The following is a 144,179-nucleotide window of genomic DNA, read 5'->3' as shown; positions in this document are numbered from 1 at the left end:
AGGGTGGTGGGTGTTGGAACAAGCTGCCAGACTAAGTGGTTGAGGCAAGTATGATGGTATCATTTAAGAGGCACGTGGAGGGGTATGGGCTGAACACAAGAAACTGGAACTACAGTGTGGTCAGCATGGACTGGTTGGGCTGAAGGGCCTGTACCCATGCTGTATTACTCTATGACTCTAAAGAGCACAATTAGAACAACAATACTAAGTCAATTGCAGTGCAAAGTGGTCACAGTGTAGCTATAACAAGGCAGTGATTAGAGATGTGGAGATTGCTTCAAGAACCAGATGGTAGAAGGAAAGTAGATGCAGATGCCAGAAATCTGAAACAAAATCAGAAAGTACTGAAGATAGTCAGCAGGCCAGGCAGCATCCGAGGAGGGAAAATGGTTAACAGGATCGATGATCTGTCATAAAATCATAAAACCATAAGACATGGAGCAGAATTAGGCCAATCGAGTCTGCTCCAGCATCTGATCACAGCTGATTTACTTTTCCTTTCAATACCATTGTCCCCATAACTTCGATGCCCTTACTAATCAGGACCCTACCAACCTCCACTTTAAATGTACCCATGACCCAGCCTGCACAGCCATCTATGGCAAAGAGTTCCATAGGTTTCAATGAGATCCCCCACCCCCAATCTTCTAAACGCCAGTGAATACAGCCTCCTAGAGGCATTAATGCTTCCCATGTATTAACTCTTTCATTCCAGGGATTATCCTCATAAACCTTCTCTTGAACCTCTCCAATGCCAGCAGAAGCTTTTATAGATATGCAACCCGAAACTGCTCACACTACTCCGAATACAGTCTGAACAATGCCCGATAAAACCTCAGCATTGCACCCTCTCCTTTATATTCTCATCCTCTCGAAATGATTGTTAGCATTGCATTTCCCTTCCTCATTACCAACTCAACCGGCAAGTTAACCTTTAGGGAATTCTGCACTAGGACTCCCAAGACCCTTTGCACTTCCAATTTCTGAATTTGCTTCCCATTTAGAAAATAGTCTACGCTTTAATTCCTTCCAGCAAAATGCATGACCATACAATTACGGATACTGTATTCCATCTGCCGCCATTTTGCTCATTCTCCGAATCTGCCCACATCCTCCTGTGGACTCCCTGCTCAACACTAACTGCCCCACCGCCTACCTTTGTATCATCTATATAGTTAGCTACAAAGCCATCAATTCTGTCATCCAAATCATTAACATATAATGTGAAAAATAGTGGGCCCAATGCTTTAAATCTGGTTGACTGCTTAGATAAGATGATTGATGAGCAGAACGATGCCTGATTTGAAACACAGGAGATTCTGCAGATGCTGGAAATCCAGAGTGACACACACAAGATGCTGGAGGAACTCAGAAAGTCAGGCAGCATCTATGGAATGGAATAAACGGTTAGTGTTTCAGGCCAAGGATGCTTCACGAGGGGTGGAGAGAAAGGGGTGGAAAGCTAGAATAAGATGGTGGGCTAAAGGGAAGGAGTTCAAGCTAGAGGGTCACAGATGAGGAGAAGGCGGGTGGATGAAGGGGAAAGGGGATGAAGTGAGAAGTTGGGAGCCAATAGATGGAAGAAAGGGCTGAAAAAGAAAGAATCTGATAGGAGAGGAGAGTGGACCACAGGAGGAGGAGGGGCACCAGGGGAAGGTGATGGGTAGGTGAGGAGAAGAGAAGAGGTAAGAGGGGAGCCAGAGTGGGGAGAGGAAGAGGGAAGTGGGAGTGGGATAATTCTCCCTCTCCTTCCCCCCTTCCCTCTTACTCCAGCTTGGTAACAGGGAGTAGGTATGTGAGCATCCCGCAGCTTAAATTCATCACCAGCACATGCAGAGTGCAGGGGCAAACGTGAGGTTGTGCTGGTGACGCACACTCTGACATCTGACCACCAGAAGGGGCTGTTTCCCTATGATTTCATCGTACCCTGGTGGAGTCGGCACGCTGATCTGAATAAACTCAGTGAGGAACGCCCTCTGGTCTGCCAGCACCTCGATATGCTGCTGACACGCACATTCCAGGCCAGGCACAGACTGAAGCCTGATGCAGCCACCGGTGGGGGAGGACCACAGTACAGGGTTCTTCTGCTACTGGAGAGGGAAGGGCCAGTTTAGGTGAGAAGCCCCTCAATTATTGCAATAGTCTACCTCCCCAGGGGCCACATGAGTGGCAACAGTGCTAATGGTTTAAATAATGCTTTTGAGCACTAAACACAGCGTTTAGAAATGTAAGAATGAAAAGGTATTGTACAAATAAAGTCGAGGGAACGCACACCAGTCTTCATCGAGGGTCAGCAGTAGCAATGGGTGAGCGTTTTCAAGTTTCTGGGCGTCATCTCTGAAGCTCTATCGGGGGCCCAACATATTGATGCAATTACAAAGAAGACACATAGGAGTTGGAGGGGATTTGATATGTCACCAAAAACTCTACCAAGTTTCTACAGATGTACCATGGAGATTATTCTGACTGGTTTCATCACCAGCTGGAATGGAGGGGGCCACTGCGATGGATCAGAAAAGGCCACAGAGGGTTGTGAACTCAGGAAGTCCATCATGGGCACAACCCTTTCCACATCGAGGACATCTTCAAAAGCTGATTCCTCAGAAGGACCCCCGCTGTCAACATCATGCCCTCTTCTCATTGTTACCATCAAGGTGGAGGTGCAGGAGTGTGAAAACACGCACTCAATGATTCAGGAACAGCTTCTTCCTCTCTGCCATGTGGTTTCTGAATGGACAAGGAACCCATGAACACTACCTCACTACTTTTGCACAACTTATTTATTTTTTATATATATTTCTTACTGTAATTTATAGTATATTTTATGTATAGCACTGGACTGTTGCTGCAACACAGCAAATTTCATGGCATAGGTCACTGATAATAAATCTGATTCTGATTCTATTTTGGTTTTAAAAACAATCTGATTGGAGCAACGCACAAAAAATCCTGCCTGCAGCAATTTTGGCATGTGGTTCAATTTCAGCATCTGCAATCTTTCTTGTGTCTGATCTACGGTTTCACACTGTTCCTCTTCACTCCGACACATGCCTGGCTTTGCTCAGTTACTTTGTACTTGCACGAGGCAGTGCCCGAGGCACGGAGTGAAGGATCAGGGCAGACGTACAGCACAAGACAGGGACAGGCTCTTCGTCCCACTTTGTCTGCGCTGACCATGCCAAATGAAACTCATCCCATCTGCCCGCACATGGTCCAGATAATGGAATTGGCTTATTATTGTCACATGTACCGAGATACAGTGAAAAGCTTGTCTTGCATGCGGTTCATACAGATCAGATCATAACACAGTGCGTTGAGGTAGAACGAGGTAAAACAACAACGGAATGCAGGATAAAGTGGAACAGCTGCAGAGAAAGTGCAGTACTGGCAAACAAGGGGCAAAGTTACAACTAGGTAGATTGGGAAGTCAAGAGTCCTTGATATCATACTAGGAAACTATTTAATAGTTGTACAAGTACATTTAACATGAACATTCACAAAACGTTCCATGTTTTTAGGGGAAGCACGATAGCGTAGTGGTTAGTATAAATGCTTTCCAGCACAGGCTGTAAGATTGGGGTTTAATTCCTGCCGCTCTCTGCAGGGTTTGTTCATTGCCCCATGACCATGGGGGTTTCCACTGGGTGCCCTGGTTTCCTCCCACAGTCCAAAGACGTAGGGGTCAGCATTGCTAAGTTGTGGACGTGCTATGTTGGTGCCAGAAGCACGGTGACACTTGCAGGCTGCCCCCCAGCACATCCTCAGACTGCGTTGGTCATTGATACAAAGTATTTCATGTTTCAATGTATGTACAGTATGATAAATGAAGCTAATTGTTAAATCTTTATAACAGTGGCATAGCAGCTGTGCTTAAGCCTGGTAGTACATGCTTTCAGGCTTTTGTGTCTAGTGCCCGATGGGAAGAGGGGAGGAGAGAACAACAATGTGGTAATCCCCACATTACCCTCACGTTCTTGTGCCTGTCTGAATCGTTTTGAAGCTCATTATCATGTCTGCTTACAGCCTCCCAGGACTGACTGCTGGTGGAGCAGAGTGACATGCTGGAGGGGTTCACGAGTGGTGTCAGTGAAGTGGCTGAGGATCTGGCCTTACCTGGAAATGATGGTGATTTGTAGAGAGGCGAAGGATTGTGGACACTTGATTAGATGCCAAAGTTCTCATGCCACGCTCTCTTCTCACTACAGTTAATCACAGTCTGCTGACTGACCTTGTGACATCACATTGCGCCTGTATACAATATCAGTTAGCCCTCACTTTAGACTATTGCTGTCAGTTCTGGTTGCCCCATTACAGGGAGGATTTGAGGCTTTGCAGAAGGTGTAGAAGAGATGCTGCCTGGATTATAGGTGAGGTTGGACAAACCAGAATTGTTTTTTCTCTCCGTAGTGAAGGGTGACCTGACAGAACTTTATAGAGTAATGGGTATTATTTACAGGGTATTCAGCCAGAATCTCTTTCCTAGGATAGAGATGTCTAGCACTAGAGGACACGCAGTTAAGGTGAGAGGGGAAAGTTGAAGAGAGATGTGGAGGGTAGGTTTTTTTTGTTCAGAGTGCTGGGTGCCTGGAATGGGTTGCCAGATGTAATGGTGCAAGCAATGCACTAGTGGCATTTGAAAGGCTTTTCAATAAACACATGAATATGAAGGGAATGGATCGTGTGCAGGCAGAAGAGATTTAATTTAGTTCAACTTCGGGATCAGTGAAAAGACTGGGATGAAGAGCTTGTTCCTGTGTTCTGCATTCTGAGATGGCCCATGTGACTTCCTTCTGGCTGTAGTGTCCCAGAATCACAGATCATACTGTGTAGCATATAACCAGGCCCTTCAGCCCAACGCCCATGCTGACCATGATTATTTGGTCCCTATCCCTCTAAATCTTTCCTACCCATTTCTCTGTCCAAGTGTCTTTTAAATATTGTTAGCATACCTGCCTCAAACTTTGACATTTTCTAATTTCAAAAATAGACTTTATTCACAATAAAATATATATGTAATATAATAAATAGTGCAAACCTTTACTCAACTACTTTCTCAGCCGCTTGTTTCATATACTGACCATCCTCTGGGTGAAGAGGTTACCCCTCAGGTTCCCAGTAAAACCCACCACTCACCTTGAGCCTTTGCCCTCTGTGATCACCACTCATTCTCCTGTGATCCAATGGAAACCATCCCAAGCTGCTGAAGCCATTGGTGAGGCTGCACCTGGAGTATTGTGAGCGGTTTTGGACCCCTTTTCTAAGAAAGGATATGCTGTGCTTGGAAAGGGTCCAGAGGGCACAGCCTCAGAATAGAAGGACGTCCCATTAGAACAGAGATGAGGAGGAAATTCTTTAGCCTGGGGGTGACAAATCTGTGGAATTCATTGCCACAGACATCTGTGGGAGCCAAGTCATTGGCTATATTTAAAATGGAGGTTGGTAGGTTTCTGATTAGTAAGGGCGTCAAAAGTTACGAGGCGATGGCAGGAGAATGGGTTGAGAGGGATGATAAATCAGCCATGATGGAATGGCAGACCAGACCAAATAGCCTAATTCTGTTCTGATATCTTATGGTCTTAACATCTCTCTGTAAGTCTGGCTTATCATCTGGTTTAACATCAATGTAAGTCTGGTTTATCATCTGGTTTAACATCTCTCTGCACCAGCTAGGAAAAATGGGCTGAGAAATGGCAGTTGGAATTTAATGCAGAGAAGTGCAAGGTTTTATACTTTGGTAGGACCAACCAGGGTAGGTCTTACACAGTGAACAGTAGAACACTGAGGAGTGTGGTAGAACAAAGGGATCTGGGAGTACAGGTCCATTATTCAGGTAAAGAGTGCTTTTGGCACATTGGTCTTCATAAATCAATGTACAGAGTACAGGAGATGGGATGTTATGTTGAAGTTGTAAAAGACATTGGTGAGGCCTAATTTGGAGCATTGTGTACAGTTTCGGTCACCTACCTACAGGAAAGATGTAAACAAGGTTGAAAGAGTACAGAGAAAATTTACAAGGATGTTGCCGGGTCTGAAGGACCTGAGTGAAAAGGAAAGATTGAATAGGTTAGGATTGTATTCTTTAGAACGTAGAAGATTTGATAGAGATATACAAAATTATGAAGAGGTATAGATAGGGTAAAGCAAGAGGCTCTTTCCACTGACATTGGGTGAGACTACAACTAGAAGTCAGGGGTTAAGGGAGAAAGGTGAAAAGTTTATGGGAAACATGAGGGGAAACTTCTTCACTCAAAGGGTCGTGAGAGCGTGGAATGAACTGCCAGCACAAGTGGTGTATGCAAGCTCGATTTCAACGTTTAAATGAAGTTTGGATAATATGGATGGTAGGGGTATGGAGGCTAAAGTCCCAGTGCAGGTCACTGGGAGAAGACAGTTTAAATGCTTTTCAGCATGGACTAGATGGGCTGAAGGGCCTGTTTCTGTGCTGTACTTCTCTGTGACTCTATGACCCTAGGTGAATCCCTCAAGTCCCAGTAAACCATTAGCATGTTTCTCTCTTTCTGTGACTCAGTTCTACGGTGAGCTGACATTTGTTTTCTCTTTGGCAGGGTTGGAAGGGGCTACCTCGGCCTACCTCTCCCCTATGGCCCCCCAGGTGTTGCCCTACGTGAGCCTGGGCGCCCTGTCCCGCACTGACCTCCAGCTACTGAACCAGCTTCACTGCCGCAGGAAACGCCGCCACAGGACCATCTTCACGGACGAGCAGCTGGAAGCCTTGGAGAACCTCTTCCAGGAAACCAAGTACCCAGATGTGGGCACCAGAGAACAGCTAGCTCGGAGGGTCCATCTCCGTGAGGAGAAAGTGGAGGTAAACCAAACAGAAAGACATTGCGTGCACCACCAGCATCGAGTCACAGAGAGACGCAGCCCAGAGAACGGTTCTTCACTGACTATCAATAAACAAAACAATAAAGGCACAGCCTCCAGATAAAGGGACGTCCCTTTACAACAGAGATAAGGAGGAATTCCTTTAGCCACAGGGTTGTTAACCTATAGAATTCATTACCACAGACGGCTGTGGAGGACAAATCATTGGGTATATTTAAAGCAGAGGTTGATAGGTTCTTGATTAGTCAGGACATTAAAGGTTGTAGGGAGAAAGCAGAAGAATGGGATTGAAAGGGATAATAACCCAGCCATGATGGAATGGTGGAGCAAGCCTGATGGTACAAAACGACCTGATGCTGCTCCCATGTCTTATGGACTAATGGTAAAGAGTGGTAATGTGGGTCAGTGTATGAGGAGCAGTTGACAGCTCTGGGCTTATACTCACTGGAGTTCAGAAGAATGAGGGGGAGATCTCAGTGAAATTTACCAAATATTGAAAGGCTTAGAGAGAGTGGACATGGAGAGAATGTTTCCGATAGTGGGTGAGTCAAAGACCAGGAGGTACAGCCTTTAGAACAGTATGGAAGGAAGTTACTTTCGGACAGAGATGAGGAGGAATTTCTTCAGCAAGAGGGTGGTGAATCTGTGGAATTCATTGCCACAGACGGCTGTGGAGGCCACGTCACTGGGTGGAGGTTGATAGGTTCTTGATGAGTAAGGGTGTCAAAAGTTATGTGGAGGAGGCAAGAGAATGGTGTTGATGGAATGATGGAGAAGATTCGATGGGCCAAATGGCCTAATTCTGCTCCCACATCCAATGGTTTCATTAGATGCATAGGACATCCTAAAGTGCTTTATGATCAATGACCTACTTTCAAGGTATGCTCGCTGCCATAAAACAGGGAGTGCCTGCTATCAGCAAGAGTCCACAGATCAGACAAGAAGGTCATCACACACAAACTGCTGAAGGAGCTCAGCGTGTCAGGCAGTGTCCATGGAGGGAGATAAACAGTCAATGTTCTGGGCTGAGACCCTTCCTCATGGCTGAAAAGGGAGGGGGCAGAAGCCAAATGAGAAGGTGGAGCGAGAGGATGGAGCAGAAGCTGGCAAGTGATAGGTGAGGCCAGGTGAGGGAGAAGGTGGGTGGGTGGAGGAGGGATGATGAAGTAAGAAGCTGGGAGGGGATAGGTGGAAAAGGTAAAGGGCCGAAGAAGAAGGAATCTGATAGGAAAGGACATTGGACGATGGAAAAAAAGGAAGGAGGAAGATATCAGGGAGGTGAGGGGGAGGAAAGGGTTGAAAGGGCACTAACTTCTGGTATCCAAACCCTTTAGTGCTCCTTACTTCCTCCCATTCATTTTTCTTCAGTCCCAAGGCCCTCGTCTTCCCCTCCCAGAAGTATGCAGCCCCCAAGTGCCACCACGTTTCTGGCACAAACATAGCATACTATTCCTAACTAGAACATCTTTGGAATGTGGGAGGAAACCAGAGCACCAGGAGGAAACCCACGCTTTCATGGGGAGAATGTACAAAATCCTTCAAGACAGCGGCAGGAATTGACCCCCAATCGTACAGCTGGTGCCAACCACTACACTACCTTGCCACTGTACAGGACATAGAATATAGAACACCAGAGCCCAGGAACAGGTCCTTTGGACTGCAATGTCTGTGCCAAACACTATGCTAATCCATATCCTTCCATTCTCTGCATACATATTTCTCTAACAGCCTCTTTAATGCCACTATCATATCTACTTTAAAGTTCTTCCCTCTCACCTTCTAGCATGTACTCTAGCCTATGCCTCTCATAGGACCTAGGACGGGTGGGTAGTGTAGCTGTTAGCATACCACTATTACAGTGCTAGTGACCCGCGTTCATTTCCCTCTGGAAAGAACTTGTACATTCTCCCTGTGACCATGTTTCCTCCCACATTCCAAAGACGTACAGGATAGTAGCTTAACTGGTCACAAAAGCGGAAGGGCCTGTTACAGTGCTAAGTCACTAAATAAAATGAAATAGTTTTATAAAACTTCAATCAGTTCTCCCGGCAGCCTCCAATACTCCAGAGAAAACAACCTTCTGTCCAGTCTCTCTTGACAGCTCACACCCTCTAATCCAGGCAGCACCCCAGTGAAGCTCTTCTGCACCCTCTCCCAGGCCTCTCCGGCCTCTCTGGAATGGGGCGGCCAGAACTACAAACAATAAATCAGACCAAACTCGTGGGCGTGCTCTGTTCCAGCCTAAAGCTCAGTTCTCTTTTCCCAGTGTGCAAGAGAATCATTCAGACGCCACGGGCTGTGCTGTGGTTCGAAAGTCCGGGCTGTAAGAGTGCATTGGAGAACATTCGCCTCTTCAGCCTCAGAAAGGTGCAACTGAAAGTTGATATCAAACTAAAAATGTCAAAAATTCGAGACTTAGCTCAATAATCTCTACTTCATATAAAGGGGCACCATCTCATGGAACGGACTACTGGATAGAATCAGGAAGGTTAAAAGCCATACTTTGTTAAGACTTCAGAGAAAAAAGTCAGCATAGAGTTGTTGGGGTGGAGGGACTGTATCGGTCTTGAATCTCTCTGTGACAATTTAACCCTAAAATGGTCTGTACTGGTGATGATCCTGTGATCTAGTACGATGATGTGGACTCCTGACCTCACTATTTACCTCGTTAAGATCTTGCACTTTATTGTTTACCTGCACTGCACTTTATTCTGCATTCTGTTATTGTTTTACCTTGTTCTGCCTCAGTGCATCTGTAGGAACAGTTTGCAAGACAAGCCTTTCACTGTACATGTGACAATAATAATGCCCATACCAATTCTAATATCCACCCGCAAAGTCCTGGAGGAACTCAGCACCTATGGAGGGAATTGAACAGTCAATGCTTTGGGCTGAGAGCCTTCATCGGGACTGGAAAGGGAGGGGGCAAAAGCCAGAGTAAGAAGGTGTGGGAGGAAGGGGAAGGAGTACAAGCTGGTGAGACCAGGTTGGGGGATTGGGGAGGGGTTTGAAGTAAGAAGCTGGAAGGTGATAAGTGGAAGAGGTAAAGAGCTGAAGAAGAAGGAATCCAAGAGGAGAGGGCAATGCGGTGTATTCTTAAATCATCTCCCCCCTTCCCCCTCACCCAGCTGGGGGCAGTCCACAAGTGTTGCCATGCTTCCGGAGCCAACACAGCTTACTAACACCAACCGGTACGTCTTTGGAATGTGGGAGGAAACTGGAGCACCCGGAGGAAATCCACACAGAACATACATACTCCTTAGAGTCAAGGGCAGGAACTGAACCCCAATCGCTGGCACTGTAACCACTGTGCTACCTTGCCATCCTTTATTAATCTACATGACAGGCTGTGCATAAACCATCCAGACAAGCTTGCTTATGGAACAAATACAGTCGTACTTCAGAGATGAAATGGAACCAAGACTCAACTTCAAATCAGTTCCATTCCTCCTTTCTTTGATTCAGGTCTTCCAGATGTTTTATTGAGCTACATCTTGAGTGTTGTGTGAGACAAGAGACAAGCAGTAACTCAAGGGGTTAGCCTGGACATTATTTTTATGTGCTGTCAAATACTATGCACAGATTGTTCTGAGGAAGCTCCTGTACGGTGGAGTAATTAATAATCCCAGCAATACATTTGATGTGATCAGAATTTGGGACCAGTTCAAAAATAACCAAGAGTATTTGGTTCATGAAAGTAAACTATATTGCATGTGGGCCAGCGTCTCCCTCATTCAATATTTGAAGATCTCCTAAGTTGTAGTCACAGGAACTAGGCAGTCCATTTGTACTGTACGGTAACAGTGAACAGATCATTTGCCGACCGAACTAGAATTGGTCCCTGGAGAGAAAATCTGTCTTCTTTGCAATAGTCCCTTGGCCACGGAGGGACTTGGAAAACCTGGACACCAGAGGTTCTGCAGATGCAGGAAATCTTGAGCAACACACTCAAGATGGTGGAGGAACTCAGAGAAAGGGGGCAGAAACCAGAATAAGAAGGTAGGGGGAGGAGATCAGGATTTTGTTGGAATGGCAATCCCTGGATCAAGGAGCAGTGACTGAGTGACTGAGGATTGTTGGGACGAGTAGGCACCACAGTCCATTTACATCCACACAATGCCAGTACAGTACACGGTTCCTATTACACACATAAATGACTCACAGACAAACAGGATCTCTGCTGGGTTGAGCTTACTTGGACTCTGAAGGAAGTAGAGGCTCTGATGTGCTTTCTTGTCTGACCACATTGACGTCGCCACAGCCAAGAAAGCTCCCCAGTGCTTCTACATCCTCAGAAGGCTCGACATATTCTCTGTTGACCCTCGCCGGTTTTCACAGATGCACCACAGAAAGTATCCTATCCAGGTGCATCACAACTTGTTAACATAGCAGCTCCACCCAGGACCACCGGAAACGGCACCACACACCACAGAAAGCAGCCTCCCCTCACTGGACTCTGCCTACACTCTCGCAACCTCGGTACAACAGCCAGCAGAATCAAAGACCCGGGACATTCGCTCTTCTTGCCTCTCCTATAGGGCAGAAAATACAAAAACCTATGACATATACTACCAGAGCAAACACGAGGAAATCTGCAGATGCTGGAAATTCAAACAACACACACAAAATGCTGGTAGAACACAGCAGGCCAGGCAGCATCTATAGGGAGAAGCGCTGTCGACGTTTCGGGCTGAGACCCTTCGTCAGGACTCATACTACCAGGACAGCTTCAATCTCATTGTTATAAGGCTCCTGAATGGAACTCTTGTACAATTAAGATGATTGATTAATCTAACCTCACTGTGACCCTTGCACCATACTGTCTGCCTGCACTGCTCTCTTTCTGTAACTGTAACACTTTATTAAAGTCATAGAGTACTACAGCACAGAAACAGGCCCTTTGGCCCAACTAGTTTGTGCTGGCTTGGTCCTCTGTCTAGTCCCATCTATCTGCATCCCAGACCATGTCCGTCCTTACCCCTCCCATCTATGTACCTCCCCAAATTTCTCTGAAATGTTAATATTTTGAACCCTCTTTCAGCACCTCCACTGGCAGCTCGTTCCACCCTCGCACCACCCTCTGAGTGAAGTTCCCCTCAGGGTCCCCTTTAACATCTCACCTTTCACCCAAACCTATGACTTCTAGTGTGGTCTCACTGGGTCTGAGGGGAAAAAGCCTGTTTGCATTTACCATATCTTTTCATTCATTCATTCATTCATCGTCGTGGTGACTATCACTCGAGGTCGAGGATGATGGTCTTCGTTCTGTTGATCTATTTATGGGCTCTCAGGTGGCTTATGAGTCCAATCTTGGCTTTGAAAGTTCGTCCACAGATCGAAGACGCCTGTGCGTGTATTTGTTTAACGTGAACTTGATGTTGCACTCCAAGAAGCACACAATACTTCACAAATCAACCAACTGATTCCAATGGCATGGAAACCATGACGATTGGAGCTGATGGATTTGTTGCAGCCTTCATCCGCCTTCACAGCCGTCAAGTTTGGAGTAACTTCGTCTGCCTGTTCCACCGTTGAGGTCTTGGTTGGATTGTTCTTTGTCAGGGACCTCACCCTCGACGTTCTCCGTGGATTGTCACCTTGTCATGGTGGAGAAGCTTGTGTGGTCCTGAGATCCTGAGAGCGATGCCGTCTGGAGTTATGCTCCTGGTAGGGTCACCCATGGCGGTAAGGTCGAGGGTTCATTCATTACGTGCCATGTCGGATGACGTGAGTGGTCAAGGTCTTGACCTTGTCCTTGGCAAATTTTTCTACAGAAGTGGTTTGCCATTGCCTTCTTCTGGGCAGTGTCTTTACAAGATGGGTGACCCCAGCCATTATCATTACTCTTCAGTGATAGTCTGTCAGTGGTCACATAATCAGGACCTGTGATATGCACCGGCTGCTTTTACAACAATCACCCACCTGCTCCAATGGCTTCACATGACCCTGATCAGGGGACTAGGCAGGTGATCTTTGTGATCTTCTCTCTCTCCACGGCAGAGCCATCGACGTGCAATGGAGAGCAGTTGACCTGTGTCTTCCTGAAGTCCACAATAATCTCTTTTGTCTTGTCCACGTTGATACCCAGGTTGTTGCTCTCACACCATGTGACAAGCCTCGCTACCTCCTCCCTGCGCGCTGATCGTTGCTGATGAGGCCAAGCACTGTTGTGTCATCAGTGGATTCGACGCAGTGCAGTTGTGAGTCAACAGCGGGAACAGCACACATCCCTGGGGGGGGCAGCAGTGCTCAACGTGATCGGGGGTGCACAGTAGCATAGCGTTGGGCAAAACGTTACCGCACCAGTAACCCATGTTCAATTCCCACTGCTGTCTGTAAGGAGATCATACATTCTATCTGTGACCATGTAGGTTTCCTCTGGGTGCTCTGGTTTCCTCCCACATTCCAAAAATGTGCGAGTTGGTAGGTTAATTGGTCACATGGGAGTAATTGGACAGCTGTTAATGTGCTGTATCTCTAAATAAAAATAATATAAATAAATCAAATTAAATTTTATGACAGGCCACCTAGTTCCCTTTCCATCAGTCTGAAGGTTATGTGTAAAGTTTAAATCCTCTTAGTATGATAATAATTTGAATTTTGTTTTCTCCTCCCTCACAGAGCCTCCTTAACTTTGCAATTCTGTGTGCTCAGACTGATTTGTTAATGAAAAATAAATTTATTTTTCTTTCAAATGAACTGTGCAAGGAAATAATCTCATCTCATCTGGGAAATAGGTTTAACCTTGCCCCTTCCGACATTCCGACACAGCGACAACTGGTTAAGACATTCACCATCTGTGGTGAGCCTGTACATGTACTGTTCCACGCCAATGTTAGCTTGGCTCAAGTACGTCTACATTTAGTCTAGTTTCGTCACTCCTTTCTCTGAAGAAGGCACTAGCCTCCCCACTATTGAGGACATCTTCAAAAGGTGTAGCCTCAGGAAGGCAGCATCCATTGTGAAGTGTCCTCACCGTCCAGGACATGCCCTTTTCTCATTACTACCATTAGGGAGGAGTTACAAGAGCCTTTACACTCAAAGTTCTTCTCCTCTACATTCAGATTTCTGAACGGTCGTGAACTTATGAACGTTACCTTACCATCTTGTGTCTCTTTTTGCCCCATTCATTTGTTTATTATATTTCTTATTGTAACTCATATAGTAATTTTTATGTATTGCTCTGTACTGCTGCTGCAGAACAACAAATTTCATGAGATATGTCAGTGATAATAAACCTGATTCGGATTCTAATGACTATCATTGCTTCCTGTGCTTGGAGTGTTCACTGAAGTTGCCTCCTTCCCTACTTTGGCCAAAAAGAACCACAGTCTACAAATTAGTGAATTTTAATTAATCGAGAACAGTGGAAGTAGACATACCAACAGTCTTTGTTCTTGCCATGAGGCTGAAGGAATGGAGGCTGCCATTTTGTAAAGCTGCTCTGCATCCTCCATTTTGTGAACTGGCTTTGCTTGGCTGAATCAGTGTTTAAAGTAGAGACAATGATGCTCTGGGTAATCTGCTGGACTAGAGATAATTTCCAAATAAGAAGTTATTTGTGAGGTGTTCTTTGGTATGATATAACATGCAGGTTTGTGAATGGTGGGGCCTATGTCTGTCCTGAGTGATCTGAGCTGGTTACTGGTTCGCTAACTGATTTAGAACAAAGAGCCAAGAGTTATCAGTTGTCACTTGTGGAAGAGGGCAATAAATGGATGCTGCCAATAAGAAGGTGGTATAGGTCAGTCAGTTGACCCACAGCCAACGAGACTGAAATGTGACCTTTGAACTGGTAAGGAAAATAAAAGCAGAGGCTTTGAATGCAAAGAAGTGACAACTCTCCAGAGACTAACCATTGCAGTTTGAAGTATCCCATGGACATACGGAGATTGGATCAGGACCACGAGGAACACATGCCCAGCATTGACCCCTTTTCTGGGTATTACCTGTTCTATTCTTTGACTGTTCATGGAGGGCCAGAGAAACTTAGCAGATGTGTGCTCAGGTTGTGTAAATTCATGTGCTTGTGAACTGAGTTAATGAAGGTACTTGTCTATAAATACAGATTCTCCTTTTACCTAACCTATCATTATTACTAAGTAAGCCTTTTGACACCTTTTTAAAAAGTGAAGAAACACTTGCAATTTTCCAGTCCTCCTGAGCAATTCCAGAATCTAGTCATTCTTGAAAGATCATTACTGATGCCTCCACAATCTCTTCAGCTACCTCTTTTAGAACCCTAGGGTATAGTCCACCTGGTCCATGTGACTTATCTAGCTTCAAACCTTTCAACCTCCTAAGCACCTTCTTCTTAGTAATAGCACCGACACTCACTTCTGCCCCCTGACACTCTTAAATCTTCATAAGACACGCTCTCTAATCCAGGCAGCATCCTGGTAAATCTCTGCACCCACATCCTTCCCATAACGAGGTGACCAGAACTGAAAACAATACTCCAAGAATGGTCTGACCAGAGTTTTTTGGAGCTGCAACGTTACCTCACAGCTCTTGAACTCAATCTTCCAACTATTGAATGCCTAAACACCGCACACCTTTTTAACCACCCTATCAACTTGCCAGCAACTTCGAAAGGTCTATGGACATGGACCTCAAAGGTCCCTTTGGTTCTCCACTGGAATTGGCCATTCTCTACTGAGAAGTAGAGGTGTGTTGAGCCGCTTCGAGCCACTGCGTGCCTGCTTTATGTTGTTATTGGTTTACTTTATACTGTTTCTATGGTTATATTTTATGTATTTAGAGAGACAGCTTTGTAACAGGCTGCCCAATGAGCTTGTGTCACCCAATTGTACCCGTGTAACTGAGCAGTGCGTCTTTGGAATGTGGGAGGAGATCGGAGCAGCTGGTGGAAACTCACTCCTTACAGAGAGTGTCGGGATTGAAATCGCCTGGCACTGTAACAGCGTTATGCTAGCCGTCCAACCCTATGCACCATTCTGTTCAGCTGGTGTACGAGGCAAGGTTTTCACTGTACCCCGATATACGTGACAACAGAAAAATACAGCACAGTACAGGCCCTTCGGCCCACATTGTTGTGCTGACTTTTGACCTAATCTAAAATCAATATCATCTATGACTCTGCGATCTATGGTCTTTATGATCTAAGTCTGCTGTTTTCCTGCCACAACCACTTCTTCTGGCAGCTCGATCCATGTACTCACCACCGTCTACGTCAAGAATTGGCCCCTTGGGTTCCATTTAAATCTCTCCCCTCTCACCTTAAGCCTATGCCCCTCTAATTTTTGGTTCTCTTTTCCTGAGGCAGAAAAGTACATGGGATAGGAAAGGTTTAGAGCAGGGGTTCTCAGCCTTTTTATGCCATGGACCCCCACCATTAACCGAGGGGTCGTGGATGCCAAGATGGGTACCCAGGTTTAGAGGGACATGGGTCACATGGAAGCAGATGTGACTGGTTCAGGTAGGCAGCTTGGTCACCATGGAGGAGTTGGGCCAAAAGGCCCGTTTCCATGCTGTATAACTCAATGACACTGTGAGTTAGTTCAGTAGCTGAATATTTAGCCATATGGGTTCTTACAACAATCTGATCACTTTTGGGGTCAAATTACTGCATTTAATTCTCACTTTCCTCCACCCAAATTCCAGTTTATTAACAGAATTAAAATTTCACAGTTCCTGAGTGGAATTAAACTGAGGTCTTATGATCAGGAGTCCAAGTGCCACCTTTCTGCTTGGAAGCCATCTCCCACTGATCCCCATTGGACACAGCAATAGGGCTACATTGGTTGTAAGTCTCAGCCATGATGAGGGTTGGTCAAGGTCTTCCCTGAATATAAAATAATTAAAGATTACCTTTATTTGTCACACGTACATCAAAATATACAGTGAAATGGATTGTTTGTGTTAACCACCAACAGAGTCTGATGGCAACCCACAAGTGTCACCACCCTTCCGGCACCCCCCGGGTTAGAGAGTCCACAACTCACCAACCCTGACCCGTACATCTTTGGAATGTGGGAGGAAACCAGAGCACCTGGAGGAAACTCCACGGTCACAGTGAGAACAGAGAAACTCCTTACAGACAGCATTGGGAATTGAACCCTGAACGGTGATTATTGGAGCTGAGAACTGTTGTGTTAAACTGCAACACCACCATGGCCGCTCTCACATAGAACATAGGACAGTACGCCACAAGACCAGGCCCTTAGAACCACAATGTCAGTGCTGAACACAATGCCAAATTAAACTAAATCTCTTCTGCCTGCACATGATCCATATCCTCCATTCCCTGCATGTTCGTGCATCTGTCTAACACTCTTTATCTGCTTTTACTACCTCCTCTGGCAGCTCATTCCAGGAACCAACCTCTCGCTGTATAGAAAACTTGTCCTGCACATCTTCTTTAAATATATTCCTTCTCACCAAAAATGCACGCCCTCTCATACGACAGTTCTACCCCAGGAGAAAGAATCTGACTGTCCATCTACGCGTCTTAGAAACTCTGTCCGGTCTCTCCAATGTTCCAGCGAAAACAAACCAAGTTTATCCACCCTTTCAAATCCAAGCAGCATCCTGGTGAACACACACTGACGAGAGAGAGGGAGGAGTGGAGAGTCTGTCATCGTGCCCCTAGGCCCAAGTCAATGTAGTAGTGGTGGTATCCTGGTGAACCCCTCTGTACCATCTCCAAATCCTCCATGTCCTTCCCATAATTGTAAGCATTACTCAAAGTTCAGGTTAGGTGGAAATAAGTCAGAAATCTTTGTCATAAATTTAGAATATTGACTATTAAATTCAGTGGGGTATTCACGAAAAAATACTTTACCAGAAGGGTGATTGAAAATGGGGCTTTGAATTGTTTAAGCAGTTCGTATAGATTTGATTAGGGAGAGGTATGGTGAGCTACGAAAGAGAAAGACAGGGAGGGGAGTTAGAATCTTTATCCAAGGGTGGTAATGTCAAATAATACCGGGTGTAGGTTTAAGGTGAGAAAGGGAAAGTTTAAAGGAGATTTAGAAGACAATGATTTTTACACAGAGAGTGGTAGTTCCAGCCAGGGATTGTCATGGAGGTTTAGAGGTATACAGCATGGAATTAGGCCTTCTGTCCCAGTGGCCCATGCCAACAAGATTCCCATCTCAGCCAATCCCATTTGTCCATATTTAGCCCATATCCTTCTGAACCAAAGGTTCCCAACCTGGGGTTCATGGACCCTTCGGTTAATGGTAGGGGTCCATGGTATAAAAAAGATAGGGAACCCCTGCTCTAAACCTTTCCCATCCATGTATCTGTCCAAGTAACTTTGTAATGTTGTTAATGAGCCTGCCTCAACCACTTCCTCTGGCAGCTCGGTCCATATATTAAACACCCCTCTGGGTGAAAAAGTTACCCCTCAGTTTCCTATTAAAGCTCGCCCCTCTCACCTTAGACCACTGACGTTTAAAGAGCAGTGGTTCTGATCAGTTTATTATTGTCACATGTACCGAGATACTGAGAAGTTTTTGTCTTGCCTGCCAATCCATAGAGATTATTCCATACGTAATCATAGAACACTATAGCACAACAGGCCCTTTGCCCCATCTAGTCCATGCTGAACGATTATTCTGCCTAGTCCCATCGACCTGTGCTGGGACCATAGCCCTCCACACCCCTCCCATCCATGTGCATATTCAAATTTCTCTTAAACGTTGAAATCACAGTTACAGTGCTGTGCTGAAGAGAATGCGTAATGCTGACTATAGTGTTGTAGTTACAGTGAAGTTCAATACAACTGGACAACTAGAGTGCAAGGGTCATGATGAGGTGGGCTGGGAGGTCAGAAGTTCATCTTTAGCGTATGAGAGGTCCGTTCAAAAGTCTGACAACAGCAGGATATGAGCTGTCTTTGAGCCCGGTGGGACATGCTTTCAGGTTTTTGTAGCTTCTGCACGACGGGAGAAGGGAGAATGACCGGGCTGCTTGGGGTCTCTGATTAGGCTGGCTGTTTCTCTGAGGCAGTGAGAAGTACACACAGAGTCCGCGGAGGGGAGGCTGGTTTCCGTGACGTGCTGACCTGTGCCCACAACTCTCTGCAGTTTCTTGCAGAGCGGCTGCACGCCAAGCTGTGAAGCATCGGAACAGAATATTCCCTGTGATGTATCCATAAAAATTATCCTTGGACATGCTAAATTTCCTTGAGGAAGTAGGGGTATCAATGTGCTTTTAGAGCTGTAGGTCTGTCCGCTGTCCAGTAAGTGTGATCATGAAGCTGTTGTAACCAACACACACAAAATACTGGAGGAACTCAGCAGGTCAGGATGCATATATGGAGAGGATGAACAGTCAATGTTTTGGGCTGAGACCCTTCAGCAGGACTGAAACTTGTTGGCCCAAATCATTAACTGTTTATTCCCCTCCATAGATGCTACCTGACCTACTGAGTTTCTCCAGCATTTTGTGTGGGTTGATCAAGTTTTCCAGCATCTGCAGAATGTCTAGTGTTTATAAGGTGCTGTAACCCTTTGAACACATGTCCCTGTTAATTTCATTTATCCAGTGGGTCCAGTTTATCCACTGCACAAAGCAAGGATCCCATTAACCGTGATTTCTGTTACAGTTACAGTGCATTGTAGAAGTATTCAGCCCCAACCCTTTGTTCACATAAGTGCGTACTACAACCAGGAGTTTTGATCACTTTAACTGAGAATTTTTAGTTGTGAATCACGTGTTCCTTCTTTACACTGTAGAGCCCAAAAAACAGGGGAAATTGTAAAGCATGAAAAACTAAAAATTCAAAAGCTGAAATGTCTGCACTTCAAAAGTATTCACCCCCCTTTGCTCAGTACTTAGTTGAACCACCTCTCACAGATATTACAGCCAGTAGACTTAATGAATAAGTCTCTATTAGCTTTGCACAATGTGACGGAGCAAGATTTGCCCATTCCTCCTTGCAAAATGGCTCAAGCTGTACCAGGTTAGTTGGGGAGTGATGGTGCACAGCAATTTTGAAGTCTTGCCAGAGATGTTCAATTGGTTTAAGGTCAGGACCTTGGCTGGGCCACTCAAGGACATCAATCTTCATCATTTGAAGCCACTCCACGGTTGCTCTTGCAGTGTGCTTTGGGTTGCTGTCCTGCTGAAAGATGAACTTCCTCCCAGTTTAGGCTTTCTGGCAGAGGCTAGTAGGTTTTTATCCAGGATCTCTCTGTATTTAGCTTGTTACGTACCCCGTAACTGGGTCACTTACCAGCAAAGATAGAGAGGTCCGTTGAAGTCTGATGGTACTATTTTTAACAGTATTTATTGATAAAAATACACAAAAATAATATCAATGCAACCATACAGATAATATACATCGTCAATACTAAAATCTAAAAGCGCGGGTATAATAATAATCAATAAGAAATAACTCTATCGTTGTCTAGGGGATAATGTATTGTCCGATGGAAATATAAAAGTCACTCAGTTCATTCAAGCTGCAGCTTTTGGTTGGAGAGAGAGACGGAGGTTTAACTTGCCCATTCCTTTTATGATGTCAATCCTTCGAGAGTCGTTGGGGCTGATTTCTCCTTTTGTGTTAGCTAAAGCCGTTCTTCCGTGGCAAGGCCCACCAATTCCGAGGCAAATGGAAAAGGACACACGTGGCTTTCCACCGGCTTTCGCTATTTCGCTGTTACAGGATTTCTAGCGATTCTTCTGGTGCGTCTGAGGGGCTGTTCCCACAGACCCTCTTTTATCCCCACTCACAGGGTCTCAGATGTCAATCAGGGTGGAGGGATGCCTCCCCTCAACCAGCCCACTTTTGGTCATTCCCTGAGGGCTTCAAATAAATAGCTCCGTACTCAATACACAATTCCGTCTCCAAGAGACAATGGCTGTTTCCCGTAGCTTTGTATCGCCGAGGGGCCAAGACATTCCAAACGTCTCTCTCTCTCATTTCCTGGATCTCCTGACCTGAATTAATAGCGATCTTGCGATTCTCAAAAAGGAGGGGGCACAGGCGTAACAAGCTGCACTCAGCTTCCCAGTATTCCTGACCAGATTTCTATTTCATGCTGCTGAAAAGCGTCCCCATAGCTTGGTGCTACCTCTGCCATACTTTACAGTAGGGATGCTGTTAACTGGCAGATGTGCAGGATTGGATTTACGCCACATGTACCGCTAGTGTTGAGACCAAAAGGTTCCACTTTAGTCTCAGCCAACCATATAATATAACCATATAACAATCACAGCACGGAAACAGGCCATTCCGGCCCTCCTAGTCCGTGCCGAACTCTTAATCTCACCTAGTCCCACCTACCCACACTCAGCCCATAACCCTCCACTCCTTTCCTGTCCATATACCTATCCAATTTTACCTTAAATGACACAACTGAACTGGCCTCTACTACTTCTACAGGAAGCTCATTCCACACAGCTATCACTCTCTGAGTAAAGAAATACCCCCTCGTGTTTCCCTTAAACTTTTGCCCCCTAACTCTCAAATCATGTCCTCTCGTTTGAATCTCCCCTACTCTCAATGGAAACAGCCTATTCACGTCAACTCTATCTATCCCTCTCAACATTTTAAATACCTCGATCAAATCCCCCCTCAACCTTCAACCCTCAATCCACAAGACCTTCTTCCACATCTTTACAGTATCTTCTAAGTGACACTTTGCAAAGCCTTTATGGGCAAGGATATGCTTTTTCTTTAGCCGGGGTTCTTCCTTGCCACTCTTCCATAAGAGGAGGAAACCAGAAGTCCAGGAGCCAGTCCTCAATCAGAGGGTCAGCAGCCTTAAATTCCTGTGTGTTGTCATTTTGGAGGATCTGCCCAGCAATTATGAAGAAAGCACGGTAGTGCCTCTACTTCCTTGGGAGTCAGCATGGCATCTAAAATTTTGACATATTTCTATAGAGGTGTGATGGAGAAATTTATTGACTGCCTGCATCACAGCCTGGTATGGAAACACCAATACTCCTGAATGGAAACTGCTACAAAAAGTAGAGGATACAGCCCAGGTAAAGCCCTCTCAACCATCGAGCACATCTACATGAAGTGTTGTCGCAGGAAAGCAGCTTCCATCATCTGGGACCCCCACCTGCCAGGTCATGCTCCCTTCTCAATACTGCCATCAGGAAGTAGGTACAGGATCCTCAGGCCTCACAGCACCAGGTTCTGGAACAGTTAATACCCCTTGACCATCAGGCGATCACTTCAACTTCACTGAACTGTTCCCACAACCTATGGACTCACTTTCAAGAACTCTTCATTGCATGCTGTCAATATTTATTGCTTGCTTGCTTGCTTATCTATCTATCTATTTATTTATTTATTATTTTGTATTTGCACAGTTTGTGTCTTTTACACACTAGTTGAACACCCAGGCTGGTGTGGTCTTCCATTGATTCTATTATGGTTATTATTCTATTATGGATTTATTGTGTATGCCTGCAAAAATAATCTCAGGGTTGTATTTGGTGACATATATGTACTTCGATAATAAGTTTACTTTGAACTTTTAACTTTGAAGTACGACTTTTGTGAAAGGCCTTAGAGATTGTGGAGCCATGAACTCACCTCCAGTTGCAGCCACTGGCTTCTGCAGCAGATTGTGGAGCCATGAACTCATCTCCAGTTGCAGCCACTGGCTTCTGCAGCTCACTCAGAGTGACTGTTGGCGCCACAGCAGCCTCCCTCACGAGTGCCACTCTTCTCCAGTGACTAAGTTTCGATAGGCAGCCTGATCCAAACAGTGCGGCTGTGGCTTCATTTTCATGGTGGGCCGCACTGAGCTCCAACGTGCGTTCAGTGCCTTTACTATCATTTCCCAGACTTGTCCTGAATGCACTTTTGCCTTCATTTTGGTTTAGTCTGTTGAACATCTACCATACTGTTGGACCTGACAGAGAGAGAGGGATACTTATTCTTATGATTTCATTTAAAAAGGTGATCCTCCAATTTTCTACATCAACAAATTGAGTGAGTTGGTAAGTTAACAGTATATTGTACCTTGGGAAAGTTAGTGTCGTAATTACAAAGTGGATGAATACTTTTTCAGCCTCATAATTCTGGTTTTAAATTTTTTAGTAAATTGTTGACAGGTTTTAGAATTTTTTGGACATGATGCATCATGTTTTGTAGATTTGCTTAAAAAGCCTACTTAATATGTTTTAAATTTATAAAATAAAGCAGTAAAATGTGAAATTAGTTTTGGGGCTGAATATTTTTTCAGGGTACTGTAGCTCCTTCACTCAATATTACTAATGAACAGGTTATATTTGTTAGAGGGACATTGTATAAATTCCCTCATCACACTGGTGTCTACGGAGCAACTGGCTGTAAAATACTCGGTGATGTAAGAACACTAAGTGAATGCAAGTTCTTACTCCATAACACAAAGACACACGTGTAGAATTAGACCATTCAGACCCTCTGAACCCCATTCTCTTGCCTTCTCTCCATAACCTTTGAGCTTCTTCCTAACCAAGAAGCTATCAAACCTCCGCTTTAAATATACCTAACGACTTGGCCTCTACAGTTGCCTGAATTCTGCAGATTCTCCACCCTCCAGCTAAAGAAATTTCTCCTCATCCCTTTTCCAAAGGGACACCGTTCTATTCTGAGCCTAGGTCCTTTGCTCTCAGACTCCCCCTCAATTGGAAATATCCTCTCAATAGGGCCTTCAATATTCAATGAGTTTCAGAAAGAACCCCATTCTTTCTCTGAATTCCAGCAAGTGCAGCCCAGAGCGATCAAACGGTCCTCAGGGGTTAACCCTTTCATTCCCAGATCATTGTTGTGAAACACTTCGGGATTCTCTCCAATGTCAGCAAACCCTTTCTTAGAAAAGGGGCCCAAAATGGCTTACAATGCTCCAAATGTGGTCTGACCAATGCCTTGTAAGGCAATGCTTTATATCTCATAGTCATACAATTAATTCTTCGACCCACACTAGACATCCATTTATAAATCTCTTTGTATTTCCCCACTTCCTCTGCAAAATCAGAATCAGGTTTATTATCACTGTCTTATATGAAGCAAAACGACTGATGCTACTTACTCAGTTACACACCAGGGGCAATTTTACAACGGCCATTTAACCCGTCAGCCTACACAGGGACGTGTAGCGGAACTGCACCCTCCGAGGGCCATAACTTTAAGATGATTGGAGGAAAGAGGTGTTTCCTTGCTCTCTTTTTGTTTAATTTTTAAAAATATATTTCTTATTAAAACGTATAATGTATACAGTATTATGCACTGTACAGCTGCCGGAAACACATGTTGGTAATAATAAGCCCGATTCTGATTCCTGTTCTGGAGGTGTATACGATGATCAGAGGCATGGATGGAGTGGACACACAGATTTTTTTTCCAGGGCAGATATGAAGGAGTATAATTTTAAGGTGATTGGAAGAAAGTATAGGGGGGATGTCAGGTAGGTTTATTTTACATCAGAGAGTGTGGGCCCTGCTACCAGGGGTGGTGGTAGATTAGGGACATTCAAGAGGTATTTAGATAGGCATATGGGTGATGTAAATGGGGAGAGCTGTGTGGTGGGTAGGGTTAGATTGGTCATGGAGTAGGTTTTTTATTGGGCGGCACATCATGGAGGGCTGAAAGGCCTGTACCGTGCTGTAATGTTCCTCCCTTAATCCCTGTAATGCATCTGCGGCATTTTAAGTGGCTTTAGGTATAGTATATCAAACAGGATAACGTTGTTCAAAACTCAGTGATTCTTTGTAATCACTTAAAAACGCAATACAAAAAAGTTTTCAAAAAAAAAAGAGATTCAGAGGAATAAAGCCGAGAATAAAAATTTTTAAAAAACCAAAAAAAAAACTCAGTGATTCTGGGAAGGAATGTGACACAAGAGAGACTGGAGAACACAGAACAGTGCAGGCCCTTCAATTCCCTTCCACCTTCCAAAGACAAACGAGTCAGGGTTAGTAATCAGAATCAGAATTAACTTTATAATCACTGATATAGGTTGTGAAATTTGTTGTTTTGCGGCATCAGTTCAGTACAAAACATAAGAATATACTATTAATTACAATAAGAAATATATATACAGGTATATACAAATGAAATTAAATAAGTAGTGCAAAGACAGGGCAAAGTTACTGAGGCGTTACTGAGGTTGTGGGCATTGGAATGCTGTGTTGGCGCTGGAAGCCTGTGACAAGTAGACGTGGAGAGGTTTTCCTGGTAGTGAGAGAGTCCAGCACCAGAGAGCACAGCCTCAGAATAAAAGGACGTCCCTATGGAATGGAGATGAGGAGATTCTTTAGAAGTTGGTGAATCTGTGGAATTCATTGCCGTAGACGGCTGTGGAGGCCGAATCCTTGGGTATATTGGAAGCGGGGGTTGATCGATCATGATTAGTAAGAGTGTTAAAGGTTACCGGGAGGAGGCAGGAGAATGGGGTTGAGAGGGGTAAGAAATCAGCCATGATGGAATGGTGAACCAGATTTGATAGGCCTAATGGCCTTATTTTGCTCCTCTGTCTTATCATCTTATGATCCCAGATGAGAACTTAGGAGCTGTAAAAGTGCTCAGGTACACAACAAACTGTATTGTATAAAATGAATGGGTTTGAGAGGGATAATGAATCAGCCATAATCGAATGACGGAGTGGACTTGATGGGCTAAATGGCCTAATTCTTTTTATCTCTCTCTCTCTCTGTTTTCCTCCCCCCCACCCAGGTCTGGTTTAAAAACCGTCGAGCTAAATGGAGGAGGCAGAAGAGGTCATCCTCAGAGGAATCGGACTCCCAGAAATGGATCAAAAACTTGAAACCCAGCCCGGCTGGAAAGACCTTAAGGGAAGAGAGAGCTGCAGCCCCAGAGAGCGAGCTGGACTCAGACAGTTGACAACCAAGGTGACCAGAAACACTCAACAGCTTGCGGCTGCTGCCTTGTACATTGTCCATTCAGTGGACCCATGTTGCTGTAAATTCTGTACATATACATATTCTATTTAGGTGTGTGTGCGTGCACGTATGTGTGACTATTTTTTAAGTAATAAAGCTGTGCTGAGATGTTACTTGGGTGTGACCTACCTCTGATTTGTCCTAATTAGCCTCATGGTCAATGACATGCCAATTTAGCAGAAATGGCATATATTTCGGCACAGGAGGACAGCAAGACAACCGACACCAGAGACTCCAGTGACTGCAGAGGCTGGAATCTTGAGCAACACACAAACTGTTGGAGGATCTCTGTGGGTGGAGCAGTGTCTTTTGGGGGGGAAAGGAACTGGTGATGTTCCATGTCAATGTCCTGTCTCTGGACTCTTCCTTCCATATACTGGAGGTGGTCAGTATAAAGAGAAACGGTGAGAAAGGAATCTGAATCAAAGTTCAAAGTACATATTAGTCACCACAAACTTCCCTGAGATTCATTTTCTTGTCGGCAGTAGAACAATGTTCACAGTAGAACAAAAAAATACAATAAAATCAATGAAACACTGCACACAAAGACTGACAAACAATCAATGTGCAAAACAACTGTGCAACTGCAAAAAAGCAAATAATTGTAATAATAATAAATTATAACTCAGACTGAGAACATGAGTTGTAGAGTCCATAGGTTGGAGAAGCAGTTCAGTGTTGAGCTAAGTGAAGCTATCCAGGCTGGTTCAGGACTGTACCTCCTTCCTGACGGCAGCAGTGAGAAGAGAGCGTGGCCTGGAGGGTGGGGTCCTTGATGATAGACGCCGCTTTCTTGTGGCGGCGCTGCTTGTAGACGTGCTCAATGGTGGGGAGGTCTTTTCCCGGGCTGTACCCACTCATTCTTGTAGGCTTTTCCTTTCTTGGGTGTTGGTGTTTACATTCAAGGCCAGGATGCAGCTGGTCAGGGTTCCCTCCGCGGTGAATCTGCAGAAGTTCGTCAAAGTTTTATACGATATACCGAATCTGTGCAAACTTAGAGGTGCTGCCGTATTTTCTCCATAATGGCACTTACTTGCTGATCCTCTGATATGGTAATGCCAAGTAATTTGAAGTTCCTGACCCTGTCGATCTCTGATCACTGGCTCGTGGACCCCTGGTTTCTTCATCCTGAAGTTGATCATCACCTTGTTGGTTTTGCTGATGTTGAGTGAGAGGTTGTTGTGGCACTATTCACTTCTGTATCACCTCTCCGATGGTGGCTGAGAGGAGATGGCATGGACTGGAAGGTGGGGATCTTTGATGGTAGGTATACCTGTATAAATAAATAAATAGATAGATAGTGAAAGATAGGTAGATAAATCGACAGGTAAACAGAGTGGCAGAGATAAATAGATAAATAGAGAGAGAGAGAGCGATACACATATAAATAGAAATGAGGCTGTAACAGGCTCGTTGAGTGAGATAGGGGAGGGGAGTGAAGAGTGTCAGGAGAGAGCGGCAGTTGGATGATTGATGGAGTAGACGAAGAGAAATGAGAGGCAGGTGGAGTGAGGAGGGAGGAGGGGTGTGTGAGGGTTGGAGGCAGTCACAGGAGGGAGATCAACAAGAATTCCAAAGGCCACCAGTGCTGGACTCTGTGAAGTATAGGAGGTGAAAATGGGATCCATTTGAGGAGAGGTGTATGGCAGATAGAACTAGAACCAGACAGGGGAAGGGGAGTTGTGAGAATTGTGGGTGAACTGTGTCTGTAAGTGGGTGGATCAAACTAGAAGGGGAGGGTGATGAAGATGGGTGACAGAGAGCTGGGAGGCAGGGGTGGTTAAGGCAAAGGGGTGGAAAGTGGGAGCATCAGAGGAGAATCATGAAGAGGGAGAAGGCGGAAGCAACTTGTTAGAGGGAAGGGTTACCGATTACTGGAAAATTCAACGTTCACGTGAATAGTAACTTTTTATATGTGGCTTTGGACTGCTGCTGCAAGACGCAACATATATCAGTGATAGTAAACCTGATTCTGTTCTGCCCAAGCCCCAAAGACGTGCAGGTTGGTGGGTGAAATGGACAACCATGGGTGGGTAGGATCAACAGATATTAATGGGCTTGTAAGAGAGAATTGGTTACAGAGAAATGAGTGGGGATGGTGGGATTACTCTGAGAGCCAGCATAGACTTGATGGGCCGAATTACCTGTATTTTTTTGTTCGTAGACGCAAGAGAGGCTGGAAGCTGGAGTAGCACACAATCTGCTGGAGGGACTAGTGGGTTGTACACCATCTGTGAGTGTATGGGAATTGTTGAAACCCTGCATCAGATCTGAGAGTGGAGGGGGAGATAGCCAGCACATAATTGCCCTTCAATCACGGTCTCACCCTCCCCCCTCGTCCTTCCATACCGACTATCCTCACAATCATTTACTAATGTCACATATTCCACAATATAGTGAAAAGCTTTTGTTTGTGTGCCATTCAAACAGTTCATTGCACACGGAAGAACATCGAGCTACAGCAAACATAAACAAAGCAGTAACGGAGTGCAGAATTAAGTGTTATGGTTACAGAGAGAGTGCAGTGCAGGCAGACCGTAAGGTGCAAGGTCATAGCCAGGTAGAAGAGTCCATTTTATCATACAGTTCAAGAGTCTGACAACAGCAGGTCGAAGCTGACCTTGAGCCTGGTGATACGTGCTCTCAGACTTCTGTACCTTCTGCCTGATGCGGTGAGGGGGGAAATGAGGGAATGTCCGGGGTGGGTGGGGTCTTTGATCATGCTGGCCGCTTTACTGAAGCAGCAAGAGGGTTAGACAGAGTCCATGGAGGGGAGGCTCGTTTTCCTAAAGTGCTGAACTGTGTCCGCAACTCTACAGTTTTTCTTGCGGTCACCTGTAGAGCAGTTGTATCACCAAGCTGTGATGCCTCCAGATCAGTGGCTTTCAGTGGGGCATCTGCAGAAACAGCTGAGGGTTACTGGGTCTTCCCTCTCCACTCCCAGTCCTGATGCAACGTTTCAATGGGAAACATCAACATTTCCTTTTTCACCCACAGATGCTGCTCGACCCACTGGCTTCCTCCAGAATATTGCTAAACGTTTTCTTTCTTTGTACTGTATGCAGCCTACATCGGCTTTTCTGGTCAACTCGAAACATTCGAGGGGCTTTCTCATAATCAGAATCAGAAACAGGTCTATTATCACTGACATATGCTCAGTGGCCACTTTATTAGGTACACCTGTACTCCTGCTCATCAATACAAGTATCTAGTCAGCCAATCTTGTAGCAGTAACTCAATGCATAAAAGCATGCAGACATGGTCAAGAGGTTCAGCTGTTGTTCGGACCAAACATCAGCATAGGGAAGAAATGTGATCTAAGTGACTTTGAACGTGGAATGATTGTTGGTGTCAGACAAGATGACTTGTGTATTTCAGAAACTGGGATTTTCACAAGTCTCCAGCATTTATGCAGAGAATGGTGTGAAAAGCAAAAAAACATCCAATCTGTGGGTGAAAACACCTTGTTAATGGGAGAAGTCAGAAGAGAATGGCCAGATACTTTCACACTAACTGGTAGACACATAACTCAAATAGCCACACGTTACAACAGTGGTGTGCAGAAGAGCATCTCTGAACACACAACACATCGAAGCTTGAAGTGGACGGGCTACAGCAGCAGAAGACCATGAACATACACTCAGTGGCCACTTTATCAGGTACAGGAGGTACGCCATGAAATCTATTGTTTTGTGGCAGCTGTACAGTGCTATACAAAGAAACTATAAATTACAATAGATTACATTAAAAACTAAATTGTGCAAAAAGAGAGTAAAATTACTGAGGTAGAGCTCGTGGACCTCTGAGAAACCTGATGACGGAGAGGAAGGAGCTGTTCCTAAAACGTTGAGTGTGTGTCTGTCTGTCACTCTGTCCTCACACAGACTCCAGTAACTTTTGAAAACGTTGCCCTCTCCCTCTCCGTCAGGGCCATATTTACTTGTTGAAACTAAAGTCGACATTAGACCCTCTGGGAGGGAGCAGATTCTTACAAAATCATTGCTACAGTGGATTTACTTGGCATAGCCTTGAGCACATAACAATTCAGAAAAAATATATAGAAAACCAAAAGTGTAAACATTAGCTGAATGTTTTGCAAAATGCTCTATTACCCGAGAGACCAAAGTAAATGTTCTCCTTGGCATTTGCCGAATATTTCACTGATTACAGAATATTACTGGTTCACTGCAACTTGTCTGAAAATATATTTGCTAACAAAAACAACAGAATTGGGAAAAATGGAACATTCATCAAACACGTTAGCGATAATGAGGCTTGTTCCGTTAACAACCAAGGAATGATGGAGTCAAGGATGGGGGGTGGGAGACTTTTGGCAGAGTTTACACTGTGCTACCTACAGGTAAAAACTTACTAGGACAACACACGGTGTTGGGCCGGGTATGGGATTTGGGAAAGGAGTAAGAGTTAGAGCCTTCTGAGAAAGTTTTTTTTCCCCATAAGACCACAAGTCCATAAGACATAGGAGTAGAATTAGGCCATTCAGCCCATCGAGTTGCTCCACTATTCCATCATGGCTGATAATAATCCCTCCCTATCCAACTCTCCTGCCTTCTCCCCTTAACCTTTGATGGCCTCACCAATCAAGAACCTGTCAACTTCTGCTTTAAGTACACCCAATGACTTGGCCATCACAATCATCTTTAGCTCCCAAAGTATTTCCTGAAATCCTCTACCCAAGAAGGTGGTAGAGGCAGAGGTAGTCATGACAAGTTTGGGTTATTTTCTCTGGAGTGTCGGAGGGTCGGAGGCTGAGAGGGGAACGTTACAAAATGATGAGAAGCATAAATAGGGCAGATGTTTGGTCTTCCCCCCACCCGGGTAGAAATATTGAAGACAAGAGGGAGAAAGTTTAGGGGAGATATGCGGGGCAGAGAGTGGTGGGTGTGTGGAACAGGCTGCCGGGGTGGTGGTGGTGGAGGCAGGTACGATAATGGGCTTCCCCAGTGGCCTGTCCTGGTCCAAACAAGTAGATGTCATGGCAAGAAAACTCACCAAATCTTTTACTTTCTCAGGAGGGTAAAGAAATTCAGCACGACCCTGTTGACTCTTACCAATTTTTGTCAACATGCTGGTGTTTATAGAGTTACGCACATTTTAAACCATAACCACACTTTAACCTCTAACTTTATTTTTATGTAAGTGTTGAATCTTGTTGTATGCTGCACCCTGAACAACACACCACAGCAAACTCCTAACACATGTAATGTATATGGTAAATGAAGCTGATCCTTGACATGAATCACGTGCAGGCAAAATTTAGCATTGTGTTCAGCACAGACTTTGTGGGCTGAAAGGCCTGTGCCTGAGCCGTTCTGTTTACAAAGGAACGAGATTGAAGAAATACTCGGGACTCTAAAGGAGAGAGGCTGCGGCTCTACCCACTGTGCCACTGTGCCACTGTGCCAGCTGGCCAAACTTCTCACCTGGAAGTGTAAATGGAAACCCAGCTGAGCATCGCATACAACAGCGAGCCGAACACGATAGCAGGAGGGGGCCACACTGCCCCACCCTTCTGATATACGCTGGCCTTAACTTCTCGTCTTTGCCAGTTCCCCACTGCCCTCAATTCTCCGATCTTTTGAGCATGTATCCCCCCTCCACCTTCAGATCTCCACATCCCTCTAGTGCAGAGACACAGACAGATACATACATACAGTCTCATGCACTATTGTATGGTCAAGAAAGTTCACCAACATCTTCCCAGAAGGCCAAAGAAATCTGGCATGTCTCATTTGGCCCTCACCAACTTTTATTGATGCACCATAGAAAGAATCACAGCTTGGTATGACAACTGCTCTGCACATGACTACACAGAAGCCAGCCTCCCCTTCATGGATCCTGCCTAATGTATAAGCTGATATCAGGAATAGATTGTGTGGACAGCCAGCGCCTTTTTCCCAGGCCAGACATAACTAATACATGAGGGCATAATTTTAAAGTGATTGGAGGAAAGTATAGAGGGGATGTCATAGGTAGGTTTTTTTTACACAGAGGGTGGTGAGTGTTTGGAACACCCTACCAGGGGTGGTGATAGAGGCAGATACATTAGGGGCATTTAAGAGACTCTTGGATAGGCAGATGGGTTTACTGTAAGGACAATGAGGGGTTATAGGCTGTGTAGGGCAGAAGGGTTAGATGGATCTTGGAGTATGTTAAAAGGTTGGCACAATATCATGAGGTGAAGGGCCTATACTGTGCTTTCTATATATGTTCCATTTGACAAAAATAAACCAATCCAATCCTGTTTAATGTGCTAAAACAAACATTCATTCACTTCCGACTGCATCCGTTATTTGGTACCTTCTTACACCAGGGACGAATCAATGACCCAGGATCCAGGAGCAACTCTATTCACCATACTGTGTACATTTAATTGTGTTCTTTTCAAATTTTTAAATTATTATTATTATTCAAAAATAGTACAAGTACATTGAAGTAACAACACTTACAATGCCTCAAAAAAGAAGAAATTATCTTAAGGATTGAAAATTTTTGTGAATAAAAAAAATCCCTACTAAGCAAGAAAAGTGAGGGGTAAAAAAGAACCCATTGGAGGTACCGCCCCGGAGCCGTGCGTCATACAGAAAGCTTCTAAAAGCATTTAATTGTGTTAGGAATTTGCTGCGGTGTGTTGGTCAGGGTGCGACATGCAACAAAACACAACATTCGACAATTATACAGAATAAAGAATTACAGAGAAATAAAGTTAGCACAGAAATAGAATAAAATGTGCAAAAATAGATAAATACCAGCATGTATTTCCAATGTAAACAGCATTATAAAAAGCGGTTTAAGTTGTTTACACTGGGGTGGCTGGAGTGATAGAGGGGGGTGGGGGAAGGCTAACTGGAACGGTCGATCAGATTAACTGCCTGGGGGACGAAACTTCTATGATGCTGTGAGGTTTTTGTTTTAATTGCCCTATTGCGCTTTCCAGAAGGAACTTTTGGAAAAGGCAATTTGCAGGGTGGGTAGTGCCTGCAATGATTTTCCCCGCCCACTTCTTTGTCCTGGACACAAACAAGTCCTGCGGCGCTGGTATGAACTCAGCCAATGACTTTTCTCATGTGTTTTCTTTTTGAGCGAGAGGCTTGGAGTTTCCAAATACTATAATAAAAGCAACACATCCTGAAATTGGGGGCAGACAATTCCAGAGCAAAGGAGAGCTTGGGTACCATTGAAATGGACTATGGAATGAAAATCCATCCCAGATAAAACATTCATAACTTTTTATCCTTTGACGACTTGGCAAAGAAGGTTCTCCGGCTGAAAGAGAGTAAAATGAGCTTGGGAATGGGAGTGGGAGGTGGTAGTGGCGGTGGTGCAAGGAGGTGGGAGCGTCTACTCAGTTCCATCGACGTTGGAACATTCCCAAAGCCTGCTGGCTAAATTATCTTTGGACGTGCTTTATGTTTATGCAAGTGGCAAGTGGTATGTTAAACAGGTCAGTGAAGTAACGCTCATTATTAGATGAATGGAAATGCAGCAGGTTATCGAGAATTGCGCCTTCACTCTCTCGCTACCTCCAGCCCTTTGATGGGAAGCTGATTGATGAGGTGGTTTGGCTCCTGACCAGCCTCGTACAGATTTACAGCACTAAATACTTTAAGAGGTGAAACGAGAGTGAAATGAGCCCTGCTCAGATACAGGGCGTTTACTCCTCGTAAACTTTTAATGCGGTTTCCACCACCAAGGGAAAATGTTTTTTTTTTAAACAAGAAAAAATCTGTTTTCATCTTTTAACAGCAGGGCCTTTAAGAACAAGTTGGGTCAGAGAGTGGGGAAGTCACAAAGAGGCTGGAGAAGGGGGCTCAAAGGCCGGGGAATGCTGAGGTCACGGGCATTGTAGTTGAATTATTATCAAAGTGTGTGTATCTTACCATATACTACCTTGAGATTCATTTTTTGCAGGCATTTACATGAAAATAATGAAATGTGATAGAATTTATGAAAAACTATACATAAAAGTTCCAGTATGATGGTGGTGTGCTGGGGTACAATGACTCCTACGAGGCCAATCAAAGGTGTTATTGTCTTTTTAAAGTGTACTTTTTGCAATCACATAACCCTGCTGGACATTAAGTACTGGATCTGCCCCATCACTGAGTTGTTCACTGGTGGAGAATCTGAAGGAGCTGGACTCGGTGAGGGCTGTGCTGTTGCCTACGACAGAGAGGAATCGGTGCGTGAAGGTAGTGTGCAGTCTAAGAGTGAGTGATCGTCTTGGTCACTTTCCTTGTGATTGCAGGACCCTGTGGGACATTGGTCGTGTGGAATGCTGCAAGTCCCATTCACTGTTTTGCTGGCAAACGGCGGGTGAAGACCAGGGACAAGCTGTGTGACCCCAGTCGTAGCGAGGATTAGGCCCCAGACCGTGGCGTCGCCTGCTTGCAGCCACCCAGGAGAGAGGCGCCAGAGTCCATGATGGAGTCAGTGCTGCTCTCCAGTGTTCGCTCAGCAGAAGACAAGATGTATTGTGTTTGACTGCAGACAGCTGCAACATTCGTGGACTCAAGGATTTGGACTGTATTTTACTCAGTCTTATATGTGCCATACGTGCACTGTGCTGTGTATGACTGTCGGTACAGTGTTTTGCACCTTGGCCCCCGGAATGATGCTGTTTCGTTTGGCTGTATTCACGTACAGTTCAATGACAATTAAACTTGAACTTGATAAACAAAGGCTGACACACAATCAGTGGTAGAGTGGTCAATGTTAACTGGTAAATTGGCTTATTATTGTCACATGTACTGAGGTCCAGGGAAAAACCTGTCTTGCACATACAGATCATTTTATTCCAAAAGTGCATTGAGGCAATGCAATGAAGTAGATTGTGAGGTAAAGAGTCCACTTTATCATACTGGGAACCATTCAATCGTCTTATACAGAGGGATAGAGATTAGATTAAGTTTTATTTGTCATTGGTACATCCAAACATACAGTGAAATGTGTTGTTTGCATCAATGACCAACACAGGAAGTGTCACCATGCTTCCGGCATCAACATAGCATGCCCACTCTTAACTAACCCTAACCTGTATACACACAAAACACACATGGGATCCAAGGGGACATTGCTCTGTGGATCCAGAACTGGCTTGCCCACAGAAGGCAAAGAGTGGTTGTAGACGGGTCATATTCTGCATGGAGGTCAGTGACCAGTGGTGTGCCTCAGGGATCTGTTCTGGGACCCCTACTCTTTATGATTTTTATAAATTACCTGGATGAGGAAGTGGAGGGATGGATTAGAAAATTTGCTGATGACACAAAGGTTGGGGGTGCTGTGGATAGTGTGGAGGGCTGTCAGAGGTTACAGCGGGACATTGATAGGATGCAAAACTGGGCTGAGAAGTGGCAGATGAAGTTCAACTCAGATAAGTGTGAGGTGATTCATTTTGGTAGGTCAAATATGATGGCAGAATATACTATTAGTGGTAAGAATCTTGGCAGTGTGGAGGATCTGAAAGATCTTGGGATCCGAGTCCACAGGACACTCAAAGCTGCTGTGCAGGTTGACTCTGTGGTTAAGAAAGCATACAGTGCATTGGCCTTCATCAACCGTGGGATTGAATTTAGGAGCCAAGAGGTAATGTTGCAGCTATATAGAACCCTGGTCAGACCCTACTTGGAGTACTGTGCTCAGTTCTGGTCACCTCACTACAGGAAGGATGTGGAAACTATAGAAAGGTTGCAGAGGAGATTTACAAGTATGTTGCCTGGATTGGAGAGCATGCCCTATGAGAATAGGTTGAGTGAACTTGGCCTTTTCTTCTTGGAGCGACGGAGGATGAGAGGTGACCTGATAGAGGTATATAAGATGACGAGAGGCATTGATCGTGTGGATAGTCAGAGGCTTTTTCCCAGGGCAGAAACGGCTAGCATGAGAGGACACAGGTTTAAGGTGCTCGGAAGTAGGTATAGAGGAGATGTCAGGGGTAAGTTTTTTTTTACTCAGAGAATGGTGAGTGCATGGAATGGGCTGCCGGCAACGGTGGTGGGGGCGGATACGATAGGGTCTTTCAAGAGACTCCTGGATAGGTACATGGAGCTTAGAAAAATAGAGGGATAAGGGTAACCCTAGGTAATTTCTAAAGTAAGTACATGCTCGGCACAGCATCATGGTCTGAAGGACCTGTATTGTGCTGTAGGTTTTCTATGTTTCTAAGATGCTGGAGGAACTCAGCAGCCTAGCAGGCATCTATGGAAAAGTGTAAACAGACAATGTTTCAGGCCAAGACCTTTCTTCAGGACTAGAAAATCAGCTATTAAAAGTCAGAGTAAGAAGGTGTGAGGAGAAGATGAAGAGGTACTTGGTAGGAGGTGATAGGCTCCCCCTCTGTGACCTCCGACACACCAATGTGCAACATAAGACAAGCTGTGGAACTAATCATAAAAAGTAAATAAATAATACTGAGAATGAGTAGCAGAGTCCTTGAAAGTGAATCTATATGTTCTGGAATCAGTTCAGTGTTAAGGCAAGTGAAGTTGTCCATGTCAGTTCAGAGGTAATAACTGTTCCTGTACCTTGTGGCGTGGGACACAAGGTTCCTGTATCTCCTTCATGATGACAGCAGTGAGGAGAACATGGCTTGGATGGTGGGGGTCCCTGATGATGGGAGCTGCTTTCTCATAGTTCTCCTTCTAGATGTGCTCAGTGGTGGGGAGCGATTTTCCGGTAAAGGACTGGGTTGTATCCACCACTTTGTGTGGACTTTTCGACACACCTCATAGTCGAGCCCCAGGTGACCTGGCCAGCATGAATGTGTGCAGTTGGATGCCCAAGAAGAAAAGCCCTGTCCCGGGGGTATGTCCATGCCCGGGTAACTGTGGAGAGGGAGCACACAGTGTCCGCAGGTACCATGGATGTGTTTCGTGACTGTTGGACACCACAGGAGATAAATGTTATCCCTTAACAGGGATGGTAACATTTTATGCTATTTGTGTTAGTCTCTGTTATTGTCGCTGTGCTTATTGTAGTGTGTCATTTGTAATAAACAAATCTTTGTAATAAAACTAGTTGTACTGCGTTTTTCACCTGTTCCACCATCAATTTAACCCTCCTCTCCCACAGAGCTCTCAATTTTACTTTCATCCATGTGCCTATCTAAGAGTCTCTTAAATGTTCCTAATGTATCTGCCTCCACCTCCACCCCCGGCAGGATATTCCATGCACCCATCACTCTCTGGGTAAAAATAACTAACTCTGGCATCCCCCCTATACTTTCCTCCAGTCCCCTTAAAATTATGCCCTCTTGTATTAGTCTGGGAAAACTTCTCTCTCTGTCTATCTACTCCTCTTGTCATCTTGTACATCTCTATCAAGTTAACTCTCATCCTCCTCCTTTCCAAAGGCTCACTCAAACTATCTTCATAAGACACGATTCTGATCCAGAAATGCAAGGGGGAGAAGGCAGAATGAGAAGGTGGGGGAGAGGAGGAGGAGGAGGAGCTAGGTAAGTGAAGCCAGGTGAGTGGGGGCAGGTCTGGTGAAGTAAGAAGCTGGGAGATGATAAATGGAAAAGGTAAAGAGTGGGAGTAGAAGGAATACGATAGGAGGGGAGAATGGGAGGAAGGTGATGGTCATGTGAGGAGAAAAGGCCAGCGAGGGAAAATGAAGACGAGGGAGGGGAGAAGGAGAACTATTAACAGGAGCTGGAGAAATAGACGTTCAAGCTACCCAGATGGAATATGAGATGTTGCTCCTCCAGCCTGAGAGTGGCCTCATCGTGGCAGAAGAGGACGCCAGGGACTGACGCGTCATAACGGGAATGAGGATAGGAATTGAAATGGTTGAGCATCGTGAAATTCTGCTTTTTGGCAGATGGAGCTGAGGCGCTCAGCAGAGCGGGCCCCCAGTTTACATCAGGTGTCATCAATGTAGAGGCGGCTACACCAGATACAGTAGGCAAACCTCAGTAGTCTGAACTGACTTGGAAGTTGGAAGCCCAATGACGCAAGTCTGTGAGTGATGAACCCCAACACTGCCTCGAGTTAGGATTAGCAAGTTGTGGGAACGCCATGCATGACAACACCTGCAGATTGCCCCAGCACATCCTGGGAGTGTGTTGGTCGTTGTCACAATCACTGTATGCTTCGATGTACATGTGACCAATAAAGCTAACCTAATCTCTTTAAAGGAGAGACATGGTTCAGCAGAAAACATTCCTGAGGGTACTGCTAACTAGATGGCATGAGTTTTAGGAGAGGTTGGTCTTTACTCCTTGGAGCGAAGGAGAACGAGAGGCAACCTGACTGATGTGTTTCAAGTTGTAAGAGGCATAGGATTGTTACGGGGGGTGGGGGGGGATCCAGACTAGGGGGTATGGGTTAGAGTGAGGGGGGAAAGATTTGAAAGGGACATGAAGGGCAATGTTTTCCACACAGAGGGTGGTGTCTATACGGAATGATCTGCCAGAGAAAGAGGTTGAGGCAGGTGCAATAGTATCATTCACTTGGATAGGTACGTACATGGAGGGGTGGGACTGGGAGGGATATGGGCCAAATGCAGGAAATTGGAACTAGCTGGATGGGCACTGTGATTGGTATACACTGGTTGGGCTGCATAGAACAGAGAACCGAACAGTACAGGCCCTTTGGCCCACGATGTTGTATTGATCATTCAGTCTTCTCCAAGATCAATCTAACCTTTCCCTCTTACGTAACCCTCCATTTTTCTTTTATCCATGTGCCTATCTAAGAGGTTCGTAACTGTCCCTAATGTATCTGCCTCTGCCACCAGCCCTGGCAACACGTTCTATGCACTCACCACGTTCCAGATAAAAATGTTACCTCTGACATCCCCCCTATACTTTTTTCCAGCCACCTTAAAATTATGAAAAAAGATCTCTGGCTATCCACTTTATCTATACCTCTTATAATCTTGTACATCTCTAACAAGTCATCTCTCATCCTCCTTCACTCCAAAGAGAAAAGCCCTAGCCCACTCAGCCTATTCTCATAAGACATGCTCTCTAATCCAGGTAGCGTCCTGGTAAATCTCCTCTGCGCCCTCTCTAAAGCTTCCATATCCTTCCTATTATGAGGCGACCAGAACTGAACACTATACTCCAAGTGTGATATAACCAGGCTTTTATAGAGCTGCAACGCTACCTCGCAACTTTTGAACTACGAGCTGCGCTGTGTTTCTCTACAACGCTGTGTGGCTGTTGCCGCATCAGCTCAGCATTAGGGCAGAAATTGTTTGGTTATTTTATGAACACTGCACTTTCGCAAGTATAAACGGAGGGCTTAGAATAGTCTGAGTTTAAATGTACAGGTCAAATGGCATCTGGAAACTTCACCAAGTATCCTTCTCTCCAGATGCGGCTCTAGGGAGCTCTAGGCTTCTCTGTTTGTGAGGTGTGAGTGGATTTGTGCATTCCCCAGGGTCTCTCCCGCTGACTTGTGTTGGAGGGGTGTAAATATAGACTGGCCTCGATTCAGCGCCCTTCCTGTTAAACTAAATATCAAAAGCCAAAAGAATGAGGAGAATGTCCCCTTTATTCTCAAGGAGTGGATGTAAGGAGAATTTGTTTATTCTTTATTTACATAATTTATTCAGTGCTAGGAAACCCCAGGACTCATTTCCTGGCTAATCCCTGAGCGATGGTGGTTGGGTCCATCTGATTCCTTTCACTCATCGCTGGCAGGCCGGATCATAGATTACAAGTCATTTACAAGCACAAATTTAAAATGAAAATAATTTAAGATTTGAAAGAAACCAGGGCATTTGCTTTTTCTGGATTTATCCTCGGGAACTGTTCCATAATTCCCAATCAGAATCAGGTTTATTATCACTGACGTATGTCATGCAATTTGTTGTTTTGTGGCAGTACAGTACATAAAACATACCATTAATTATGATAAGAAATAATGTATATATTTAAAAACTGAGCAAAAATAATGAGGTAGTGTTCATGGGTTCATGGTCCGTCCAGAAATCTGATGGTGGAGGGGAAGAAGCTGTTACTAAAATGGTGGGTGTTTGTCTTCAGGCTCCTGCACCTCCTCTCCAATGAGAAGAGGGTATCATCAACCTGTTGGTTTCCTGATGATTCCCAGTTACGGCCAAGAGATCAGGAAACTGACAGGTTTCCAATGACCGGATACTCCACAAGATAAGATCTCTTCCCACCCCTCCATACCACAGCCTCCTGCTCACACAGTTGTTAAATATGTTCCTTAAAGAACTATGAATTTGCATGTTCCTTCTTCAAGGGAAATGTTATCCAAGCCATTGTAGGTAAGACATAGAGCAAAGTACAATATGAATGGCAGGATTCTTAGCAGGTTGGAGGAACAGAGTCAGTTTGGGGCCACGTCCATAGATTCCTCAAAGCTGCAGAGTGAGTTGATACGATGGTTAAGAAGATATATGGTGCTTTGGTGGGGGGGTTGAGTTCAAGACCCTCAAGGTAGTGTTCCAGGTCTATAAAATCCTGATTAAACTACACTTCATTCATTTCTGAATTACATTCAGAACTACATTCATTTCTGGTCGATTCTTTACAGGAATGATGTGGAAGCAGCAGAGGAGATTTACTTGGATTTGAAAGCTTGCCTTATGAGGAAAGATTGAGCAGGCTAAGGTTTTTCTTTGGAGTGAAAGAGGATGAAAGGTGGCTTATTAAAGGTGTGCAAAATGATAAGAGGCATAAACAGAGTGGATAGCCAGAGATTTTTTTCCAAGGTAGAAATGGCAACACAAATGGGCATACTTTTTTTTTAAGGGTGATTGGAAGCAAGTTTAAGGGATGTCAGAGGTAAATATTTTAACAGAGAATCTTGGGTGCCATTGGTGGTGGTAGAGACAGATACATTAGGGACATTTAAGAAACTCTTAATGAATGATTTTTTTAAAAATGGAGGGCTATGTAGGAGGAAAGGGATGGAAAAGGATAGATTGATCAATAGGTTAAAAATATGTCACAACATCATGGGCCTGTACTGTGCTGCACTGTTCTGTGGTCTGTGTTCTAATCTGTGCAGCATCTACCCTGGTAACAAAGAGTTCAAGATACAAGAGGAAAGGAATTTAATTCTGGAATACCAAGCAGTGTAAGAATTCATGGTCTTGATCAGCTAGGGAAAATGGAAGCTGGTGAACTATAATAGGGGGCTCACAGTCAACTGGTCTCTAACTTTTTTGCCCAGCTTCCTCAGATATAGGGTGGTAAAGAGATCTTCCGGCACATTAACCTTCATAAATCAAAGGATTGAGTGCAGGAGGTGGCATGTTATGTTGAAATTGTATAGACATTGGTAGGGCCTAATTTGGAGTATGGTGTGCAGTTCTGGTCATCTACCTACAGGAAAGATCTCAATAAGATTGAAAGAGTACAGAGAAAATTTACAAAGATGTTGCCGAAACTTGAGGACTTGAATTTTTGCAAAAGGTTCAATAGGTTAGGATTTTATTCCCTGGAGCATGAGAGAATGATGGGAGATTTGATAGAGGTCTACAAAATTATAGATAGGTAAATGCAAGCAGGCTATTTTTCCCTGAGTTTGGGTGAGACTAGAACTAGAGGTCATAGGTTTAAGGTGAAAGGTAACCTGAGGGGGAACTTCGTCACTCAGAAGATGGTGTGAGTGTGGAATGAGCTGCCGGTAGAAGTGGTGGATGTGGGTTCAACTAAGAGATGTTTTGATAAGTATATGGATGGGAGGGAATGGAGGGCTAAGGTTCAGGTGTGTCCACTGGAAACCAGATTCTCCCACTGCCCTAGGGGGAATGTAGTAAATAAATACACTGTGGTGCAAAATCAGAGAGAGTTTTGACCACCAATCGGACATTGTGGGATTAGCTGAAAGGAGGTCCTTGGCTGAAGAGGGAGGAGGGAAACTTGTAGATCCTTTGGTTTATTCAGCTTAAGAGATGCTGCTGTTGAAAACAGATGAAACAGAACCAGTCATGTTGGCAGGAGAGCTTGTGGTGGATGGGTGGAATAGGACTGGAATCAAAGAAGCTCAAGACTACAGTTAGACTATAAAAACATAAGGCATAAGAGCAACATCAGGCCATTCAGCCCATCAAGCCCCATGGCTGATTTATTATCCTTTCTTCTGCCCTCTCCCTGTAACCTTTGATGCTCTTACTAATCAAGAACATGTTGACATCTGCTTTAAATATATCCAATGACTTGGCCTCCACAGTCATCTGTGGCAATGGAATCCACAGATTCATCACACTCTGGCTAAAGAAATTTTCCTCCTCATCTCTATTCTAAAAGGATGACTTTCTTTTCTGAAGCTGTACCCTTCAGTCTGGCTGCTCATCTCCACATCTACTCAGTCTAGGCCTTTCAATATTCAGTACTTCTCAATGTTGTTTCTCCTTTGCTTTCCCTGCAAGTCACATGGAGAGTAAATCCGGACAGCAATACATACGCCAGGCTGATTTGTTTGTTGATTACAGCTCAGCGTTCAACACCATTGTCCCCCACACCTTACTAATTGAGAAGCTTCACAACCAGGGCCTCTGTACCTCCTTCTGCAACTGGATCTGTGACTTTCTAATCTGGAGACGACAGTCAGTGCAGATCAGTAAAAATATCTGCTCTCTGCAACACGCAAAATGCTGGAGGATCTCAGCAGGTTGGGCAACACAACACCAGCACAAGGTCAATATCATTGTGCTGACAATCAACCCGGGCTCACCCCAAAGATGCATGTTTAGCCTACTGCTCGCCTCTCTCTCTACACTCATGGCTGTGTGGCTAGGCACACCACAACCCTCAGGTCCGGCTGGCAGCGTTAGTCTAGGGAAGGCAGTCTCTGGCCCTGCCAAAGGCATGAAATCTGAGGTGTAAAACCTCCTGTTTGTGTGGATGCTGTGTGACGTATACCCTGTTACAATTAAACGATTTAGCTTTGTAATTATCAATTTGACTAGAGGGTTGGTAAAGGGCCCATTTTACTGAAACAGTTTAATGTGCACGTTGGAGCTCAGTTTCTCTTTCGTTGGTCCTTCATCGATTCCCCCGGGCTTTGTTGACTTCTGGCCCCACTCCAAGCCCACTCCTTTCTGGTGTCCGTGACCTCTCCGTTCTAGCATCTTCTCTCTTCATCTTCACCTGAACAAAAGACCCAGATTCCCTCAGTGTCAGGCAAACGCAGCACGAAAACACACTCCCCCATTGGGCGGCTCTCATTCCAAAGCAGCTGTTATCTCCAACCATAACCCAAACACTGCTTCTACAGAAAGACCATTCCATTAGCAGTGAAGTACACCAATCTACAGACTCACACTACCCTGAATCTCAAATGTCGATGAGGAGCTGTACACGAGTGAGATAGATCAGCTGATTGAGCAACAACCTTCCACTCAATGCCAGCAAGAGTGAGGAAATGACTGTGGACTTCAGGAAGGTCGAGTCAGGAGAATGCAAACCAGTCCTCACTGAGGGGTCAGAGGTGGAAAGGGCAGGCAGTTTCAAGTTTATGTACATCAGCATCTCAGAGGACCAATGCTGGGCCCAACACATTGATACAACCGTGAAAAAGGCACTCCAGTGGCTCTATTTCATTAGGAGTTTAGGGAGGATTTTGTATGTCACCAGAGACTAGCAGATTTCTACAGAAGCACCCTGGGGAGCCTTCGGACAGATTGCATCACCCCCTGGTGTGCATCCCCACCATCAAGAACATCTCCAAAAGGTGATGCCCCAAGAAGGCAGCATTCGTCACCAGCTGGGTCATGCCCTCTTCTCGTTACTACCATCAGGGAAGAGGTACAGCAGTCTGAACCCACACACTCACATTTTAAGAACAGCTTTCCCCTCTGCCTTCAGAACAGTCCATGAACTCACAAACACTCTCACTATTCCTCTTTATATAACTGTTTATAAAAAATCTTTGCAACTTATTACTTACAATAATGTTGTCAGGACTTGAAGACCTGAGTTGTAGGGAAAGGTTGAATAGGCTAGGATTTTATTCTCTGGAGCGTAGGAGAATGTGGGGAGACTTGATAAATGTATACAAAATTATGAGGCGTGTATACCGAGTAAGTGCAAGCAGTCTTTCCCCACTGTGATTGTGTGAGACTAGAACCTGAGGTCACGCTTTAAAGGTGAAATATTTAAGAGGAACAGGAGGGGAAACTTATTCACTCAGAGGACAGAGCGAGTGTGGAACCAGATGCAGATTCGACTGCAACATTTTAGAGAAGTTTGGATAAATACATGGATGGGAGGGATATGTTGGGTCTGGGTAGAGATCCATGTGACTAGGTAGAATAATACTGTAGTTCTTGGTGGACTAGATGGACCTAAGGGTCTGTTTCTGTGCTATAGTGCTCTTTGACTCTCTGACTGTGTGATAGTGATTTTTATGTGTGGCACTGTACTGATTTCATGACATACGTTGGCTATAATAAGCCTAATTCTGATTTCTTCCCCTTGCCTGGTCTCCCTGTGGCCCTCCTCCGGACACCCACCAGCACACGCAGTCAACCCCTCCCTCGGCTGCTTACAACTTTAATCTGCCATGGAGAAGTGAGTAATTGAAGGCGAACCTTTATGTATTTGTACAGCGCTCTGACAGAAGTTTTCCGGCATCAACCTAATCAACCCGGCCGTGTCTTTCACCCCGCCCCCACGAACACTTTGCAAGTCAGGAAGATGACGAAACCCTGAAGTCTCGTCGACTCTCAGAGGGGCCTGAAGTGAGGAAATTGGGGCAGGGAGTCAACGTCAAGGCCAGTGCCGCCCAGCGGGCTGTCAGTTTGTTATGAAGGCCAGACAGTCCGACACGAAGATTTACAGTACCGTCACCGGCTGGGATCAACGCAAAACAAACATCGCAATCACCTTCACCCCTGCTAAATTACACATAATTGCTGGGCATTTTTTCCTTGCGGCGAGTCCTGCTGCTGGTTAGCGGGTTACTTGCTGTCAACAGTATGACCAGGTCACAGCGGGCCATTCAGCCCATTGCGGCTGTTCTGTGATCAACTGGCTTAGCGGGAGAAGCCAGAGAGCAGTAGTAGATGGTAGAGAGGAATTAGTAGAGGTGGGAACGATTAGTTGTGCGATCACTCGAGTCGAGTACGATGTTCTCCTTAGAGGCCGATTAGGGACCCGTTTATACTCAGTCCAGGATGTTGATGGAAAACGTTTGTGCGTGACTTTAACATGGGGAGGCTGGTGCACACGCAGTCATAACACGGTCCCTGACAGTTTGTGATCAGGGTCCAGTGGCTGGAATGCAAGACGACTGCTGCAGGGCCGTCCTCTGCCGAAGTGCTGCGTCCCGGCTGTAGCCGCTCCACCGCCGGAGCTGGTTGGTCGCTGTTTGTCTGGAACCTCCCCTTGAACCCTCTCAGGTGTTAAACTCCCGACGGCGTTGCTCTCGGGATCTCAGGAACTCAACCCCTTCCACCATGGCAAGGTGACGAGAAGAGAAGCGACGACAATTGAAATGTTAAGACACGTGATAGGCAAAGTTTATAATGGCGTGGGTCAAACGCAGGCAAAAGGGACAAGTCCAGGAAGGCACCTTGGCTGGCGTGGTCACTCTGCTCCGTATTTACGTGCCCCACTGGGCTCCTCCACCTACTTGGGTTCAGTCTGACTAGTCCACGCTGACCAGGCTGTGTATCTGAGTTTGCCGGCGTGTGGCCCAAATCTCTCTGGGACGGCCAGCTGGAAGATCGGGAGTTTGAATCCTGCCGCTGCCCGTAAGGAGTCTATGTTCTCCCTAAAGCTGTGCGGGTTTCCTCCCATGTTCTGAAGGTGCACGGGTTAGGGTTGCTCAGCTGTGGGCACGTTATGTTGGCTCTGGAAGCGAGGTGATTTGATTTGACCAATTCCACTGGATGCTTCGAGGTACACGTGACAAATAAAGCAAATCTTTAAATCTTTCCCGTCCACGTTACCTATCCGAGTACCTGTGCATTTTAAATGTTAACGTACGCGCCCTAACCACTTCCTCGGCAGCTCATTCCATGTACACATCACTCTCCAGGTGGAAAAACCTGCTTGCCCTCAGTCCCCCTTTTAAATATTCTCCCTTTCACCTTCCAGTTTCAGACTGTGACCATTCACCGTATCTCTGCCCTGATGATTTTAATAACCTCTCTAAGGTCACCTCTCGGCGTCCTTCCCTCCGGGGAAAACAGCCCTAGGCTGTCCAGTCTCTCCTTGTACCAGAGAATATAACAGCATTGTCCAGGCCCTTCAGCGGTCTTACCTGCTCTAAAATCAATCTAACCGTTCCCTCCTGCATTTGTTTAAGAATTCATATGCCAATTTAAGCGTCTCTTAAATGTATCTGCCTCGACCATTATCGGCACATTGCATGAACCCTGTGTAACACCCCCCCCCCCCACCCCCACCCCATATAAGTTCACCACCTGCTCTAGAGTCCAGGCACCTTGCTTGAGAATCTTTTTTGCACCCACTCTCGTTTAATCACATCCTTCCTAATTGCGTGGTGCCCAGAACAGTCCGCTGTACTCCCTTCATTTAATCCTTCCAGGTTCCCTCGCGCTTTTGCTTTCGTTCTCAAGGTCGGAGTTTGACAATACCAAACTCCCACACCCCCATAGACTTTCAGCAAATGGTCCCAGTCAGATGAAGGGTGTCCACCAAAAGCTTCTGTTCAGTCCCTCCGTGTGTTGCTCCAGATTCCATTGTCCACCATCTCCCACGTCTCCAGAGGCCATCTTCAGCCACTGCGGAGGAGAGTTGAGGGTCAGCCACGCTGGAGTGAGCGTAACGAGAAGTTCATTTCCTCTCCTGACATACCTGTGAATGAGTTTCAACAACACAATAGTAGCCTGCTGGCAGCCACTTCGTTCGTATCTCTTAAACGGTTTAAAAGTCTCCAGCCGTGCTGGATCCTTGGATAAGACCTCTGGACTTCGTTTTACCTGGTTTCGACGTAACAAATTATTTGCCTCAAATGGAAGGCCACAGAGAGTTGGTACAGCAGCCATGACCTAGATTGAAGAGCCAGACAGGCTAGAGGGGCTGAGTGGCCTACTACTAGGGTGCGTCACAGTAGCGTAATAGTTGGTGTAACGCTTTACGGTGCCAGCAATCGGGGTTCAGTTCCTGCCGCTATCTGTAACCAGGTTGAATGTTCTCCCTGTGACTGCGATTTTCTCCCACATTCAAAAGGGAGTTGTAGGTATGCTAATACTGGCAGAGGCAGCATAGTGACTTCTGCAGGTTGTCCCCAGCACAAATTCTGCCTGTTTTTGGTCGTCGGCGTTTCACTGTATGCTTCGATGTACATGTGACAAATACGGAGGAACTTTTACTCTTGCCCTTATGTCCGTACCTTCTACCACAGATGGCAGTGGTTTGCCCACTCTGGCTAAAACTCCTCCTGAAATGTTTACTGTATCAGCAAGTGCGCCCTTGTTTTATTCAGTCCAGAAGGAGCTCTGTAATTAACTCTTTCCCACAAAGGCTGGCGGATACAAAAAGAAGTGATAAATCTGTTAAAACAGGTAAGAGAAGTTTCCTCTGGTGAAGGAACTCTGAATAACAGGTAATAAAATTGAAGCTCGATTAGCCAATGATCGCTTTTCCCACAAAGCAGAAACCAGAGATTTTACTCTATAAATATAAATTCAGAGATTAGCTTTATTAGTCACATGTACATTGAAACACACGGTGAAACGTGTCGATTGCGTCAACAACAGTCTGCGTGTGTGACCGCGCTTCTGCCGCCAACACACTCACCAACCCTAACTTGCACATCTTTGGATTGTAGGAGGAAACCGGGGTCAGCAGGGGAAACCCGTACGGTGACGGGTTTCTTACAGACAGCGGCAGGGATGGATTCCGGGTCACTGGAACCTGACACCACTGTACTGCCCTGACTGACTGTGGATATGGAGAAGACTGGAGTCCGTCGGCATTATTTTAAATTATCTTTAGGGAATCCAGAGGTAGGAGTTAAATCAAAATAATCACCGATATGCAGGCCCGTGGGTCAAGATTATAAGGCACACAACAAAGTCGCGCTAAATTTGATTCCAGCACATCCTCCGATGGTGTTTGTCTTTGACGCAAATAACACTTTAATGTGTGTTTCAGTGTACACGTGACAACTAAAGATGATTTTAAAACACAAAGTACACTGCAGACGCTGTGGTCAAATCAACACGTACAAACAAGCTGGATGAACTCGCCAGGTCGGGCAGCATCCGTTGAAACGAGCAACGAAGGGTCTCGGCCCGAAACGTTAACTGCTCATTTCAACGGATGCTGCCCGACCTGCCGAGTTCATTCAGCTTGTTTGTACGTAAAGATGATCTTTAATCTCTAAATCTCTTTGGGAAAAGTCACGATGCAATACTACGTGGAGCCACAGGGTGCCAGTAGGCTCCACAATTACTGTTAAATGCCCAACCACAACTTAATCTGAAAGATTAATTGTGGTTTTAGTACAGATAAATTACATTCACTTTCGGTACAGATATTTATCCCCTCTGATACTCCTTTAAACTGCAGGAAGGTATGGAAGATTAAATAAATCAAACTTAATCCAGAGAAGTGATGCACATGGGACTGACTGCATAATAAAGGAGGTTCACAGAAACAAACAAAACTTGGGAGTCTATACCACAACCGCCCCCCCCCCCATCCCTAAAGATAACAAGAGTATGTCAATGAGTCATACAGCACGACGCAAATTGTCTAATTTAGTCCCATTTACCCTTGACTGACTTACATCCTTCTAAACCTTTCCAAACCATGCCAACATGGACGACTTCACTCGCAGCTCTAAACTGATTCTACAACCCAGGCACTCACTTTGGAGCACTCTTTACAACTCATGTCCCTGGTAGTTTTTATTTGCACAATTCGCCTTCTTTTACACACTAGTTGCTTGTCAGTGGTTTTTATCTGTAATCTTCATAAATATTGTATTTCCTGTAAATACCTGCAAGAAAATGAACCTCAAGGTAGTACATGCTAACATATTCTTACTTTGATATTGTTTACTTTAAACTTGAGTGGCAGAGTGGAGATGCGTCTCTACCAAAGGAGGTGTAAGGTGCTCCTTCCCTCCACTAGCCTACAGGTCACCTTGGGCAAGGTGTAGCACCTGCTTAGTCCCCCGATCAGGGTCGCAAAAAGCCATGGGAACAGGTGGTGGATGGTCATGTGAGCAGCTGGTGCATATCGCAAGTCCTGGTTATGTGACCACTGACACCAGGCAGACAATCTCTTCAGAATTCTGATAATGGCTGGGGTCACCCACTTTGTAAAGACAGCGCCCAGCAGTAAAGGCAAAGGCCATGATCGCCCATGTCATACTACACGGCACATGATGATGAATTGTACCCACCTCTACAGCTTCCTCTGGCAGCTCTTTCCCACTGTGTGTGAGTGTGTGTAGAAGTTGCCTCTCAAGTAAATATTTCCTCACTTCCTTCAAGTTTATGCCATGTAGTTTTTGATCCCCTATCCTAGGAAGGTGGTTATGAATACTCAGCATATCTATGCCCCACATAATTCTACACACAGGTCAACCTCAGCCTCGTATGCTCCAGGGAAACGTTTACAACTCAAGTCCTCCAGGCCCAGTAACATAACTGTACCACGCCAGCTTAATAGCATCCTTCCTGTAGCTGGATGACAGGAACTGCACGCAAGTGTGGCCACATCCACTTGCACATTTGTAATAATGACATCCAACTCTTGTACACAATCCACTGAGCAATGAAGGCAGAACTACGAGAGACAAAAGCTTCAGGGAGGATGGGGGAAGAAGGGGTCAATAGAGGTGCTACAGTAGCATCGATTCTTTTGTATTCAGCCTTACTAATAGTCCAGCTCTCACAGCCATACAGTACAACTGGAAATACCATAGACCTGACTACGTGGATTTTCATAGGCGATGTCTCTGCTCTTCAGTATTTCATCTATATTTGTCTTTGCTGCCCTTCCCAGAAGTAAACGCTGTTTAATTTTATGGCTGCCGTTACCATGACAAAATCCATTACTGATTCCACTTCCATTTATTACCAAGGAGTTAATTGGGTTGGTCAACATAATCTTGTTTATTTTTTAAATATTGAGCAACAAGCCAGCTTTTGCACTTCCTTCTTTCACTTTGATTAGAAGCTTCCTCAGATCCTCCTCACTTTTAGCCATTAGAGTGGTATTATCTGCATATCTGAGGTTGTCTGGCAATTTTGATTCCAATATTTGAGTCCTCTAGACCAGCATCCTCATGATGTGTTCAGTATTAGATTAAATAAGTAGGGTGACAGTATGCAGCCTTGTCGTACTCCTTTCCCAATCTTGAACCAGTTTGTTATTAGAATACGAAAGAATCGACACCTTTGAACTTCGATGCTGGAGGAAAGTGTTAAGAGTTCAATGGACAATAGGAAGATCCAACAAGTCAATACTTGAAGCTCACTAGGAGGCTTGATTAGATAGATAGATAGATAGATAGATACTTTATTCATCCCCATGGGGAAATTCAACATTTTTTCAATGTCCCATACACTTGTTGTAGCAAAAACTCATTACATACAATACAATACTTAACTCAGTAATAATATGATATGCATCTAAATCACTAGCTCAAAAAGCATTAATAATAGCTTTAAAAAGTTCTTAAGTCCTGGCAGTTGAATTGTAAAGCCTAATGGCATTGGGGAGTATTGACCTCTTCATCCTGTCTGAGGAGCATTGCATCGACAGTAACCTGTCGCTGAAACTGCTTCTCTGTCTCTGGATGGTGCTATGTAGAGGATGTTCAGGGTTTTCCATAATTGACCGTAGCCTACTCAGCGCCCTTCGCTCAGCTATCTGATTATGTGACGAAAGCTCAAATATTTTGGCCACATCATGAGAAGTCAGGATTCCTTGTAGAAGACTGTCATGTTAGGTAAAACAGAAGGTAAAAGGAGAGGACGACAGAGGCTATGATAGATAATATTACTCGGACAATACATATGACCTTGGGGGATCTTAGAGAGGCAGTTTCCAACAAGATGGCTTGGTGTGCAGGAGTCCATGAGGTCACTTAGAGTTGGTCTCAACAACAAACAGTAGCATAGTAACTGGTGCAACACCTTATGTTGATGCTATAATGAACATCACACACATGCTCCCAGCGCTGTCCTCGAGGTTCTCAATGCCATCCCGCATGCTCTTCCACAGTGAATGGTGGTGGACCAGAGGCTCCTAGTTGTTGCATGGAACAAGGCAGGCTTGGAGAACATTCTCAAACCTGGATGTCGGGTTCACATCTGTAGATCCCTCAAAATTGACAGGGTTGTTATGGTGTGTTGGCCTTCATTAGTTGAGGGACTGAGTTAAAGAGCCATGAGGTAATGTTGCAGCTCTATAAAACTGGTTAGATCACTCTGATTATTATGTTCAGTTCTGGTCACCTGAATATAGGAAGGAAGTGGAAGCTTTAGAGAGGGTAGAGGAGATTAACCAGGATGTCGCCTGGATTAGAGAGCATGTTTTTTGAGAATAGGTTGAGTGAGCTGAATTTTCTCTCTCTGTAGTGAAAGAGAATGAGATACGACTTGATAGAGATGTGCAAAATGAAAAAAGCATAGATAGTATGGCCAGCCAGAGACTTTTTCGCAGGGTGGAAATAACTAATACAAGGGTATATAACTATAAGATGATTGGAGGGTGGCTATCAGAGATAGGTTTTTAAAGCTTTTTTATTTATATATATACACACACACACACATACATACAGAGTGATAAGGGAGTGCTACCAGGGTGGTGGTAAAGGCAGATAATTAGAGACATTTAAGAGTACCTTCTGCACATGGATAAATGGAGGGCCATATGAAAGGGAAGGGTTAGACCGATCTTGGAGTGCGTTAAGTCAACACAACATCATGGGCAGAAGTATAACATGTTGTATTGTTCTGTGTTTATCTAGTTTACAACATTGCCTCTCAAAACATCCATCCACATCCAGATTTAGTTCCAAGTTTGCTTAGAATTCAGAAAATATATGTATTAAACTGTGTTTAAAGAAACACACACACACCCCAAATGCTGGAGGAAGCCAACAGGTGAGACATATCTACAGAGGGGAATAAACAGTCGATGTTTCGGGCCAAGACCCTTCATCAATACTGATAAAGGGTCTTAAAACGTTGACTATTCATTTCCCTCTGTAAATGCTGCCCGACTTGCTAAGTTCCTCCAGCATTTTGTGTGTACTGTTCTGGATTTCCAGCATCTGCAGATCTTGTGTCTGTTTCAGAGACAGTTCCACAAAGCTTGCAACAATTGCAGCCATAGGTTATTAAACACATTATCAATGCATTGCAAACATTCACCCACAGCAAAAATGACAACACCTCAAATAAACGAGCTTTTATTTCCTTAAGTCACAAAAATATCAGCAAAACACAGCCTTTGAATTGCACCATTTGAATATATGCTTTATCTATGCATTTTTAAACACTAACTGTTTAAAACCTTAGGCACAAATCCATAAGCCCCAGAATTCCAGCTGACCGAGGGGTTTGGTCCTTTAGCCGAGACTGGATCCACGTTCCATAACTTTAAACTTCAATTAATCCAAAACAATCTCTAAATGCAGAAACCAGTCGTATAAACATTTACAAAAGCAGCTAAGAATTAAATGTATGGCAATTGTCTGCTTGTTTGGGAGGTAGTGTTTAAATTACATTACGAATGTCCAATATTTTTATCTCTTGACTCAAAGGCTATTATTATGGCTTCACCTGGGAAAGATCCCGAGACGTGATGCAGTATGCACTGAACAGGTCACTCACTTGGGGAATAGAGTTCCCATCACACTAACAATGCCCCTCTGTCTCGTGAGCATTCCCATGAGAGCTAGAAGTCATGTAACAATATAGCTCATTGCTTTGAGACACGAGTTTCATTTCCAAAATGTGCAAAGAAGCGACACAAAGCCTCAAAACACAATTTAAGAGGTTCCTACACTCCCTTGTGCCCTTCCTCACTTCATCTGACTTTATCACAATGTCTGCAGAGACATTAACCTGCCCAAGTGTCATGGTTAACCAGGATGGGTCCTTTTCCCATAGCACCTATACCCATCCCAACATGGGATCTGCACACCAGAAGAAACCTGGCTCATATTTTTCCTCACCTCTACATTAAAAGGTTCACAACAAGGACACATTGAGTTGAGAGAGAGATCAGCCCTAAGTTCAAGTAGAAGAGGCCTGAGGGGCTGTACTTAGCTCCTTTATTTCCTCGCCATGTCCAAATGTAGTGTTACAGGTACTGAACATGGATTCCCTCCCACAGTAAGGTGCACATTATTCTCAGCCCCAGCAGCACACAACACACTGATAAGTTGTGTGGCACTTGCTAAGTGCTCAGCAGAGCCTTGCACTCCCTGGCACAAGGTAAGACAGCTCCATCTTCCTCTCACCCCAACCCTCCCCTCTCCACTGACACTACCAACCTCCCTCCCCCTCTGATCCCAGCTCGCATCCATGCTGGGTCTTCACCATCTCCTCCGACCTTCCACTCTCTGAGGCAGAGCGCTCTGTCCTCAGTAAGGGCCTCACCTTTGTCCCCCTGTGCCCACACCTCAGTGAGTTCCACGTGCGCCACGACACTGAACTCTTCTTCCGCTGTCTCCGTCTCCGAGCTTACTTCTTCAGCAAGGACTCTCCTACCCCCACTGATGACCCCTTCTCCTGTCTTCAATCCTCCTCCTCTTCATGGACACCCCACTCTGGATCTTTTTATTGCTAACTGCCGATGGGACATCAACCGTCTCGACTTCACCACAATTCCAATCTCACTCCTTCCGAACGCTCTGCTCTCCACTCCCTCCGCACCAATCCTAACCTTACCATAAAACCTGCTGATAAGGGGGGTGCTGTACTAATCTGGCGTACTGACCAAGGCACAGTGACAACTCACTGATACCTCCTCTTATTTGCCCCTCAAACATGACCACCACTAAGGAGCACCAGGCCACTGTCTCCCACACCATCAACAACCTTATCAGCTCTGGGGATCTCCCATCCACTGCCACCAACCTCAGTTCCCCCACCCCGCACTTCTTGTGTCTACCTCCTACCCAAGATCCACAAACCTGCCTGTCCAGGTAGACCCGAGGAAGTCTGCAGGTGCTGGAAATTCAAGCAACACACACAGAATGCTGGTGGAATGCAGCAGGCCAGGCAGCATCTATAGGGAGAAGTATAGTCGATGTTTCTTCCTATAGATGCTGCCTGGCCTGCTGCGTTCCACCAGCATTTTGTGTGTGTTGTCCAGGTAGACCCATTGTTTCAGCTTGCTGCTGCCCCACCAAACTCATTTCTGCATACCTCGACACTGTTTTATCAAGTTCCCTGGCCCCCATCGTCTTATTTTCACCGTGGATGTCCAGTCCCCCACCAGGAAGACTGTCATCTACTGTCGAGATGAAGCCACACTCAGGTTGGAGGAACGACACCTTATATTCTGTCTGGGTAGCCTCCAACCTGCTGGCATGAACATTGACTTCTCTAACTTCTGTGAATGCCCCTCCTCCCCTTCTTACCCCATCCCTAATTTTTAATTTTTTTTCCTCTCTCTTTCCCTCTCACAATCACTCCTTGCCTGTTCTCCATCTTCCTCTGGTGCTCCCCTCCACCTTTCTTTCTTCCAAGGCTATGATACTATGATACTCCCCCTTCTCCAGCCTTGTATCCCTTTTGCCAACCAACTTCCCAGCTGTTAGGTTCATTCCTCCCCCTCCTGTCTTCTCCTATCATTTCGGGTCTCCCCCACCCCAACAAATCCTTACTATCTCTTTTTTCCGTTAGTCCTGACGAAGGGTCTTGACCCGAAACGTTGACTGTACTTCTCCCTATAGATGCTGCCTGGCCTGCTGCGTTCCACCAGCATTTTGTGTGTTTTGCTTGAATTTCCAGCATCTGCAGATTTTCTCGTGTTTCCGTGTGACTACTGGGACAACATTTCAAGCACTGTGCCATTGAAATGCAAGCTAAATAAAGCTCAATCTGCCCTTCCTTATTACCTGAACATGATGAGTGGGAGAGCAAGGAGCTTCGAGCAGGGCCTCGATTCACACACTTACCTCGTCCTGAATGGAGGACGAGATGTGGTGGGAATCCCAGCTGTTGTCCCTTCCCTTCTACTGAGACACAAAGAGAGGGGCTCGGGGTCAGGGAGAGAGAGAAACAGTTTAAAAAATGGAGCAAGCGGGAGTGGCTGGGATTTGGCAGTGAACTAGTGGAAAGGCTCTGATTTTCAGTTCGGAGAGCAAAAAGCACTCTGCGGTGACAGAAAGACAATATTCAGTACATTGACTGCATCACACAGTTAAAGCACAGGCAGACAACAGTCAGCAAAAATAAACCAATGGAGCAGCTCAGTCAGGCAGCATCTGCAGAGGGAAATGGACAGTTGACATTTCTGATTGAGACCCCTCAACAGATTCACACCCCAAACCCCATACCTGTAGATGCTGCCTGACCGGGGAGTTCCTCCAGCATTTGTTTGTTGCTCCAGATTCCAGCACCTGAAATCTCTTGCCTCATTATCAGTCTTCAAACTCAAAACATTCATTTATAAACACAAGAGTTCATGCAGATGCTGGAAATCTTCAGCAACACACACCGACTGCTGGAGGCACTCAGCAGATCAGGTAGGATTTATGCAGGGGAATAAACTGTCACCGTTTCGGGCCAAGAAGGTCTGTTCTGATCTCTTGATTCTAATGTCTTGGCCCAAAACATCAATATTTTTATTCTCCTCTGTAGAAGCTGCCTGACTTGTACTAAGTTCCTAAAGCACTTTTTATGTGCGTTGTTTTTGGTTATTTATCCAGCAATGAAGAAATCAGAGAGGGCACCAGGTAAAGAATCCTTGATTTTTGGTGAATTTGTCTCCAATAGTTCTGGTCTCCCTGAGTCAACCCACTCTTCAGCTGCTTCACCTACAAGCAGCAGGGAATCCCCTGGATAGAGAGAGCGCATCACACCTGTTACTAACTCAGTCAGGCCACCATGGAAAGAAGACAGAACCCCGATACTGTTTTCATTTAAGGAAGGAATTTCAGAAGTAGGGATCACGACACTATTTTGCGGACAAGGTCCAAAATTTATGTGTGTGTCTGTGTGTGTATATATATGAAATGGGAAAGGCCAGAAGCAGGGGTATTTAAGTATGCCAAACTATGCTTGACAAGGAAGAAGAACCTGTTAGTGTTGAATTAATGTACTAGTTCCCTAGAGGGATTTAAAAACCACCCCATTCCCATCCCTTCCCCAAACCATGCATGCCCGTCCAAAGGTGCAAACCAGCACTGTTTTTGAATTGACTGCGACCTGCTGAGAGGCAGAAGGAAGATTTTAAAACCCCAGGGCCAGAGGGGGAAAGAAAGTTGAGATTTGGTTAACAGACAGTGGACTCTGCCTTGTATAGTGCAAATGAAAGGAATATAGAATGATTTGCTTCTAGGGGATCCAGCACAGTTCAGCATCCAGCCAAGGTATGTATGGGTGGGTGGGTTCGGGGGTAACAAAGTGCCCAGAAATAACACTTGGCAAATTATCACTATGTCCAATTGGCTTTCAAGGAAGTTCTTGCCTGGGAAACAAAAGAAAATCACATTCTGGAAACTCTTGGTGACAAAATCATCAGCCAAAAGGCCATCTGTATTTTCATTATCTTAAAGCAGTGTACTCGATATTCCAGACCACTAAAAAAAGCAAAAAGATAAAAGTAGCCTAATTCAGACCATAAAATGGCAATTATGTACCCTACAAGGAACTTCATTCTACCCATCCGAGGGGCATCTGTCCAAAAAGCTTTGTAAAGGCACCTGCCAGTAGCAAGTCTCACTGTTCTTTCTCCATTTCTTTGTAAGATCAACCGTGGGGCTTCAGCCCAAACTTGGCCAGAAGGGACAGGTGATCAGATGAGCAGATGGCGTTGGGTAAACCATTAGCCAGCCAGACGTCGTGCTCAGAGAGAAGGGAGAGCCGGCCCAGCAGCTTCAGCGGTCCATCCTGGTATCGCCGGTGCCCTGGTAATGAGAGAACGCAAAGGTCATGGCCACCAGGTTGGGAAGTCACAACTCCAAGATCACAACTTCACCACCAACATTTGTATCCCTTTTCCTTTTGTTTGTATATTCTGTAGAGACTATACGACATTAGAACCCACAAGCTGATAAGGTGATTAAGGAGGAGTATGGTATTTTGACATTCATTAGATCATAACATAGGAGCAGGAGCAGGCCATTCTGCCCATTGAGTCTGCTCAACCCCATTCTGCCTTCTCCCCATTACCTTTCAAGCCCTGACTAATCACGAATCTGTCAACCTCCGTCTTAAATACACCCAATGACCTGCACTCCATAGCCGCCCGTAGCAATGACTTACACAGCACCACCCTCGGTGTAAAGAAATTCCTCATCTTTGTTCTAATAGACGTCTCTCTATTCTGGGGCTGTGCCCTCTGGTCCAAGACTCCCTCACCAGAGGAAACATCCTCTCCACATCCATTCTATCTAGGCCTCTCAACATTCAATATGTTTCAATGAGACTCCCCCTCATTTTTTGAATTTCCAGTGAGTACATGCCAAGAGCCACCAAATGCTCCTTATATCATAAGCTTTTAATTCCCAGAATAATTTTCCTGAACCTTCTTTGAATCCTCTCCAACGTCAGTACATCCTTTCTTAGATAAGGGGTCCAAAAATGCTGATAATACTCCAAGTGGGACCTCAGCAGTGCCTTTTAAAGCCACAGCATTACATCCTTGGTTTATATCAGTATCACAGCGGAGTAAAGGGAATTACAGAGGAATGAGAGACGAGCTGGCCGAAGTTGATTGGAAAAGAACACTGGCAGGGATGACAGCACAGCAGTGAGGTTGGAATTTCTGGAAGCAATTCAGAAGGTGCAGGATATATACGTCCCATAGTAGTAGTAGTATTCTAAACGCAAGATTACACAACCATGACTAACAAGAGAAGTCAAAGCCAACATAAAAGCCAAAGAGAGGGCATATAATAAAGAAAAAAATTTGTGGGAGGTTAAGAGGATTGGAAGCTTTCAAAAGAAGGCAATTAAAATAGTCATCAAGGAGGAAAAGATGGAATACAAAAGTAAGCTAGCCAATAATATTAAAGAGGATACCAACAGTTTCTTCAGATACATAAAGCGTAAAAGAGAGATGAGAGTGGAATTGCCATTACTAGGGAGAGGTTCTTGGGAAACTGAAAAGTCCAAGGATAGATAAGTCACTTAGACCAGATGGATACACCCCAGGGTTCTGAAAGAGGTGGCTGAAGAGACTAATGATCTTTCAAGAATCTGGAATGGTGCCAGAAGACTGGAACATTGCAAATGTCACTCCACTCTTGAAGAAGGGAGAGAGACAGAAGAAAGGAAATTATAGGCCAGTTAGTCCAACCTCAGTGGTTGGGAAGATGTTGGACTGGATTGTTAAGGACATGGTTTCGGAGTATTTGGAGGCACATGATAAAATAGGCCTGTAAGTCAGCATGGTTTCCTCAAGAGAAAATCTTGCCTGACAAATCTGTTGGAATGTTTTGAAGAAATAACAAGCAGGATAGAATCAGTTGATGTTGTGTACTTGGATTCTCATCAGGCCTTTGACAAGGTCTTTGAAAAGAGAAGGTGAGCAGCCAGAAGTCATGGGACATATTGGTACCAACGACATGGGTAGAAAAAAAGGAGGAGGTCCTGAAAACAGAACACAGGGAGTTAGGAAGGAAGCTGAGAAGCAGGACCTCAAGGGTAACAATCTCGGGATTGTGTTAGTGAGAATAGGAATAGAATGAGGTGGCAGATAAATATATGGCTGAAGAATTAAAGCAGGGAGCATGGATTCAGATTTCTGGATCATTAGGACCTCTTCTGGGTCAGGTGTGACTTGTACAAAAGGGACGGGTTGCACCTGAATCCAAAGGGGACCAATATCCTTGTGGGCAGGTTTGCGAGAGCTATTGAGAGTGGTTTAAACGAATACAGCAGGGGGATGGGAACCAGGATGAGCCAGCAGGTTTACAAGTCGATGATGGGTATAATATGAATGCAAGGAAGGACAAGCCAATGATTGGGTACAAATGCAGACAGTGCAAAGAGTTAAATTGTACCACAGAGGCAAAGTTCAAAAGGGCGAAGAATGTAGGAATGAAGGTGTTGTATTTAAATTCACGTAGTATTTGGAATAAGGTGGATGAACTCATGGCTTAGTTAGAGATTGATCGGTATGACATTGTGGGCATCATTGAGTTGGCTGAATTCAGGTCATACTTGGATGCGTAAAATAAAAGGATATACTTTGTATCAAAAGGACAGGTAGAAAGGCATAGGTAGTGATGTGGCTTTATTAGAGATGGAATTACATCTCTTACTGATATAAAAGATGGAGATTGCAAAGGAAGCTGGAAAAGGCATGTAATAAGGATAATGTCACAAGAGTAATGGACTTCAATATGCACCGGGACTGGGAAAATCAGGTTAGTGTTAGATCGCAAGAGAGGGAATTTGTTGAATGCCTACGAGATGGCATTTTAGAGCAGTTTGTGCTTGAGCCTACTCAGGGAAAGGTTACCTTACATTAGGTGTAATAATCTAGATTTTATTGGGGAGTTTAAGTTAAAGGAACCCTTAGGAGACAGTGAGCATAACATAATTGAATTCATACTGCAATTTGAGAGAGAGGGAGAAGCATAAGTCGCATGTATCAGTATCACAGAGGAATGAAAAGGAACTTACCCAGGTGGATTGGAGGGGGCTACTGGCAGAGATGACTGCAGAGCGGAGGTGACTGAAGTTTCTGGGAATAGTTCACAGGGCACAGGTTAGATATGTCCCACAGGAAAAGTTGTTTTCAAATGGCAAGGGTAGGCAACTGTGGCTGACAAGGGAAGTGAAGGTCTGCATAAAAGCCAAGGAAAGTGTATATAATGTAGCAAAAGTGAGTGGGAAGTTGAATGATTGGGAAATTTTTAAACTCCAACAAAAGGCAACTAAAAAATATGAGGGCAAACAAACCAATAATATATAGCAGAATACTAAGAGTTTTTTCGGTTATATAACAAGTTAAAGGGCAGTGAGAATTGATATTGGACCACTGAAAAATGATGCCCGTGAGGTAGTGTTGGGGGGCAAAGAAATGGTGGATGAACTTAATTAACACTTTGCATCAGGCTTCACTGTGGAAGACACTAGCAGAGTGCCAGAGGTCAGTGTCAGGGAGCAGGAGTGAGTGCCATTGCTATTACAAAGGAAAAAGTGCCAGGCAAACTCGAAGTTCTTAAGATGGATAAATCACTTGGACTATATCCAAGAGTTCTGAAAGAGGTTGCTGAAGAGATAGCAGATGTATTGGTCATGATCTTTCAATAATCACTTGATTCTGGTATGGTCCTGGAGGACTGGAAAACTGCAAATGTCACTCCACTTTTTAAGAAGGGAGGAAGGCAAAAGGAAGGAAAACATAGGCCAGTTAGCCCCACCTCAGTGGTTGGAAAAGTGTTGGAGTCCATTATCAAGGATGAGGTTCAGGGTTATTGGAGACTAATGATAAAGTAAGTTAAATTCAGCATGGTCTCTGTAAAGGGGAGTCCTGCCTGATAAATCTGTTAAGAGTTCTTCAAGGAAGTAACAATCAAGGTGGACAAAGGAGAGGCAGTGGATGTCATTTATTTGGATTTTCAGAAGGCATTTGATAAAGTGCTACACAAAGTTGCTTAACAAGATAAAATCCCATGGCATTACAGGAAAGATACTGGCATGGATAGAGGAATGGCTGATAGGCAGGAGACAGTGAGTGAGAATAAAGGCCTTTTCTGCTGGCTGCCTGAGACTAGTGGTGTCCCTTAGGGGTTTCTCAATTTCACATTGTTTGTCAATAATTTAGATAATGGAATTGATGCTTTGTGGCAAAGTTTGCAGATAATATGAAGATAGATAGAGGGGTATGTAGTGCTGAGGAAGCAATGCGGTTGCAGAAGGACAGACAAATTGGAAGAATGGGCAAAAAGTGGCAGATGATACACAGTGTTGGGAAATGTACGATAATGCATTTTGGTGAAAGGAATAAAAAAGCAGACTTATCAAAATGGGGAGAAAGTTCAAACATCAGAGGTGTAAAGGGACTTAGGAGTCCTTGTGCAAGACTCCCAGAAAGTTAATTTACAGGTTGAGATTGTGGTAAAGAAGGCATTCATTTCAAGGGGAATAGAATATAAAAGGAAGGAGATAATGCTGAGGCTTTATAAGACACTAGTTAGGCCACACTTGGGAGTATTGCCAACAGTTTTGGGCTTCATATCTTAGAAAGGATGTGTTGTCACTGGACAGAGTCCAGAGGAGGTTCACAGATGATTCTGGGAATGAAGTGTTTATCATAGGAGGAGCATTTGGCAGCTTTGGGCCTGTACTCACTGGAGTTTAAAAGAATGTGAGGGGATCTAATTGAAACCCACCAGATGTTTAAAGGACTAGATAGGGTGGATGTGGAAAGGATGTTTCTTATGGTGGGGGTGTCCAGAGCTTGAGGGCACAACCTCAAAACTGAGGTGCAACTCTTTAGAACAGAGGCAAGGAGAACATTTTTTTAGCCAGAAATGGCTCAGGGCCTGTATTCATTAGAATTCAGAAGAATGTGGGGTGACCAAATTGAAACCTATCAACTGTTGAAAAGCTGTGATAGAGTGGATGTGGAGAGGATGGCTACTATGGTGGGGAGTCTAGGACCAGAGGACACAGCCTCAGAATAGAGGAGTGTCCTTTTAGAATGAAGATGAGGAGGAATTTCTTTAGCCAGAGAGTGATGAATTTGTGAAATTTGCTGCCACAGGAGGCTGTGGAGGCCAAGTCTTTAGGTATATTTAAGGCAGAGGTTGATAGTTTCTTGATTAGTCAGAGCATGAAGGGATATAGGGAAAGGCAGGAGATTGGGTCTGAGAGGGATATTAAATCAGCAAAGCTGAAATGGCAGAAGAGACCCAGTTGGCCAAATAGCCTAATTCTAACCCTCTGGCTTACGTTCAATTTGCATGTCCATCTACAAGAGGAAGCTGCAGAATCCTATAACAAGGTAAATAGGAAGAGTTAATTCCACTTGGGTGTTTGGATATCACCAACTAATTACAAAACAGGAATAGACTGGGTTAGTTTTCCCTGAACTGGCGATGGCTGGGAATGAACCATGGAGCAGACTCGATGGGCCAAGTGACCTAATTCTGCTCCTACTATCTTATATTCTAGTCCTCTCAAAACGAATGCTAACATCACGTTTGCCTTCCTCACCACCGACTCAACTTGTAATTTAACGTTCAGAGAATCATGCACGTGGACTCCCAAGTACCTTTGCATCTCGGTTTTGAATTTTTTCATTTATAAAATTACCTACACTTTTATACCCTCTACCAAAGTGCATGACCATACACCTCCCGACATTGCATTCCATCTGTCACTTCTTTGCCCGTTCTTTGAATCTAAGTCCTCCTGCAGCCTGTCTGCTTCCTCAACAACACGTGCCCCTCCACCTATCCTCCTACCATCTGCAAGCTGGGCCACAAAGCCTTCAATTCCATCATCAAAATCACTGACATACAATGTAAAAAGTGGTCCCAACACCAATCCCTGTGGAACACCAGTAGTCACTGGCAGCCAATCAGAAAAGGCTCACTTTATTCCCACTCTTTCCTAATCATCCAAAGCTCTTTCCATGCTGGTATCTTTCCTGTAATATCACGGGCTCTTATCTTGCTAAGCAGCCGCATGTGTGGCACCTTGACAAAGGCCTTCTGAAAATCAAGATATACAACATCCACCAATTCATTTCTCTATCCCATTTGTTATTTCTACAAAGAATTGCAACAGATGTGTCAAGCAAGACTTTGCATTAAGAAAACCATGCTGACTTTGACCTATTTTATCACGTGCCTCCAAGTAACCCGAAACCTCATCCTTAACAATTGACTCCAAGATGTTCCCAACCACTGACGACAGGCTAACTAGCCTATAGTTTCTTCTGCCCCTTTCCATTCTTAAAAAATTGAGTGATATTTGCAATTTTCCAGTCCTCTGGAACCATGCCAGAAGCAATTGATTCTTGAAAGATCATTACTAATGCCTCCACAATCTCTTCAGTGATCTCTTTCAGGACCCTGAGACGTAATCCATTTGGTCCAAGTAACTTAACTACCTTCAGACCTTTCACTTTCCCAAGGACCTTCTTCCTAATAAGAGCAACAGCACTCACTTCTTCTGCTCCTGACACTCTTTAACTTCCAGCATACTTATACTGCCTTCCAAAGTAAAGACTGATGCAAAATACATATTCAGTTCATCTGTCATTTCCTTGTCCCCCATTCCTACCTCTCCAGCATCACTTTCCAGCGGTCCGGTATCTACTCCCGCCTCTCATTTACTCTTTATATACTGGAAAAAAAATGTTTGGTATCCTCTTTGATATTATTGGCTAGCTTACTTTCATATTTCATCTTTTCTCTCTTTATTGCTTTTTACTTGCCTTCTGTTGGTTTTTAAAAGCATCCCTAACTTCTAACTTCCTCCAACTTCCCACTTATTTTGCTGTTATATGCCCTTTCTTTTGCTTTTATTGTCAGCCACTGTTGCATCATCCCACCTTTAGAATACTTCTTCTTTAGGATGCATCTAACCTGCACCTTCCGTATTGCTCCCAGAAATTCCAGCCATTTCTGCTCAGCCATCATGTCCCCTTCCAATCAACTTCGGCCAAATGCTATCTCATGCCTCTGTAATTCCTTTTACTCCACTGTAACATTTGACTTTAGCTTCTCCCTCTCAAAATGAAGCATGACTTCAATCATATTATGATCACTATCTCCTAAAGGTTCTTTTACCATAAGATCCCAAATCAGATCCGGTTCATTATCTAACATCCAATCCACAACAGCTGATCCCTTAGTGGGGTCAACCTCAAGCTGCTCTAAAAAGCCATTTTACAAATTCTCTCTCTTGGGAATCAAAATCAGCACCAACCTAATTTTCTTAATCTACCTGCATATTGAAATTCCTCATGACTATCCTAACATTGTCCTTTTGACATGCATTTTCTAAATTCCGTTGTAATTTGTAGCCCACATCCCGATCACAGTTCAGAAGCCTGTATGTAATTCCCATCAGGGTCTTTTACCCTTGTAGTTTCTGAACTCTACCCATAATGATTCTACATCTTCCGATCATATGTCACCTCTTTCTAAGGATTTGATTTCATTTGTTGCTAACAGAGCTATCCCACCCCCTCTTCCTACCTGCCTGTCCTTTTGATACAATGTGTATCCTTGGTTGTTAAGCTCCCAACTATGATCTTCTTTCAGCCACGGCTCAGTGATGCCCACAATGTCATCAACCTGCCGATGTCTAACTACGCTACAAGATCATTTATCTTACTCTGCATACTATGTGCTTTCAAATATAACACCTTCAGTCCTGTATTCGTCACCCTTTTTGGTTTTGTTCTCTCATTACATTGCAATTCATCCCACTGACTGCATTTTTCCCCATTATCTGCCTGTCATTCCTGACAGTCTCACTACACACTACCTCTGCTTGTAAACCAACAGCACTATCTATTCTCTACCCTATCACTCCGGTCCCTATCGCCCTGCCAGATTAGTTTAAACTACCAACTTCAACACCTCTAGCAAACCTGCCTGGAAGAATATTGGTCCCCTTTGGGTTCAGGTTTAGCCTATCCCTTTTGTACAGCTATTAGTCAGAGGAATGAGTTCAACAGCTACAAGGTACTGTTGCAGCTCTATAAAACACTGGTTAAACCACCTTTAGAGTATATGGTAGTGTTCAGTTCTGGATGCCTCATTGTAGGAAGGATGTGGAAGTTTTAAAAAGGGCACAGAGAAGATTTATCAGAATGCTGCCTGCATTCCAGAGCACATCTTAAGAGAACAGGTTGAGCGAGCTACTTCACTTTGGAGTATGAGAAGTGACTTGATAGAAGTGTACAAGACAATAAGAAGCATAGATCAAGAGGACAGCCAGAAACTTTTTCCCAGATCAGAAATGACTAGCATGTCGGTTATAATTTTAAGATGATTAGAGCAAAGTATAGAGGGGGATGTCAGACGCAAGTTCTTTTTACAAACCCCATTTCCAGAAAAGTTGGGATATTTTCCAAAATGCGATGAAAACAAAAATCTGTGATATGTTAATTCACATGAACCTTTATTTAACTGACAAAAGTACAAAGAAAAGATTTTCAATAGTTTTACTCACCAACTTAATTGTATTTTGTAAATATACACAAATTTAGAATTTGATGGCTGCAACACACTCAACAAAAGTTGGGACAGAGGCATGTTTACCATTGTGTTACATCACCTTTCCTTTTAATAACACTTTTTAATCGTTTTGGAACTGAGGATACTAATTGTAGTAGATTTACAATTGGAAATTTTGTCCATTCTTGCTTGATATAAGACTTCAGCTGCTCAACATCCGTGGTCTCCGTTGTCTGATTCTCCTCTTCATGATGCGCCATACATTTTCAATAGTAGATCTGGACTGGCAGCAGGCCAGTCAAGCACACGCACTCTGTGTCTACAAAGTCATGCTGTTGTAGCCTGTGCAGAATGTGGTCTGGCATTATCCTGCTAAAATAAGCATGGACGTCCCGGGAAGAGACATCGTCTTGATGGCAACATATGTCCCTCGAAAATCCTAATATACGCTTCAGAGTCAATGGTACCTTCACATACATGCAACTCACCCATGCCGTGGGCACTGAAGCACCCCCATACCATCATAGATGCTGGCTTTTGCACCTTTCACTGATAACAATCAGGATGGTCATTTTCATCTTTGGCACAGAGAACTCAACGCCCGTTTTTTCCAGAAACTATCTGAAATGTGGACTCATCTGACCACAGTACACAGTTCCACAGTCTTTCGGTCCATCTGAGATGAGCTCAGGCCCAGAGAACTCGCTGGCGTTTCTGCATAGAGTTGGTGTATGGCTTCCTCCTTGCGTAATACAATTTCCAGTTGTATTTCTGGATGTAGCGACATCCATTAACACATTGTGTTAAGTGACAATGGTTTTCCGAAGTACTCCCGAGCCCATGTGGCTATAGTTGTCACAGTAGCATGACGGTTTCTTAGGCAGTGCCACCTGAGGGCTCGAAGATCACGCGCATTCAACAGTGGTTTCCGACCTTGCCCTTTACGCACTGAGATGTCTCTGAATTCTCTGAATCTTTTCACAATATTATGTACTGTAGATGTTGAAAGACCTAAATTCTCTGCAATCTTGCGTTGGGAAATGTTCCTTTTGAACTGACTAACAATTCTCTCACAAATTTTGGCACAAAGGGGTGAGCCACGACCCATCCTTGCTTGCAAAGACTGAGCCTTTGATGGACGCTACTTTTATACCCAGTCATGATACCTCACGTGCTACCAATTAGCCTGCTTAATGTGGAGTCTTCCAAACCGGTGTTACTTGAATATTCTGTGCACTTTTCAATCTTATTTTAACTCTGTCCCAACTTTTGTTGAGTGTGTTGCAGCCATCAAATTCTAAATTTGTGTATATTTACAAAATACATTTAAGTTGGTGAGTAAAACTATTGAAAATCTTTTCTTTGTACTTTTGTCAGTTAAATAAAGGTTCACGTGAATTAACATATCACAGATTTTTGTTTTTACTGCATTTTGGAAAATATCCCAACTTTTCTGGAAATGGGGTTTGTACAAAGAGTTCTGGGCACGAAACATGCTGGGTTTGGTGGTGGAGATAGATACATTATGTATACCTTGGACAGGCACATGGATGAAATAAAAAAGGACACTATGTGGGAGGTAAGGGTTAGATTGATCTTAGAGTAGGTTAAAAGGTTGGTAAAATATCGTGGGCTGACCTCCACCATTCCTGTTAACTGCCATTTCTTAATTACATTACAAACTGAGGAAACAGCTACCTGAAAACGCTTTGCATTCTTCTTATAGCCTTCTCCTGCTTTGTTGTCATCATTTATTTTAATTTTCAGAGTGCTAGGCAGCTGCTTAGAGGAACCCATGGCTGCTGATCGTTGGGACAAGGTTTGAGGAATCAGGGTATTTATAAAGCTTTGAAATTTGCATCACCTGGCCCTTCCTAACGATGACTGTGAACAAGCCATAGCCCTAACAAGGTCTGAGACCTTGGTAAAAATTATCTGAGAGCTTTAATCTCTTGGGGTGCCCAAACTTTTGGATGGTGCTCCTTTCCTTTTTTTCCACTCTAAAATTGTATAAAACAAAAATAATACACTAATCTTGCTTAAAATGTTGAAAAGAATGTTTCATCTTTAACTTTATGACTTTTGGAGATTAGTCCATCTTCTACTCACTTAACTATTCACAGTAACAGAAATTTTGACCAGGGGTGCCCAAACTTTTGCATGCCACTTTAGAAGGACATCCCCTAAGAACAGAGATGAGGAGGAATTTATTTAGCCAGATAGCGATGAATCTGTGGAATTCATTGCCATAGACAACTGTGGAGGCCAAGTCTTTGGGTATATCTAAAAAAGAGGTTGATAGGTTATTGATTAGTAAGGGCATCAAAGGTTATAGAGAAGGCTGGAAAATGGGGTTGAGAGGGATAATAAATCAGCCATCATCGAATGACAGAGCAGAATCGATGTGCTGAATAGCCTAATTCTACTCCTATGTCCTATGGTCTTATGGTTTCTTTTGTTACTTGCACATTAGTTATTTGTCAGTCTTTGCTTGTGTGTAGTTTTTCATTGATTCTATTGCGTCTTTTTGTTCTACTGTGACTGCCTGCAAGAAAATGTATCACAAGGTAGTATTGAGTGACATATACATACTTTGATTATAAAATTCACTTTGAACTTTGTACTTATGCCATTCAACACTGCAATACATCTGGAACTTGAAGACTCATCGGACACTATACCTTCTCTACTCCGCCTTCATGGTCTACAGAAAACCCACCAACCTTTTCTACTTGTATCAGCAACGGGCTGCGCAGAGTAGAATATGTAATCCACGGTGAGGCCAAAGCCCGACGAGCAGGTCGTGACCTCAGGTCGTCCTGTGTCAGACTGAAAATGAGTGTAGACCGAGGTCAGGTTGAGGTTGTGTCGGATGGTGGTGGGAGACCTGAGTGGAGCAGACAGAAAAAGGGTTGGTGAGACAGATAGTTTCCATCACCTAGGATACACAATCAGCATTACTCAGTCACACAACATGGAAACAGGCCACTTGACTCGAGTCTGTGCCAAACACCTGTTTTTACATTAATTACATCCTAGCCCAATTTATTCACCCCATATTCCAAAGATTAAAGATTAGCTTTATTTGTCACATGCACTTTAAAACGTGGTGAAATTTGCTGTTTGAGTCAATAAACAACAAAGTCTGGGGGGGGGGGGGGGGGGGGGGAGAGAACATGCCAATTCCAGACAAACAGCACCAGAGGACAGGATCAAAGCTGGGTCAATGGAGGTCATCAACTGTACCGCTGAATTATTTTAAGCAGGTGAATCTCGCTCCTTGTCTATCTATAACCAGAACAAGAGATGTTAAGCTCCCAGCTATACATTGCTACCACCCTGTATCATTACCATGGACAAGAAATCTTGTCACAGTTGGGAGCACAAACCCCATTACCTCAGTTGGTATAGAACATCAAAGACTGTAGAAGAGTTCAGGTGCTTCAGCCCACAATGTTGTGCCCACTTTTTAACTTCCTCTAAGATTAATTTAATGCTTCCCTCCTACATACCTCTCTATTTTTCTTTCAGCCATGTGCTTACCCAAGAGTCACTAAAGTGCCCCTAATGTATCTGCCTCTACCATCACCACTGGCAACATGTTCCATACATTCAGCACTCCGTGTGAAAAGCAACTATCTGACATCTCCCTGATACTTTCCGACAAACACCTTAAAGTTATGGCCCCTTCATATTAGCCATTTCCACCCTGGAATCTATGCCTCCTAGTATCTTGTACACCTCTATCAAATCACCTCTCATCTTCCATCACTCCAAAGAGAAAAGCCCTAGTTCACTCAACCTATGCTCATAAGACATGCTCTCTAATCTGGGTGGCATCCTGGTAAATCTCTGCACGCCTTCCACATCAATCCTGTAATGGTACCTTTTACAGAAGAGTTCGTCCTCTGGATCAGACACCCTGACATAGCGCTCCGACCCATCTCCAGGAGGCTCTGAGTGGAGACAGAAACCACAGCAGTGTCAACAGAGAAGATGAAAGACGATATACTTAAAGAAACAGTGGCCTCTGCATTAACTCACCCTCACTTCCCCGACACATATTGTACACAGAGTAATGTGCACTGTTCTGGTCATCATGCTAAAGGAAGGATCTGATTAGGCTTGAAGGGGTGCAGAAAAGAGTCACAAGGATGTTGTCTGGACCGGACAGCCCAAGTTATAAGATGCTGGATAGGCTCTGATATGTTTTAACCTGGAACATAGGAGACTGAGGGGGTGACCTTATAGAAGCTTATAAAATCATGAGGGACGTAGATATTCAGTATTTTTGCACCCCATCACCTACAGGGCAGGGGAGACTAAAATTAGAAGGCATAACTTTTAAGGTGAGAGGGGAAACATTTGACGGAGATTTGAGAGGCAGGTTTTGCCATATACAAGGTGATGGGATATGGATTGAGCTGCTAGAGGAAGGACAGCTGCCAGAGCTGAGCTGTACTCACTGGAGTTTAGAAGGCGGGGTGGGGAAGGGATCATGGAATGGGAGATTGTAGAGTGAGTTAGAGACTTCACGCACCACAGTTTGAAAATGCAAGCAGGGCTTCTCGGGACTTGCCTGTGAGGTGATGATAGAAGATTCAATAGGGGGTGGACAGAAGATTCTATAGCCTTGAAAGAGAAGCCAGGATGGCAGGATGGTGTATTGCTTCCCAGATGCTAGGGTCCGGGATGTCTCAGTGTGGCTGCAGAAGATTCTCAAGGGGAAGGGTGAGCAGCCAGAAGTCGTGATGCACATTGGCACCAGTGACAGAAGTAGAAAAGGGGAAGAGGTCCTGAGCAGTGAGTATGGGGAATTAGGGAGGGGGCTGAAGAGCAGGACCTCCAAGTTGCAATCCACTGTGCTACTCCCAGGACCAGTGCCAGTCAGGGCAGGAATAAGATGATAGTATAGTTGAATGAGTGTTGAGGAAGTGGTGCAGGGGCCAAGGTTTCAGAGTTCAGGATCATTGCTATCTCTTCTGGGGAAGGTATGACCTGTACAAAAAGGATGGGTTACACCAGAGGGCAATCAATATTCTTGTAGGCAGGGTAAGAGCTGTTGGGAGGGCTTAAACTAATTTGGTGGGAAGATAGGGCTGAGGATGGGGCAGTTACAAGTCGATGCAGTGTGTAGTGAGACTGTGAGGATGAACAGGCAAATGATAGGGCAAGTCAGTGGGATGAATTAAAGTGTAAAATGGAGGCAAAATCAAGAAGGGTGATGAATATGAACTGAAGATGTTATATTTGAATGCTTGCAGTATACGGAATAAGGTAGATGATCTTGTACCCCAATTAGTATGATGGCTGTGGAGGTCAAGTCATTAAGTATATATAAGTCGGACGTTGATAGATTCTTGATTAGTAAATATCAAAAGGTACAGAGAGAAGGCCCTGAATGGGATCCAATGATGGAATGGCAGAGCAGTCTCGGTGGCCTAATTCTGCTCCTATGTCTTAAGGATCTCACTGAAACCTACCGAGTACTGAAAGGCCTAGATAGAGTGGACATGGAGAGGATGCTTCCTATAGTGGGAGAGACTAGGCCAAGATAGTGCAGCGTTAGAATTCAATAATGCCCCTTTTGAACAGAGATTAGGAGGAATTTCTTTAGCCAGAGGGTGGTGGACCTGTGGAATCTATTTCCACAGACAGAGGTGAAGGCCAAGTAATTGGGTATATTAAAAGCTGAGGTTGATAGGTTCTTGATTAGTAAGGGCACCAAAAGGTTACAGGGAGAAGGCAGGAGAATGGGGGTGAAGAGGATTATAAATCAGCGTTGGAACAAATGGCAGAAGATCCGATGGGCTGAAATGGCCTAATTCTGCCCGTAGTCTTCTGGTCTGTCTGCATGTCAGTCTGGCTATACCTGGTTTAGCATCCGTTACGCCTTCAATAAAATCGAGATGCTCTGGCCGCACTAGTGCCGGTGTGGAGAATCGAAATTGGAGGAGGAACTCACGGCCGTACCTCCGGATTCCTGAAGACATAAACAAAACCAGTCACTGCCAGGTCATCGCTGGAATAACAAAACAAGAGGATGCTGTGGAATCCTGTAACAAGGCAGATACAAAAAGTTAATTCCAACGGGTATTACCAACGAATTACAAAGCAGCAAAAAACTGGGTTAGTTTTCCCTGAGTTGGAGGCAGCTGGGAATGAACCTGTAGAGCTAGACAAAGTTAGATAGTTAGATCCAGCCCAAGATCTTAAGGCACAAACTAACGGAGATGGGAGTAGACTCTCACATGGTGGATTGGATAGTGGACTACTTGACAGATAGACCTCAGTATGTGCGGTTGGGAGACTGTAGGTCTGACACGGTGGTCAGCAGCACAGGGGCGCCGCAGGGAACCGTACTCTCTCCGGTCCTGTTCACCCTGTACACATCAGACTTCCAATATGACTCAGAGTCCTGCCATGTGCAGAAGTTCGCTGATGACACGGCCATAGTGGGGTGTGTCAGGAATGGACAGGAGGAGGAGTATAGGAAACTGATACAGGACTTTGTGATATGGTGCAACTCAAACTACCTGCGTCTCAATATCACCAAGACCAAGGAGATGGTGGTGTACTTTAGGAGGTCTAGGCCTCATATGGAGCCAGTGATCATTAATGGAGAACGTGTGGAGCAGGTTAAGACCTACAAGTATCTGGGAGTACAGTTAGACGAGAAGCTTGACTGGACTGCCAACACAGATGCCTTGTGCAGGAAGGCACAGAGTCGAATGTACTTCCTAAGAAGGTTGGCGTCATTCAATGTCTGCAGTGAGATGCTGAAGATGTTCTATAGGTCAGTTGTGGAGAGCGCCCTCTTCTTTGTGGTGGCGTGTTGGGGAGGAAGCATTAAGAAGAGGGACGCCTCACGTCTTAATAAGCTGGTAAGGAAGGCGGGCTCTGTCGTGGGCAAAGGACTGGAGAGTTTAACATCGGTAGCTGAGCGAAGGGCGCTGAGTAGGCTACAGTCAATTATGGAAAACTCTGAACATCCTCTACATAGCACCATCCAGAGACAGAGAAGCAGTTTCAGTGACAGGTTACTATCAATGCAATGCTCCTCAGACAGGATGAAGAGGTCAATACTCCCCAATGCCATTAGGCTTTACAATTCTACCTCCAGGACTTAAGAACTTTTTAAAAGCTATTAATGCTTTTTGAGACGGTGATTTAGATGCATATCATATTTTTTTTACTGAGTTAAGTATTGTATGTAATTAGTTTTGCTACAGCAAGTGTATGGGACATTGGAAAAAAAGTTGAATTTCCCCATGGGGATGAATAAAGTATCTATCTATCTATCTATCTAGTGAGGCCCGAAGGCTTGTGTCCAAGGTCAGAGGTCTGCAAGTCTGACCAGGGAATGGAGGCTGGAGGCCCGATGTCTGCGAATCTGGGGCCAAGGACTATTGGTCAGAGGCATAAAGGCCTGGAGTTGGAGACCTGTCTATATCAGTGGGGGTGTTCATGATTCTTGGGGGGGGGGGGAGCAGTAAGCGGCACCCTAACTTGAAGCACGAGGTCTGACTGACCGTTAGTAGAGCAGGCACTTACATTAAAAAAGGATGAGGCACTGGAACACAGGAAGAACTATAGCTCTGCAAGTGGTGAGACTTGTCAGCACAAAGCGACTGAAACTCGGCAATCTCATCCAACCTTACCAACCAGACAGACATTATTGGGGATTCATAAATTAGCAACCAGGGTGCCCAACAGTTCCTCTTGACTCATGGCACGGAACAAGTTCATGCAATTTAACAGTTGGTAAGTCAAGTACACCCTCTCAACTTTCTCTACAGATCTATGGAAAACAGGTTATTCAACGATACAGCGCTGGCCAGAACCAAATGGTGCAATAGAGCCAATCAGTGAACCTGCCGACCCTGAGGATTCCTACTGAGGAGTTCAAAGTGACCTTGGCTTCATTTTACAGTCAGAAGCCATCTTTTGGGGATTGAGATCTTCATAACCCCCAATCACGCTAACTGGGATAGTATAAATGCAGCTTGCCGATCACCAGCTCCATCCCAACTAACATTCAGATTCCAACCTGAATCCTTGTCAACATATTTTTTTTGCTATTGTGATCGTATTCATCTTCACCTTTGTGTGCCGCTACCATAGTTCCTTCTGTGTAAATTCGCTGCCACCAACATCCGATAGACATTCCCAGTTAATGTTTATTTTAATTTAGCCCTGTTAATGAGGATAAATACATACAGTGCAATCTCTATGAGTCTGAAGGTGTTGAAGTCTTTAATTCTAATCCTGCTGAGAAACAGAAACTACAGAAATTGGGTCAATACAATGTTACATACTTGGAGTATGGTTTTATTCCACTGCCGTCAGATCAGCAATGCCCCATGTGTCTTTATTTGTAATAGTGCACTGTCTAATGAAGCCATGAAACTACCAAGATTGCAGGAACACCCATCAAAGACCCTGAAAAGACTACTTATGGTATTTCTCAGTTCCAGAAGATGAAAGGAACATTTGAAAAGTGTTGCGCACTCGAGTCATTTGCCAAGAAAACTACAAAATGACCTTGAAAGTGGTCTCAATGCTTCTTATACCATTTCCAAAATGATAGCAGTAGATACGCTCATACAATTGGTGAAAGATTAATAATGTATCAGAAGTGCTCATCATCAAATGGATATCAGAATTTTAAAAACAATTCCTGAGTAATAACTCAGAAGTTTGTCGCATTGACGAAATAAGTGAAGATACTAAGCATCAACTATGCAGAGCTACAACAAACAGAACGTGGGATACAACTGTATGAGTCAACTGTGAGAGACAAGAAGGCATCGCTGATGGTATGGTTGATCAAAAATAGAAAAGTTTAAGAAGAGATTCTCTTTTGCAAAAAGTTAAAACCAAATATCAAGGGAGAATCGATCTATGACGAGCTCAAAACATACATCAAATATAAAAGAATTCCAATTAGGAACATGATTTCTTGTGGAACAAATCACCATGCTGGTTTAGTGGCATGTATGAAAAAAACTCCAAGTCTGTTTGCAATCCACTGTATAATTCTTCGTCAACATCTTGCAGCCAAAAACCTCGGCCAGTGACTTTTTTCAAGCATAGCAATATCTGCTATCAACAAAATTAAAGGTCATCCATGAAATAGCAGAATATTTTGTCAGTTATGTCAAGATAATGATGAAAAGTTTGAACACTTGCTGCTTAACACTTAAGTGTGTTGGCTGTCAAAAGGCAATAAACCCATTTCTTTGCAAGGTGAAAGAGCAGGAAGAGAGCTTGCAAGAAGAAATGATCAAAATTTAGAATGATGAAGAAGCAAAAATGCTTTTTCAAAAATGTCAGTATGTGGCTACACTGACATACGAAGTTTCCTGGTCTTTGGCGAAGAGCCAAACTGCTCGTCATTGCATTTCCATCCTCCTACCTTGTTGAAAGAGGCTTCAGTGCAGTGAACCACATACTCACAAAAAAAAAAGAAACCACTTGGACATTGTCACATGTGGGGTGGGGACTTAAGGCTTTTGCTGACAATTTGAACCAGATATTTCAACTTTTGGTAAAAATCAAGCTCAAGGATCACATTGATATTGAAACTGCTGTACAGCACACAGGTACTGTGTAAGCTAAGTTTAATGACAAATAAAAATTGAAAGCAGAATCATTTTCTCATGTTAGCATATGCTAGATATGTTTTTACATTTAGGGGGTGCTGGAAAGTATACTATGCCTAAGCGGGGTGTTGGCAAGTATGAAGGTGCTTTAGGGGGGCATCGGCAAGTTTGAAAGTGCTTTGGGGGGTATTGGGCTAAAAGAAAAAGTTTGGGAAACATTGTTCTAGAGCAGTAAGTGGCGCTGGATGTCTTGAAAAACACCGATAAGATCTACCAAAGCAAGCGAGACTATAATTACTAGAAATCTCAATTCTTTTTAGCCACGGGGAGGTGCTAGAAGACTGAGTTATAGACGGTGATGTTCCTGTTTCAAAAGGGAAAAGAAGGGAAATCAGGACAATGGAGATTTCAAGACAAGTTTTTAAAAACAAACACACACACATACACAAAAATACCTGGGATACAACACCGGGGGGAGGGGGGTGAAGTAAGATTTAATGAAAACACTTAGGAGGCATTTAGACATTTTGCACAGTAGCAATTAGCGTAATGCTTTACCGCACCAGTGATTAGCAATTGGTGTTTAATTCCTGCTGCTGTCTCTAAGGAGTACGTATGTTCCACTCATAGCACATGGGTTTTCCCCTCAGGTGCTCAGGTTTCCTCTCACATTCCACAGATGTACAGGTTAAGTTTAGTGAGTTGTGCACAAGCTACGTTGTCACCAGAAGCACGGTGACAGTTGTGAGCTACCCTTAGCACATCCTTCAACCGTGTTGGTCATTGCCACAAACAATGCATTTCATAGTATTTTTCAATGTTTGGGTGACAAATAAAGTTAATCTTTATAAGATTAATCTTGAATAGAGTGAAACAGACCACATGCAGGCAGATGGGAGTAATTTCAATTGGCATCATGGTTGGCACAGACACAGTAGACCGAAGGTCCTATTCCTGACCTATTCTATGTTCTATGTTCCCATTAGCATTCCGGTGTGTCTCACCAAAGTACAATTCAGGACTACCTTTCTCCAAAAGCAATTAGATGCAAAGTGAACTGGAGCAACATTTGGGAAGAGACCATGGAAAATAGCGTGGCATAGCAGCATAGTTGTTAGCGCAACACTATTATAGTGCCAGCAGCCAGGTTCGATTTTACCACTGTCTGTAAGGAGTTTGTACGTTCTCCCTGTGATTGTATGAGTTTCCTCCGGGTGCTCTGATTTCCCCCCAAAATTCCAAAGACATACGGGTCAGTAGGTTAATTGGTCTCATGGATGTAGTTGGGCAGCATGGGCTCGTTGGGCCAGAATGGCCTGTTACCAAGCTGTAGCCATAAATAAAAATGAGGCTTTGCAGAGGGAAGGGATTTTAAAGGAATAATGAGACAAAATCTCAGTCCTAAAAATACCCTCCAACAGAAAGAGTACGAGGATCGCATGAGCAGATCTGTAACTAACCTGTAGTCTTCTTTTCACATACGGCCACATACTGACAGTTGTCAGTTATCCTGAGTCTGCTCGGCCACAGAGGACCGTAGAGTTTCCTCGGACAGAATTGATTAGAGTAATCTTCCTGACAGGATACCTGCCGAAACATTAATTATAATAAAAACAGATCACTAGCAAAAGGACCAGAGGCATTTCATTACAAAAAAACCTGAAAAGTTATACAGCAAGATTGAAATAATTTACAATGATGTTGCTGGGACGTGAGGACTTGCGTTATAGGGAAAGGTTGAATAGGGTCAGTCTTTATTCCCTGGAGCATAGGAGAATGAGGGACAATTTGATAGCATTACAAAATTATGAGGGGTATAGATTGGGTTAATGCAAGCAGGCTTTTTCACTGAGATTGGGTGAGATTAGAACCTGAGGTCATGGGTTAAGGATGAAAGGTGAAATGTTTAAGGGGAACTTCACTCAGAAGGTGTTGAGAGCGTGGAATGAGCTGGCAGCGGAACTAGTGGATGCAGGCTTGATTTCAACACTTAAGTCTGGATAAGTATATGGATGGAAAGGTACGAAGGGCTATTGTCCAAGTGCAGGTCAAAAGGACTTGGCTGAGTTAGTTCAACACAGACTGTTTCTGTACTGCAGAGCTCTATGACTCTAATGATAGCTTTGGAAATATTGAAATCTCATGCTGCCTCCTTACCTTCCAGGTAGGTATTCCGTAATAGTACAGCTCTCCATTGCAGATGAGTTTATACAGAGGGGAGTCTGGGACAGAGTTCAGATCCCCACAGAGGATGACGGGACAAGGTGTGCCATCACCCTGAGCTGCCTGCACCACCTGCTGAATTTCAGCAAACAACACAGCTAGCTGGGTGAGTTTGATGTCCCCCCGCCTCGGGTTGAAGATGAGGTGAGTGTTTGCCACACAGATGTCAGGCAGCTTTGAGGCGTCTTGGCTGGAGCCTGGAGTTAGGGGCCGAAGCAAAGCCAGCAGTGCCACATTGTCCCTGTTCAACGTTTCCACAATGGGTCGGAAATATTCCACAGGGTGCTCAGAGATTAAACTAAATCGGTCCCGCTTAAAGCACACAGCACACCCATCTGTCTTGATGCCAGTGCGCCGTTTGTATATGCAGTCATAACCTGGAGAGAAAACAAGCAGGTTCACACATGGGAAAGATAAAGGTAAACATTATTCATCACATGTACATCGAACAGACAGTGAGGAAAGGTTGAGTGACCTAGGGCTTTTTCCTTCGGGGCAAAGGAGAATGAGAGGCGTCTTGATAAGAGATAAGAGGCAAAGAGACAGCGGATAGCTAGAGACTTTTTCCCAGGGTAGAAATAGTTTTAAGGTGATGGGAGGAAAGTATAGGTGAGGGCAATGTCAGAAGTAAGGTGTTTTTCTTCAAATACAGTTGGCCCTCCTTATCCGCGGGGAATTGGTTCCGGGACCCCTCGCGGATACCAAAATTTGCGGATGCTCAAGTCCCTTATTCAACCTGTCTCAATGCGGTGGACCTTAGGACCCAGCGGAACCCCAGACCTTATTTAACCTGTCTCAATGCGGTGGACCTTAGGACCCAGCAGAACCCCAGACCTTATTTAACCTGTCTCAGTGCAGTGGACATTAGGACCCGGCGGCGGTGCTCTGAATCCGCAGTGTTTCTGTTCTCAAAAATAATCACAATCACGATTGAAAATAAAGTGGAAATAATAAAGCGATCGGAAAGAGGTGAAACGCCATCGGTCACTGCAAAAGCGTTAGGCTAGGTTGATCAACGATCGGAACAATTTTAAAGGATAAAATGAGAAAGGCTCTGCCCCGATGAAAGCTACAATTATTACTAAGCAAAGCAGTGGTTTAATTATTAGGTTTTGGGGTTTTGAGTTTTTGATCCTCCATATCAACCCGGCACGGTGGAGGGCTCAGGAGTGATCTGTCCTGAGTCCCAAGAACTTCCGTTCCTGACCCAGCGCTGAAACATACGTTCTTAAGTGCTTTATATGCATAGAATGGTAAAATGTATACTATATACTAAGACAAACATTTGACTAACTGACGCTAAATAATATCGGATGTACCCGTTCTGACTTACTGAGTAAGAGAACTTAAGATTTTTTTCGATCCCGATCCACGATAACCCACGCACATCCTCCCGTATACTTTAAATCATCTCTAGGTTACTTATAATACCTAATACAATGTAAATGCTATGTAAAATAGTTGTTATACTGCATTGTTTAGGGAATAATGACAAGAAAAAAAGTCTGTACATGCTCGAACAACAAGTGTTGGAAGAGCACTTCCGGGTTTTCGCGATTCGCGGTTTGTTGAATTCGCGCATGCGGAATCCGCGGATAAGGAGGGCCGACTGTGTACAGAGAGTGGTGGATGCAATGAACACTCAACTGGGATTGTGTTAGAGGCAGATACATTAGAAACATTTAAGTGACTGTTGGAGATGATAGAAAATGGAGAACTGCGAAAGAGAGAATGGTTAGATAGAAGGCGAAAAGGTTGGCACAACATTGTGTGCTGCAGCGTTGTGTTCTAAATGCCAATGATCAACACAGTGTGAGGATGAGCTGGGGGCAGCCCACAGGCGTTGCCGTGTTCTGGTGCCAACAACTTACTAACCCATTTGTCTTTGAAAACCGAACACCCGGAGGAAACCTATGCAGTCACAGGGAGAAGGTACAAACTCCTTACAGACAGTGGTGGGAATTGAACTCTGACTGTTGGCACCGTAAACTGTTACACCAGCCACTATGCTACCACGCCACGCTAACCCGGAACCTTCAGTGACCCTTTGATTGAAGTGAATGGGAAGCCGCCCCAGAACCTTCACTAACAACTGCATGTAGGACTCTGCTGAATCAGCAGAGGAGAAATCTTTGATAAGACATTAAACCAAGGTTCCATCTTCCCTCCTGAACTACAGATTCCATGACACCATTTAAAGAGGAACAGGGGAGTAAATTTGGGTGCCCTGGCCAATATTTATCCATTCATCCTGCATTATCAACATTATTGATTTTCTCGTAATCATTCCGCCATTTGTTGCTAGTTGCCAGCGAATTGGCTACTGCATTTCCTAAGAGAGGCCTCAATTCAAAATGTACCATTGGCTGTGAAATGGAAATATCCCAGCAACACACACAAAATGCTGAAGGAGTTTAAATTATGAAAAAAAGTACCATGTTTCGGGCTGAAACTCTTCAGCAGGACTGGGGGAAAAAGCTGAGGAGAAGATTTAAAAGGTGGTGGGAGGGGAGAGAGAAACACCAGGTGATGGGTGGAACCTGGAGGGGGAGGGAGGAAGTAAAGAGCTGGGAAGTTGATTGGTGAGATGAGGTGAGAGAGGGAAAAGGGGATGGAGGGGTGGAAGGGGCATTACCTCGTTTGATAAATCAATGTTCAAGACATCAGGTTGGAGGCTACCCAAACGGAATATAAGGTGTTGTTCCTCCAACCTAAGTGAGGTCATCACAACAGTGGAGGAGGTCATGGATGGACATAACGGAATGGGAATGGGAAGTGGAATTAAAATGGTTGGCCACTGGGAGATCCCACTTGTTCTGGCAGATGGAGTGTAGATACTTGGCGAAGTGGTCTTCCAATCTACAAACCCCTTTTCCAGAAAAGTTGGGATATATTCCAAAATGCAATAAAAACAAAAATCTGTGATATGTTAATTCACATGAACCTTTATTTAACTGACAAAAGTACAAAGAAAAGATTTTCAATAGTTTTACTCACCAACTTAATTGTATTTTGTAAACATACACAAATTTAGAATTTGATGGCTGCAACACACTCAACAAAAGTTGGGACAGAGTTAAAATAAGATTGAAAAGTGCACAGAATATTCAAGTTAACACCGGTTTGGAAGACTCCACATTAAGCAGGCTAATTGGTAGCAGGTGAGGTATCATGACTGGGTATAAAAGTAGCGTCCATCAAAGGCTCAGTCTTTGCAAGCAAGGATGGGTCGTGGCTCACCCCTTTGTGCCAAAATTTGTGAAAGAATTGTTAGTCAGTTCAAAAGGAACATTTCCCAACGCAAGATTGCAGAGAATTTAGGTCTTTCAACATCTACAGTACATAATATTGTGAAAAGATTCAGAGAATTCAGAGACATCTCAGTGCGTAAAGGGCAAGGTAGGAAACCATTGTTGAATGCGCGTGATCTTCGAGCCCTCAGGCGGCACTGCCTAAGAAACCGTCATACTACTGTGACAATTATAGCCACCTGGGCTCGGGAGTACTTCGGAAAACCATTGTCACTTAACACAGTCCGTTGCTGCATCCAGAAATGCAACTTGAAACTGTATTACGCAAGGAGGAAGCCATACATCAACTCTATGCAGAAACGCCGGTGAGTTCTCTGGGCTCATCTCAGATGGACTGAAAGACTGTGGAACCGTGTGCTGTGGTCAGATGAGTCCACATTTCAGCTAGTTTTCGGAAAAAAACAGGCGTCGAGTTCTCCGTGCCAAAGATGAAAACGACCATCCTGATTGTTATCAGCGAAAGGTGCAGAAGCCAGCATCTGTGATGGTATGGAGGTACATCAGTGCCCACGGCATGGGTGAGTTGCATGTATGTGCAGGTACCATTGACTCTGAGGCGTATATTAGGATTTTAGAGAGACATATGTTGCCATTAAGGCGACGTCTCTTCCCGGGACTTCCATGCTTATTTCAGCAGGACAATGCCAGACAACATTCTGCACGAGCTACAACAGCGTGGCTTTGTAGACACAGAGTGCGTGTGCTTGACTGGCCTGCTGCCAGTCCAGATCTATCTCCTATTGAAAATGTATGGCGCATCATGAAGAGGAGAATCAGACAACGGAGACCACGGACTGCTGAGCAGCTGAAGTCTTATATCAAGCAAGAATGGACAAAATTTCCAATTGCAAATCTACTACAATTAGTATCCTCAGTTCCAAAACGATTAAAAATGTTACTAAAAGGAAAGGTGATGTAACACAATGGTAAACATGCCTCTGTCCCAACTTTTGTTGAGTGTGCTGCAGCCATCAAATTCTAAATTTGTGTATATTTACAAAATACAATTGTTAGTCAGTAAAACTATTGAAAATCCAGTAAAACTATTGAAAAACTTTTCTTTGTACTTTTGTCAGTTAAATAAAGGTTCACGTGAATTAACATATCACAGATTTTTGTTTTTATTACATTTTGGAAAATATCCCAACTTTTCTGGAAATGGGGTTTGTATATCGGGTCTCACTGATGTACAGGAGGCCACACCGTGAGCACCGAACACAGTAAATGACCCCAACAGACTCACAGGTGAAGTGTCGCCTCACCTGGAAGGACTGTTTATGGCCCTAGATGGTAGTGAGGGAGGTAGTGTAGGGGCAGGTGTAGCATTTGTGTCTGTTGCTCGTATTTCCAGCATCTGCAGATTTTCTCTTGTTAATGGAAGTATCCCTTTCAGCATACAATTTCTATCTCTTCCCTCTTTTTCAATTCTCTATTCTGGCTCTCCTCATACCTCTTCTCTTCTTCTTGCAAGCCCATCACCTCCCTCTGGTTCCCCTCCTCCTGCTCTTTATTCCACAGTTCACTCTCCTATCAGGTTCCTTCTTCTTCAGCCTTTTACTTCTTCAACTTATCACCTCCCAGCTTTTTACTTCATTCCCCCTCTCCCCCACCACTTGCAAGTTTGTACTCTTCCCCCTCCTCCCCCATCTTCTTATTCTGGCTTCTTACTCCTTCCTTTCTAGTCACGATAAAATGCCTTGTCCTGAAATGTTGACCATTTATTCCCTTCTGACCTGCTGACCAGCCTTTTGTCTCTCTCTCACTGGCTGTGGCACTTTGTAAAGTCCTTAAACGGTTACAATAGGGCAGTAAAACAATGACAACTGAGTTTTTAATAACGTATTTATAATTATCCTTCCCTCTGTTTGTGAATTTCGCAAATGACCTGACTTGGTCTAACCAAGCAGAGTCCACTGCCAAGAAGGCCCACCAGCACCTTTACTTCCTGAGAAAGCTTAAGAAATTTGGCCTGTCCCCTAAAACCCTCACTAATTTTTATAGATGCACCATAGAAAGCATTCTTCTAGGGTGCATCACAACCTGGCATGGAAGTTGTCCTGTCCAAGACTGGAAGAAGCTGCACTACCGTACTTCCCCTTTTCTATTTTCTAATTATGATTTATAATTTAAATTTTTATTACATTTACTTCGATTTGCACTTCAGGGAGCGCGAAGCGCAGAAACAAATATCACTGTGATGATTGTACGCTCTAATATCAATAATTTGGTGACAATAAAGTATTAGTATTTGTTCCTTGGCATTTTAGCACAAGGTTGCAAGTTACAATAATAAATTTAAATTGCAGCATTTAATATAAGACCATAAGACACAGGAGGAGAATTAGGCAAAAGCAAAACAAGCCCCTTTCTCACCCTCTCAACCACCCATCCACTCACATATAGACAGGCCTCCAACCCTAGGACCGGCCACCTCTGGGCCTCTGACTGACAGTCCTCGTCCCCAGATTCGCAGGTGTCAGGCCTCCAACCTCCATTCCCTGGTCAGACTTGCAGACCTTTGACCTTGGACACAAGCCTTTGGACTTGGACCTTCGCGCCTCACTACACTAGCTAATTTTGTCTACCTCTACAGGTTCATTCCCAGCCGCCTCCAGCTCAGGGAAAATTAACCCAGTCTATTCCTGCTTTGTAATTAGTTGGTAATATCCAAAATACTCACTGGAGTTAACTCTTCCTATTTACTTTGTTGGAGGTTTCCGCAGCATCCTCTTGTAAATGGATGTGCAGGTAGACCATAAAACATAGGGTTAAAATTAGGCCATTTGGACCTCTGCCTTTTGACCATGGCTGATTTATTATCTCTCTCATCCCCATTCTCCTGCCTTCTCCCTATAACATTCAATGTCCTTACTAATCAAGAACCTATCAACTTCTGCTTTTAAAAAAACTTCCAAAACCATCTGTGGCAATAAATTCCATAGGTTTTCCACCCTCCGGCTAAATAAATTCCTCATCATTTCTGTTCTGAAGGGACATTCTTGCATTCTGACACTGTGCTCTCTGGTCCTAGACTCCTCCGCTATAGTAAATCATGGCATCCATGCCATGTCCACTATCTAGGCTAGTGGTCGCCAACCCGTCGGATCGACTGGTCGATCTTTGAGACTTTCCCAGTAGATCCCGAAAAAAATGAAAAATAAATGCACAAATACTGTTGATTGTTTCCAGGTTGCGGGGTTTTAGTTCCGTTCTTTCTGCCCAGTGCGCATGTGTGTAGCTCCCCCACCACACACTACACAGTGTACTTCAGTGATCCCCAACCACCGGGCCACGAGGATATGATATGATTTGTCCATATGAAACGGTATGAGTCAGCTGCACCTTTCCTCATTCCCTGTCACGCTGACTGTTGAACTGAATGCACACAAGGTCATCAGCCACCTAAGCGCAGTGATACCCTCATGCCAGGGATCATTGGTTGGCCTCAGGTAACCGGCCGCCCAAGGTGGGAAATGCCGTTGCTACTGGCCTGGAGCGTGGACAGATGGGCGCTGCCTCTAATCCTGTTTAGCATACCGGATGTTCGTGGGGAACCCGGTGCTAAAATATTCGCAGACGATCTAATTCGGGCTCAGGATTTCATAAGTAGCAGAGCAGCTACTTGCTGCCATCTACTGAAAGTCATCCCAATAGTATGGCCAATAGATCATACAAGGGAGGGCGGGTGCGCGCCCTGTCACACTCCCCGCTCGGTCGGTCACTCTCTCCGGACTGCGACCACTGCGGCCCCGGCACAGGGACCTCTGGCCCTGACCTTGTCCTCTCACCCCACCCATGACCAGCCGCACCTGGCTAAGGCGTCTGGTGGCGGATGGCTGGGAGGCTGGAGTTTGGGCCCAGAGTCTGTCTAATGAGGCAATGAAGCCCTCAAAACTGCTCCAGTGCGTTGAGTCCAAGCACCCCGCACTTAAAGACAAACCGTTGAGTTTTTTTTTGAGCGAAAAACCGTGAGCAAGCAGGACAGAAACTAAGTGCTGAGAGCCACGTAAACTAAATTGCGGAATAGACTGGACATAAGGAACCCCCTTCGAGTATCGCTGTTTAACACCCCCACCCCCCCCCCCCCCCCGGCGGCTGGTCCACAAGAATATTGTCAATATTAAACCAGTCCGTGGTGCAAAAAAGGGTGGTGACCCCTGGTGTTCATACATTATTTCTACTTCCAGAGTTTTACTTTCGGTCTTTTCTGCCTGGTGCACATGCATGTGACTAATCGATTTAGTAGGTCGAGCTTGCCTTTCACTAAGGCAGAGGTAGTGGATCTTGGGCTAAAAAAGATTAGTGACCATTAATCTAAACTGGATAGGCCAAAGGGCCTGTTTCCGTGCTGTACTTCTCTACGTCTCAAACCAAGAACATATCAACCTTCACTTTAAATATAATCAATGACTTGGCCACCACAGCCGTCCATGGCAATGAATTCCATAGGTTCACCACCCTCTTGCTAAAGAAGTTCCTCCTCATCTTTGTTCTAAATGGAAGTGCCTCTATTCTGAGGTTGTGACGTCAAGCCCCTCCAGCACTGAACTGTAACAAAAAGGGGAAGTTTATGCAAGTCAATGTGCAGCAGAAATTTTGTGTTAAAAGTGATGAGATAACGTTAAAGATTTGCCCAGTTACCTTATCAAGTTGTTCTGCTATTCAACTGAATTGACCGCTCTCGTTGCATTGGATTGAGGTGTAGAATTGTTATTTTCCTTGTAGTTTAACTTTCCTGTGTTTGCTTGTATTTTCATATAATTATCTACTATATATACATGAAATTTTGTTCAGTGAATTTTCCAGGAATCACTGCACAGTTGCTTCTATACTTTTCTAGAAATGTCTTAGTTTTCAGTAGCAAGTCACACCACTTGAATCTGGCTATTTTACAGGCTATTTGTTATCAATGAAATGCTGCTATCACTAGTCTGAGCATGAGAAGACCACAACTGCTTTTAGTTTGTTTTCTTTGCTCCCTGGACACTTCTTCTTTGCTCTTGGAACATTTAATGAAATGGCCATAAGCAACAAGTTTTATGCCTCATTCCTGACTTCCAAAAGCATCAGGATCCAACAGTAGTTTAACTCTGCCTTGGCTCAGTAATAATATAATGCACTCCCCTCCCCTCACCTAACAACCTACTGGAGGCAATTTTCAAATCATTCACATTCTCTTGTTTGGCTTGAACATATCAGGGTAAGTTCAAATTTAGTCTAGGCTCACTGAGTAGTGAAGTTCAGAACTCTTATAAGTAAATCTACCAAAACTGAGCACAGCATTGAGGTCGCCCTTTATAGGAAAGACATCATTAAACTGGAAAGAGTGCAGAGGAGATCTACGAGGATGCTTCCAGGACTCTAGGGTCTGAGCCAGAGGGAGACGTTGGGAGGCTGGACTTTTACTTCTTGGAATGCAGGAGATTGAGAGGTGATCTTATAGTGGTGTATAAATCAAAGAATGGTATAGATTGAGGCAATGCATACTGTCTTTTCCCCAGGGAAGGGGAACCAAGAACTAGAGGGCATAGTTTTAAAGTGAGTGGGAAAAGATTTAAAAGGGACCCAAGGAGAAACTTTTTTCAACCAGAAAATGGTTGATATTTGGAATAGCTGCTAGAGGAGTGTTTGAGGCTGGTACAACATATAAAAGGCAACTGGATGAGTACCGGTACATGGATAGGAGGGGTTTAGTGGGATATAGAGCCAATGCAGGAAACGGGACTAATGTTAATGAGCAAAATGGGTAGCATGGGTACAATGGGCAAAAGGTCCTGTACGGTGCCATACAACTTTTAAGTCAGCAGGAAGGAAAAACATACCTTGTGTGGGTGGTGGAGTAACATAGTGGTTAGCACATTGGTTTACAGTGCCAGCGATCACCCACCGGAGTTTAATTCCTGCCACTGTTTGGAAGAGATTGAATGTTCTCCCCATGACCCCATGGATTTCATCCCAGTACTCCTGTTTCCTCCCATATTCCAAGAGTGTATGGGATAGGTGGAATGGTCCAATTCTGCTCCCATGTCTTATGGTCAGTAAGTTGCTGGACATGCTATGTTGGTTTTGGATACAGGGTGACATTTGTGGGCTGTCCCCAGCACAATCATCAGTGATTTGATTGGTGCAGAAAAATGCATTCTACTGTATGTCCCATGTATGTGTGATAAATAAAGCTAATATAATCTATTCCTTACAGAATAGAGAAAAAAAAAATCAATACATATGCTGAAGGTCCAAAATGACTCACACTAAGTGCTGGAGGAACTCAGCAGATCTATGGAGAGTACACGCTGAGATATATGAAGAGGAGTAAACAGTCGAAGTTTCAGGCTGGAGAGGAAGGGGAATAAGCCAAAATAAGAAGGGGGAAGGTGGGAGAGAATAAATATGAGGGGGAAGGTGGGAGGGAATGAATACAAACCAGCAAGCAATAGGTTAAGCCAGGTGAGGGACTAAGCCAGAATAAGAAGATGGGGAGGGGTAGCAAAAATAAATTCCAGTACATTTTGGGTCACTCACCCCTTAGCTGGAGAGCTGGCCGAAACTGCTGATAGTAATGGTTTTCCTGAACTTCCTGCAGGCACATAATCTGATAGGGAAATAGAAGATATTTAGGTTGTCACAGGAGCTGAGGACTGAGTAGCAACTTAAAATTTATGTCTTTAAAGATAAACTTTATTTGTCACATGTACATTGAAACCTGCAGTGAAATGTGTAATTTTGGGTCAAATCAAATCAATGAGGACTTCCGGTGGCTGTAATGGAGTAGGTTGCAATAGCTACGTGCTCCGAAACTATTTGCTTACTTTGTTGTTTAAACCTATCTCGGTGAGAGCACCATGAGTAGAAAACACTCTAGAAAAGAGGTTACTTTAGAGACTTTGGCTGAAATGTCTCAACAAATGTCAGAGAGACTCGAAAAATTGGATAAACTGGATGACTTGGAATCCAAGTTTGACTTGTTACAGAATTCCTTCGACCTGGTTAAATCTGAACTGAAAACGCTTAATCGGAAACTTGGAAGTATACAGCAGACTGTGAATGACCATGAAATTCGTATTAAGCTACACAAAGAATCTCTGCCGGTGTTGCAGAAGGATATTGAAGGTTTCAAGAAAATTTCTAAGGAACAACTTTAAAAATATGACGCGTTACTGAAGAAACTGACAGATTTAGAGACCAGGAACCAAAGGTGCAATATCAGAATTCTTGGGCTTCCTGAAAAACTGGAGGGTAATCAACCTATCGATTTTTGTGCTCAAATGCTGAAAGATTTATTCCCTGATATATTATCGGAACTACCAAAATTTGAGCGCGCTCACCGAGTTACACCGCCTAATTGGGATCCTGCCAAACCTCGCTCTATTATCATTCGCTTTTATGACTATCAGATTAAAGAACAGATCCTTCGTGAGTCAAGGAAGAAACGCATATTACAATTTCGTGATCAACAGTTTCGGATCGTTCAAGATTATCCACCGGAAGTTTTATGAGCTAGACAGGCTTTTAAAGAGGTCATGTCTGATCTTTTTAAGCTTGGCTGTTGCCTTTCTCTCAGAAATCCGTGTAAACTCAAGGTTACTACTTCTGATAATAAGGTTTCTTGGTTTACGAAGCCTGAAGAAGCTAAGAAATTTTTACATAGTCTCTATGCTTAAATTTAACCTTGAGTTGCTTTATGCTAAATGTTTTAATTTCAGGTGTCCAATCAAGTAATTGGCGCTTTGTTGATAACAAGGTTTCTTGGTTTTATGAAGTTTTAATCATTTGTTTGACTAAGTAACTGGCGCCTTGTTATCTTTCAAACTATGCAAAATATGCAAGCAGACTGCATCCATTTTCTCTTTTGTTGTTTTCCGCCTTTATATGGGTCCTCTCATGTTACTTTCTCGCAGCTCTTTTTAAACAAAACGTTATATTCTCTCAGTGTTATTTTTATTTTTACCTTCCTTTTAGTAATTTGACTGAAAGTAATTATGTAGGGTATACATGTAGTAATAACTGAGGAATGAAACTATAGGGTGTTTTGCTTTACTTTAAATTCATTCAGATTTTTCCTATCTTTTGATTATTTATATACTTTTCGGTCTTTTACTGTTTTTCAATAGTATACAATATTCCATTGTTGGTTTTTGGTTTTTTCATTATTTTACATTTTGTCATTTTGGTTTTTTTTTCTCCCTTGAATGCCTTAAATTAGTCATGTAGGAAGTTATCTACACCACTTCCCTTTCTAATTATTTTCTATTTGTTTCTTTACTCCTTTTCTTTGCACCCGTAAGTATATGTTGTTTTTACTTATTGATTTTCCTTATTTGTCTTTCCTTTTTTTACCGAGATTAATACTTATATTTTCCCATGGTTTTTTTCTCGTAAATAGTGAACTTATTTACTTTGATATTTTGTTTTTGTATACATATATTTACAATCGTTTATTCAGCTCAGCTATACATATATATTTTTGGAGCCACCGGAGTTTTGGGTGGGGAACGTTAGAATTAGCCTTCAGCCTCCCTTGGCTGATTTCTCTCTTTGGGGGGAGGGAGGGGGGGGGAAATGGGTTCTTCCAGAAAGCTGATTGGAGGTTTTTACTGTTTTATTTATTCGCTGTCTACATGTCTGCGATTACCTTTTATACATTACTAAAGGATACTTGATGGATTATTTTATTAATATGCTCAGTTTTAATGTGAAAGGTCTAAATAACCCTGTTAAACGAAATAAGATTTTCTCTTCTATCCGGAAACTTAAAACTCGTATAATCTTTCTCCAAGAAACCTATATTCGTAAAGATGATATTTCACACTTTTTTGAAGGATGGAAGGGTATTCATTTTCACTCACCCTCTCAATCTAGATCGAGAGGCGTCTCTATCCTGTTTGATCAGAATGTATCCTTTATTCAACATAATGTAATTTCTGATACAAATGGGCGCTTTGTTATTGTTTCGGGTAGTCTTGAGAATAAACTAATCGTATTTGCGAATGTATACACTCCAAATACAGATGACTCCTTGTTCTTTGAATGTCTTTTCTCTTTTCTGCCTGATTTGAATCGGTATTCCTTAGTGATGGGTGGAGATTTTAATTTTTGGCTTGACCCTATATTAGATCGCTCTTCAAGTAAAACCCCTGTCACTACAAAATCAGTCCTACTTTTTAAATCTTTTCTATTTCAATGTGGTATTCTCGACGTGTGGCGTTTTTTTACACCCCCAAGAAAAGGAATATTCATATTTCTCTCAGGTTCATCATATGTACTCTGGGATTGACTACTTTTTTATAGATAGAAACCTGCTTCCACTGGTTCGATCCTGTGATTATAAGGAGATTGCTTTGTCTGATCATGCACCTGTACTTCTGGCTTTACGATTACCTGTTTACTCTGTACCAAATAGAAGTTGGCGTTTTAACTTATCATTGTTATCTGATAAAAATTTTCTAAAGTTTTTGGAAAAGTATATTACTGTTTTCTTTAAAGAAAATTTTAAAGGAGATACTGCTGGTACTATAGTCTGGGATACTTTTAAAGCATATATTCATGAAGAAATTATCTCTTACTCTACCTATATAAAGAAAAAAGCTGATAAAGAAAGGTCTGACCTAGCAGCGATATTAAAAGATCTTGATCGAAAGTATGCCCTATCTCCAGATCCAACTATATATAATAAGCGTATTGAAATCCAATCCAAGTATAATCTTCTGCTGACTTACCCAATTGAACAACAGCTGTTGAGAGATAAAACTCAATTTTACATTCTCGGGGATAGAACAGGTAGTTTATTAGCCAATCGCTTAAAATCTTTTACAGTTAATCATCAAATCACAGAAATTTTTAAAGATAATGGTACTAAGATATCCGACCATTCTGAAATTAACAACATATTTAAAGACTTTTACCTTAAGTTGTATCAGTCTGACTCTTCTTTAGATGACACCTATATAAATGCTTTTTTCAGTAATATCAACATTCCTACATTGTCTGCTGATAGCCTAACACAGTTAGATCAGCCTATTTCCAATGAAGAAGTGGCTGAGGCTATACGTGCTTTACATTCTGGTAAGACCCCAGGACCTGATGGCTTTCCTGGGGAGTTTTATAAAACTTTCACTACGTTACTTACACCTTATTTATCCTCTGTTTTTATCAGAGTCCTTTAAATCAGGTAAACTCCCTCAATCTTTTTATGAAGCTTTTATTTCTCTTATTCTTAAAAAAAAATCCAGCTGAATGTTCTTCATACAGACCGATCTCTTTATTAAATGTTGATGCAAAAATCTTATCCAAAATCTTAGCTCGAAGACTTGAAAATATTTTACCATCTATTATATCACATGACCAGACAGGAATTATTAAAAATCGTTACTCACATTTTAATATACATCGGTTATTGAATGTGATATATTCACCATCCAAAAAAAATCAGAGTGTATATTATCCTTAGATACAGAAAAAGCCTTTGATAGGATTGAGTGGAATTATCTTTTTAAGACTTTAGAAAAGTTTAATTTTGGGCCTAATTTTATTTGTTGGGTTAAATTAATTTACTTGTCTCCTACCGCTCAGGTTATTACTAACTCTCAAATTTCTAAGCCCTTTAAATTACAGCGGAGAACTAGTCAAGGTTGCCCTCTTAGTCCTTTACTTTTTGCTTTAGCTATAGAACCCTTAGCAATAGCTTTTTGAGAATCTAAGGACAATTCTGGTATACTAAGGGAAGGTATGACTCATAAAATTTCATGATACGCTGATGATATTTTACTTTTTATCTCTAACACTGAAACTTCTTTACCTTCGGTTCTTTCTTTAATTTCCCAGTTTAGTTCTTTTTCAGGATATAAGCTGAACTTACATAAAAGTGAGCTATTTTCTTTAAATGACCTAATGTCATCAAATGCCAAATTTCCGTTCCAAGTTGTTACAAGTCAATTTACATATCTAGGTGAAACAATTGCTAAAAACTTCAAGAATTTATTTAAAGAAAACTTAAACCCCTTATTAAATTATGTGAAAAAGACACTTTCTAAATGGTCTCCTCTTTCTTTATCCCTAATTGGCCGAATTAATTCGATTAAAATGAAGATTCTCCCTAAATTTTTATATCTTTTTCAGGCCTTACCTATTTTTATTCCTAAGACCTACTTTGATTCTTTAGATTCAATTTTAACATCTTATATTTGGAATAATAAGCAAGCTCGTTTAAGTAAAGTTTACCTACAAAGAAATAAAGAGATGGGTGGATTAGCCCTACCTAATTTTAGGTTTTACTGTTGGGCTGCCAATATAAGGAATATTACTTTCTGGTCTTATTATATTTATCGTAAAGATTGCCCATCATGGGTCTCCTTAGAAGTTAATTCTGTAAAAAATTCCTCTATTGTCTCTTTTCTTGGATCATATTCTTCTTTTTCAGCAAATAAAATAACAGATAACATAATTGTTAAGCAAACTTTAAGGATTTGGTCTCAATTTAGGAAATTTTTTTGGTTTAGCGAATTTTTCATTATCATCTCCCATTCACCTTAATTATTTTTTTTTATCCCTTCCATGACTGACAAAGTCTTTAAGGATTGGGATGAACTAGGTATTAAGTGTTTTTGGGACCTGTTTATCTCAGGATCTCTTGCTTCATTTGACCAATTGTCAACTAAATTTGCACTCCCAAAAACACATTTTTACAGATACCTTCAAATTAGAGATTTCTTACGTTTCCAATTAACTACTTTTCCTATAGGTCCTGATAAAAATTTACTGGACGATCTTTTAAATTTAAAACCTTTTGTTAATGGTTCTATTACCGGTATCTATAACTTGTTGATTGAATCTAGACAAGACTTTTTAGATAAAATAAAAAAAACTTGGGAGGATGACCTAAGTTGTCAGATTTCTGATGATAGATGGAATAAAATTCTTAAACGGGTTAATAAATCATCTTTCTGTGCTCGTCATTCTCTTCTACAATTTAAAGTGGTTCATAGAGCTTACATTCCTAAACAGAAGCTATCCAGTTTTTATCCGAATGTTTCTCCACTTTGTAATAAATGCAACTCTGCTGATGCCTCTTTAATTCATATGTTTTGGTTTTGCCCTAAAATTGAAAAGTTTTGGCGGGAAGTATTCCATACCTTTTCACAACTTTTTAGGGTTCAATTTGACTCAAATCTCCTTACTGCCTTGTTTGGTATTATTGCAGATGAAGATATAACTTTAAATACTCCTAACCTACAGGTTTTAGTTTTTACCTCTCTTTTAGCAAGGAGAGCAATCTTGCTTAAATGGAAGGAGTCTACCCCTCCTACACATCTTCAATGGCTACGTGATATTGTCTTATTTAAATTTAGAAAAGATCCGCTGCTCAGTCTTAAATTCGAAACAATCTTTTTATTATATCTGGGGACCTTTCCTAAATTACTTTTCCAATTTATAAAGTTTAACAGTGCACAGACATTTATGTATATTTTTATCTTCTCTTCTTAAGCGAATATGTTTTCTTTTCTAATTTATCCATTATCATCCATCAGCTTTTTTCTTTGGTAGTTGGTAGGGGGTTGACTTTTTTTATATAAAAAATTTATTTTATGATGTATGACTTATCTTTAAATTTTTGATTACAGAGTGGTATACCTTTATGTGTTATGCTATAACATTTTGATCAATTTTATCGCAATATATGAATGTACACAAGTTATGTTGAGATGTATCTATGTGTTGCACTCTGTAAATCTTGTTTTTTTTCTTCTGAATAAAAATATTGTAAAAAAAAATCAGATCAATGTAGATTGTGCTGGGCAGCCTGCAAGCTTCGCCACGTTTCTGACACCAACAGAACATGCCCACAACTTAGTAACTGTACCTATACGTTTTTGAATGTGGGAGGAAACCAGAGAAAGCCCATGTGATCATGGGGGGGGTGGGGCATACAAACTCCTTACAGACAGCAGTGGGAATTGAGCCACAAGTAAGGTGATGCGGTAACCGCTACGTTACCACGCCGCCCCAACACCTTCATGTTTGCATCGACCAGGCACCGTGCTGAAGCAAGCAGACACTGATATAAGAGACATTAAAGACATTTAACACAAGGTGCTTTATGGGAGCATTTTCCCAGCAAAATTTGTCACAGTGCCATGTTAACTGACCAGAAGCAAGTTTTAAGTAACGTCTTGAAGGAAGCAATGGGAAGCAATCCAACAGCTGAAAGGCACAGCTGTCAATGGTGGGGTGAGTATTTATTTAGAGATCTAGCCTTTCAGCCCAACCAGCCGGTGCTGCCCAATTACACTCATGTGACTAGTTAACCTACTAGCCTGTACATCTGTGGAATGTGGGAAGAAACAGAAGCTTCCAGTGGAAACCCATATGGTCACGGGCAAACTCCTTACATTCAGCGGCAGGGCTCAACCTGGTTTGCTGGTGCTGTAACCGCTATGCTACTGAACTGCCCATTTATTATTGCTATGTGTACTGTTTACTCTACAAGCTAAATGCATTGTTTGTGGCAACGACCAGCAGTCCAAGGATGTGGTGGGTGCTGCCTCCAAGTATCATTATGCTTCTGGTGCCAACATAGCATGCCCACAATTTAGTAACTTCAACGGTACGTCTTTGGAATGTGGGAGGAAACCAGAGCACCCAGAGGAAACCCATGTGGTCAAATTTAGGGATATTCCAGAGACCAAAGTTAGAGGAGAACCAGAGATTATAAACGTTCCAAAAAAAATTATAAAGATTCAAAAAAATTGAGGAGATTTCATATTCTTGTTTATAATTTTCAAATAGAAATAATACTTAAGTGGCAGTCAATCTAGTTCAGCTAGATTCTGTTACAACAGGAGCAGCTGTACTTTGGATGACCCTAGGTCTAGAGAGGATAAAATCTGAGAGAAAGCCAGTTAAATCTTCAGCAGCAGTTAAACAGAAGCAAGAGTGGAGTTGAGCAGTGTTGGTGGCCTTAGTAAAAGCTTAGTGCTGTAGTGTTCTATGTTCTATGGTAAGTGAAACTAGATCTAGGGGACATAACCTCAAGATTCAGAGGAGAAGATTTAGGACAGAGGAGGAATTACTTTTCCCAGACAGAAATTAATCTGTGGAATTCTTTGCCCAGGGAAGTAGTAGAAACTGTTTCATTAAATATATTTAAGGCACATTTAGATAGATTCTTGTCCAGTTTAAGAGTTACAGGGAAAAGGCAGGTAGGTGAAGCTGGGTTCACAGCCAGATCAGCCATCATTTTATTGAATTGCAGAGTAACCTCTACAGACCAGTTGGCTCACACCTGCTCCTGTTTCTTAGGATCTTATTTTATAACAATTACCAAATCCACTGACTTCTGTGTTACTTACAGTCAGAGAAAATTTCCACTCATCAAATACAAAGTTGGACACACAGTTTGATAATTTACAGACAGAGCAGGGGGTCAACAGAGGTGGTGGTGTGGTAGAGCTGGATGTACTCAGTAGATATTTGAAAAATGACATCACATCAGACAGGACTGCAACCCTGTGATCTTAGCAAGTACTGTCCGTAGAGCTCAATAGCCAATTACAAATTCAACCTAAAAAAAAGTGTTAGGAATATCCTTCCAATTTAATCAGGAGTTGCATGTCTGATGAGGATATGCTGAGTGAGCGAGGGCTTTTCTCTAGTGAGTAAAGCAGGATGAGAAGTGACATGATAGAGCTGTACAAGCTGACAAAAGGCAGAGATCAAATGAATAGCCAGAGACTTTTCCCCCAGAGGAAAGTTTGGTGGGTTGGAAAGTCAGAGGTAAGTTTTTCTATATCAACAGAGAGTTGTTGATGTGTGGAAGCCCCTGTCCAGTGTGATGGTAGAAGCAGATACATTAGGGACATTTAAAAGACTCTTAGATAGGCACAAGGATGATAGAAAAATGGAGGCTATGTAGGAGGGAAGAGGTAGATTAATCTTAGAGTAGGTTAAAAGGCTGCCACAACATTGTGGGCCAAAGGGCCTGTACTGTGCTGCTATGTTCTACATTCTACTGTACATTCCTGCTACTAGCACATTGTTAAACTTGTCTATCCCCAACATTTAATGCACTTCAGGACAAATCTGTTTCATCATTCACTAAATCCCCCGAATAGTGGGAAGTTCACATCTACAGATGCGCTGGGCTGTCCGCACCACTCTCTGCAGAGTCCTGGGATTAAGAGAGGTACAGTTCCCATACCAGGCAGTGACGCAGCCAGTCAGGATGCTCTCAATTGTGCCCAGTTGTATATTCATGGAGCCATCTTTCAACACTGTAACATAGGCATCCGTTAGTCTCGAGAGACCATGGATTTGTGCCTTGGAAAGTTTCACGGTTGAATGGGAGACCGGCAGTTTCCCATGTTGTAAGTCTCCCCTCTCCATGCCACCGATGTTGTCCAAGGGAAGGGCAAGGGCTGATACAGCTTGGCACCGGGGTTGTTGCAGAGCAATGTGTGGTTAAGTGCCTTGCTCAGGGACACAACACGCTGCTTTAGCTGAGGCTCGAACTATTGACCTCCGGATGATTAGACCAAAGCCTTAATCACTTGGCCATGTTTTGTTACAGCACTGTAACAAAAGGGGTTTATTTTGGGTGTCTGGAGTTTACACTCAGAGGCTTTTGGAACCGACACTAGTAATCAACATTCACAGGGGTTCTGGTAATTGGATATGCTACCACTGTAAATATCTAACTCAGTAAACTTAGCTGACTAGATTCAAAATATTAAAGTAGGTGATCTTAGCAATTGAAAATGTAGTTAATTGCTCGCAGTCTAAAACATTGCGTCAGGAGGGTGACGTTCACTTGGATCTTCCTGGACTCTCTCTCCTGAAGGTCTGCTGTACAAATCAGGACTTTCCTATTTCCCAGTTGTAACTTCCATGTGGCTAAGTTTTGGTTGGTTACAACAAACAGTACAGTGGTGGAAGGAGCCAAGTAGAGGTTGGGTATCACAAGCACAGCCACACACTGACACACCACTTGAAGGCACGTAGCCCGTGAGGCTGCAATCAACTGCAGACCTCCATTCTTGGAAAGGTTTTCACTCAGTTCCCTTCCGCTTCTTGCCTCATAAGTACCCTGTGCTTACATCATGCTTCATTACAACCTCAGCACATGAAAACTGGTCTCAAAATGGTTGCTGTGACACGTCTAGTGCGGTAGTGTAGTGGTTAGTGCTTGCTGCTCTCGCTTTCAGCTTCCACTGTTGACTAGTAGTCTTGTGAAAAGGAGGGCTGAGTCTCTCTCTGCCAGTACATAGCCTCTCTAACAGCAAACTTCATGTAGTGCTTCTTTGCTGGCGAGAAACTGAAACTGAACTCCTTTCGGACTCAGGCTGAATTATAGAGGACGGGGAGGAGCTCTGGCCCCTGCACGTGTAGCACACAGGCCCACCAGCGTGTGGAAATGCCCTGATGCTCATGAACCAGATCCCCAGCTATGGGGGCAGCCTCGGGAGAGACGAAGGCTATGGGAGTAAACCCAGACAGCAAATCTGGAGTAGAGCCCTTAAGACGGTAGCACGTCATTGAACATCCTTCCGGCAGCTCCTGCAGCCAAGCTGGTGCCAAATGTATTGCTTCATAAGCTTTCCTTTGGGTTACACTGGTGAGATCAAAAGGGGGATCTTGACGACTGAACATCTCAGGATCTCCATACCTTCCGCCCAGGCTTCTGATGATGATGATCATCACCCATTGTCCTTCCAGACAGACAGATGTCCATCACCGACCACATGAAAAATGGTCAAAGGTCTCAATCTTTATGTGAGATGAAAATGGCTGTTATTCATTGAGAAGTTACCCGGAGGGGCGCATCAGAAAGGTTATCCAGCTCTGGGGATCACTGTGATTAAAGCCAGACCTCTCAGCCTACCACTACCTCTCTTACCATGCACTTTCTGCTCAGCTGTGGGAGTCTGAGAGCTTATAATGGATACCCGTTTTAACCTATCCACAGAGATAAAATCAAACACATTTATTTCTATTTGTGCTGCCTCCTCATCCGTCTTATTACAAATGCCCCCCTTCTTTCAGATAAAGAGCCTCAAGCTTTGGCCTTTTATACCTTTTACTTGATTCAATTTCTGCCAAACAATTGCATCTATTTTCTGGCCCTTCCAGTCATTTAAATTGCAGCAAGGGGCGGAAAGGGAAGAGGTAAAAGAAGCTCTGAAAGAAGCTGTTTTTTTACTGATCGCGGCAAAGAGGCTAGACCGCACAGGCGCGTGAAAGTCAGCCCGTGAGGCAGCAGGAGAATTTAAATAGCAAGCAGAGGCTAAGTACGAGCTTCACTCCAGGTGAGGTAAGGCCGGGTAAGCTCCTTTAATTAATCAAATTAGATTAGGAGTAGGTAATGGAGGCAGCAGATAGGACAGTTGAGTGCTCCATTTGCAGTATGTGGGAAGTCCGGACAAGTACAGCTGTCCCTGATGACTACACCTGTAGCTCCTGACAAACCGTGTTAGGGAACTGGAGCTGGATGAACTTCGGATCATTCGGCAGGCAGAGGCAGAAATAAACAGGAGTTTCAGGGAGATAGTCACCCCTAGGAGTCAGGAGACAGGTAACTGGGTGACTGTCAGGAGAGGGAAGGGGAATAGACAGGAAGAGCAGAGCACCCCTGTGGCCATTCCCATCAATAATAAGTATACCGTTTTGGACACTGCTGGTGGGGACGACCTACCAGGGAGAAGTTGCAGTGGTTGCGTCTCTGGCACCAAGATTGGACCCTCAGCTCAGAAGGGAAGGAGGGAAAAGAGGAGAGCAGTAGTGATAGGGGATTTGATAGTTAGGGGGACAGATAGGAGGCTCTGTGAAAGAGATCGAGAATCCCGGATGGTCCGTTGCCTCCCTGGTGCCAGGGTCCGCGATATCTCAAATCGAGTTCTCAGAATTCTCAAGAAGGAGGGTGAGCAGCCAGACGTTGTGGTCCATGTAGGGACCAATGACGTGTGTAGGAAGAGTGAGGAGGTCCTGAAAGGTGAGTTTAGGGAGCTAGGTGCCAAGTTAAAGGACAGGACCTCCAGGATAGCAATCTCAGGATGCTATCAGTGCCACGTGCAGGTGGGTTTAGAAATAGTAAGATAGTGCAGATCAACACGTGGCTGAAGACATGGTGCAGGAGGGAGGGTTTCAGATTTATAGATAATTGGGCAATTTTCCAGGGAAGGTGGGACCTGTTCCGCAGTACGGTTTACATCTGAACTGGAGGGGGACAAATATTCTTGCAGGTAGGTTTGCTAGAGAGGCTCCAGTGGATTTAAACTAGATATGAGGGGGGGGGGGGGAGGGGAACCAGAGTGTAGGAAAAGATGTATGGGAGAAGGAAGAAAAAGAAGACAATAAAGTTCTTTGTACTGTTAGAGATAAACAGAGAGGAAGAGGTGGAGAATTTCTTAAATGCATTTATTTTAATGCTAGGAGCATTGAAGAAAGGTGGATGAGCTTAGAGCATGGATTGATACCTGGAAATATGATGTTGTAGCTATTAGTGAAACATGGTTGCAGGAGGGGTGTGATTGGCAACTAAATATTCCTGGATTTCATTGCTTCAGGTGTGATAGAATCGGAGGGACAAGAGGGGAAGGTGTTGCGTTGCTTGTCAGAGAAAATATTACAGCGGTGCTCAGGCAGGATAGATTAGAGGGCTCGTCTAGGGAGACTATTTGGGTGGAATTGAGGAATGGGAAAGGTGTAGTAACATTTATAGGGGTGGATTATAGACCACCTAATGGGGAGGGAGAATTGGAAGAGCAAATTTGCAAGGAGATAGCAGATATTTGTAGTAAGCACAGGGTTGTGATTGTGGAAGATTTTAATTTTCCACACATAGACGAGGAAGCCCATACTGTAAAAGGGATGGATGGTTTGGAGTTTGTAAAATGTGTGCAGGGTAGTTTTTTGCAGCAGTACATAGAGGTACCAACCAGAGAAGGGGCAGTGTTGGATCTTCTGTTAGGGAATGAAATAGGTCAGGTGACAGAGGTATGTGTTGGGGAGCACTTTGGGTCCAGTGATCACAATGCCATTAGTTTCAATATAATTATGGAGAAAGATAGGACTGGACCCAGGGTTGAGATTTTTGATTGGAGAAAGGCTAACTTTGAGGTGACGCGAAAGGATTTAGAAGGAGTGGATTGGGACAATTTGTTTTATGGGAAGGATGTAATAGAGAAATGGCGGTCATTTAAAGGTGAAATTTTGAGGGTACAGAATCTTTATGTTCCTGTTAGGTTGAAAGGAAATGTTAAAAGTTTGAGAGAGCCATGGTTTTCAAGGGATATTGGAAACTTGGTTAGGAAAAAGAGAGATATCTACAATAAATATAGGCAGCATGGAGTAAATGAGGTGCTCGAGGAATATAAAGAATGTAAGAAGAATCTTAAGAAAGAAATTAGAAAAGCTAAAAGAAGATACAAGGTTGCTTTGGCAAGTAAGGTGAAAATAAATCCGAAGGGTTTCTACAGTTATATTAATAGCAAAAGGATAGTGAGGGATAAAACTGGTCCCTTAGAGAATCAGAGTGGTCAGCTATGTGTGGAGCCGAAAGAGATGGGGGAGATTTTGAACAATTTCTTTTCTTCGATATTCACAAAAGAGAAGGAAATTGAATTGTGTAAGGTAAGGGAAACGAGTAGGGAAGTTATGGAAACTATGACGATTAAAGAGGAGGAAGTACTAGCGCTTTTAAGGAATATAATCTCCGAGTCCTGACAGGATATTCCCTAGGACCTTGAGGGAAGTTATTGTAGAAATAGCAGGGGCTCTGACAGAAATATTCCAAATGTCATTAGAAACGGGGATGGTGCCGGAGGATTGGCGTATTGCTCATGTGGTTCCATTGTTTAAAAAGGGTTCTAAGAGTAAACCTAGCAATTATAGGCCTGTCAGTTTGATGTCAGTAGTTGGTAAATTAATGGAAAGTATTCTTAGAGATGGAATATATAATTATCTGGATAAACAGGGTCTGATTAGAAACAGTCAACATGGATTTGTGCGTGGAAGATCATGTTTGACAAATCTTATTGAATTTTTTGAAGAGGTTACAAGGAAAGTTGACAAGGGTAAAACAGTGGATGTTGTCTATATGGACTTCAGTAAGGCCTTTGACAAGGTTCTGCATGGAAGGTTAGTTAGGAAGGTTCAATCGTTAGGTATTAATATTGAAGTAGTAAAATGGATTCAACAGTGGCTGGATGGGAGATGCTAGAGAGTAGTGGTGGATAACTGTTTGTCGGGTTGGAGGCCGGTGACTAGTGGTGTGCCTCAGGGATCTGTATTGGGTCCAATGTTGTTTGTCATATACATTAATGATCTGCATGATGGGGTGGTAAACTGGATTAGTAAGTATGCAGATGATACTAAGGTAGGTGGCGTTGTAGATAATGAAGTAGGTTTTCAAAGTTTGCAGAGATATTTAGGCCAGTTAGAAGAGTGGGCTGAAAGATGGCAGATGGAGTTTAATGCTGGTAAGTGTGAGGTGCAACATTTTGGTAGGAATAATCCAAATAGGACATACATGGTAAATGGTAGGGCATTGAAGAATGCAGTAGAACAGAGTGATCTAGGAATAATGGTGCATAGTTCCCTGAAGGTGAAATCTCATGTGGATAGGGTGGTGAAGAAAGCTTTTGGTATGTTGACCTTTATAAATCAGAGCATTGAGTATTGGAGTTGGGATGTAATGTTAAAATTGTACAAGGCATTGGTAAGGCTGAATTTGGAGTATTGTGTACAGTTCTGGTCACTGAATTATAGGAAAGATGTCAACAAAATAGAGAGAGTACAGAGAAGATTTACTAGAATGTTACCTGGGTTTCAGCACCTAAGTTACAGGGAAAGATTGAACAAGTTAGGTCTTTATTCTTTGGAGCGTAGAAGGTTGAGGGAGGACTTGATAGAGGTATTTAAAATTATGAAGCGGATAGATAGAGTTGACGTGGATAGGCTTTTTCCATTGAGAGTAGGGAAGATTCAAACAAGAGGACATGAGTTGAGACTTAGGGGGCAAAAGTTTAAGGGTAACATGAGGGGGAATTTCTTTACTCAGAGAGTGGTAGCTATGTGGATTGAGCTTCCAGTAGGAGTGGTAGAGGCAGGTTCGGTATTCTCATTTAAAGCAAAATTGGATAGGTATATGGACTGGAAAGGAATGGAGGGTTATGGGCTGAGTGCAGGTAGGTGGGACTAGGTGAGAGTAAACGTTCGGCAAGGACGAAGGGTCGAGATGGCCTGTTCTGTGCTGTAATTGTTATACGGTCATACTTTCCTTTCACTTGATCACGGTGTACAACACAAGACGCAACGATCTTGTAGATAACACTTTCCCAGGGGAGGAATGGCTAAGACAAGAGGGATAATTTTAAGATGGATCAGAGGAACGTATAGGGAGGAATTCAGAGGTGGCTGTTTTTAAAAAAAAACAGACATGGTGGGTGATTGGATTGCCATACTCGGAGTGATGGTAGAGGCAGATAGATTAGGGACATTTAGACAGGCACATGGATGAGAAACAAATGGCTAGGAGGGTGACATGGGTTAGAATGATCTATCGGTAGGCACAACATGAGCTGAAGGACCTGGACTGTGCTGTACTCTTCCATATTCCACATATGTTCACTATCCTGTGCCAGTCTTCTCATCTCCCTTTTAAACTTTTTATCACTTGAACCTTCACCCCAACTCCAATTAATTGAATGCTATCTAGTTACACATTACATCCAGTTACTAGTACCAGCACATTTGAAATGAAACCCCTCCCAATGCAGGCTCTCCCCCAGCACTAATACTCATGCCTCATTGAACAAGGTATCTCTCCCACATCTCTGGGCACACTGCAGCCTTCCAGATGCAAATCTAATTCTACAATTTCTTCCATCTTACTTTTTCCTGTCTGGCCCAACATGCCCGCGCCACCCTATTGCACCCATGTGATCAATTAACCTCCTAACCTGTACATCTTTGGAATGTGGGAGGAAACCGGAGCACACTGAGGAAACCCACGCGGTCATGGGGAGGAAGAACAAGCTCCTTACAGACAGCTGTGGAATTCAATCCGAGTCACTGCTGCTGTAATAGTGTTATGCTAACCGCTACCTCAACATTCACCTGTGTCTTGGGCTCAGCAATTTTCTCTCCACAAGCACAGGTGAACCGGCATTCTACACCTTTTCTCAATCACTATATGCTCTCATCCTTGTTCATTTACTTTCTAATTGTCCCCATTTATACACTGACCAGATGACTCTATTAACTTATCTCCTCCCTTTGTCCTGTCCACTTACCCCCATCTTTTTCTGCAACTTAAAACTTGTTATTAAAACATGGCAACCTTTTCTGCAGTATATAAATGTAAACCTATCTGCTATACTAATAAGCCTCAGCCAAGGCTCGAACTAGCGACCTTAACCACACATTGCTCTGCGACGACACCGGTGCCAAGCTGTATGGGTCCTAATGCCCTTCCCTTGGACAACATTGGTGGCATAGAGAGAGGAGACTTGCAGCTTGGACGACTGCCGGTCTTTCATAAAAAACTTGCCCAGACTTGCACCCTGGAAACTTTCCAAGGTGCAAATCCATGGTCTATCGAGACTAACGGAGGCCTACTACTACATACTAACATGGGCTTTTGTATAGGATGTTGTGGTGATGTCTATATTTTGATGGCAGTGTTCTGATACCTGATAACTGTGAGGGGAAGAAATGTAAGTTGTAAGTAAATTGTAAGTTTTGTTATGCTGAGCAAAATTAAATTAAAATAAAGAGATATAGCACAGTACCACGCCCTTCTGAACCAACAAGCCTGTGCCACCCAATTGCACCCATGTGATCAATTAACCTACTAACCTTTATGTCTTCAGAATCTGGGAGGACTCCGGACTAGCTGGAGGAGTCACAGGGAAAATGCACAGACTCTTACAGACAGCAGAACTGAACTCTGGTTGCTGGTGCTGTAATAGCACTGTGTTAACCACTACACTACTGTGTCACCCAAACTATCTTGTTCTCTTTCTAACGAAGGAGTCCTGACGAAGGGTCTCGGCCCGAAACGTCGACAGCGCTTCTCCCTATAGATGCTGCCTGGCCTGCTGTGTTCCACCAGCATTTTGTGTGTGTTGTTGTTTGAATTTCCAGCATCTGCAGATTTCCTCGTGTTTGTTCTCTTTCTTTCCCAGGTCTGACAAACAGTCTTTGATGCCATCACTCTTTTTTTATTTCTATAGATGCTGCCCAACTTGCTACTTTCAGCATTTGTATTTCATATTTCAATAACAATTGGAAGTGTAATTGAGCCACAACCTAAAGGACCACAGATCCAGTGGTGGAGGAACTCAGCAGGCCAGGCAGCATCTATGGAGGGAAATGGACAGTTGATGTTTCTGGTGGGGGGGGGGGGGGGCAAGAAGAAAGTGGAAATGACATAAGAAACTGGGGGATAAAAGATAGAAGTGACAAAGGACTGAAGAAGATGGAATCTGATAGGAGAGGAGAGTGGACGATGAAAGAAAGGAAAGCAAGTGGGCAGGGAAACTCGTGGGAGGGGAAAGAGATGGGGCTGATGCGTGTGGAGGAAGGTAGAGTGGAAAAGAGGGAACGTTTACTGTAAGTTAGAGCAATTAACATCAGCTTGGGGACTACCGAGGCAGATTATGAGGTGCTATTCTTCTAATCGTGTCTGACCACAACTTTGCCTTAGATGAGACTGTGGGCAGACGTGTTGATGTGGGAATGGGATGAAATTAAATTCCACCAGGAGATCAAGGCTGGTACAGTGGACAGAGCAAAGGTGCTCAACGAAAAGTGATCCTTCAACCTACATCAGGGCTCTCCAATGTAGAGGAGATCACACCAGCAGCACTGGTTATAACTATCTCTAATGGATTCACACGTGGACAGTCTCGCCGAGAAGTACCAGTTAGGGCCTTAAACAGCCCAAGCATTGGAAAGTGGTATTAGGCTGGGTGGGTCTTCTGTGGTGAATAGGCTTCTTTAACATTGCAAATTTTCTAGGACTCTAGAGAGCACAAGAACTTGTTGAACATTCAGGATGGTTAATGAGCATTGGTTATTTCTGGTGTACTCACATCAGCATCCCAGGACTCAAACTCCTCCATAATATTCTGGAATCGAAATTCCCAGGTCAGAAACTCTGGCTGGCAGTGAGAGTATAGATCTTTATTGGTCTCCAGAAGATCCTGTGATAGGATATTGTATGACATGATGGTGAACTCAAATAGACCGCCTTTACTGGCTTCATCCACACGCTGTCTCTTTAAAGGCTCCCACGTTCTGGATAGTTGGCCTGGGAGAGAAACAAACCAGCACATCAGTGACCCCCAGATGCAGCAAAGGAACAGGAATAATTTATGCTGTCAATGGTTCTGAGAGTGCATCTCAGTAAATACGTATCATAGCTGTTAGCTAACCGTAAGATTGAGGTTCTCCCTGTGATCGTGTGGGATTCCTTCTGGTGCTCGGGTTTCCCTCCCACATTCCTAAACCATACAGTAAAGGTTAATAACATTTACCTTTAATGTGGATATGCTTTGTTGGTTCCGGAAATATGGTGGCATTTGTAGGCTACCCAGCATAATCCTCATCGATTTAATTTGATGCAAAAACATTGCTTTCCACTGAATGTTTCAATGTACAGTAACTGTGACAAATAAAGCAAATTTTTCTTCTTTTCCTTTCTAATTAAGGTCTATTCTCACCCCCACCCACTGCCAAAGGCATAGAAAAGCTGTGGACCAGGTGATTATCATAGTGGGCAGCACAGAGATGCATCACAGCCCCAACAACCCAATTTCAATCCTGAGCTTGGATGCTATCTGTTCCCCCTGTGACTGTGTGAGGTTCGTTTGGGTGAAAGGGGTAGAGGGTGGTATGTTAGTTACATACTGCAGATTGCCCCTAGCGTGTAGGTGAGTGCTGGAATGTCAGAGGAACGTTGATGAGAATGCAACACTCTGACCAGCGTGGGACTCTTCAAAGACCTGTCTCAGCTATCTGGCCTCAGACTAAGAAATGAGGCCAGTCGAGAATATTGATACATTTAACAGATGCAAGACACATGGTGACTCCAGCAGTTAGTTTATAAGGCAGTACCTTGCGAATAATATCTCCCTGGGGTTAAAGATGAGCTTCATTTGTCACAGGCACATTGAACCACACAGTGAATTGTGTCATTTTGTGTCAAATCAAATCAGTGAGAATTGTGCTGGGGGCAGCCCACAAGTGTCAGCATGCTTCCGGCAACAACGGAGTACGCCCACAAGTCACTAACCCAGACCCGTGGAATGTTGGAGCACCTGGAGGAAGCCAACGTGGTCAGAGAGAGAGCATACAAACTCCGCGCAGTGGCAGGAATCAAATCCCAAACGGAGATCACTGGTGCTGTAAAGCGATTGCTACTCAGGCATTCTGAGCCGATTACCGTAAGACCACAAGTGATTGGAGCAGAATTAATCATCTGGCCCATCAAGTCTGCTCTGCCACTCAGTGATGGCTGATTTATTTTCCCTCTAAACCCCATTCTCCTGCCTTCTCCCCAAAACCTTTGGCACTCTGATTCTGATGGGAGCACAAGACATAATTTTAATTGTAATTAAAGGCACATCTTCTATTCCCAGTCAGGAAAAATTCTCAACTCTTTGGATTCCAAGATATTTTGAACCATGTAATAACTGAATAATCAGCTTGCAAGTATCTGGTGAATTGTTGATCATGACATAATTTGAATTGTATTTACATTATTTTCCATTGAAATGTAATTTATCTATCCCATGATAAACTACAGCTCAAGTTTTGGCCTAAATTGAATAATGAATTTCCTCAGTATTCAAGAAGCTAAGGAAAATCAGGAGACTGCCATGGGAGATTGGTTATGGTTTACATTCCACAGAGTCCTTGATTGATCTCTGGATCTATCACAGGAAAGTAAAGAACCACTAGCATATTCCTTAGGAGGTTAAGGGAGCTCAGCTTGTCACTGAGTGCTCTAACAAACTTCTACAGATGTGCTGTTTGAAGTTTCCTGACTGGTTGTATCATAGTCTCTTATGGGAGTTTGAATGCACAGGGATGTGAGAAGCTGCAGGGAGCAGCTGACTCAGCCCAATACATCTCTCCCCACCATCCATCCGTAGTACCTGCAGGAGGTGTTTTTTTAAGAAGGCAATAGCTATCACAGATCCCCACCATCTGGGCCATGCCATCTTCTCACAGCTACCATCAGTCATGAGGGTCAGAAGCCTGGAGTCCCACACCACCAGATCCAGGAACAGCTTATTTCCTTCAGCCATTCAGTTGTTGAACAACCCTAATACACAACGTTAATAACTACAGTTCAGCAACACTAAGATCACTTTGCATTAAAATAGACTTTGTCTGTTCTAAGTGTGCTCTTTCTTGTAAAAACTCTCCTTCTGAAGTTGTCTTTCTTTTTGTTTTTCTTGAGAATGTTGTCTTTCCGATGCCACGTGCCTGTGATGCTGCAAGTTTTTCCATTGGACCAGTGCTCACCTGACAAAAACTTGAATTTGACTTAATTACTTATTAACTATAACGAGAAGATAAAGTGAAATACCAAATCACTGAAAACTCGAAGCCTATTTATTCAACAACTAAGTATCTCAACATAAGCCATCTTTGTACAGTCAGTGCCAGTATTGGGATTTAATTCAAGCCATTTAATTAACAGAATCAACAAAACCATCAAATTTCAACACCATCTCATGGTGGGCTATGTGGGAGGGAAGGGTTAGATTGATCCTGGGACTAGGTTAATATGTCAGCAGAACATTGTGGACTGAAGGGTCTTTACTGTGCTATACTGTTCTATGTTCTACGAATTACCTTCAAACTATTGATCTTCTCACCTATGTTCATCAGAAGATCACCTTCATTTTGGAACTGCCACAGTGTATTTGCTGCTGCTTCATTCACGCCTAATGCAGTGGACAAGTGCCATATCTGGCTGCCAGCAGGCTGGCTCATGCTGTGCGATGCCATCAACTGCCAATCAGTCGTGCCCACGTTCTGGTGGTCATACTGCTGAGGTTGGAACTGCCACCTAGTCGGAGGGGATCTGGGGACCCTATCTGCACTCTGGGGAGATGCTGGCATCCAACCTGAGGTCTCCTTCTTTTCACCCTGTGGAAGGGAGCTCACGGAGGTGTCTGGTGTAGATGTCCTCTGGGCCTCAGTGTTCCCCTGGTCTGCAGCAACCTGACACGGATCCAACTGTGGGCCCACTGTTGGCCTGCTCCTCGCTTGCTGCCACGTCATGGCGGCTTCTTCTGACTCCAAGATCTCTGTCAGAGACTGCTGGGGGACCTGATCAGCATCAACACTTGTGCCCTTCTCCTCTTCTGATACCCCTCTCGAAATTGCACTTGGCACGCCTAGCCAGTCCTGCAGCAGAACACTTTGGTCTTTGCTAAGTGGGAACCATGAAGTGGAACCACTGCCAGACACTTCATCAGTTTCCAAGCACGAATCCTCTGGACATTCCTCTTCAATGTCATCATCAATGCGGGGACCTGAGGAATAAATAATGCAAATGAACCTTTACATTTGTGTAAGCAATTTTAAAAATTACTAATGGAAATTGAGTGCCTGTACACAAGTAAACAGAAAAGACACATTAGCCACTGTAAGGAAGTGTTTAAGGAAATTTAAAAAATAAATTGGTTAGAGGGAAGTTGAAAGAAAATATTTTCATCCAGAGGGCAATGTGTATTCAGAACTCATTCCCCAAATGAAAACTGGAGGTACTAAAAATTCCAATAGCACACAAGAGTTCAATAGCACACAAATGCCATAAGTTTCAATGATTCTGTAAATTCCAATCATCATAAAAAATTACTTCCTAATTTAAAAACTCTCCATCTTGCTTCTTACACTGTTAACTACTTTGTTTTTCAAAGATTTCCTAGCAAGCACTGCACTGTCTCTCACTGACGTTTTCCCAGGACCACACTATTAAACTCCTCAGATCCCCTCTTAATAAGATCCTTCAAAAACTCAAGGTTCATATCAACCAAACCACCCTTACCTCATTACAGATTTCCTGACATCAAACTTAATAAGTAAAGGCTCAGACTAACATTACATCCAAGAACACATCTGTGTTTTCCACCAAGAAACAAGGGCTGCCAGACAATCCTAATTCCAAATTTAAAGATTAGATTTGTCACATGTACAGTACAGTTTATGGAAACACAGTGAAATGTGTTATTTTGTTTCAAATCAGATCGGCAAGGACTCTGTTGGGCCACCTGCAAGTGTTGCCATGCTTCCCGCACCAACATAGCATTCCCACCCCTCACCAACACTAACCGTACGTACCCGGGTTGTGGGAGGAAGCTGGAGCACCCAGAGGAAACCCACACGGTCTCGGGGAGAATGTACAAACTTCATACGTGCAGCGGGACGAATTGAAAAGCACTGTGAAGTGATGCATTAACCACTACACTACAGCGTCACCCTCCAGCCAAAGCTCTATAGACATAACACTTTCATCCTCTTAATTTTTCCCAAGTATAGTACAGCCCAGAAACAGGCCTATCAGTCCACAGTGTGTATTGACCATAATGCCAAATTAAACTAAACCGGTCTGCCTATACATGATCCAGATTCCTCCATTCCCTGCATATTTGTATATCTATCTAAATGCCTTGTAAACGCCACCATCATGTCTGCTTCCACTACCACCACTGCTACATAATCCAGGCTTCCACCACTTTGTGTAACAAAATCTGCCCTGCGACGTCCTCTGGTATTTGAGATTTCCATGCTGGGAAAGATTCTATCTACCCCATCCATACCTCTTAGTAAACTTCTATCAGATCTTCCCTCAGCCTCTGACACTACAAAGGAAACAACCCAAATTAGTCTAACCTCTCCACATAACTCACACCCTCTAATCCAGGCAGCATGCTGATAAACCTCTTCCGCACCCTCTCCAAAGCCTTTACATCCTTCCTCTAATGAGGTGGCCAGAACTCCGAGCGTGGCCTAACCAAAGTTTGTGACAGCTACAACATGACTTCCTGACTTGTGCACTCGTTGTCCTGACAGACGAAGGCAAGCATACCATATGCCACCTTTACCCTGTCTACGTGTGTCATGTTCACTGAGCTGTCTGTACATCAAGGCTCCTAAGTGTCCTGCCTCTCACAGTACACTCTCCCCTTACATTTGAGCATAAAAAAAGTTACACGAGCACACAAACTCCTCAAGCCTACTCTGACGTTTAGTAAAATCAACCTGATCCAATTAACTGATTACAACTTCTTGTAACTACCTACATGCCTCAAGAAGCCAACACCTATAAATGATCCCTACCATCCGGGCCATGCCATCTTCATGCAGCTGTCATCGGGCAGGAGACATAGAAGCCCAAACTCCCACACAACCTGGTTCAAGAACAACCACCTTCCTTCAACCATTTAGTTCTTGAAACAACCTGCAGAAGCCTAATCACTACCTCAGTATAGAAACATTACAACAACTTTTTGCAAAATAATGGACCTTTTGGTTTCTGATTTAAGACGGTGCTGGTGAAGCACAGCCATGACTTGCTGGCAGCAAAAACAACTATTAATTACTTTATTAATCACACCTTTTCTCAGAAACAAACACTACAATTAATGGCCCGTAACTTCCCTTTCAGAGTCGAACTTTTGAACCACCTGTACAACCTGGCAATATCTGCACTATGAATTTAGTTCTCGAAAATGAAGGATGGTTGCAGCATAGCACACGTGGGTCAAATTGAGGCAGGAGGGTCTGGGCCCGGGCCCGACAGTGGGAAACGAGCCATCGCTGGAGTGGACTTGGAGGTGATTTGAAACAACAGAACTGAGGCAAGGTAAAATCGAGGCAATGGCTCCAGGCCCAAGAGCAAGGACCAAGCCGGGGTTACACCGATTTAAGCACTAAACCAAATTGGAAAGTTCGGGTATGGGCTGAATCGAGGTGGCGGGTCTCAGACCCAAGAGCACATTGAAGCTGCATGGTCCAGGTCCAAGAGCAAGGAACTGCTTGGCCGATTTAAGCACCGGGCCAGACTAAAAAGGTCAGGGAGTCAAGACTGGAGGCAAGGGATGGGTCGGTTTTCAGCTCACTGCTCTGCAAGGTTTACTCATCTCTGCACTGAACTGAGGCTGCGACCTGCAACTAACAGGCTCCTGGATTGATTGCAATGATAGCTGGCTTTATGGCTGTGGACTTACTTTCACGAATTTCAGTTCTAAATGTTTTATTGTTTGCACTATGTTTTCCCTGCACGTTTGGTGTTTGGTGGTCTTTTTTTCAATGTATTCTATTGGGTTTCTTTGTTTTGTGGCTGCCTGTACGGAGATGAATCTCAAAGTTGCATATAGTACACATACTTTGAACTTTGATCTGAATTTGTTCTTTCTCATTAAAAAATGTATGATTTTTATATTTCTTTTGCAAATACTGCTTTTCTCATACTATGTGCCTGTGATGCAAGTTTTTTCATTTTACCTGTGCATACATATTCTTGTGCATGTAACACTCCACATTTCTTCCAACCATTCATCCTCTCACTCCTCACCTACATCTACCTCTGCTATAAAAATGTTTAATGTCACTCCTTCCATCAGAGTTCCAAATAGCCTCAAGTGCAGAAAAAAAGTCCGTTTATATTTCCCCTCCATCGATGCTGCCAGACTTGCTCAGTTCCTCTAGCACTGTGTGTATTGCTCCTGATTTCCAGCATCTTTTGCATACATGTCAGATTATCTTATATGTCGTTATATACAGATGACCACATATGTTTAAACAGTGATCGAGATTTTCTTTCAAAGGAAAAGGGAAAATATCATCTCCACATCCTCCCTTTCAGGATCATATATTTCAATCAAATCCTTTCTCGCAAACCTGATCTTGAGCAGCTAGGCCTCCAGCCTATCAAACATTTCCTCAAAAGAGTTTGAAGGGTACCGATGGGGTAAATGCAAGCAGGCTTTTCCACTGAGGTTAGGTGAGACTAGAACCTATCTTTAAGGTCATGGGTTAAGGGTGAAAGGTGAAATGTTTAAAGGAAACCTGAGGGTGGTGTGAGTGCAGAACGAGCTGCCGGTGGAAGTGGGAGATGCTGATTTGACTGCAACATTCAAGAGAAGTTCGAATAAGTACATGGATGGGAGGGCTAATGGCCCAGGTACAGATTAGTGGGACTAGGTTGAAATCAGCATGGATTAGATGAGTTGAAGGGCCTGTTTTTGTGCTGTAGTGCTCTATGACTCCCTATACATTCCAGGATTTAGTGCAATAAAACATCTTGGAATTGCTTCCAACACATATACACACTTCCTTAAATAGGATCAATACTGAACAAAGTACTCCAGATGTGTTCTTACCAATAGCTGAAGTATAACCTCTCTAACTTTGCAAATCTCCTGAATACAGTGGATAACATTCTGCAGGTTTTCCTACTTGCTTGCTGTACCTGCATTAGCACTTTGAACCCCCAATCTACCTTGTCACAGCCCTTGCACTCTTTATCTGCACTGCACTTTTTCCTGCAGCTACAGCCGTTTCTGCATCCTGTTTTTCTTTTTGCTACCTCAATGTACTATTGAGGAATGATCTTAAAACACAGAAGCTGGAAATCTCTGCAGCACCCACAAAATGCTGGAGGAACTCAGCAAATCAATCCAAGGAGGAAATAAACAGTCGACCTTTCAGGCTGAGACCCTTCATTAGGGGTCCTGATGAAGGGTCTCAGCCCGAAACACATTTCCCTCCATCGATGCTGCTTGACTTGCTGAGTTACTCCAGCATTTTGTGTATGGTATATAGCATAATCCGAACGCTTGGCACACAAACAAAAGCGTTTCACTATACGTGACTGTAATAAACCAATAGCAACTAAATTGGTATAATTGGCAGATTTATTACTGTTAGATGTGTAGAGGCATAGTGAAAAACATGCCACACATACAGATCACGGCATTCCAAAGTACATTGAGGTAGCACACAGAACAATAACAATGCAAAATAAAGTGCAGTACAGGTAGACAATAAGATGCAATGCCAGAATGAGGTACACTGAGGTCACGAATCCAGCTTTACATAGGAATACCTTTAATAAGAATGTCAATACTGTACATAGCACTCCAGATGTATTTTCACTCGTTAAAAGTTTAACCTACTTTTGCAGACATGTCCCGATACAAACGATAATATTATTTTTCCCATTACCTGACAATTCTGCACCTTTTGTTACTTTCCCTGAATAATAACGGGGTTCGGGGATAGGAGTGAAAAGGGCGAAAGGGCAGATGTGAGGAGTGTACGGATGAGGAGTTGAGTAGAGGATTTGAAAAGGTGGGGGGGACGGGACCAAGAGAACAGGGAGATGGAAGGTGGGAAGGTGACGGGGACGTATAGTCGGTGATGGTGAAAGGATCAGAGAGAGAGAGAGAGGGGCAAGATCCCGGGATACCCCGAGGCCAGGCCTCAACCCAAACGGCGCACGGGGCAACTGGCCCGGGCGGCTGGAAGGGGCGAGAGCCAGCCCCGCCCGCCGGCCGCCCTCCCGCTCGCAGAGAAAGCCCGGTCCCGGCCGCCGGCCGCCGCCCACCTGTGATCCAGCTGAGGAAAGTGGCGAGCGGCGCCAGGACATAACACAGCAAGGAGCCCACCATGCCGCCGCACCAAGCATGCGCCGCAGCCGCCGCTTTGTTGGTCGAGGCGAGGCGGGGCGGGCTGGAGTCGACTGATCCCGGAGTTGTGGGTGTGGGTGTGGGTGATTCCGGAGTGCGGGGCGGGGCCATTTCACCAGTCTGGGAGGGGACAGCGAGCTCGGAGCTGGAGGGAAGGGCGATGCTGGAGCTGCGCGAATTTAGGACGTTTCCTGTGTGTGGGGTGGGTGGGGCGATCCCGGAGTTGGAGGGAAGGGGACATTCCGGAGTGAAGGGGGTGTCTGGTGTCCCGGGGGTTCCCAGAGTGGGTGATCCCGGGCGGGAGGTATCGAGACGGCGCGGGACGAGGCAATCCTGGTGCTTGGCGGGTCGCCCATTATCGTGGAGAGTACAGTACATACCAGGAGTGATTGATAAGTTCGTGACCTAAGGCAGGCATCAATTTCAGAAAACCTAGCACATTTATTTTTCAACATAGTCCCCTCCTACATTTACACACTTAGTCCAGCGGTCGTGGAGCTTTCGGATCCCTGCTTTGTAGAAGTCGGCGTCTTGGACCAGAGCAGGGAATGATTGATAAGTTCATGGCCTAAGGTAGAACGAAATGAGTTATCAACAACAACACACAAGATGCTGGTGGAACACAGCAGGCCAGGCAGCATCTATAGGGAGAAGCGCCATCGACGTTTCGGGCCGAGACCCTTCGTCAGGACTAACTGAAAGGAAAGATAGTAAGAGATTTGAAAGTAGTGGGGGGAGGGGGAAATGCGAAATGATAGGAGAAGACCGGAGGGGGTGGGATGAAGCTAAAAGCTGGAAAGGTGATTGGCGAAAGTGATACAGAGCTGGAGAAGGGAAAGGATCATGGGATGGGAGGCCTCGGGAGAAAGAAAGGGGGGGGGGGAGCACCAGAGGGAGATGGAGAACAGGCAGAGAGAGAGAGAAAAGAAACAAACAAGTAATGTCAGGGATGGGGTAAGAAGGGGAGGAGGGGCATTAACAAAAGTTAGAGAAGTCAATGTTCATGCCATCAGGTTGGAGGCTACCCAGCCGGTATATAAGGTGTTGTTCCTCCAACCTGAGTTTGGATTCATTTTGACAGTCGAGGAGGCCATGGATAGACATATCAGAATGGGAATGGGACGTGGAATTAAAATGTGTGGCCATTGGGAGATCTTGCTTTTTCTGGCGGACCGCGCATAGGTGCTCAGCGAAACGGTCTCCCAGTCTGCGTTGGGTCTCACCAATATACAGAAGGCCACACCGGGAGCACCAGACGCAGTATACCACACCAGCCGACTCACAGGTGAAGTGTCGCCTCACCTGGAAGGACTGTCTGGGGCCCTGAATGGTGGTGAGGGAGGAAGTGTAAGGGCAGGTGTAGCACTTGTTCCGTTTACAAGGATAAGTGCCAGGAGGGAGATCGGTGGGAAGGGATGGGGGGGACGAGTGGACAAGAGAGTCGCGTAGGGAGCGATCCCTGCGAAAAGCAGAAAGGGGGGGGAGGGAAAAATGTGGAAGTGGGATCCCGTTGGAAGTGGTGGAAGTTACAGAAACTTATCAAGTTATCAACTTCAAACTTTCTGCATAATCACTCAAAGAGTTGAACTGCGTGTGCATGTAACGAGAGCTGTGTAACTAATCTACGGATGCTTCACGGCTGCTGGACTAAGTGTGTAAATGTAGGAGGGGACTATGTTGAAAAATAAATGTGCTAGGTTTTCTAAAATTGATTCCTTATACCTTATGCCACAAACTATCAATCACCCCTGGTAGAAATACCCAGAAATTCAATGACATGGTGTTTCCTTTTTCTTGTTGCATGATACAAACTCCAAGTTTCCCCAGAATAAATCATATTGACATTTTGTTAATCACAAGATTGGATCATATTCTTCAAGACTCAATTCAATTTGGAAGGGCTGGATATTTTGCCAGTAATAATATTGTAATAATAATAATTGTAATATAATAATATTCAGGAACCGAATGATATCAAGTGTAACACACACTTCTTAGAGTCTTTGCCTCTATAACAAAACCCATTCTGCCTAACCTAGCTCAATCTCTGCCTTTTTAAGAGCATGTCAATCCTGTCCTTAAGATTTTTTGTCTAATGATTTACAACTACATGATTTCCTAGCTTATTCTTGCTGCTGTACCACATTTGGCACATCACCTCAAAGTCGAGTTTACTACCTGATGCAATGGAAAGCTTACTTGCAGCAGCGTCACGGGCAGAGAGCATCAGGGACATAACATTCACAATTAAATTAGTCATAAAGCACCACGGCACAGGAATAGGCCCTTCAGCCCTTCTAGGCCATGCCAAACTATTCCCATCGGCCTGCACCTGGACCATAGTCCTCCATACCTCCTATCTAAGTACTTAACCAAATTTCTCCAATGTTGAAATCAAACTGCATCCACCTATTCCACTGACAGCTTGTTCCACACTTGCACCACCCTCATCATGTTCCCCACAAACATTTCACCTTGCACCCTTAACCTATGACCTCATAACACACACAGAATGCTGGTGGAACGCAGCAGGCCAGGCAGCATCTATAGGGAGAAGCACTGTCGACATTTCGGGCCGAGACCCTTCATCAGGACTAACTGAAAGGAAAGATAGTAAGACTAGGAGGGGGAGGGGAAAATGTGAAATGATAGGAGAAGACCGGAGGGGGTGGGGTGAAGCTGAGAGCCAGAAAGGTGATTGGCAAAAGGGATACAGAGCTGGAGAAGGTTCAATAGATAAGCCATCTCCAGAGATGGAGACAGAAAGATCAAGAAAGGGGAGGGAGGTGTCAGAAATGGACCTGGTAAATTTGAGGGTAGGGTGAAAGTTGGAGACAAAGTTAATGAAGTCAACAAGCTCAGCATGCGTGCAGGAGGCAGTGCCAATGTAGTCATCGATGTAGCAAAGGAAAAGAGGGGGACAGATACCCGTATAGACTTGGAACGTTGACTGTTCCACAAAGCCAACAAAAAGGCAGGCATAACTGGGACCCATGCGGGTGCCCATGGCTACACCTTTGGTTTGGAGGAAGCGGGAGGAGCCAAAGGAGAAATATTCAGTAGTTAAGCCATCTCCAGAGATGGAGATCTCTGATTCTAGTTTCACCCAACCTCAGTGGAAAAAGTTTACTTGCAATTACCCAGTCTACACCCCTCATAATGTTGTGTACATTTATCAAATCTCTCCTATGCTCCTGGGAATAAAGTCCTAACCTATTCAGCCTTTCCCTATAACTCAGGTCCTCAAGTCTCGGCAACATCCTTATAATTTTTCTCTGTACACTTACAACCATTCCTATAGGTAGGTGACCAGAACTGTACACAATACTCCAAACCAGGCCTCACTAATTCCAACACACTGTTAAGAATACACCTTAAAAAGTCCACCCCATCTAATCCTTTCAGACCAAGACAATATTAGAGAAAGTGAACTTCTTTACTGCTAAAACTCTATTCCTCTTACTCAACCCTATGACTTCCCTACATTTTTATCTCCCACTGATTGTTAGGTGGCCAGTTATATAAACCCAACAAAGTGCCCCATTTTATCCCTAAACCCATTCAATTTTATTTAGAGACACAGTGCAAAACAGGCCCTTCTGGCACAACGAGCCACAATGCCTAGCAGCCCACCTAATCACTGGACAATGAACCTAATAACCAGCACGCCTTTGGACTGTGGGAGCACCCAGAGGAAATCCACGCAGTCACGGGGGGAGCATACAAACTCCTTGCAGAAGGTGCCACGACTGAACTCTGAGCTCCAAAGCCACAAGCTGTACTGGTGTCAGACAAACCGCCACACTACTGTGACGCCTTTATTATGTGAACAGGCATTTGAAAAGCCTTCTTAGACATCGGCCCTCATTTCTGTAGCGACGGTCTCTTTGAGCAATGTTGTAATGCCCCCTCCTCTTTTACACCCCTCCCTATCGTGCTATACAGTCTAAACCCTGAAATGTTGAGCGACCAGTCCAGCCCTTCTAAGCATGATTGCAGCAATTGCATACCTAGTTGCATCCTGTCCTTATCTACATAAACAGGGACTCAAAATGCCCTTGTGGAACAATCTTTGGAGAATTCAGAGCTTAGCACACTGCAGTCATGTTTACTTGAGCTTTAAAGAGGTTTGCCAGCATCAGGTGAGCTCACAACGTACAAACAGCTCCTGGAGTTCACAGACTGTGACATAAGGACACTGTGTGCCAAACTGCTCACTCATTGGGTGGCTGTAACAAAGTTCAAAGTAAATTTATTACTGTAGTAGTAAACACAACACTAAGATTCATTTTCTTTCAGTTATTCATAATAGAACACTGAGAAATGCAACGGAATCAATGAAATCCTACACAAACAAGGACGGACAAACGATCAATGTGCAAAAGTCAAACTATGCAAGTACAAAGAACACAAATAATTAATAATACTGAGAACATGAGTTGTAGCGTCCTTGAAAATAGGTCTATAAGTTGTGTAATCAATTCAATGTTGAGGTGAGTGAAGTTATCCACGCTGGTTCAGGCCAAATTTCTTCAAACTCCTAATGAAATATATGAACTCCAAACAATATTGGTGAATTGTAAACACAAAGTACACTGCAGATGCTGTGGTCAAATCAACACGTACAAAAGCTGGATGAACTCGGCAGGTCGGCCTGAAACGTTGACTGCTCATTTCAACAGATGCCGCCCGACCTGCTGAGTTCATCCAGCTTTTGTAAATATTGGTGAATTAATTGGCTGTTGTAAGTTGCCTCGAGCAAGTATCAGAATCAGGGGGGGGAGTTGAGGGGAATGAAATGGGATTAATTTTGGGTTTAGTAAAAGGTGAGTTTATTGCCATATATCTACAGGTACAATGAAATACCTTACGTGCAACAACATGACATATAGTGTCATACAAGCTGCATCCACAAGAAAAAGAAATAATTTTTACATAATTAAACTAAGTCCACTTCAGTGCAAAGTGATCAAAGGGTAAATGGGTGGATGAAAGTTAGCACTCACTCAGTGGGCTGAAGGGCCTGCTCTTTTGTGTTACCCGTGACTTTATATGGAAAATGAACATTTCAACCACACCAGCTGGATGGAGGAGATACAGGTAGAGCCATCAACAAACCAGGACAATCATTGCAAATGCTTTTAGCTTCTGCTCAACATCATAATACAATCAGTAAAGTCCTTGCTTACCTACCTCTTTGTATAACTTGGGCTTTTAAGTCCTGGCAACATACCTGTAAAACCTTTTTTTGCACTCTTTTTGACGTATAGACAAGGTAACCAGAAGTGGAAGCAAGACAGCAGGTGTGGACTCAGCAACATTTTGAATAATGGATAGAGGTGTACAAGATGATAAGAGGTATAGATAAAGTGGATAGGGATAGTCAGACTTTCTCCCAAGGCAGAAATGTCTAACACAAGAGGGAGGGCATGACTTTAAAGTATTTGGAGGAAAAGTATAGGAGGGATGTCAGAAGTTGGTTCCGCACACTCAGGCGGTGCCTTCTAGTTTACAACTGCTGTATTCTTTTAAAAAATATCTAACCTTTCCATCGGTTCTCTTGCTGATTATCTTAAATTCACTCTCCTGAGCATAAAACAGTACGGCTCAGGAACAGACCCTTTGGGATAAATGTCTGAAAAACTATATTGAAAACAGCTATTTCCTTATTTATTTCACTATACCCTAAAAACCTCCTCTTCAACTTGGAGCAAGAAAATAATGCACTTAATAGGGCAAGAAGCTATCTGCTGAAGGAACTGAGTGGGTCGAACAGCATCTACAGACTCTTGTCTCTACAAAATTGAACTGTAGTCTCATAGCTCAGAGACCTGGATTCAATCCTGACCTCAGGAGCTAGTTTTGATGGCGGGGGGGGGGGGGGGGGGGGGTTAAGAAGGTGTATGGACTGTTAACACGAGATTCTGCAGGTGCTGGAAATTCAGAATAACACACAAAATGCTGGAGGAACTTAGCAGGTCAGGCAGCATCCATGGAGGGAATAAATGTCAATGTTTTGTGCTGAGACCCTTTATCAGATATTATTATCAGACTCACTGGAATTTAGAAGATTGAGGGGGGATCTTATTGAAACGTATAAAATTCTAAAGGGATTGGACAGGCTAGATGCAGGAAGATTGTTTCAGATGTTGGGGAAGTCCAGAACGAGTGGTCACAGTTTAAGGATAAAGGGGAAGCCTTTTAGGACCGAGATGAGGAAAAACTTCTTCACACAGAGAGTGGTGAATCTGTGGAATTCTCTGCCACAGGAAACAGTTGAGGCCGGTTCATTGGCTATATTTAAGAGGAAGTTAGATATGGCCCTTGTGGCTAAAGGGATCAGGGGGTATGGCGAGAAAGCAGGTACAGGGTTCTGAGTTGGATGATCAGCCATGATCATACTGAATGGCGGTGCAGGCTTGAAGGGCCAAATGGCCTACTCCTGCACCTATTTTCTATGTTTCTATGTATTGACTGGCTGCATTACACCCTGGTATGGGAACACCAGTGCTTTTGAGTGGAAAATCCTACAAAAGGTTGTAGATTTGGCCCAGTACATCACAGGTAAAGCCCTCCCAACCACCAAGCACATCTACATAACACATTGCCATAGAACAACAGCATCCATCAAAGATCCCCACCACCCAGGCCATGCTCTTTTCTCACTGCTGCCATCAGGTAGAAGGTACAAGTGCCTCAGGATTCACACCACTAGGTTCAAGAACAGTTACTTCACCTCAAATATCAGACTCTTTAACTAAAGAGGATAACTACACACATTCTATGTTCGGTGTTCACACAACCAATAATCTTACTTTAAAGACTCTTTATCTTATTATTTCATGGTCTCATTATTTATTGCTATTTGCATTTGCACAGTTTCTTGTTCATTCATCCCACTTACAGTTACTGTTCTATAGATTTTCTGAGTATGCCTGCAGGAAAAAGAATCTCAGGGTTGTATGTGGTGACATACTTGTACTCTGATAAAAAGTTTTACTTTGAAATTTGTCTCCAGCTCCTGATTGGGAGTGAAAACCAGACGAGAGGCTGGCTGTGGCTACCAAAAGAGAACAGAAAGTCTTCCAAAAATAGGGCATGTACTGTGGTCCTCAGTCAGACACCATGTCCTGAGGGAAGCCGTGAGGCCTGAACACGGGCTGAACCACAAGGGGAGCAGTTTCACAAGTCAACGGGATCTTGGGGAGAGCAATGAAGTGGGCAGCTTTGGAGAACCAGTCTATAACCACCAGAATAGTGGTGTTTCCATCTGATGGAGGCAGGCAAGTGATTAAAGCCACCGAGGGGTGGGACCAGTAGTGGTGAGACACGGGAGATCAGTCCGGCAGGACACTGACATGACATCTTGTTGTGGGCACTGTAGTGTTCTCGTACAGGTGTAGGAATTCTGAACTAAACACCGAGGTAAACCGTAGTCAATGAGGGTACGATCGCAGTAAGATTAACCGTTTACTGTTCACTCTTCCACATTAACGTATGGTGAAAACTGTTGATAAAACAATACAAAATATATACAGTATTTATTTCCTTCTTGGCATCACACTTACATCATAAATACTTGTAAAAATAAAACTACAACAAACTATATTACATTAAAGTACAACATACAGTCAGAATCTACCTATGCCATCAATTGGCTTTAAATACACTTCACACAAACTATCCAGTAACGCTTTCAATAGCACAAGAAAATAAACTTTATCAACCATCATTACCCTTAACAGAATCAGTGTTCACATTTTACTCCAACATATCGATTATCTTATGAACTTACGGCGATGCTTCTATGATGTTTCTTAGTGCGTAGAATGAAAACGTTTCTCACGCTGATCCTGCACACACAAGCCCCCACCTTCCCGTTTCCCCAAAACGGTATTTTCCCACAAGACGTGGCGAAACCGGGTGTGACGTCATCGCATGCCGCATTACATCACAGATAATGAATCTACTTTCAACAACCTTAACTTTAACTGGAAAACAATTACAAATGAATTACTAAAGCAAAAATGTAATAAACTAAACAAATGCCTTAAGGGCAACACACTCCCCGCCTGACCTTCGTAAAGTCACTATGAACATGATACAAAACTTCAGTCTCTAAATCAGTCCTTAGGTAGAAGTAGAACGACTTCTGCAACTGGCTTTTGGTAAGTTTTCACATCACCTTGGTCAGAAGTTTTCAACTCAATCTTCCTGACATGTCCATCCCTACCAGGGAATGTGGCAGTGATTCTGGCCATTGGCCAGCAGTTGCGGGCGATCTGCTTGTCCCTGAGCAGGACTAAATCTCCAACTTGAAGATTCCTGCGAGGTTCTGTCCACTTTTGTCTATGTTGCAACAAAGGCAGATATTCATGTCTCCAACAAGACCAGAACTGATTTGCGAGAGCCTGAACCTGTCTCCATTGCTTTGTGTACAAATCCTTATCTGAGAAGTCTCCAGGTGGAGGGGGAACTCCTGCCTTCTGCATGAGGAGCATTGGTGGCGAGAGTATGAAGGGGCTTTCCGGGTCAGAAGACACAGGTAGGAGTGGTCGTGCATTTATAATGGTTGTGACCTCTGCCATTAGTGTGCACAGTACTTCGTGGGTCATTCGGGTGCGTGGCTGCAAGAACATTGAATCCAGGATCCTTCTGGCGATACCAATCATCCGCTCCCATGAGCCTCCCATGTGAGAGGCGTGTGGTGTGTTAAACTCCCAGTTGCATCCCTGCTCACTGAGGTATCTTTACACTGTTTTGTCCATCCCGAGCTCCTTGGAGGCTCCAACAAAATTCATGCCACAATCAGACCTTAACTGTTTTGCAGGGCCTCTTAGTGCAAAGAAGCGCCTGAGAGCATTAATGCAGCTGGATGTATCCAAAAATTCGATGACCTCAATGTGCATCGCTCTCGAACTCATGCAGCTGAACATGATGGCCCACCGTTTGCTCTCTGCTTGTCCTCCTCTGGTAAGTCTAGTCCAGGGACCAAATACATCGAGCCCCACGTATGTAAAAGGAGGGCAGGCATTGAGGTGTTCTGATGGGAGGTCCGCCATACGTTGAACTTCCATCTTCCCTCGCAGTTTCCTGCAGGTTACACATCTGTGGAGTACTGAATTGATCAGTGTTTTGCCTCCCAAGATCCACAGTCCCGCTGCCCTGATTGCTCCCTCCGTCAGGCGATGGCCTTGATGCCTTACCTGTTCATGGTGATGGCGTGTGAGCAGTAAGGATACGTGGCTCTCTTTGGGCAGGATTACTGGGCTGTTTTCTGCAGCTGAAAGGTGAGAGTGTATTAACCGGCCTCCAATGCAAATGAGATCGTTCTTCAGGGTCGGGTTGAGTTTCCTCAAAGGACTGTCCTTTGGAATTGGTTTATTAGCTTGGAGGACCGAAAACTCCCTTGCAAAGGCAGCTGTTTGAGTTGCTTTAAGGGTGACGTCCTTTGCCTGGGCCAATTCGTCCGCAGTGCGAGGTAAGTTACATTTGTGCCATCCCTTACATTTACCATTTCGGAATGAGTGTTTGTGTGATCTGGCCATGTGAATAAGGATCGCAAGTCCTCTCACTAAGGAATTCAAAGTGGAGAACCGCTGAAAGCATTCGGTGATACGTATTGATTCTTCCAGGTAGGTGACTCCTGTTTGTATTTGCGGCCGAATTTCCGAGTCTCTTTCGGGTTCGATCAGCTCAGATGTCTCGCTCATTTGAGTTTTTTCCATTGGTGGCTGACACAGGAAGGGGGGTCCGGTGAACCAGGAAGTCTGCGCCAGACGGGATGCAGGTAACGATCTCGATGCATGGTCTGCAGGGTTATCCTCTGTACGTACATAATGCCATTGTTCAGGCTTTGATGATAGGCGGATACGTTGAACTCTATTATGAACGTACACGTAGAAACATTTTGATTCATTATAAATATAAACTTTGCTATCCGTGTAGAACTTGGTGTCATCCAGTTCTAGGTCCAGCTCGTCCTGGATAAGATCCACCATTTCCACAGCCAGGACAGCCGCGCACAGTACAAGCCTTGGAATTGTCGGCTCAGACTGAGCAGTGAGCTTCGCCTTACCAGTTACAAATCCTACTTCAACTTGACCATCCTTCCCAACCACTTTCAAGTAAGCCACAGCACCGATGGCCTTGGTAGACGCATCCGAAAAAATGCACAATTCTCTGTGCGCTGCCTCGGTGAGTGAGGTCGCAGTGTACGTATGTGGGATATGAAGCTGTTTTAGGTCTTGAAGTGAAACTCTCCAAGCCTCCCATCTGCATAGCTTGTCTTCTGGTAGAGGAGTATCCCAGTCGGAGAGCTCAGAGGTAAGTTCCCTGAGAAGGGCTCTTCCTTGGATCGTAACTGGCGCCAGTAGACCCAAGGGAGCGAAAACACTGTTGATAGTGGAGAGAACTCCACGGCGGGTAAATGGCTTTATCGCGGTCGGCACGGAGAACGTGAATGTGTCAGTTGTAATCTCCAAAAGGAGGCCCAAACTCCTTTGTGTGGGTATGGTTTCTCCATCTAGACCGAGGTCCTTGATTGCCGGAGCACAGTCATCGTGTGGAATGGCATCCATGACTGCCTGACAGTTTGATGCGAACTTGTGCAAGCGGAAGTTTGACTCAGCGAGTGAGGCTTGTGTTTGTCGGAGCAGGTCGATTGCTTCATCTTCTTTCTGTAGCGATATCAAGCCATCATGGACGTAGAAGTGCCTTTCCGGGGGGATGTCACGTGATGACGTAGGATCGAGACATGGAAATCCAGCTCTCCGGTAAAAAAACAGTAAAATAATGTTTAAGTGAAGAAAAGTTAGTAAATACTTTTTAAAAGTTACTTATAAACTACTCAGGATTGTCTTAAGATATGTCTCCTAAACAGAAGCAGAAGAAAACTACTACTTTGAAGACAACACAAGTTGGAAAAGAATCAAGGCCGGCCGCCATGAAAGAGCCTCGGGCTCAAGTGCATTTTACCTCCGGCGATACAGAACAGGAAACTGCGGCAAGATCAACTGTTTCCAAAAAAAGAGCAACAGGAATTGCACATGCGTGAAGGAAGGGGCATGCGCAAACACGAGCAATCCAAACTACAAATCCCAGCTATGATCGGAACTGAAAGTGAAAGTGAATATGAGGTGGAATCAGATTCTCTGGATAAACCAGACGAAGACGAAGAGACAAACAAAGAAGAGCAACAGGAAGAGGTTGGAGGTGATATTGGAAACATAAAAAAACTTTGGTGCAAATAATGCATGAATTAAAAACATTAAAAGTAATAAAAAGATATTAAAAATATGAAGATTATGTTTGATAAAATGATGAAAAGACAGGACAAAATGGACAGGAAAATTAAAAACTTGGAAGAAATAATGGGAGACACCATTGATAGAGTGAATAAAATGGAAGATAATATTTCTGCCTGGACATCAGAAAGAAAACAGTTGTTGGAAAAAGTGAATGTACTTGAAAATTTTAACAGACAAAATAATATTAAGATTGTTGGACTTAAAGAAGGTATAGAGGGAGAGGATCCAATAAATTTTTTTCAAAAATGGATTCCAGAAATTTTGGAAATGGAAGAAGAAACCCAGTTAATTGAAATTGAAAGGGCTCACAGTTCCTTAAGATCAAGACTTCAAGTTGATCAAAACCCACGATCAATCTTGATAAAATGCTTAAGATATTAAGATAAAGAAAAGATCCTGAAGGCGGCTGCCCAACGTGCCAGAAAGAGAAAAGGGCCATTGATGATAGAAGGGAAAAAGATAGATAGATAGATAGATACTTTATTCATCCCCATGGGGAAATTCAACATTTTTTCCAATGTCCCATACACTTGTTGTAGCAAAAACTCATTACATACAATACTTAACTCAGTAATAATATGATATGCATCTAAATCACTAACTCAAAAAGCATTAATAATAGCTTTAAAAAAGTTCTTAAGTCCTGGCAGTTGAATTGTAAAGCCTAATGGCATTGGGGAGTATTGACCTCTTCATCCTGTCTGAGGAGCATTGCATCGACAGTAACCTGTCGCTGAAACTGCTTCTCTGTCTCTGGATGGTGCTATGTAGAGGATGTTCAGGGTTTTCCATAATTGACCGTAGCCTACTCAGCGCCCTTCGCTCAGCTACCGATGTTAAACTCTCCAGTACTTTGCCCACGACAGAGCCCGCCTTCCTTATCAGCTTATTAAGACGTGAGGCGTCCTTCTTCTTAATGCTTCCTCCCCAACACGCCACCACAAAGAAGAGGGCGCTCTCAACAACTGACCTATAGAACATCTTCAGCATCTCACTGCAGACATTGAATGACGCCAACCTTCTAAGGAAGTACAGTCGACTCTGTGCCTTCCTGCACAAGGCATCTGTGTTGGCAGTCCAGTCTAGCTTCTCGTCCAACTGTACTCCCAGATACTTGTAGGTCTTAACCTGCTCCACACATTCTCCATTAATGATCACTGGCTCCATATGAGGCCTAGATCTCCTAAAGTCCACCACCATCTCCTTGGTCTTGGTGACATTGAGACGCAGGTAGTTTGAGTTGCACCATATCACAAAGTCCTGTATCAGTTTCCTATACTCCTCCTCCTGTCCATTCCTGACACACCCCACTATGGCCGTGTCATCAGCGAACTTCTGCACATGGCAGGACTCCGAGTTATATTGGAAGTCAGATGTGTACAGGGTGAACAGGACCGAGAGTTCTTTTCTATCCTGATATAAGTTATGACCTTCTGAAGAGAAAGAAGGAATTTAACCCAGCGAAAAAAGTTTTATGGGAAAAGGGTTATAAATTTATATTGCGCCACCCGGCAACCCTGATAATTTTTTTGGATGACGGAAAAAGAAGATCTTTTACTGATTATTGGGATGCGGAAGAATTTGCACAAGAACTCCCAAATATTTGCTAACCACAGCCAAAGATTTAAAAGTGAGATGGATTAAAGATGAAGACAGGGACAGTGAATGGAGTTGATGGATGTTTAAGGACAGAAGAATATTTAAATATATTCTTAATTATATGATACAGGGGGAGAAAGATAAAAATTTGAGAAATATTAATCAGAGTAGTGATATTATTTTTTCTTCTCTTATATATACTTTTTTATGTTACGGGGGAGCTGGGTGAACTTCGGATCGATTGCTACAGGATTCACGTGTGTAATCATGGCGATTGCCATGACCCGCACAACAGAGGGGGGTAATGTTGTGTTTTTTCTTTATTCACAACATTAGTAGGGGGGTATTTTGTTAACTTTTTTCTTTATAATCTATTTTTCTTTAATCTTTCTTTCTTTGCCTGGACAATCGGGGGTGGGGAGACACATAGCAACACGGAGAATTTTAAAAAGATTCTCCAAGGTACTACGAAAGTTGAAAAGTTAGGTATTACTATAGACTGGAGTAACCCTGTTAAAAATAATGACTAATTTACTGAATTTTTAAAGTTTAAATGTTAATGGGCTTAATGGACCAGTGGAAAGAAAAAGAATTTTAACATACATTAAGAAAATGAAAATAGATATAGTTTTTAGCTGCATTCCATTTGAAAAAATTACTTATAATTTAAGAGATAAATATGAAATATTACTGAAAATTTGGCATCCTTATTTACAAAAGATAGGATTAAATATATAGGTGCTCCGAAGATAAAATTATTGGTTATTTGGGGAAAGAAATAAATATATATACTAAAGCTGTTATGAACTCCATGGAGCATGTGGGGATCTTCCGATATCCAGGCATTCTTTCCTTCTTTCTTTCTTTTTTTTTTCTTTTTTTTCTCTTTCTACAGGGATATGTTAGGGGGAAGGGGGGAAGGGTTGATATTTTTTTCCTTCTGTGACCATTTGAAAATTCAATTAAAAAAAATTTATATAAAAAAAAGAAGTGCCTTTCCACAAACTTAACAATGTCATCACCATGCTCCTGATGGCTCTTCACAGCCCATAGATGGCCACGGTAGGTGATGGACTATTGCCGAAAACATGGACTTTCATCCGGTACTCAGTGACTTCCTTGTTAATGTCATTGTCCTTGTGCCATAAGAAACGGAGGAAATTGCGATGGTCTTCCTGTACTAAGAAGCAATGGAACATCTGCTGGATGTCTGCTAAGATTGCGACCTTCTCTTTCCGGAAGCGCAGCAGGACCCCAAGGAGGGTATTGTTAAGGTCGGGGCCTGTGAGGAGCACGTCATTGAGGGAGATACCAGCACACTGAGCACTGGAGTCAAAGACCACCCTAATCTGATTAGGCTTTTGTGGGTGGTAAACCCCAAACGTTGGGAGGTACCAGCACTCCTCACCTTCTCTCAGTGGCGGTGCTACTTCAGCATGTCCATCAGCGAAGATCTTCTCCATGAATGCTACGTATTGTTGCTGCATCTGGGGATTCCTTTTCAGGGTTCGTTGCAAAGACGTGAACTGCTTGACTACCTGCTCTTTGTTGTTTGGCAAGCGCTGGTGTGGTTCTCTGAAAGGTAGTGGGGCGACCCAGTTATTTGCTTTGTCTCTGAAGACCTTGGTGTCCATTATTTTTAAGAAGATGGCGTCTTGTGCTGATGGAGCAAGTTTATTATCATGCACAGTTTGAGCGAAGACTGACTGTCCCAGTGTCTTGTCAGTTACTTTACTACACTTTTTGAAGCCTTGTCGTGCTTCCTTGATACACATGAAGATTGTGCAGGGCTGAAAAATTGAATGGCGGCCACTCTCTAGCATGTTGGGCTTGAGTGTGTTAACTGTTGGTTTGTGTACATTGCCATGGCACACCTCTCCTATCACCACCCAGCCCAGATCCAGGCGTTGGGCAAAGGGGGCGTCGCGTGGTCCATTGACCTGCTGCCTGACCTTGTGCACCTGGAGAACGTCTCTTCCTAGTAGCAGGAGTATTTCTGCTTTTGGGTCCAGTTCTGGGATGTGCTTGGCAATGTGGTGGAGATGCGGCTGGTGTCACACTACGCTTGGCGTCAGGATCTCGGTGCGGTTATTCAAAATTTCATTGTACTCTAAGAATGGAGGGAGACAGATAACAACTTTACCATCCAGCAGCTCGAGCTGGAAGCCTTCTGCCTTCCTGCCATATGTTTCTACGCTGCCTGAGCAAGTTCTAAGGTAGTATGGGAATTGATTACTCTCTACGCTGAACAAGTCGAAGAACTCTGGTCTGACTAGTGACCGGTTGCTCTGGTTGTCCAGAATTACATAGGCTTTGATGGCCTTGTCTTTGGCTCCCTTAGGGTACACCTTAGTAAGGCAGATCTTTGAGCAAGAACAGCTTGACTGACCTTGACCGCAAACTTCTGTGCAGCTCGAGCTGACAACAGTTGTCTTGGAGTGATCCTCTCCCTTCCCGCCGTCCTGTTGTGGGGGTGAAGGAGCTTTGTCGGTTTGCAGTAGCGGGCCGGGATGCATGGCCCCATCGTGATTAGTGCTATTACATTCCGGGCTCTTCACGGAGATCGTACACTCTCTAGCAAGGTGAGAGGTAGAGGAACAGCATTTAAAACATATTTTTTTCTCCTTGAGAAGGGCCATTCTCTCGTCAAAGGGTTTTTTTCTAAACGTTCTGCATTTTTTGAGGGGGTGGGGTTTGTTGTGCAATGGACAATTCTTGCTAGGGTCATTGTTAGTTGTGGAGACTTCAGTTTTACGCACCAAGACAGGTTTATTGATGTTAAAGTTATTCAAAGTGGATTTGACTGGCTTGGTGTGAATTGTACTGCTACCTTGACTCATGAAGCTAGGGTCGTTTCGCTTCTTCGTCACCTTGCACACAAACCTAGTGAAATACTTAAAGGGAGGAAATTGACCACCGTTCTCTTCCTTGTACTCTGAGCCAACAGACACCCACCTTTCCTGCAGCCCAAATGGAAGTTTGTCCATGATTGGTCTAATTCCGTATGAAGTATCTAGATGACAGGCCAGTTAAATAGCCGTCTTCTTTAGTGCCTTCAATCTCCATGAGTAGATCTCCAAGTTCTCTTATTTTAGTGTGGTCCTTGGCTGACACCTTAGGAAAATTTTCCAGATGTCGAAATAGTGCCGTTTCAATAATTTCAGGGGCCGTATAGCACTCCCGAAGTCTCTCCCATGCTTTGCATAAGGCTAGCTTGGGGTTGTTGATGTACACTGAACGAATGCGTCTCACCTGTTCGCATGATTCTTTTCCCAGCCATTTTGTCATAAGATCCAACTCTTGGGTCGCTTCAAGCTGGATTCCGCCAGTAGCGTTGGCGAATGAGGAGTACCATGCATGGTAATTTTCGGGCTTATCGTCAAACTGGTACAGTCCTGAAGTGACGAGATCTCGTCGTGCTAAATACTGTGCCATGGGTTCAACTGCCAGTGGCATGCTGGCTGGAGGAATATGTTGGCAGGCATATGACTGAGCATCTACGTTCTTTATGGGATTTGCTGTTCTGACTTCAGCCTTTGCCTCTTCTCTCGCCAAATCTAGTAAGTTTGGCATCGAGAAGTATTTGTCATCAGCCCTTTCGTTCTCGATTTCATCGCAAAGTTGCAAGCGTGAATAGTCTTCCTCAGATGGATGCGATGTAATTGGGATTCTCTTTGACTCCTCATGAAATGGGACGTTAGCAAATAAGTATGGAGAGGAAGAACAAATCTTCAGGTCCATTTGAGATCGGATGTATTCGCTAGTACATTCCAATCTGGTCCTTTCTGAAGTAGATTTTACTTCATCTTGAACATGCATATCTTCAGCGCTTTCTAATATTTCTGCTTCCACCCTGGCAGCATTGGCTTCTCGGTGTAGCGCCAGCACTTTTAAGTCTGTTTCTATCCTTACCCTTTCCAACTGGTTTTCGGCTTCTCTGGCAGCCTCTTCCATTTTCAATATTGCTTCCTGTTCGGTGTACGACACTTGCACCTTGGCAGTTTCTGCTTTAGCTCTCGCGTGGGCAGCCTTATTTGCTGATGCCCTACTGCTCCTGGCGCTGGATGGCAACGACTTGACACTGGATCGCGATGCCATCGTACCACTTGTCGAAACACCTGGTAATGCCGCCTTTTCACTGTAGTGTTCTCATTCAGGTGTAAAAGCTCTGAACTAAACACCGAGGTAAACCGTAGTCAATGAGGGCACGATCGCAGTAAGATTAACCGTTTACTATTCACTCTTCCACATTAACGTATGGTGAAAACTGTTGATAAGACAATACAAAATATATACAGTATTTGTTTCCTTCTTGGCATCACACTTACATCATAAATACTTGTAAAAGTAAAACTACAACAAACTATATTACATTAAAGTACAACATACAGTCAGAATCTACCTATGCCATCAACTGGCTTTAAATACACTTCACACAAACTATCCAGTAACGCTTTCAATAACACAAGAAAATAAACTTTATCAACCGTCATTACCTTTAACAGAATCAGCGTTAACATTTTTTACTTCAACATATCGATTGTCTTATGAACTTATGTCGTTGCTTCTATGATGTTACTTAGTGCGTAGAATGAAAACTTTTCTCGCGCTGATCCTGCACACACAAGCCCCCTCCTTCCTGTTTCTCCAAATCGGTATTTTCCCACAAGACGCAGCGAAACCAGGTGTGATGTCATTGCATGCCGTGATACATCACAGACCACAAATTTATTTTCAACAACCTTAACTTTAACTAGAAAATAATTACAAATGAATTACTAAAGCGAAAATGTAATAAACTAAACAAATGCCTTAAGGGCAACACAGGCAGAGGCAAGCTCATGGACATTCTGGAATATAGATACAGATGACCACCAAAGTCATCTCTTTATAAATTCCAGGGTCCCTTGAATCTACAGATGGCCAGCCAGATGGGAAGAGTGACCCCACTCCAGCGCTCTGGGGAACACAGTGGCAGGGACAATCGGCAGGTTGGAATGTGCCTGCCTGGGCCTGGATCTGACTGTTGGGTAGCCCTCACCTCTACCTCTATTCCCCAAATCACTGGAGCAGCAACGCTTGAGTGAGGAAGGATGGGCTCTGGACTGGCGTCCTCAGTGACCTGTGTTATGCCGTTGGCCCCCTCCTTTGTGAAAATCGCAAGAACCCTAGTTAAGGGGGGGTCAACTGACCCAAAAAGAGAGAGAGACCATGTTCTCCCAAGAAGCAGAACGAAGGTGACAGTGACTATTGTCTCATGGAGACCACGTGAAAAGCCCTCGGGCAAAGTGGGCTGGTTGAAAGAGAGATCGCATTACCTGCAACTTGATTGACACCTGCGATCCCGTGAAGAAGTATAAAGGCGGGTCTGAGGGGGTGAAACCCTCAGACGCGCCCAGGAGACACCAAGGAAACACGATATCGATTCCCGTGGGAGCGGGACGCCATTTTGAAGGAAGCCACGTGCGTTAGATTCCGAATTTGAATCTGTGGCTAAAACCAACGAAAGACTGCTTTTAAATAACAACGGGGAAGTCTGCTCCCCTGATTCCAAGGATTTGCTCTGCCAAGACGACGGGCAAGTGTTTCATCTTTTCTAAATCATCTCTTTCTCTCTATAACGTAAAAACCCCAGCGGGTTCCCAGAACGGAAAAGCCTGCAAACTTCTGAGTGACTCTTTATATTTCCGTTGGACTCAGTATTACCCCCTAGACAACTGTAGAGCTTATTTCTGATTGATTATGGTTACACCGGTGTTTTAGATCGAGTTTTGACGATGTATATGATCTGAATGTTTTGTATTAACCATACGTTTGTGCCCTTATTGAATAAAACGCTTGAAAATAGTAGCATCCGACTCAGCTGATCCATCTATCTTTGCTGGTAAGTTACCTGGTTACGGGGTTTTCGTAACACCTGAAACATGCAGGAGAGATCACTGGCCTTGCTATTCTTGCGGCCAGGATGGTAGGATAGGGTGAAAGTAAACTGGGTGAAGACAGAGCCCAACAAGCTTGACAGGAGTGGAGTCTCTTGGTACCATGAATGTAGGAGAGGTTCTTGTGATCTGTCCAAACCAGAAGGGGTGCTCTTCCCCCTCCAGCACGTGTTGCCATGCCTCCAGGGCTTCCTTGACAGCCAGAAATTCTCAGTTAAAAATATCATAGTACACATGGCAGGAGTCAAGCAACTGGGGAAAAAAAACACAGGGATGCAGCCGATTATCCACAGAAGAGCACTGGAGGGGAACAGGTCCACTGTCGACATTTGATGCGTCAATCTCAACGATAAATGAACAGGATGGGTCTGGATGTTGCAGCTCCAGGGCAGTGGTGAAGCATCGCTTTATTCTGAGACTGCTTCATTTGTCCAAAGGAATCCTGCGATAGTCTTCTTGGTGAGTGCATTTCTGGGGGCCATAATGGAACTGAAGTTTATGATGGAGTGGCGAAAAAGGTTTGCATACCGTGTGCATTGCCTCACCTGTTCCACTCTTTGAGTGCCTGAACTTTACATGGGTTGAGGATATAGCCGACTTCTCTGGCTTGGCATAAAGGTTCTTCTCAAGGATGTGTTTCTGGCGAGAACAGTAATAGATAAGAATGTTGTCCAAATACACAACAACAAACTGATTCAACATGTCCTGGAACACATTGTTGACCAGGGCCTGAAAAACATTTGGGGTGTTTGCCAGACCAAATGGCATCACAAGGTACTCATAATGGCCAATGGAAGTGCTGAATACTGTCTTCCACCCGTCCCCTTCTCAGATGCAAATCAAGCTGTAAGCATTGCACTCATCTATCTTGGAGAATATGGTTGCTCCTTGGAGGTGTTCAGACGCTGAGAGGAGTGGTTCTTCAGCATGATGTTGTTCAGGGGTCGGTAATCAATGCAAGGACAGAACTTGTCATCTTTCTTGCTCAGAAAGAAGCCCACCCCTGCTGGTGAGGTTGATAGATGGATAAATCCCAAGACCAATACCTCATTCATGTATTCTTCCATGGCCAAGAGAGGGAATAGAGACAGCCCCGAGGAGGACTAGCACTGGGTAAGAGGTCAATACTGCAGGTGTGGAGGCAGGGGGGTGGCCTTCTTCTCACTAAAGACCTCAAGAAGGTCAACATATTCAGCTGGAACATCAGACAGGTCCACATTGGCAATTGGTACAGGAGGGGTTACACTGGCAAGGGCTTGAGCTGTACCCAGACAGGTAGAGAGGCAAGCCAGTCCCCACTCTTGGGGTGCCTTTAAGGACCAATTGATAAGTGGGCTGTGTCGAGATAACCGGGAAAGGCAAAGTACCAGCAGCAGTTCAGGCGAATCAACGAGATGGAAGGAGAGCTGCTCCCATGGTTGCCTTCTAGCACGTGTTGGAGGGGTTGTGTGGAAAGGTGGATCTTGCCAGTGCCCAGAGGCTGACCATCCAGGGCCTTGGCATCGACATTCTCTCTCATTTGCTGAGTTGGAACTCTCCATCTTTGAGCCAGAGAGATCTTCATGAGGTTCTCAGCTGCCCCAGAGTCAATGAATGCCTGAAGCTCGTGGGTCTGTGAGACCCACAATAACAACGTGGGAGCATTACATGATTAGGGGAAGATGCTTGCATGGAGAATTGACCTGTCAGAACTCCCCCTTCCTGCTGACAGGTTTTCTCTTTCACTGGGTACTTGAGACATGAAATCTGGGGGTGCGACAGAGATCATCCTGAGATAGATGCATAAGCTTCTCTGCAGACCGTGCACTGGGTAACAAGGGAAGGGTGAAGACAGACAGGGATCGAAAGATTAGGAAGCTCAGGGCATTCCTTCTCAGGGGCACTCAGTTGTCATTGCGGACAGCCAAATTTATCAGGTTATCCAGGCTGTCCTGCACGGTGATCTCATGCTGGACCCCTGCGCTCAGCCCATGCTGGAAGGCAGTGATGAGGGATCTCTCGTTCCACTCAGTCTCAACCGCGTGTGCTGAACTTCACTGCTTAGTCCCTCACTGTCCTTTTCTCTTGACGCAGGTCCAGGAGTCGGTGGGCAGCCTCCCGACCCCGTACTGGAAGATCAAACACTCTCTTGGACTCGACTACAAATTGCTGGAAAGACTGGGATACAGCAGAGCCTCGTTCTCACAGAGCATTGAACAGGCTGAGTGTGGGTGGAGTCTGTCTAAGGGATTCACCATGTAAGCCAGGTTGCACGCATCATCACCAAACCGACCTGGTCGGACTCGGAAAGTCAGCTCACACTGGGTGATAAATTTCCTACAGCCGTTGGGGTCACTGGAGTATCTGCCTGGTAGAGGAATACTCGGTTCTAAGCTGGACGCAATCGTGGGCATTAGAAGCTGAGGCAGATGAGACTGTTACAAAGAAGGAAGCGGGAATGGGACTGTCCTGGCTGAAGGCTGCTGCTGCAGTGCATCAGGGAGAGCTGTAATGGCTGCCACCTGATTCTGGCTGTCTGGGGTGGAGTTGATATCAACTCTTTCTGCGTGGACTGAGCTAGTCGCTCTGAAAGTAGTTGTCACACTATGTGAGTCATTTCTGCCATCCAGGTCTCCACTGTCTTTAACTTCTGCTCCATGAACTTCGATTTGGGCTGGACTTATCATTCTGTAAGTAGCTGTCACATTGCGTAAGTCACCTCTGCCAACACAGCCTCCGGTGACTTTAACTTCTCTCCTACCTGATCAACAAATGTCAGGGCCTTGGCCAGCAGTTCTCTCTCCACTGGGTCCATTTTGGTGGTCAAGTCTTACTGACAGGGATGTGCTGTGATGGCCCAAGTCCAGAGGGAGGGACACTGAAGACTGTAAGACCACAAGATATTAGAGCCATTTGGCCCACCGAGTCTGCTCCACCAAGTTTTCCTCTCAGCCCCAAGCTCCAGCCTTCTCCCCGTATCCCTTCATGCCCTGACCAATCAGGAATCGATCAACCTCTACCTTAAATATACATAAAGACCTGGCCTCCACAGCTGCCTGTGGCAATGAATTCCACATATTCACCCCTCCCTGGCTAAAGAAATTCCCCTTCATCTCCGTTCTAAAAGGATGCTCCTCTATTCTGAGGTTGTATCCTATGGCCTTAGACTCTCCCGCCATAGGAAACAGCCTCTCCATATCTACTCTATCAAGGCCTTTCACCATTCGCTAGGTTTCAATGAGGTCACCCCTCATACTTCTGAATTCCAGTGTGAGTACAGGCCCAGGGCCATCAAACGCTCCTCATGCGACAACCCATTCAATCTTGGAATTATTTTCATGAATCTCCTTTGAACCCTCTCCAGTGTCAGCACACCCTTTCTAAGATGAGGGGGCCAAACCTACTCACAATACTTCAAGTGTCTCACCAGTGCATTATAAAGTTTCAACATTACATCCCTGCTTTCATATTCTAGTCCTCTTGAAATGAATGTATCATCGCATTTGCCTTCCTCACCACAAACTCAGCCTACAAATTAACCTTTAGCAAATCCTGCACAAGGTCTCCCAAGTCCCTTTACACCTCAGTTTTTGTAGTTTCTCTCCATTTAGAAAATAGTCAACTCTTTTATTTCTTCTACCGAATTGCATGACAATACACTTCCCAACAATGTAGTCCATCTGCCTTTTATTAGCCCATTCTTCTAATCTGTCCAAGTCCTTCTGTAGCCTCTCTACTTCTCAAAACCACCTGCTCCTCCACCTATCTTCATATCGTCTGCAAACGTTGCAACAAAGCCATCAATTCCATCATTCAAATAATTGACATGTAACGTAAAAAAAAATCAGTCCCAACACAGACCCCTGTGGAACACCACTAGTCACTGGCAACCAACCAGAAAAGGTTCTCTTTATTCCCACTCTTTACCTCCTGCCAATCGGCCACTGCTTTATCCATGCTAGAATCTTCCCTGTAATACCATGGGCTTGTAGCTTGTTAAGCAGCCTCATGTGTGGCACCTTGTCAAAAGCCTCCTGAAAATCCAAGTACACAACATTAACCTGATTCTTCTTTGTCTATCCTGCTTGTTTTTCTTCAAAGAATTCCAACAGATTTGTCAGGCAAGAATTTCTCTTGAGGAAACGATGCTGACTATGGCCTATTGTCAGAGTATTGAACAATTCACTGGACTTTACTAAGAAATATGCAAAACAAAAGGAAAAATAATAAATGATAGGCCAACTGAGCCATTAACTGAAACTAAAGCCAACACTGAAACTGCAGCTTGGAAACAGTAACTTAATACTAAATTAATCCCACTCCTTTACTGCCTCAATCCTAGGTGTAGCCTTCTTTCCTAGAACATGGATCAAAGTAAGCAGGGTGTGCAGCCGCAGTTGTGCTTCGGCCAAAACTCAACAAGAAAAGGAGTTAAATAACCACAATGAAACACCAATTGGCTAGAACGTGCTTCCTTAAGCTGCCTGTCTGCGAGGGCACCCAGACTCATACATTAGGAGATCATAAGGAACATTTAACGGACTCCTAGATAAGCACATGGATGATAAGAATAGTGGAGGGAAGGGTTAGATTGATCTTAGAGAAAGTTAATGGGTCAGTACAACGTTCTGGATCAAAGGCCTGTACTGTGCTGCATGCTGCACTGAGCAGAAGGGGAGACATTGTTTGCAAGATCTAAAAGGGACCACATGAATGCATATTCTGTTGGAAAAAAAATTCCTAAATGATGGTTCTTGATGAATTCAATTAATATTCCTGCGGTCCCTCAGTAGCACAGTGCCTCAGTACAGTTAGCCCAGATCTTCCACATCTTGTTGAGTTGGTCCACCACTGATTATATGGTCCACCGCTGATGATAACACGTTAGCAATTGAATCCCTGATCTGAATACTGAAGGCATCATTTATTCTCCTCCATAGATGCTACCTGATTTGCTGAATTCTTCCATTATTTTGTCTGTGTCTGTTGAAAGCAACTGCAGATGCTGGAATCTGGAACAATGAACAGGGCACTAGAAGAACTCAGCAGGTCAAGCAGCTTTGTGAAGATAAAGTGTGAGTTGATGTTTTGAGTCAAGACCCTGAATTAGGACTTCAGGGAGGACATTGAAGGAGGCCATTGAGTTTATTTGGGTTCTTGAAGCAGTCTCATTTCATCACTCATTTCCCTGTAACCTAAGCTGTCAAGCACATACAAATCCTAATGCATTTCAAATTATAGTTGGCGATTTTAATCAGGCCTGTTTGAAGAAAACCCCGCCCGGTTATTTCCAGCACATTGTTACACCTGTGCCCAACTCTGAGGGGTCGAAGGGTCCCAAAGTAGCCCCCTCCTTTTTGAGAATCGCAAGATCACTATTAATTCAGGTCAGGAGACCAAGGAAATGAGAGAGAGACGGTTGGAATGTCTTGGCCCCTCGGCGATACAAAGCCTCGGGAACCAGCCATTATCTCTTGGAGACGGAATTGTGTATTGAGTACTGTGCTTTGTGGAAGCCCTCAGGCAACATGGGCTGGTTGGGGGATGCCATCATTCCACCCTGATTGACATATGAGACCCCGTGAGTGGGGATAAAAGAGTGGCTGGGGAACGGCCCCCTCAGACACACCAGAAGAAACGCTAGAAATCCTGTAACAGCGAAATAGCGAAAGCCGGTGGAAAGTCCACGTGCGTCCTTTTCCATTTGCCTCGGAATTGGTGGGCCTTGCCACGGAAGAACGGCTTTAGCTAACACAAAGGAGAAATCAGCCCCAATGACTCTCGAAGGATTGACATCATAAAAGGAATGGGCAAGTTTAAACTCTCTCTCTTGACTCCAACCAAAGGCTGCAGCTTGAATGAACTTGAGTGACTTTTATATTTCCATCGGACAATACATTATCCCCTAGACAACGATAGAGCTATTTCTTATTGATTATTATTATACCTGCGCTTTTAGATTTAGTATTGATGACATATATTATCTGTATGTTTGCATCAATGTTATTTTTGTGTATTTTTATCAATAAATACTGTTAAAAATAGTACCATCAGACTTCAACGGACCTCTCTATCTTTGCTGGTAAGTGACCCAGTTATGGGGTACGTAACAACATAACCTGTGCACTGGACCACTGCTACACTACGATAAGGAATGCCTATTGTTCCTTTCCAAGAGCCCATTTTGGCAAGTCAGATCATTTGGCTGTACTCCTACTACCCGCATACCTTGCTAAAGAGCAAGGCTTCAGTGATCAAGACAACTAAGAGGTGGTCACAGAAGGCTGAGGAATGGTTACAGGATTGTCTTGAGTCAGTGGACTGGGCCTGTTCAAGAACTCATCTGAGGACCTGAATGACTACACCAGGGTTGTTACAGACTTCATTAAAACAGCTGTGGATGAATTTGTCCCCACGACATCGTTCAGAGTTTTCCCCAATCAGAAGCCCTGGATGAACAATGAAATCCAAAACTTGCTGAGAGCCTGAGCAGAGGCATTCAAGGCTGGAGATCGAGAATGCTACAAGAGGTGCAGGTATGATCTCTGGAAAGTTATCTCTCAGGTAAAGTGGAGACTCCAGACTAGAATGGAATCAACAAGGGATGCTCGACAGCTGTGGCAGGGTTTGAATGCCATAAGCTCCTAAATGCCTAAAGCTAAATCTTGCAAAATGGAGGACAGCAGAGCTTCACTTCCAGATGAGCTTAATGCCTTCTATGCTCACTTTGACCACGAGAACATGGAGGAACCATCATGCACCCCCATGTCTCCATAAAATCCTTTGGTTTCAGTATCTGAAGATGACGTGCAGGCTGTTTTCGAGAGAGTGAATCCAAGGAAAGCATCCGGTCCGGATGGATTACCTGGCCGAGTACTGTGGACCTGTGCTAATCAGCTGGCTGATGTAATCACCGATATCTTCAACCTCTCACTCTGGCAGTGTGTGGTACCCACCTGCTTCAAGCAGGCTTCAATCGTACCGGTGCCCAAGAAGAGCGTGGTAGCCTGTCCAAATGACTATTGCCCAGTGGCACTTTCATCCACAGTGATCAAGTGTTTTGAGGAGCTGATCTTGAAGCATATCAACTGCTGTCTGTTTGGTGACTTGGATCCGCTCCAATCTGACGACTGAAGCAACAGGTCTACAGCAGATGCTATCTCATTGGCTTTTCAGACAACCCTGGAAATCTGGACAGCAAAAATGCATACATCAGGACCCATCATACAAGTATTATTGTGAAGAAAGCATGACAGAGCCTCCACTTCCTCAGGAATCAGCAGAGGTTTGGCATGTCATCAAAGACCTTGGCAAACTTCCATAGGTGTGTGGTGGAAAGTGTGCAGACCGGCTGCATTACAGCCTTTGAGTGGAACATCCCACAATAGATAGTGGATTCAGCGCAGTACATCAGGGGTAAAACCCTCCGCACACCAGGGTGGCAAGGTAGTGCAGAGGTTGGTACAGTAGCATAGCAGTTAGCGGAATGCTTTACAGCACCAGCAGTCAGGGTTCAATTCCTACCACCGTATGTGACCGCATGGTTTCTCTCCGGGTGCTCCGGTTTCCTTCCACATTCCAAAGAAGTACGGTTAGGGTTTGAGTTAGCGAGTTTGGGGCACGCTATGTTGGCGCCAGAATTGTGGCAACACTTGTAGGCTGCCCCCAGCACAATCCTCACACTGTGTTGGTCATTGACGCATTTCACTATATGTTTTGATGTTTCGATGTACATGTGATACATTTATTCATTTTTATTTATGTAGAGATACACGTTAAGCTGTGCCACCCAGCAACCTACCGATTTAATCCTAGCCTAAACAAAGCTGATCTTTAAGAATTTATCTTTAGTTTACAGTGGCCAGTTACCCTACCACCCACACTGTTCTGGATACAGGAGGAAACCAGCACCACCAATGGGAGAATGGGCCAAGTCCGCCAAGACAGCACCCAAGGTCAGGATCAAACCCATCATGGGAGCTGTGGGGCAGTGACTCTACCCACTGTGCCATTTACCACACCAGTAGATTTGCCGAAGTTCAGAGAGTTCTTTCAGTGGCAGGAAGCTGTATTATATTTCTACAGTCTACTTAGTTTATTGGTTTCACTTAAATTATTCACTGGTAGGGGTGCCTCTTGTTCCGTGTAGTGTACTGTAACAGAAGCTGTGACTCATTGCTTCTCCTGAGTGTTAGTGCCCTCCCAGTGCAACAAAGCCCCCACAGCGCATTGATTGGACTAACTCTGGTGATTAATTATTTATTTGTCAAAGATATTGGTTACTCGTGGCATCTCATTGCATTCTTCTTTAATTGGATTTAGTAAACACTAAGTTTTATCCTTTGTGCAAATATTCAGCAGCCACTTTATTAGGTACCTTCTGTACCTGCTATACCTAATAAAATGGCCCCTAAGGGTCTGATCGTGGGTTTCTGCTACTGTAGCCCATCCACTTCAAAGTTCGATGTTTTGTGCATTCAGAGATGCCTTTCTGCACACCATTGTGGTAATGTGTGGTTATTTGAGGTACTGGAGCCTTCCTCACAACTTGACCCAGTCTGGCCATTCTCCTCAGACCTCTCTCAGTAATGAGGCATTTTCGCCCACAGAACTACCGCTCACTGAATGTTTTTTTTAAATTCTTAAGACTGTTGTGTGTGAAAGTGCCAGGAGATCAACAGTTTCTGAGAACTCAAATCACCCTATCAGGCACCAACAATCATTCCACAGTCCAAAACTTTTCTTCCCCATTCTGTTGTTTGGTCTGAACAACAATTGTACCTCTTGACCATGTCTGCATACTTTTATGCATTGAGTCACTGCCAGATGATTGGCTGATTATAGTTAGATATACTTATAGTAATAAGCTGGTGTACAGGTGTACCTAATAAAGTGGCCACTGAGTGTATACAGTGATCAGTTTTTGTTTATTCAACAAAATAAGCCTTAGGTTGTGAAACAGCAGGACAATTTTCACACAGCTGTCTCTGAACCTATTGCCATATCATGATTCAAAGGGTATAAAGTGCTGATAAGTTAATAATGATTTGGGATTCATAGCTAGCAAAGGAGTTGGCATCCGTCATTAAGGAGATCTTCAATATTTTGGGCTAAGGAATATCCCAGGTGGTGTCTCAGGAAGCCAGCATGCATCATTAAGGACCCTCACCATCCAACACATGCCCTTTTCTCATTACTACCATCAGGGAGGAGGTACAGGAGCCTGAAGACCCGAACTCAACATTTTTAGAAACATCTTCTTCCCCTCCACTATCAAATTTCTGAATGGTCCATGAAACAAGAAACGCTACCTTGTTATGTGTCTTTAGCTGTTGTCATTTAGAGTCATTTTTTATGTCTTGCACTGTACTGCTGCTGCAAATGTTGATTTCTCCAAGTTCTACCAATTTCTCTCCCCTCTCTCCTTCTCTTTTACTATGGTGCCCTCTCACTTTTTCTCATCTCCTCACCTGTCCTTCACCTCTCTCTGGTTCCTCTCCTCTTTTCGTTATTCTATGGTCCACTGTCATCTCCTATCAGATTCCTTTTCCTTCAACCCTTTACCTATTCCATCTACCCTCTTCCATCTTTTAACTTCATCTTCACCCACCCATCTTCCCCTTCACCTGGTTTCACCTATCACCTGTCAGCTCGTACTACATCCCACCCCCCAACCTTCTTATTCTGGCTTTGCCACCTTCCTCACCAGTCCTGATTTAAGATCTCAGCCCAAAATAATGACTGCTTATTCTCCTCCATAGATGGTGCCCGATATGCTGAGTTCCTTCAGCATTTTATGTGTGCTGCTTTCCAGCATCTGTAAAATCTCTTGTATTTGTTCCACACACTGCTAGCATCACAAGAATTTTCTTATCTGTCTAGTGTGAGTTAGTTTTCAGTATAAAGTTGTCAATGAGGCAAAATTCTTCGTCTTTCTTACTGGAGTGAGTTGGTTACTTTTCTTTCTAAACCTCTAGGTTTAAGCCTCATTCGTGGCTTCCAAAGAACTTAGGACCGAGTTCAAGATCTGCAAGGTAATATTGGAGATCTATAAAACCCTGGTTAGACCACACTTGGAATATTGTGTTCAGTTCTGGCCAGCTCATTATGTGAAGGATGTGAAAGCTTTAGAGAGGGTGCAGAGGAGATTTACCTGTCAAGCCTGCACAGACAGGCACCTTCTGTTCCCTCTTGTTTTATGGCCTCTTGTGGCTTGTTTTAAATTATAAAATACCAATTACTGCTGAATCGTCTCTGTCCGCTGCACTGCAAGCCTCCTCTATGTTTCCTGACAGGCTGTGTGAACCCATGATGGACCCAGCAGAGTATGCCTGCCAAAAGGAAGTTGTCCGTCAACAGGAACTGTAGCAGGATACTGTAGAGGCCGGAAACCATTGACCATCTGTTCATCACTCTCAACCAGCTCTCTGACTTGATACAGCAACTCAGTGCCAGTCAACCTCCTCCCTCAGAGCCCTTGATTCCAGTTCCCCAACACTTCGATGGAACCCCAACTTGATGCTGCTCTTTCCTGCCCCAGTGTGCCTTACACTTTGAGCTCCTGCTATCTCTGTGTTCTATGGACCAAGCCAAGATTTCCTTCATCACCTCTCTCCTATCTGGACAAACTCTGACCTGGGCCACTGCTAACCAGCACAACAGGATAACTAGTTGCAATAAATATGAGAAACTCACCACTGGGATGCATGGGTCTTCGACCATCCAGATAGTGTAAGGGGTCAGTGGATCAGATACTGTGCCTGTGTCAAGGCTCACGCTTGGTGCTAGATTACACCATGGAATTCAGGGCCTTTGTGGCACTGTGTGACTGGAATGCAAAACACTTTTGGCCCAATACCATCACAGCCTCTTAGAGTACTTGGAAATGACTGCCTACTCGGGAGATGCCCACTGATCTCGAAAACCTCATCATTCTGGCCCTCTGAATTGACAAGCGTCATATGGAACGAACCTCCAGATCAACAGTAGGAAACCCAGCTCCATTCCCAGAACCATTTCAAGCTGCAGGACCTTATCATCAGCGCCTTCATAACCCATGCAGGTAGGAAGAGTTCCCTTAACCCCCCCCCCCACGCCACCAGGAGTGTGAGCGTCGGGGTAGAAAGAAGCTGTATGTTTACTGCGGAGTCGCCGATTACCCACACATCAAATGCCCACTGTGTCCAGGGAAAAGGCACCACCAAAGAGAGACAAGAGGCCTTTCATCGGGTAAGCTCACCCAAGTCACTCATTGCAGCACCATAGCCCAACTCACTCTCTCTGTCCTCCTCCACATCTCGATGGTTCTACACACAGAGAGGCTCCAGTGGATTCTGCACAGCAGGCTACTTTCTGGACCTGACTCTGTGTGCGCAGCCTGGACTCCCTACCATGCCCATCTCTCACCCCTTCTGCATCATGGCCATTGACCAATGTCTCTTAGTGTCTGGGACTGTCGGAGAGCGCGCGCACACACACACACACACACCCCCCCCCATCGGCCATTTCTTTGCCCATTCTCCTAATCTGTCTGTCAAATAATAATAAATATGTTATAAGTAATATTGATAACATGAGTTACATAGTCTTTGAAAGTGAGTCTGCAGGTTGTGGAATAAGTTCAGTATTGAGGTGAGTAAAGTTATCTCATGCTGGTTCAGGAGCCTGATGGATGAAGGGTAACAACTGTTCCTGAACCTGGTGATGTAGACCCCTATGGCATTTGAGAAACTTATCCCCAATGGCACTATCGAGACGAGAGCATGGCCTGGATGGTGGGGATTCTTGACGATAGATGCTGCTATCTTGAGGCAGTGCTCCTTGTGGATGAGCTCAATGATGGGGAGGCCTTTTCCTGTGATGGACTGGGGTGTTTGTAGGCTTTTCCATTCATGGCACTGGGCATTGATCGTGGACAGCCAGAGACTTATTCTCAGGGTGGAAATGGCTAATACGAGGGGGCATAATATAAGGAGGTATAGTGTGAAGGTCAAAGTTATGTTTTTTACGCAGAGAGTGATGAGTGCATAGAACATACTGCCAGTGGTAGTGGTAGAGGCAGATACATTTGGACGTTTAAGATAAGCACGTGGACGATAGAACAATGGCTATATGGGAGGAAAGGATTAGATTTATTATTGAGTAAGTTAAAAGGTCAGCACAACGTTGTGGGCTGAAGAGCCTGTACTATGCTGTACTGTGGTATGGTTAACCTTCTGGACAATATCACCTCCAGACCCAACAGCGGTTAGGATCCAGAGACCCACCTTTCAGATGAGCACAAAAGACATTAAGGTAAATTCTGCAATAAGGGAAAAAGAACAAGCTAGAGCTAACTGAATTACCCTTTTGAAGAGTGAATACATTCTTGAACCAACCAGCACAACCAGAGCCATTATCGTTGAACAACACTATGACCACATTGATCACGTGCGCTACTTCTTGTATATGATGGACTCCTGTACAATAAGATGGACTCTTGACCTCACAATCTACCTCGTTATGATCCTGCACCTTTT

General features: G+C 44.0%; 2 protein-coding genes across 4 annotated transcripts in view; one reads left to right on the top strand and one right to left on the bottom strand.

Annotated features, from left to right (window-relative positions):
• The window catches only part of gsc (goosecoid), a 38,252-nt gene extending 12,430 nt beyond the window's left edge, over window positions 1-25,822 (top strand). For both annotated transcript variants that reach the window (XM_073039416.1, XM_073039415.1), the window contains 2 exons: window positions 6,567-6,826; window positions 25,493-25,822. In XM_073039416.1, the coding sequence (XP_072895517.1) occupies window positions 6,567-6,826; window positions 25,493-25,660 (428 nt within the window). In that variant the 3' untranslated portion in view covers window positions 25,661-25,822. The remainder of the gene's footprint in view (window positions 1-6,566; window positions 6,827-25,492) is intronic.
• A 26,232-nt stretch (window positions 25,823-52,054) lies between these two features.
• Window positions 52,055-112,858, bottom strand: LOC140724795 (protein angel homolog 1-like). 2 transcript variants are annotated; one of them, XM_073039413.1, is made up of 10 exons: window positions 112,754-112,858; window positions 107,013-107,675; window positions 104,217-104,434; window positions 86,653-86,722; window positions 76,754-77,196; window positions 76,057-76,183; window positions 70,864-70,974; window positions 68,878-68,947; window positions 67,715-67,878; window positions 52,055-56,744 (listed from the first exon to the last, which is right to left on the bottom strand). In XM_073039413.1, the coding sequence occupies exons 1-10, from the start codon at window positions 112,815-112,817 to the stop codon at window positions 56,587-56,589; spliced, it is 2,088 nt and encodes a 695-aa protein (XP_072895514.1). In that variant the 5' UTR covers window positions 112,818-112,858; the 3' UTR covers window positions 52,055-56,586. The 2 variants fall into 2 exon arrangements, with proteins under 2 accessions (XP_072895514.1, XP_072895515.1); XM_073039414.1 differs by lacking the exon at window positions 107,013-107,675 and having other exon boundaries at window positions 112,754-112,854.
• Window positions 112,859-144,179: the final 31,321 nt, after the last annotated feature.

This window comes from Hemitrygon akajei, chromosome 3, assembly GCF_048418815.1.
Source record: "Hemitrygon akajei chromosome 3, sHemAka1.3, whole genome shotgun sequence".
NCBI lineage: Eukaryota > Metazoa > Chordata > Chondrichthyes > Myliobatiformes > Dasyatidae > Hemitrygon > Hemitrygon akajei.
Note: the sequence above shows the minus strand (reverse complement) of the source record. Positions and strands in the feature narration are given on the sequence as shown.

Excerpts from the sequence above, each read along its gene's own strand:
- LOC140724795 (XM_073039413.1), bottom strand. The coding sequence starts at position 112,817 with ATGGTGGGCTCCTTGCTGTGTTATGTCCTGGCGCCGCTCGCCACTTTC. Across the intron at positions 107,676-112,753 it reads TTTCCTCAGCTGGATCACAG|GTCCCCGCATTGATGATGAC; the intron begins GTGGGCGGCGGC and ends TTTATTCCTCAG. Across the intron at positions 56,745-67,714 it reads TGCTGATACAAGTAGAAAAG|GGCACCGGCGATACCAGGAT; the intron begins GTTGGTGGGTTT and ends TCTCATTACCAG.